Raw genomic sequence first — 144,179 nt, 5'->3', positions numbered from 1 at the left:
CATCTCCCCATAATAATCATCATCATCATTCTTCTTCACCTCACTTAGGTCTTCTGATATGTGCAGCAAGCCTCTAGAATGTTCTACCAGTCTGTAGTAGCCACTGAATGGTTCAACACTGTGGTCTCATGGGGAAGCTCCTTGAGCTCAAACGACACACAATGCCTGAACAAACTTATCAGGAAGGGCTGCTCCATTACAGGGCTAATTCCGGACATACTGGAAGCTGTTGTGGAAAAGAAGATGGTGGTAAAATAGGATGCCATCATAAAAAAATGTCCCCCATCCCATCCAGGAGGCGCTCTCTTGGAGCACTGTTAGCCAGACGTTCATTCCTCCATGGTGTGCTAAGAAGTTCCTTTGGAGGGCTTTTTTGCCCCTGGTATCAGGCAATTCAATGCTTTCTTTCCCCACAATGTCCAAAACTAATTGCTTATTCTGTTTAATTTCATTTTTCAATATTTTTTTATTTATTTATCAAACTATCTGTTGACTGATTGTATTATTTCTTTTAGAGTTGATATCTTAAGTTTTTTATGTTTCAGTTGCTATATTCATCTAAATTTCCCATTTGGATCAGTAAGGTTGATCTAATCTAACCTAAATATCCTTGTTGCTCATCTCTGGACGTTCTCTTGTGCTGCTATGTCCTTTTTGTAGCCCAGAGACCATAACTTCACCCAGTACTCCTGGTGGGGCCTGTCACACACATGCACTTAGGAGGCAGTCAACAAGCCTGGAGGTGAGTGAAATATCGCAAGACAAGGGGTTGATTTGTGGTACTAATGCCTCTCTCTCTCTTTCGTTAGACCAAAAGAAGAAAAATAATGTCCTTACCTCACTTCCAAGATGGCCGTGGAAACAGCACTTCCGGCATTCTTTGATGACGTCGTTTCCGGCTCCATTCTAAGACGATACTTCCGGTCTCCAGAAGGTGACATCCCTTCCTCCATCACATCACATCCAGTCACTTTTGATGATGCCGTCTGCCTATTTTGATGTCATCTCCTGCCAACTCGTTTCCGTCCACCATTTTGCCACTGTATTAAATGCCATTTGTTCTAATACACTTTGATGTGCTGTAAAAAGTATTTTGATCCATCATTTTGACTACTTGTATTTCTTTTGTCCTTCAGACATTATACAGTGATGGTCCCCAACTCTTTTTCTTTTGTGAAAGTGCCTCACTAATGTACTATATAACTTAAGCACACCCCCTGTTTCACTTGTACTCCACACATCAGGGCGCTATATAACCTAACACCCTATCATCACTTCTGGTCACCGTCTGCATGTCCAGTAGATCAGGGGTGTCAAACTCCAGTCCTGGAGGGCCGCAGTGGCTGCAGGTTGTCATTCTTACCATCTTTTTAATTAGTGACCAGTTTTTGCTGCTAATTATTTCTTTTAATTAGCTTGACTCAGGCCCCTTAGTTGTTTCTTTTTCCTTAATTTGCAACCAAACAATTAAGAGACACAAAACAAGCCACCACATGTGCCCATCACACATTATCTGAAAATAAAGAAAGGTGAAGGTCTCAGTAAGATTGATCTCTCAGGTCACCAAAACATTTTGCCATTGGTGTTCGTAGAAAAAATAGAAAACAGTTTTGAAAATCCATATTACTAACGGAGAATGCTAAACCGGATGGACGCAGGGACATCCGGCCATGGGCCGTAGCCGCAAAAAGACGTACTGCGCAGGCGCCCCAAGAAATGAGGGGCCGCGAGAGGCGGACGCGACCACAGAAAAAAGGAGTGAGCACAGAAAAAAGGAGTCAAAGAAATGAGGCCCCGCGACCACAGAAAAAAGGAGTCAAACGCAGGCGACGCACACAGTGCCGCACGAAACCCATTGCACACGAAACTAGCACACAAAAAAAAAGAAGCCGCTCCAGACGGGACACACACAAAGAGGACGATTCAACAAGCCCCTGGCACACAAAAAAAAAGAACACAAAACCACCCCACCCACCCTACAAGCAACGGACGGGACAGAAGAAGACGCTCGCGCACCACCAATACCAGCCCCAGCCAACCCCTTCCCCCCTGCCCAGACGGCGCCGCACGAATCCCATTGCACACGAAAAAACGGGACCCACACAAACAGGAGGATTTAACAAGCTCCTAACGCAACAAAAAAAAGAAGCCGTGACCGCCAGCCAGGCCCATTAGAGACGAGACATGGCACACGAAACGTTCACAACAACGACGAATCAGACCCACAAACACACTAACATCAATAAGAAGTGACACCCAAAGCCCCATTTCTAAAGGAACCGTCCATATTAAACATACGTCATCTCAACACCTTCACACTAGGCAGCATAGGTGGATCTCCTTACACTGAAGCACTATTAACCGTTCAACTGCAGAAAAGGCTCCATATTAACAGTGAGTGCGATCCTCCTTATTACTTATCCATATTTCGCACGCTGAGGAACAAACAAGTCATGAATACACGCTCACGGGTACAAAACGATTCGGCTCGGATAACGGGACCAAACACATGAACCCGCATGAAATAACAAAATACACGGCGGCGCATCTGCATTACATCCTACAATAGTTCATTTGATTTTGCATCTACTGGAGTAAATATCAGGTCACCAAAAGGCAATGACCCATACTGCTTTCGCGTATGTGGACAAATATTACATCGCATTGGAACAGTGCACCCTGAAACAAATCAAGAACGCAAATATGCACAAATCACGTCGGCACCTACAAAGCGATTCTGAAACCGCGGAAGAAAAAATGTCTCGGCTCCAAAAACACATGTCACTCCTTATTCCAAATACCGGTCCCAATCACAGAAACATCGGTATCCACTATGACAATTCACAGTAACAATGCACGTGACATCCGTCTTGCCACACTATTAATTAGAGATGAATGTACAATGGCATCCAGTCACTTACTCAACACCATTGATAAACTTCTACAAACGTTGATGAATAAGAATATTCCCTTTGCGGGAAAGGTACTTTTATTAGGAGGAGATTTTAGACAGTGCTTAACTATTACTCCACTTACAATGCGCTCAGCTATTGTTCAGTCCACCTTAAAATACGCGGACAATTGGCATTGCGTTGATGAATAATAATATTCCCTTTGGAGTAAAGGTACTTTTATTAGGAGTAGATTTTAGACAGTGCTTACCTATTGCTCCACATACCATACGCTCAGCTATTATTCAGTCCACCTTAAAATACGCGACGACGTCATATAAACAACACGAGACCGAACTACAATACATATACAGGCGCGAGACCTGATTGGTGATAATACGAAGAAACGAACAGTCAGCATATTAAAAGTGAGTTCGATCCTACTTATTACTTATCCATATTCCTCACGATAAAGATCAAACAAGTCATCAATTCACGATCACGGATACAAAACTAGACGACTCGAGTAACGGGACCACAAACATGAACCCGCATCAAAAAAAAAAATTCACCTCGGCGCGCTTCTAAAACCGCGGAACAAAAAATGTTACGCAAACAATTGGCTTTGCTTTCTAAAGATACACTTGGTACAAAACATGCGATTTCCAGATCCCGAATATAACAATTGGTTATTACAACTAGAACATTGTACACTCACCAATACAGATGGACTTCACCCAGATATTATTACAATTCCTCAACCCTTCATCTGCGATGACTTACTTACGGAGATATTTAGAACAGCGGTCTCATTAGACCAAATGCCCCTTTTAACACAACGCACTATATTATGTCCAAAAAATATTAATGTTGATCACATTAATAACCAGGTCATTTCATTACTTCCTGGAGAGGAACGGCTCTTTCTAAGCTCTGACAAAGTTGACTCTGATGACGACAATGAACATCTGAATTTCCCCTTAGAATATTTGAACACTATTAACCCAGCCGGATTAACACAACACAATCTTAGCCTTAAAAACGGAACAATAATCATGCTATTAAGAAACCTTAACACTAAACAGGGTTTATGCAATGGCACACGTTTAGTCGTCAACACCATGACACACAATGTTATTCAAGCAACAGTTCTTACAGGATCACATTCTAACAATACTGTTCTCATTCCTAAAATTGACCTTACGAGTTCTGACCTAGAATTACCTTTTACATTGAAACGCCGACAGTTCCCCATTAAACCTGCATTTGCCATGACCATCTCACGTGTTCGACGTTCATCTGACGTTAAAGTTAAAGTTATAAATGCTCCATGCCAAGGAAGACTCATTCAAGGGCAGGACACCATCTTTACTACTAATGTTGTGTACAAAGAAATATTCCAATAAACCATTACTCTGTGCCAAACACTGTATTTTTGGCTTTCTATATGCATCATCCACACCTGCACACTATTCTATATCTAATTCATACATCTCACTCTTTGTCATGCCCCAACGCCAGGGGTTGGCGAGCGAAGCGAGCAGGGGGTGGAGCCCCCTAGTGTATGCAGAATGAGAGCAGCAACAAGCCATGGAATTAAATAACGGGTTTAAAAAACAGCAAGAATTGACTTCTCATTAAGAAATTGGTTGTGGAGTTTGAAGCCCCAGTTTAGCTGGTCATCTGTTGCCTCGTTTCACATCTCATTTTTGTTTGGCTGTCATTTAATGAAGAAAAGAATCAATTCAGAGGACTGAATCCTTAAAAACAGGGGATATTAAAATCATGGGGAAAAAGTTAATTAGCAGTGAAAACTGGTCACTGATTAGGAAAAGGAATAGAATGAAAACCTGCAGCCGCTGTGGCCCACCAGGACCGGAGTTTGACACCCCTGCACTAAATGGTGATGAGTCCACTATGACACCCAGTTTCTTCTTGGAAGGAGTACTTTCAAGTTTCAGGCCTCCCAGTGTATTTTTATATCTAACATTTAAATAGATAAGGCACTATATTAGACAGATAAATTCAAAAGGAGGTGGGCTCGCCCCACCTGTCGTTAGGATGACTCATCTTTTTTGATATTTACCCAAATGTTGCACGCATTTGCTTTATTTACTTTGTTCTGACGTTATGTTTTCATGTGGGACTGGGGGCTCCTTTTGGCCTTTTTTCTTCTCTGCGTCTGTTGTTATTTTCTGAATTATTATTAAAAATCACTTGGAAACATCTGATCACCCATCAGTAAACAGCTTTAATGTTTCCGATTTCTTTTATTTGTGTGAGGTCTGCATATCTATTAATAGCCCCTGAGAATTCAATTCAGTCTGCAGATGTTAAGCTAATCAAATAATGTCGGTTATTACTGAATATTGCAGCTGCTTAGTGACAATTTAAACAGAGCGTTTGCCAGTAGTGACTAAATGCAGCCCGCTGATAAAGCCCCCTTTCTCTGCTGTGTGGGGAGGGTGTTGCCAACCCTGCAGGGCGTAATTCAGACGCCTGTGTTAAATCTGCTGCAGTCATCGAGTGAGTGAGCGGCTCTGGTAAAACAGCCGGCTGGCATGACAGCCCCTGTGTGGCACTCAATTGAGAGAGTCATGTCTACCTGAAGCGACCGTCCTGGTGAGCACTTCCTGTTGGGGCTGCAGCCGTGGAAATCGTCTGCACCTTCTGCCACGCAGCGACGCAGGCACTCGTTTTGTTCTTTGTTGTGCTAATTACCTCGGTGGCATTCAGAACATCTGAATGAATCATCAGGAATCTGATCGGAACGGAAGCCCCCCCACCCTCCCAATCCCCCATCCCCTCTCTTCGTCTCTCTCACTTTCTTCCTCTCATTTCTGTCTTTCCATCTTTTCCCTCCATCAGCTCGTCTGAGAGCCTCTGAGACCGCAGCCGGTCGGTGCGCATACCACTTAAAGATAAAGGTGCCATGACAAGACAGCCAAGGATCTGCTGACATTTGACTCAAAAGCATTACCTTTTCCAAGATGCCAGCTGTCAAATAAAATTCATAAGAGCTGTTTATTAAACTAATTTAAAGGTCATGTCCTACTTCCCTGGACCGCATTGACGGAGGAAAATCTCCAGACTCACACTCATGGCCTTGCCTCAAATCATAATAATAATAATAATTCATATCTAAATTATTTTTTACTCTCTCTTGGTTTCTTTCTGCCTTTTTTTTCTCCCTCTCATTAGATGCTCTTAATCAAAATGCAACTGACTGCCATCTTATGAAAAAAGGATGCCTGGAGGCACGGTGGGGTATCTGCTGTACAAGTCTGCACTAACGCGCGCAGATCAAGGAGTGAAGTGGGCACAGACATTAGCATCGCTGCCTCACAGCTCCACGACACAAGGTTCAAATGTTGGTTTAGCTCATATCTGTGTATACTTTTCAGGGTCTTCGTGTGTCAGCAAGGGTTTTTCTTGTGTCATTAGGAATGTTATCTCACTGTTGCACGTAGGATTTTCAGTGGCTCGTGTTTCAAAAGTCGATCACCACATCCTTCTTCATAATCTGTTTTTAGCCTGTGTTATAAGGCAGATTTACACAAAAAAAGATTTGGGGATCCTCTCCATATAGTGTGGTGTCTGGAGTAACCAAAAAAGACTGGTACTGGTCTTAAAACAGCTGTGAACAACACAAAGACCAACAAAAGAAGTTAATGGATGGGTTTATAGGAAGATGGCAAGAAGTATGAGGTGGAGCCATCAGGATGAAAGTGGAGCCATCAGGACAGGAACCGGAAATGAGGTCATGAGGGTTGGAGGGAAGTGAGGTCATCAGGACAGGAACCGGAAATGAGGTCATAAGGGTTGGACGGAAAGTGAGGTCATTGGGCGGAAGTGAGGTCATCGGGACAGGAAACGGAAATGAGGTCATGAGGGTTGGATGGACGTGAGGTCATGAGAGTTGGACAGTAGTGAAGTCATCAGGATTGGATAGAAAGTGAGGTTATTGGGTGGAAGTGAGATCATCAGGACAGGAACCAGAAATGAAGTCATGATAGTTGGATGGTAGTGAGGTCATGAGGGTTGGACGGAAAGTGAGGCCATCAGGATTGGACGGAAGTGAGGTCATGGGGGTTGGACGGAAAGTGAGGTCATTGGGCGGAAGTGAGGTCATCGGGACAGGAAATGGAAATTAAGTCATGAGGGTTGGATGGACGTGAGGTCATGAGAGTTGCACAGTAGTGCAGTCATCAGGATTGGATGGAAAGTGAGGTTACTGGGCAGATGTGAGGTCATCAAGACAGGAAATGGAAATGAGGTCATGAGGGTTGGATGGACGTGAGATCATCAGGATTGGATGGAAACTGAGGTCATTGGGAAGAAGTGAGGTCATCAGGACGGGACAGGACAGAAGTGTTTGGAGAGAATGGTTATTCTTCTGTAGGTCTGTAGGAAGAAGAGAAAGGCATTAACATTTCATTATCGACCCTTTCCTCCCATTTGATCGCATTGAATTGGACCCTTTGACTGACCCCTAAAGCATGCATTTGTGACACCTGGAAGCTCCACTTGAATATATCCACCATGGGTGACCCTGCTGGTATTTAAAATACCGGTGGCATAGCTTCCAATATCACAGCAACATGCAAGCCTCCCACAGTAAGACAAATTGATCACACCACTAAGGTATGTCTGATCCAAGCCATGGTGTTTCCATTCAGTGCCTAAGGTTGTGAAAGCTGGACAATGAATAAGGAAGACCAGCAAGGAATTAATGCCTTCGAGTTGTAGTGCTGGTGAAAAATATTAAAGGCACCACAGACTGCCAGGAGAACAAACAGATCTGCCTTGGAGGAAGTACAACTGGAATGCCCCTTAGAGGCGAAACTTCGTCAGACATACTTTGGACATGTGGTCAGAAGGGAGCACTCCCTAGAAAAGGACATCATGCTTGGTAAAGTGGAAGGACAATGAAATAGAAGAAGACCCCTGCGAGATGGATTGATACAGTGGTTGCAACAATGGGTTCAAACCTGTTAGAAATTGGGAGAATGGTGCAGGATTGGCCAGTTTTTCATTCTGTCTTATAAAGGGTCGCTATAAGTCAGAATCGAGTTGATGGCATCTGGCAACAACAATCAGGAATAATGTGCAGTCCAGTTTAAGTGGTTATACTAAACTGGCAGGTGGGCACGAGTAAGTGTGCCCTAAAGTGGTCTGCCATCCCAGCTTGGCTCCTGCCTTACCCCAGTACTTGATTAGGTTAGATTAGATTAGATATAGAAACACTAAACAAACATCAGCTTCAGCGTGTTGTACGGGTGGCAGAACAGATAGCCGGTTTGAAAGTGGACTCCATCGAGGACTGGTATGCATCACGGGTCAGAAAATGTGCCAGAAATATAAGGAAAGAATACACTCACCCGGGCAGCCATTAAGGAAACAAGACAAGTCACTAAAAGCCAAGAATTACTAGACATAGAAAGAGTTTCTTTGCTCCTGCAGTCGTCTTTCCTGAACTCCTCCATCTAACCTAAATTAAGTTTATTCTGTGCTGATTTTATTAACACTTGCTTGACATATTACTGGGCAAGAGTGCAATGCTATGTACAGTACTGTGCAAAAGTTTTAGGCAGGTGTGAAAAATGCTGTAAACAGAATGCTTTCCGAAATATAAATAATGATTGTTTATTGTTATCAATTTACAAAATGCAAAGTGAGCGAACAAAAGACAAATCTAAATCAAATCAATATTTGGTGTTACTACCTTTTGCCTTCAAACCAGCATCAATTCTTATAGGTCCACTTGCACAAAGTCAGGGATTTTGTAGGATTCTAGTCAGGTGTCTGATCAACCAATTATACCAAACAGGTGCTAATGATCATCAATGTCACATGTAGGTTGAAACACAGTCATTAACTGAAACAACTGTAGGAGACTTAAAACTGGGTGAGGAACAGCCAAACTCTGCTACCAAGGTGAGGTTGTGGAAGATAGTTTCATGTCATGGCAAGAGCACAGCAACAAGACACAAGGTAGTTATACTGCATCAGCAAGGTCTCTCCCAGACAAAGATTTCAAAGCAGACTGGGGTTTCAAGATGTGCTGTTCAAGCTCTTTTGAAGAAGCACAAAGAAACGGGCAACGTTGAGGATCGTAGATGCAGTGGTCGGCCAAGGAAACTTAGTGCAGCAGATGAAAGACACATCAAACTTATTACCCTTCGAAATCTGAAGATGTCCAGCAGTGCCATCAGCTCAGAACTGGCAGAAACCAGTGGGACCCAGGTACACCCATCTACTGTCCGGAGAAGTCTGGTCAGAAGTGGTCTTCATGGAAGAGTTGCAGCCAAAAAGCCATACCTCCAACGTGGAAACAAGGCCAAGCGACTCAAGTATGCACGAAAACATAGGAACTGGGGTGCAGAAAAATGGCAGCAGGTGCTCTGGACTGATGAGTCAAAATTTGAAATATTTGGCTGTAGCAGAAGGCAGTTTGTTCGTCGAAGGGCTGGAGAGCGGTACAGTAATGAGTGTCTGCAGACAACAGTGAAGCATGGTGGAAGTTCCTTGAACGTTTGGGGCTGCATTTCTGCAAATGGAGTTGGAGATTTGGTCAGGATTAATGGTGTTCTCAATGCTGAGAAATACAGGCAGATACTTATCCATCATGCAGTACCATCAGGGAGGCGTATGATTGGCCCCAAATTTATTCTGCAGCAGGACAACGACCCCAAACATTCAGCCAAAGTCATTAAGAACTATCTTCAGCGTAAAGAAGAACAAGAAGTCCTGGAAGTGATGGTATGGCCCCCACAGAGCCCTGATCTCATCATCATCGAATGTGTCTGGGATTACATGAAGAGACAGAAGGATGTGAGGAAGCCTACATCCACAGAAGATCTGTGGTTAGTTCTCCAAGATGTTTGGAACAACCTACCAGCCGAGTTCCTTCAAAAACTGTGTGCAAGTGTACCTAGAAGAATTGATGCTGTTTTGAAGGCAAAGGGTGGTCACACCAAAATATTGATTTGATTTAGATTTCTCTTTTATTCATTCACTGCATTTTGTTGATTGATGAAAATAAATGATTAACACTTCCATTTTTGAAAGCATTCTTTGTTTACAGCATTTTTTCACACGTGCCTAAAACTTTTGCACAGTACTGTATATTACTGCATTGTTTCAAATATTTGGGCTTTGTGCAATATATTTGACACTACTATCTTATATATAAATGCCTACGCATGGAAGTCTGTCTGTCTGTCTGGCACAGAAGTGAGAGGTGGAGTCGGGATTCCGAGGAAACAGAAAACTCACTTAGCCGCTAATAACACAAGCGAGGCCAACACGTCGGCAAAATGAAACCTCTGAAAAAAGACAAAGTCGCTTAGCCGCTAACATCGGCAAAACGGTATCCCTTTTACTTTTCCTCCCACCGCTAATACACAAGCGAAGCGAACACGTCATCAAAACGAATCCTCCTAGGAGAGAGATGCCCAGAGTAGTTCCTTTCAATTATTGTATATACTCGCGTATAAGTCGGATCTTAAAACCCGAAAAATCAATCATAAAATCAGACCCGACTTAAACACCCGTTCAAAAATGCGACACTTCATTTTTTTTTTTTTACATTTTCTTGCCTCCTCCAATCTCGCATCAGTTTCTCAGACACATTGAATTTTGTTGCAGCAGCGCAGTTACCAATTTCTTTCACTACTTCAACGACGTTCATATTTTCTTCTGATCGAGCGCTCCATCGTAGATAAGGGATGCTCTTACGATAAAGATGCATGAGGGTGTGAGATACAAAACACACAAAACAGTGTAAACGTCGCTTCGGAATATTTTGGGTATCACCGTGTGGTCATTTAGGCACAATACATAGAAAAGAAAGGCCGTGTGCTCCGTGGTTACTACATGTCAGAGGAACAAGTCGTATTATTCATCAGCCTATCAAAGAACTCTTTCCTCTGCTCAACACACTGTCCTCACTTGTGAGTAAAACAACCTTCTTCAACAACCAAACAACCTAAAAACAGCTTTTAAAAGAAATCTTTTTGTGAACTATCTAAGGTATTTAAGACTTTTGCACAACACTGTGTACACATGCATATACTGTTGTGGGATATGGCCGGCCTGTCATCCCAGCCAACACCGCCAGGCCGCCAGATGGAGATCTCCCTGAGGCATGGAAGTGCCCCGAATACCAGGGGCCAACAGATGACGCTGCAGGGAGGCCCAGAGAGTTGTTTGTGCCTTATAACCTGGAAGTACGTCGTAGGCAAGGCGACGAAGGAAATGATTCCGGGATGAAGAAAAGGACTTTTTACCTGACCCGGAAGTGATAAGGAATCACATGGACTGTAGGGTTGGAACCACTTCCAGGTCAGGGAAGTGGAAATCCCAGACGCTGAGCTGAGCTGGGTGGAAGGGTGGCAACGCGTCTGGGAGTGAGGAGGATTATTGATTTATTGATTGTTTATTGTGTATTTTTTTGAATATTGTAGAGAAGAGGGTGCTTTGTGCAGGTTTTGTCCTAATAAACATAATATTTGGACTTTTACCTGGTGTCTGACGTGTGATCTGAGGGTTCAGGGGGTCATGAGGACCCTTAATCTGTCACACTGTAAATTGTGAAAGACGGCACAAGGGATCAAGTGAAGTATTGGGGTCCAGATCCCTTTTAATTGTGAAGAGTCAGGAGGACAAAAGAAAGGCACTCTAGGCTGCAAAACAAAAAAACATATCTATCTACAGCTGCCAGTGTAGCCTCCTTAACGTTAGGTTTACCCTCCGTCACGCATGCAAATCCGAGGATCTCCTCACCATCTTATTTGAGGTATGTGATGACCCACTGGAGCGAGAGGGGGTGCTGTCGCTAACGGTTTCTTCTCCTTTTCTCCCCAGAGCTCCAAGAAACTGCCCAGTGAGGGCACCTAGCCCTGCCCCTTCTGGTCTACATAGTATAAGAATCCCGGTCCCCCAGAAGGAGGTGCCATTTTCAAGCTGAAGCAGACCGCAGGACGGAGCTCCTGTGGAAGACCCTATTTGCGACGGCACAAGAGCCAATTGAGTCTTTCTTTGTTGTGCCCCGAGAGGGCTGTATATCAAGCCTGAAAGGCATTTTCCTACGTGAGACAGCTGTATTAAATGGGACGCCCCAGTTGATGTCTATTCTCTGTTGTTGTGACCCGTCATTACTGCACTCGGCCACACCAGGAAAAACGAGCCAAAAATTTTGAATTTTTTTGAGCAAGAATAATATTATTGCATGTAACAGAAACATGAAAATACTAAAACATCAACATTAATACGGTAGGAAAGGCGTGTCTAGTGTCCACTGCTCTACTGATGCAGATTTAGCACTCGTTCTTCGTGTCACATGTTTTGAGCCTGATGTCACAATTGGGACAGTAGAAGCGTGTTTCTTTGCACACTTTTCTTTTAATTTTTTTTCTATTACTTGTAGAATGTTAATGCCTGGCCTACATGATCAACGTGCTTCTTGTGTTACTGCTGGCTACCACAGTGCAATACTCAGTGACTTCTACATTTCCTTTGACATGAACATTGACAGTTGCCACATTGTGAGCAGCACTTAGGGGGCTACTGTCTTGCTTGACCTTGCACTTGAGTGCACTACTGTCACACCACGGTGAAGCTTCACGTGACCGAATTTAATGGGCATATCATGGCTGGCAGTTTGTTGTAAGCCTCGGTTTAATTATCTGTGTCAAAGTCTAATGACAAATTCACATCATCATCACTATCACCTAATTCAAGCAATGCTTCAGTTTCAATTCACTCTAAAACTGCCATTACAGCTTTAAGTTTGTCATTGTGTTTTTCATTGGAGGCTCCGCCCCACTCATAAATATTAATGAGTTACATTACTTACTTACTTTACTTTTTTTTCCATACAGTGTCAGAAAGCATAGAAATATTCATGTTCCTTTGGGTTTCTTTTTTTTTGCAGCATGATGTTATTTCATCCTCTAGATGGCAGCGGGATATTGACTCGAGTGTCATGTGAGCTCAACACTATCAAGCGCATCATTACACATCAGCCCGAGTGTGATTCGGGTTTAACTGTAATTGCATAGAATTCCAAGCCCAAGTCATGCACGGGGTTTACAACAAGGAGTGGGTGGGACCCAGAAGGGGCGGAGCTTGAGACACCATGGCAGAAGTGAAGTCACACGTCATCTGGGGGCTTCTCCTCCTCTCTAAGGACAACAATGCAACACCCTTTTTCTTTACCCCGTGTTTCTTATTGCCAAAACCAAACACTCTACATACTCATGTCTATAATATCTATTTATATATTATATACTAGTTGATTACCCTGTGGTTTCGCTCACTGAGTGCAAGGGAAAAAAATAAAATGTAGTCTATAAGTTATTAAACAGTAAAACATTAACATTTAAGAAGTAAAGATACATTGAGCACTACTGGAGTGGTTTCAGGTAAACTACATTTTAAAGGCGCTATAACACAACAGGTAAGTAGTAGATCCCTTATGAAAGGTGCTACACGCCCGCTGTGGTATAGAAATTACATTTTCTATGTGATCATCCAAATTTTTGCCTGACAACCTTGCACTACATGCCTGTGATTTGCTTGGTAAAATAATTGATCACAAAAGCAAGCTTGAATGTTGTGGGGTTTTAGTGACCCGAACTCACCTTAAGGGACAGTAAGTAGTCGTGCAGGGCAATTTACAAACAGAGTCCTGCTTCGATGGCGCCAATTACACTCATTCACAAAGATTTCCACTCTTCCAGGAGCCGACGGGGCACTTGAAGTGTCACAAACAGTGCGAGAAGAGAGGACACTGCCTGAAACTGCGAAGCTCTCGACTCGGCGGAGCAGCCCAACATTCCGCACCTCCCAGCGTCCACTTTGTTCTCACGACCCCTCGCCGCTGAAGGCGGTCTCGTCTTCACATTGTTTACAGCTCGGCGCAGTTAAAAAGTAGAAAGACGCAAAGCTGTTTTCCTCATCTCTTCTACTATCAAGTACTGGCAATTAAAAAAAGTTACAATGTGGCAGTTTCAGCGACAGTCACGTGGACGAATAAATAAAACTTCTCTGTCAGAACGCGCCTGGCTAGTTCCTGTATTGTAATATGTTCTGTGGTCATAGGTAATTTCCATATCGTGTGGTCATACGTAATTTCCGTTTCATACGTAATTTCCATATTACGTGGTCATACGTAATATCCATTTAAAACGTGAAAAGAATTTTATTTATATAGATGTATGTATCGATGGGCTGCACGGTGGCGCAGTGGTAATGCTGCTGCCTTTCAGTAAGGAGACCTGGGTTTGCTTCCCGGGTCCTCCCTGCATGGAGTTTGCATGTTCTCCTGTGTCTGCGTGGGTTTCCTCTGGATGCTCCGGTTTCCTCCCACAGTCCAAAGACATGCAGGTTAGGTGATCCTAAATTGTCCCTAGTGTGTGCTTGGTGTGTGTGTGCCCTGCGGTGGGTTGGCACCCTACCCGGGGTTTGTTCCTGCCTTGCGCCCTGTGTTGGCTGGGATTGGCTCCAGCAGACCCCCGTGACCCTGTAGTTAGGATATAGCGGGTTGGATAATGGATGGATGGATGTATTGATAGCTAGATAGGTATATTATACATATGTTGTATGCTTTTTCAGTGGGTGTCTATCTCTTTTTGGGTGTTGTATTATTGTCGATTGTTCTGATGAAGGATACAAGTATGAATTTCATTGTACTGTGAACACATGACAATAAACCTGAACTTGAATTTAAAAAGCAAGTCAATTAAAATGAAGGCTTAAAGAAGTCCTTCAATTAGCAGGAGTAATTGGTTACAAATTGAGGAAGTGGCTGAAATGAAAACCCTACAGTCACTGTGGCCCTCTTGGATTTGAGTTTGATCCCCCTGGCCTAACCCAACAAATCTGATTGTTCCTTGGTCTTCTCTCATTTATAAAATATTTTACATCCCCTCTTTTACACTATCTCCTAGTGCGTTGGTGCACCCACCACATGACCAACCACCTGGTTTGGGACCCGAGTGCAGTGGAGATCTCCAATTTGGTTCTTGTACTTCACATTGTGCAAAAGACCCCCAGCATACTGAATGCCGACAACACTTCGGCAACTGCACCACCGGTGCACCCATTGTATTTGAGGCTAGCTTTTATTACCCAGTGTCACTCACATGCGATTGGGAGGCAGCTAAAGGGCCTGAATAATAGTAGTACCACACCAGACTGGGGGGTGTCGAGCTGCACTGACTTTCTCTCTAAATCCTCTGCATCCATGGAAAATCCTGATCACTTCCGGTACCGGGGGGCTTTGTTGACGTCACTTCAGACACCTGTGCTATTGATGATATCACTTCCGGTGTCTGGCGCTATTGACGATGACACTTCTGGTCCCGATGACATCACTTCCAGTACCGGTTCCCGATGACATCACTTCCGGTTCCAGTCCCGATGATGTCACTTCCGGTCTGGGCCTTTAAAGCCGCCATATTTCTCATCTTAAGTCAGTTCTGTTTTGGATATAAACCTGTCAAGAGGTCAATACAATTTACCTATTTGCAGCCAGGACTCAATATATGAGTGGCTGCCCCAAACCTTTTTGATGTCTTTGGATTATTCTTGTGACACTATAAATCCTGGAATTTTTGAAGCCTATTAATAGGTTCTGGAAGATGACCCTCATTCTTTAAGACCAGCACACCTCAAGTGGTTTCTTGTAATGTCAAAAACAGATGAGCAAGCAGTGTTATCTGTGAGAACTGGAAGTTGAGAAGTACAGCGAACACAAACAGCCACCCACCTTTTCCACCATCTTAAAGAGGATGAGGAACCCTTTCTGCTTTCCTCTGTCAGAGGATTTGCTTGAAACGTTACGGGTGTCAGCAGGCAGAGGTGGCGGAGGTGCGAAGAACAAGTCAGCCTAAAGACCTGCCAGAGCACAAAGCAAAACAGAAGAAGAAGGAAAAGGGGGAGACGTAACATCTCAGGAACTTCAATGGGCCCCCACTCAGAAACGCTAAATGGTTTCTCTTTTCTTGCGAGATGCTCTCAGTGAATCGCCTGGCTGAGGTGGGATTTTGTAAAGAGATAGCAGGGAGCTGTTTTGACAAGCAAGGCAGCGAAACACGGCACTGCGACTAAATGGATAGATGTGCTGCAGGATCATTCATCTCCATGCGGCAATAAAAAACAAATTACAGCGCTGTCGTCCAAGTTAATAACTGGGAGGAAATGAATTCCTCCGCGCCGAGACAAGGATGAACCAGGGAAAGTTATTCAATATCACAGCGGCTAATTTTAATGGTATGCAGATCTAGAAAAGCAATGCCTGTAATGACATTTGATGAGTACAAACGCAGAAGGTTATTAGGCTGCTCAAAGAAAGGAGAAGACAATTTCAGACCGGCTTTTGTTATAACACCCCGAGTCCTTTGGTAATACTTGTCACTAAAGCTCATGCATTTTGGCCCAAAAAAACACAGTTCTCTGATACACTCTCACACCTACAGTACATACCTTTGTATAGAGTCGTTCTGCTACAATAGGCACTTTTAAAAGCCTTGAAGCTGAGGGCCACTTTTAATTCTCCTGGGATGGGGCAATATCTTTCTTGTCACCACTAGAAGTGTACCAATATATTGAACAGAAACGATTTAGGGAGATTTTTACAGTATTCTGAAAGGCTCAAAACTACTCGTTGCAGGCCTGTCAGCTACTATACTCGAGCCTATAAATCATGCTTTTTAGCAATGCAGAAAAGTCGAGAAGTGAACGTCTCAGCTGGCTGAGCTAAAGAAATTGTACTGCATTGTGGGAATCGAGTCCCAGTCTTATTCTTTGTTTATTATATTAAGTTAACACTGTAACTCCGTAACCCTCAGCTCCATTTATACTCACTATCTTCTGTGAAGTGCTATCCCATTGTAGACCTCGATGTAACTGTCATGTAGTGTGCCTAGTCTCTCCGTCATGTCCCTCCAGGGCTTTTGTGATCATCAGCATGAGAGCGTATTTAGCCTACTGAGCCTAAGCTCACTGCCTGAGCACTGTGGGAAGCTACTATTGCTGTTCTTCTTCACTGAACGTGTCTTCATTTGCAGCACTTAGGACATGGTGTACTGCCTGACAAAAGGCCAGTCAGTTCAGAAAATAGGAGTGAGACACAGGAGAAAGCGACGGTCAAAACCAAAGGTCAAGGAGAGAGCATGTCAGAGCGTAAACCAAAAATTAGAGTTTTGTTTCAATACACTGCACAGTAACCAAAATTGCAAATAAAGTGCATCACTCGGTTTGATCTAATCTCAGGTACAAAATGGCCATCAAGATGACCTTTTAACCACTCACCAATTATACCGATGTCATGACCCTAGAGGCCATGCCCCTAGCAACCAGGACCTGCATCATGATGACTGAAACCACAAAATGGACACCCCCAACCTCAAAACAAAATGGTGCCAGAAAAGACTTTAAATAAAAGTCAGTTTCACAATGAAGTCTCCGTTCAAGAAAAATAACCACAGAATTAAATTTCCTGAATGATCCTCAGAAATGACACTTAGATAATTTTTATAGCCTTAGAAAAGCCTGAAAATGTTCTAAAGAAACTCTATTGATAACTCAAAGACTTTTATTTTAAGTCAGTAACACTCCCCTTGCTTAAATTTACCATTCATTATAAGAGCTATCCCACTGCTTACACCAATGTGATCATGTCCATAATGGATTCAAACCTACATGATTAGATGTGAGTGCCTACCCAAGCTGACTAGCTCTTAATGAAGCACCTTACAGACCATAGTTGAACAAAAAGGAGCAGAAACAAGCCCTTTACGTCAATATATTCTCAAACATGCCTAACGTTAGGAACACCTTGAAATTAGGAAGGTGCCCAGTGGATTTCAGTGACAGAAAGAGAAGGCAGACAAAAATGTAGCCTAATAACAAACAAAGGTTAGAACACCTCAAGAAATTACCAAAGTGTTATGTTACAGCCAGGGCTTATTTTTATTTCCTTTTAGTTTTTGTTTTTGAATGAATATTTTTCATTTTTCTTTTAGGTTTGTGTATTGACTGATATTTGTGTTACTGTGTCTTGTGTTAAGTGTTCTGCCTTTGCCTTGTACTTTGTGTATGGTACCCTGAAGTCACAACTGCTAGAACTTCCCTCATCCTTTATAGAAGGAGTGGGCAATGTCAGTCCTGGAGGGCCACGGTGGCTGCAGGTTTTTGTTTCAACTCAATTGTTTAATTAGAAACCACTCTTTACCCATCTCAGATCTTATTTAATTTTACGGCCTGTTAGTCTGCAATGTTAGGTTCTTATATTGTAGATTTGTTTGCTTCCACGCATATCATCTAAATTATTTGAAGGCTGAAATAGATCATTTTTCAGTCTGTCACATTTTTCTGTTAAGTGTTTTATTAAATCAAACAGTGAATCCACGCAGGTGTGAATGGAAACAAGTTTGATGGAGGACTGCTGGCTGCTTTGTCATTTGCATTGTATTGCTAATAAGGAGCCATTGAACAATGAATGCAGCTGTTTATGACTAAAATAAGCAATTGAAGGTGGGGAACCTTAAAAAGTGAGACTGCTAAAGTAAAACCTCAAAATGTCACTTCAGCAATAATTGATTTCTCATTAAGAAACTGCGTTGGAACAAAAACCTACAGCCACTGTGGCCCTCCAGGAGTGACATTGCCCACCGCTGCTTTATAGTGAAGTGGAAGAGAAGGTCCCAGCAGTGGCTTATTGAGCTTTGTCTGAGTTCTCTTGTGAGTGATGTTTCCCTTTGAGTTTGAAGTTTTTTGGGATACTTCACTTCTGTTTTAGATTGCTGCTTCAGGATTTCATAATGGGACTAGATTACTTTGGATTCCCTTTTAGGTACATCCTTTTCCCCTTTTTGCCTTGTTTTTTTTCTAGTCCTGTGCTCCTTTTTCACTTTCTTGTTTATAAAGTATAGGGAAAGTATTGTGATCGTCCAAAAATTCGATGTCATGATTTTGAAGAATCTCGATGTTTTAGACTTCCCCAAGTCCGAAAGTACAATTTTTGGAATTATATGTGTGTGTGTGTGTGTGTGTGTGTGTGTGTAAACACGATAACTTCAGAACGCTTTCACTTAGGTCAGCCAAATTTTGCATGCAAGTATTAGGTACAAAACATAAATTTCTATTGTAGCGTGTGGCTGGGGCACTTGCCCAGCCGGGACACCTCCACGTTGGGAAGACCGGGGGAGCTAGCATGGCTAGGGCATTATTTCCCCCGGGACTCTAGATGGCAACCCCCCTGGGTTGCAGCGGTGCCTCAGACTCCCAGAGGGCTCCATGGGAGTTGTAGTTTGGTGCAGCCCTGTTGGGATCCGCAGGTGCCACCACGGGGTGCTGCAGCAGGAGCTGCTGAATCCTTATGGGCAGTTCTTCCGCCACACCCGGAATTGCTGCCGGAAATAAATCATCAAACACCTGGAGCACTTCCGGATGTGTTATAAAAGGAGTCAGCAGCCACTACTCTGGGAGTCAGAGTTGGGAGGAGGAGGACGAAACTTACTGGAGGGAGAGTGGAAGAGAGAGAGAGAGAGAGAGAGAGAGAGAGAGAGAGAGAGAGAGAGAGAGAGAGAGAGAGAGACAAGGAAAAGAAGAAGAAAAGTGTTGTGTTTGTTTGGTGCTTTTTGGGACAGTGTTGTGCTTCTGGGAATGGGGAAGGTGTTGCCCACTGGTGAAGAAAAATAAATGATTTATTTTTATAAGTGTGTCTCCCGTGTCTGTCTGTGTCCGTGTCCAGTGCCCCCTAGTGGTCTTGTCACACTATCAACTTTTTAGCTATTTCCGGTAACCAGAAGTGGTATTTTGTTATTCATGCAACTACAGAGTCTGATTTACTTTTATAACAATTGTTCAATATATTATTAATTTGATTTGATTTGTTGTTGATGGTTCGTTAATGTACATAATATAAAAATATTATCATTGTCTTGTGGTTTACTCCTCAAATATCAATCCCCATATCTGAGTATACGAGAAAGACCACTCCTGATTTTTTTAAAACAAATTCTTCACTGATAAAGATACTTGTCTTCGACTTGTCTGATCAAGCCAGAGGTTTGATGGTTGCTCTTTCCTGAAGTTCATGTTGGTGTATTTCTTCAACATTTGAGATTTTGAATTTTCAAACCCAGCTCCCCATTTTTGGGCCTAGTAGGCCACAGCCTGTCTGTGTAGTGTGGGGTCTTGCTGCTTAGAGGGGAGGCTACATCTGAGCAGGATGGTAAATATCTGGGCCTTCTTTGTGTGACTTTTAGGAGGCTTCACATAAATCTGAAACTAAATGCTGTAGGCATCAGAGGTAACCTAAAAAACTGGATCTCAATTTGGTTAACTAGGAAAGGAGACAAAAAGTACAGATAAGAGGACAATGAGGTCATCAGTGGGGTCTGTCCTTGGTCTGTTACTTTGGGTACTTACTTGGGTGCTTCAAGGCACTGCATCACCGCGTGTTCCTAACCTCAATCACCTCCTCCTCCCTGATTTATATGCATTACACAGATTTCAATATAATTAATAAACCTGTGAAGTTTGCAGATGACACTAAAACTGAAGCACTGACAGACACTAAGGAGGCAGCAAAAACAAATCATAAAGACTGGGACAAGCTTCAGAACTCTGTGAACACTTGAACATGAAGTTTAATGTAGATAAGTGCAAAGTGGCTCTTGTGGGCAAATGAACTTCAATTATAAATAAAAGATGGGAGACACTGTCAAAAAGAAAGAAACCTCTGAAAAGGATTGCGGGATTTATGTTGACACAGCATTTTCATCATTGAAGCAATTTTCAGAAGTGATTAAAAAGACAAATCAAATGTTAGGTGCTAGCATTGTATAATGCACTAATAAGGCTACATCTGGAGATAGATCACCACACCACACTACAAGAAAGATATAACAGCACTTGAAGCTGTGCATTGGAGAGCAAAGAAGTGCGTCTCAAGACTCAGAGAATTCAACCTGTTTAGCCTCGAGCAGAGGAGACTGCAAGGGGACCTAATCCATCTATCCATCCATTATCCAACCCGCTGTATCCTAACTACAGGGTGACAGGGGTCTGCTGGAGCCAAACTTAGCCAACACAGGACACAAGGCAGGAAACAAACCCAGGGAAGGGCGCGAGTATACGACAGGGGGACCTAATCAGGTCTTCAAAATGCTCAAAGGCATTGATACAGAATGTCCAGCAGAATTGTTTCAAATTAATGGTGAATCACATAACTGAAGAGACCAGTGGAAATAATGGAGAGTACACTTAGGACTGAAACCAGGAAGCACTTCTTGACTACCGAGGCACGGAGTTTAAGCAGAAATGTTAACGACCTCTAATGGATGAGATACTGGGGCAGCTTAGCTATTAACTAAATACACATGCATGGTCTCCTCTCATTTGTTAAATTTCTTAAGTTCTTGTGTTCCGTATTCCTGTCTGCTTTCTTGGCTCCTATTTAACCACGTGCCATACTGACCTTCATTTATTTGAACCATTTCTTATTATTTTCCAGCTTCCCTTGCATTCAAGTTTGTGTAAACATCAGTGCTGCTCCCCTAATGCCCTCCTGTTCAGGTCATCCCGTTACAGAGACGTCCAGTTGACACTCTTGGGAGGAGGAAGTGGTTGAGGTTAGGAGCACTTGCTGATGCAGTGCGTTGAAGCACCCACCACGTGACAAACCACCTCAGGATCTCACCTCAGAGCCAGAGTTCAGACATGCCATGGGTGACACCTCAGCACCACACTAGTCCAGATGGAATGAAACAGGGTGAGGTTTTTTATGCTGGCTGCAGTGCCAATTCTGCCACAAATCACCAAGTTTTCCCTACAGGTTGGAGGACCTACTTGCAGGGCTGGATGCAGATTAACGTCATGCCCAGGATGGAGCAAATAAGGGCCCAATGGAGTAGAGTCACTTCTGGCATTTATGGGATTCGAACCGGCAGCCTTCCGATCCCTAGCCTCAGAGCCACCACTCCTGACAAAAGACTCAGGAGACAGCAGTAGTTAGTGTTTCCCTGAAGCTCTGCAATCTCTTAACTTAGCCCAACTAATAATAGGTCATCTCACCACCCCCGTCCTGCACTGACAGAACGCCATTCATGCACATGGAGGTATTGGTCAAATATGAGAGGACTGAAGCAATTGGAATCATTATTAAAGAATGGATTAACAGAAATGAGGCTGACAGTCAGGGATGAGGACACGTGGTCAAAGCAGATAAAAGGTCAGTAAAACGCTTGGGTGAAAACAGACAGAGAAGAGCAAATGAGCATTTGGTCAAAAATACCTCGAACAAGCAAAAGGTCAACCTCTAAATGAGTAAACACTGGGAAAATGGCAAACTGACAGGTTACTGAGGCCAGCCATAATGTTACAAGCAGCTCACAGCAGCACCCACACAGTTTGAATACACTGAAGAATGCACCCATTCAAAAAAATGACATGTGAAAATAATTCGTAGGTTCACAGGGTCAATATTGCCATATGGAGAGAGTACAGATAAATTGCTGTCTGCATGGGCTGATCAACGCAGAACACCTCGCCACAATCACCACGAGATAACCCACAGGGAAATGAGAGAACGTGCAGACATCACAAAGAAAATGAGGCAGCTGACCGATTTTATTAGGAGCCCAGCTGACCTGACCTGGAAGTGCACTTGTAACGCTATCCCGACGACCCGAACGCTACATCAAATGTCTTGTGGCAGGAGGCTGGGGGGCAGACCCAGTCGGGACGCCTGGAAGGAGATCTATACATCCCCTGGGCCATGAGGGAGCAACCGCCCTGGATAGTAAGGGGACCACGGGGAAGTAGCAGGGAGGCTCAAACCCGTGGGGGCCCGTGGCTACCACCAGGGGGTGCCCCAAGTCTCATAAAGCCTGGGGGCTGCCTTCCTACAGTCAAGGAGCAAGAATCGGAAGCTGGAGGAGGACGAAGCTCCAGTGACAGACAGAAGAAAGGCGGCCCACGGACATTGAAAGGCCCAAGTAAGGGTGATTGGTGTGGGACATGGTGTGTGTGCAAAACTGTAACTAAACGGGTGTTTTATAGAAATACTGGTGTCAGTTTGATGGTATTCGGGCTAGCTCTTACAGTGTTCAAAAATGACTGTTTTATTAATAAATTGGGAAACTTTGGTACATGCAATAGATTCCACACTTGAAATACCACACTCTGGCAGGGATATTTTACATTTCACAAAGTGTATTACAATAAACAGGACATGAAAACATACAAATAACACAAGACACTGTCCTGTTTTTTAGGAGTCTTTTTCTCAAATTCTGCAATAAACCTGTTAAAGATATCCAAGCTTCATCTGTGAATGAAATCAGAGTAATCGCAGCATCACCATAATCACACCCCAGTGCATTAACTGGGTCCCCTGTAGAAAAAGGTTCTCCACAACACTACTTTATCCAGACTCTGTGGACCCATTTCCTCTGTTCCTGTTCATTAAGACCTCATTAATGCTCATCTCCAATTGAACAAACATGTGAATTACTGCTTTACACCCTAACCCAACCCTAACCCTCCAAAATTTTAAATATTATTTCTGGCATAGCCTTCATATGGTGGCCTCAAAAGTCAAAGTTCACTGGTCTGCTTTTGCATTAATTCTTCATTTACAATAAAAAAAGAGAAATGAAACACAACAGCATAAATGGGGCCTCTTAGCCCTCATCTGGGGAGCTTGAGCCAAGTGAAACTGTGGGCAAAGGCTCACCTGGCATGGAGGATGAACAGAAAAGAAGAGCAGCCTCTGAAGGAGAAGGTTGGCTGACGTCAACCCTATTCAACACCTTTGAGATGAATTAAAATGCATATTGTGAGTCAGGTCTTCTCGTCGATCATTAGTACTTGACTTCACAAATGCTCTTTTGGCAGGATGAGCACAGATTCCCACATAAACATTCCAAAAAGCCTTCCCAGAAGAATGGAGGCTGTTATAGCTGTGTCAAACACGTGCAATTTGGAGACAATTTGAGGGCTCATCCAGTTGTAATTCCACCCTAAGACGAGGGTTGGCACCGCCAGTCCCCAAGACTCCACTTCTGGGCTGTCGTTTCTTTGGCCCCACCCCTCTTAAGGGGCAGAGCCGCCAACAATCTGACTCTAGTCTGAAAACACCTTTGAACATTCTGCCTCCTTTCATTGACTTTTGCCATTAAATATACAGGATTTGCCTTCGAGGTGTGCCAACTCTTTCTAATTATCTTTTGTTTTTTTTATTACAAGCTGCAAAGGAAATTGCAACTCTGTATGAATGCCTATGGTTTTGGAATGGGACGCCCAACAAGCTCATATAGAAGTGATGCTCAGGGATTCACAAACTTTTGGCCTTATAATGTATAGAGAAGTAAAAGTTAAAGTAGACAGAACATTTTATACTCAAGTAAAGTATAAATATTCTCAAAACATTCTCAAGTACAGTAACGAAACAACACCACCAGCACCTTCAATCCTGAACTCCAGCTTTAGATTAAACAGTCAGGTCGTTTTCCAGACACTTGACTATAATAAAGGAGAGCAGAGAGCCTCACATTAGATATTGAGTTTTAATCCTGTCACCTAACGGCGGCATGTTTCACACTGTCCTCCAGTGTCCTGAGGTCTCATGTATAACGCTGTGCGTAGAATTCACACTAAAGCGTGGTGTACAGACAAAAGTGGAAATGTGCATATGCACAAAAAAATCCAGATGCATAAATCTGTGCATTCACCAACTTCCATGTTCTTCCGCTTCATAAATCCCGGTCAGCGTAAAAAGTAACACATGTGCAGGCACCTGCTGCCCCACCCCAACTCCTCCCAGAATTACGCCTCTTTGAATATGCAAATCAATCTAAATAGCCCTTAAGCTCAGCGTTCTGTGAATAGGCAATGGCAAAAGCACAGGGGAAAAAAGAAGAATTTCAGCGAATACCAAGTGGAGGCAAAGAAAAACGTACTATTTGTTGGTTTAAACAGTGGTATAAGCAACAAAAGGAAGTTGATCGAGTGACATAGAGTGTCGGAGAAACTCGAAAGCTCAAGTTCACAAAGCCGCAGAGTGCCCGAAATAAAAAAGAAATTTTCAGATATCAAAGTCGCCGTGAAAAGGCGAGTCGTAGCCCACTGTCTGAGTGTCATATGGAAGCTTATTAGGGTACAGAGAAAAGAGAAAAAAAATAAGGACACAGTGAGAAAAAAGCTCAAAATGTCAACTTTAATCTCGAAATTTCCACTTTAATCATGTAGTTTATTTTGTCATTAAAGTAGAACATCATAAACTTCATCTTTAAATCGTTTAATTTGCTAGTTTCTCAAATCCCATCGTAACTAAAGTAGCACGTTAAATGCTTTGTTTTGTATTTGTTCTTCTATGTGCTCTATGTGTGTGAATCACTACGTGCTTCTAAATGGGCTTTCTCTTCCTCTGACAGGACACAGAATCCATTACATTCGTGATAGTACAGCTCTCTGAATAATAAAAATACTGAGATGTATACTTGATATCATTTTGATGATGATAGGAATTAAAGCATATTAATAAACATGGGAACACGGTGGCGCAGTGATAGTCACGAGCTGGCGCCCTGTCCAGAAATTGTTCCTGCCTCCCGCAAGATGCTTGCTGCACTGTGCACGACCTTCGATTAAATAATTTATTGCAGCAGTACTGTCTCTCTCAAACATACTAACCCCCAATTCCTGTCCTTCCTTTTCTTTCTCCAAGTAACCAATCACCACACAATAAGCTCTGTAATAAATGTTAAACCATCTGTAAGCTGAGAATGCTGGTTCTTCAAACTTTTAAGGAACATTGAAATATCTTCGTAGTACGTGTTTAATTATCCCATTCATGTATCCATCCAGTGTCGCGCCAGCACCAGCAAGCATACTGCGCAAGGCAGGAACAATCCCTGAATGGGCGCCATCTCTTTGCTACCGCTGAGATATCGTGTCCTCACATATTTAATTATTGACAATATAGAATTATTTAAATGATGTTAACATTTTATCTGTATAATGTAATAAACATATTTTGCTGCATTTCATCTTAAAAATGATATTGTCATCATATGTAAATACGCGCTTTATAAAGTGGCTCAGGTTGTGCAATATTATAACTGTATCGCAAGTTTGCAGTGAGGTGATTGTACTTATAAGTACAAACAGTTCTACAAGGAGCACTTGATGGACTGATTGAGTGCGTTTATAGTTTTTGGGATGAAACTGTTTCTGAACCGCAAGGTCCGTACAGGAAAAGCTCTGAAGCGTTTGCCATATGGGAGCAGTTCAAATAGGCAGCATGGCTGAGGCAGCGTGTGCTTGATGCTGTATACTGATAATTCTCTTTCCAATCAGCTGCTGTAGAGCTGTGATTCCACACTCAGATATAGAGGGATAAATACTCTGAGTGGTGCAGTGAGAGGAACAACATTAAAGCAACTATGGTATTTGGAATAGTTTGGCCATTCTGTGGACCATTATATTGTTACGGGTTAATTACAATAAGATGCCTTAAACTAATAAACAATATGGGCTCTGGCTGGGGGGTCCCAGGAGTATAGGGACCCATGAAGTTTCTGATGCCCATGTATGTTTCTGTCTTGCTATCAAAACAGGGGCCCCAGTGCACTACTAAGCCAGGGGGCCTATGATGCTGTTAAGATGGTCTGGAGAATAACTCCATGGCTGGACTTCTGCATGGGCTAACCTTGGCTGAAGCCTAGCGCCTCCAAATTTAATAATGATTTATTAAAAAATAACTGTTTCTTATTTTTTTACAAAGAAATATTCTTGTCAGAGAGCTGGCCAACCCAAGTCTCATTATCCACCTACCATTATCCCTGAAATACCTTGCTAGTCATATCTCAAGTGAACTTAGACATTACATATTGTATTTGTTTTTCAGTGGTTTTCCTTTCAGAACAGCTAGTGTGGGGCTGGAACAATGGATCAAGCCCAAGGGCCCACTCTCTCCTAAATCTACCCCTACATAGATTTATATTAAACAATGCTGTATCAATAATGACATAGTCACACTTGCAATGATGACTTATTACCTGGGCATCTTGCAGTCTGATTCCTGTCTTACACCATGGCAGTGCTGATTCAATTATGATTTACAGAACCTTGGTTTTGTTGCATAGAATCCCATGTGACCCCTTTTTACCTTTTCAGGCTATTAAGAAAATGTCTCAAACCCGACACCTTCATATGTTACACTACTGTTTATACCTGTGCCCTCAGGAAACATGATTATCATCTACTGTTAAATTCTGCTCCGTACTTCTAAAAATTTTTTAATTGTTCTGTTCTGTGTATTGTATTGTATTGACCCCCTTCTTTTGACACCCACTGCACTCCCAACCTACCTGGAAAGGGGTCTCTCTTTGAACTGCCTTTCCCAAGGTTTCTTCCATTTTTTCCTTACTAGGTTTTTTTTGGGAGTTTTTCCTTGTCTTCTTAGAGAGTCAAGGCTGGGGGGCTGTCAAGAGACAGGGCCTGTTAAAGCCCATTGCGGCACTTCCTGTGTGATTTTGGGCTATACAAAAATAAACTGTATTGTATTGTATTGTATTGATTGAACAATAGAACAAACAGGTCATGTCACTTGCAGAAATTCTCAGATGGTTCTGCACTTATGGGGTGTATTGATTAGGGAGAAGAGACTGAGGAGAGGAGTCGTGGTTCAAGGAGATCTATCTATCTATCTATCTATCTATCTATCTATCTATCTATCTATCTATCTATCTATCTATCTATCTATCTATCTATCTATCTATCTATCTATCTATCTATCTATCTATCTATCTATCTATCTAAAATAGGCAAGAGAGTTACACTTTTAAATAATTATGTATTACAGATAATTTGCCCAAATTATATGGAAGCAGAATACAATGAGTGTTGGTCACAAGCCAATACAACCTGATAACGGTAGATGTGCAGTTTCAGATGGCAGAATGACTTGTAGTTACATTCGATTCTTTCTGGTCAGCTCATCATCTGTACAGGCCCAGGCAGCCTGCCTATCTCAATATGGCTGCTGGGACAGAGTTGTCTATCTTCATGGATGAATGGCAATAGAGAGAGAGAGAGAGAAAGAGAGAGGGTCTTCTCTACGTGTCCAGAAGGCAAAAGAGATGGCATGCCTTTGCAGGACTCCCTCTCTTTTGTCCCTCTGCAGCTCTTGACACACACACACACACCACACGCACCACACACACACACACACACACACACACACACACACACCACACACCACACGTACACCTGAACTCTTCCTGAGGCCATTCACCAATGAAACAGCACATGCAAGTTCAAGTCTAGCCCGTCTAGCTTTTTCTGTAATGCCAAACGAACAAGCAAGAAAGGAAATAACTAATCCATAAACCTACCCTAGATGGTGATATCCTTGTCAATGAAACTCTAGGGGAAGGAAACGGGTTTGTCCAACTTCCTGACTCCTTAACATTACAAATTTATACATAGTATTTATCAATTGGTATGCTAGACATACACTCCACAACAACCTCCTTTTATGGTACTTAACAACAGAGTGGCACAATATCCATGGTATGTTGGATTAAGATGGCTTTGGAAATTGTTCTGATAAAAGAAAATTATTGTTGTAAAAAAAATGCATTTATACTTGCAACATAATACTGTTTTCTGAAACAATACAAGTTAAAAGCTTATTATTGAGGCTCCGCAGGCGACTTTTTTGCTGCTGATTGATTTGTTCCATTGGCTCCGTGTGCTGAAGTGACAGTGGAGACCAGCAGCTTCTGGAGGATTGTCTTCCCTTCAAGCCCCAAACACCCCACCCCCCAAGCTCTCCTCTTGCTGTTTAACAGATCTGTGCACTGGCCCATTTATGAGGAGGAGCTCAAAATTTAAAAAATATGGCATATTTCCTATATGTATGATTCGGGATAATTTATACAGTTATATAGCGGAACAAAAGTGCACTGAAAACATCAGACAAAGTACTGTATATGGCTCTAAAGACAGCCAGATAATGCGATTCGGCTTTATTAACGCATATTTCAATGTTTTGCTAGATATTAAAGTTTTTTGTCAAGTAGAAAGCACAGAGAAAAACAAATGTGAATGAAGAACATTATATTTATACAGTTTTGTTTTGCTACTGTACTTTTAATTAAAATGAACATTCATGTCCGGCTGCAAGGGGGCTCAGTGTCTAGTGCTGCTGTCTCACAGACCCAGTATGGTTGCACCTGCAACCCTAACCCTAACCCTAATTTTTTTTTTGGTTTTCTGCCCACATAATAAAAGAAACAAGTGATTGGTTATCCATCCATCCATTTTCCAACCCGCTGAATCCGAAACATAGGGTCACGGGGGTCTGCGGGAGCCATCCCAGCCAACACAGGGCACAAGGCAGGGAACCAATCCCGGGTAGGGTGCCAACCCACCGCAGGACACAAACACACACACACACCCACACACCAAGCACACACTAGGGCCAATTTAGAATCCCCAATCCACCTAACCTGCATGTCTTTGGACTGTGGAAGGAAACCAGAGCGCCCGGAGGAAACCCACGCAGACACGGGGAGAACATGCAAACTCCATTGGTTAGGATTCTGAAATGTCAGTATGGGCAGAACAAGGTGGCTACCCCTGAATGAGGCTGCTGACCCTTTGCCCTCATTGGCCCAAGTGCCTTTTATCTGCTTGTAGAAAAAAATAATTTATTTCTTGTATAGCTCACAGTCACACAAGGAATACCTCAATGGTCTGTAACAGGCCCTGATTTTTGACTGTCCCCCCCCCCCCCCCCCCCCCCACCAAGCCTTGACTCCCTAAGAACACAAGGAAAACAAAAAACTCCCCAAAAACAAATAATCTTGAGAAAGGCAATTCAGAGAGAGACCCCCCACCCTCCAGGCTGGTTGAAAATGCAACAGGTGTCAAAAAACGGGGTAAATGCAACACACAAAACAGAACACAAGTAGTCCTCTTCACAGAACATGATGGCTGATCTGTCATGGCCACCTCAGAAATACAACACAATAATACAAACTGTTTTATTCTTGCACAGCCCTCTTCATCATGTGCAGGCACAGAGCAACTCTCAAGGAAAACTACAAGAATAGATCATACCACTCACTAAACACAGAACTATCAAATATAAGGACACAGATTTGTTAAAATATTTTAAAAAGTAGAAACTAATTAATAAAGCTAATAAACAATAATATCTATCCATCAACTAACTGTAGAACCACAACCAGATTGTAAAAAAGGAGTTGGACAAGCCAGACAGAGTCAGAGAGTCCTGGTGACCTCAGCCAACAAGCCGCCTCTCCCCTATTGGCCATTCCACAGCTGAGTCAGTGCTGAGCCAGCCAATCAGATGAAAGGACCCGTCTACCCAATGATTCCAGTGCTCCTTTACCTGAGATGACTTTCCATTGTCAAACCAACAGCTTGGCAGTAGAGCAGTGCCATATGAGGATACAGAGAAGAGAAACAGAATTGGGGGGGTGGGGGGGCAGGGAGTGTTAACAACACTTTAAAAATATTTGATTACTTATATTTAGAACTAATGACTAACAACAGAGATGCAGTATGCTCAGCTACTCAGCAGCTCTAGTCAGGGTATGCTAAACTGAAGTCGTGAGTCTTTAGCATGAATTTAAAAGCTGGGACTGAACAAATCACTCATATTGCATTAAGGGCACCAAGTGAGAATGAAGCTGCTTTTGTTAACCCTTAAACTGCCACATACTTGGGGGGTCAATGCACTCCCCTTTTTTTGCTGCACTTTTTAAGGAAATGTCCCAATCCACCAAGAAAAAGTGAAATTTTAATGGAAAACATATTTTTGTCATGCAAAGAACATCACAATTAATGCAACACTGATCATTTTACACACTACAAGTGAACTGTAAAAACTATAAAAAAAATTACTGGAACAATCTATAATTATATGTACAAGGTGAAACTGACACCATTGATGAAATTCAGTAAATAACCAAGCCAACTGTGCTTGAACTGGCTGCACGCAAGCACATAGAGGCCAAAGCTGATTCTTGCAGGCTAATCCCAGGAGTGGCAGTGGTCATGAGCTGGGTGCTCAATGAATGTACAGCACTGATTGATCAGATCCGGCATGCTGGTAAACTGCACTGGGAACTGACTATAGCCAGTTGTAGTGGTTTAAGGGTTAACTATGAGCAGTGACACTCCATTGACACATAAGTCATTTGTGATGCCAAGATGTGGCTGAGAAATGGCATATCTCATTGGCCTTGGTCAATCCTTGATTCATTTATTTTAAGGCAAAGTAGCTTTGATGGACATTATGGTACTGTGTATGATGGCTGGCTTGTAGGTAAGGCAACTATGTGATCCTTGTTTTTCATATGGCTTGTACTATTTATTGTAATAGCAGTCATGCCATTACATGTGCCAGGTGATAGCAGCTGCCTGCTCAGGCGCTGATGCCTTACACCTTAAATGCATAGGAGAGGCACTTTAATGCCATGCATGTACTTGTGCTCTCAGTTGCGGAGCACAGTTGGATTCTTTTTAATGCAGGGGGCGGGGTCTTGATGTGCCAGATGGGAGGCTGTTCTAGGAGCCAATGACATTCTGCAGCATTGTGTTTGCATATGTATGAGGCTAATTAGCATGCTCCATATATGGATGTTTTGGGGAAGCAATGAGACAGAGTTTGAAGTGTGTTCATGTATGCACATTTACAAGAAGATTTATGGAAGTAAATTACATAGAAATGTGCAGACATCCGTTTTTATAAATCGGATTGTTTTTGGCCTACATGTTTTCCTATTTTTTGGCGTTTGCATATTTTCATGCTTGCATTCGTGCAAAGTTTTATAAATGAGACTGAGCCTGTACTATTGTATGCTACAAGAGTCATTTAAAAATCATAACACAATTGGTATTTCACAAATCTGTTACCATCTGTTTATGGAACGTGTTACAGAACTAAATAAATCAAAAGTTCTTTCCTGAACCCTCAAGTAGAAGGAGGTTTGTTTGACAGCCAAAATGGTTCCCCTATGACATCGCTCTGAAGACACATTTTGGCAGTTTTCTTTTTAAGAGTCTACTGATTTACAGTATGCGCAGGGCATTCTGCCCCAAAAAGTACCCACCGCCCGTTTCGAGCTATTGCTTACCAAAAGGTCTTTGCACAACTCTGGGTGTGGGTCTGTGCAACGGATTGGTGCGTTTCAAATTTTATTTGGATTACGGGGATATGAGAATGTTATTGATGGCAATCTATTTTTATTCTGAGTCTTGACATCATCAGTGAAAAGCTACATCTGTCTACTGAGTTAAAAGCAGGACCACGAATGTTAATACAGCATTGTAATGCTTGGCTGAGACAAGGTGGGGTTAGTTTTCCTTAAATCAGTGGTCCTCAGGTTCAGTCCTGGGAGCAATCTGCGGCTGCAAGTTTTCATCCCTAACAGGCAATCAGTGTGTTATTTTACCTTTAATCGACCTCATTATTTAATTTGCAGCCATTTTTTCGTCTCATTTTGCATTCAGAACAGTACAGTAGTGACAGATTTACACATTTATGAGGAATATTCATATTTTCTTGCTCTATCTTTCAAAGCTTAACTCTGTTTTCTCATTTTCTTTTCTAATTTTCCTTTTCTTTGCAGTTTTCTCTCTTAACCATACTTGACTACTGAGTACTAATGAGCTGAGCAGACACCAGTGCAAACAACACAGAACGATGAGAGGCAGCTGTTTTCACTATTAGCCACCTGTGGGCTTGTTAGTAAAAAATAATTCACATAACCAGAACATCAAAAGAATAGCCTAAAAAGCAAAAACAACACATTCTCTTTAATCTAACACAGGCAAATTCTTGCTTTCCTCTGTAAATATTTAGCATAACTAGTTTGTAATTACTCGATTGATACAAAACATAAATGGGAAACTACCAGCTTGCTTATTTAAGATCAGAGTCCAATTACAAGCTGAAGCTGATGGAGATGAAAACCTGCAGTTACAGGGAGAAGCGTCCGACTGCAGGGCCATACATGTCATCACAGTTTGGATAGTTCTTGACCGCATTTTCTTTGTGAAAGTCACCAAATGTTGCTGTGTTCCATTTAATGTGGGAAGATGGAAATTCCGAGTTCCCAGGTGGAAGTTTCAACTGGAACACCCTCCTTACGTCAGAGTTTCAACCCAGAAACTCGGGCCTGGTCTGTCAAATCTGAGTTCATCCGATTTCAGATCACAATGTCACACTAAAATTACAACTTTAGTGAAAGCTGTAGTATTACACCGTTTATTAGCACTTCTCTCTACTGTATTTGTGTCTCATTAAATACTGTCCAACTTCTGTCTGTGGACGTGTTACTAGGGTGCTGGGATATGCAAATATACCAAATAATGTGCTGTTATCAACTGCTGTTTATTCTGACATAGCAAGCACAACATCGGTTTTCCTGGACGCATCCATATTGGTTTTCCGAATGTTTGGTCCTCTCGGGTATGACGTCATTCCCACCTCCGACATCTGATTTCCGAGGTAAATGGAACCCAGCATTAAAGGAGCAATGGTTTGACAGTGGTAGTGATGTTACTTCATGTCTATACTATGTGCTAACCACACCCACCCCTAACTTTAAGTTACCCTAATCTTACTTCATTCAACAACTGCGATGACGTATGGTTGTGTAAAGACCATCGGGACAGTACTAATGACACACACCACAACTTAAGGAAAACCAAATTGGAGGTTTTGTTTCAAACTAACAAAGCAACAACTCCAGACACAACCTAAACTTTTGGCCACAGGAAATGCCTGACAACCTCTTTAACGGATAAGCCCCGCCCTCCGTCACACCTCACTACTCCAGAAGAAGAACCTCCTACCAGGCGCTGGCTCCTATTTAATTCCCGCACTACTCAGACTCCGCCCACCTCCCTTCCTCTAAAGCGCTCTCTTGGCTTGAGCGTTTTTCTCACCCCTCCTAATCTTATCCCTTGACCCGCATCAGCAGCAAACCTGCCTCTATAATATTATTGGCCATAGGGGACCACCGGGACTGAACTTGAGAATCACTGCGCCATAATAAAGGACAGTGACACGATGGACCTCATCTTTTCGTAGATTTCTAGAAAGTCACCTTTAAGGGTCGGCAACCCCTGGAGCATTTGAATGTGGAATTCATAGATGGAGACATGAGCGGACTGGAGTACCTTAAAAGGGAAGGTTAGAGGCAAGTGAGCAGACCGAGAAGCGATCGTCACCCACGTGGAGTACGTGATTGGTGTATTTGGTGTGCCACGCCCCCGAAAATTCGACTTTAGAGGGCAAGGATGCGGCGCATGCCCGTGTCTAATCAAACAATAAATATGCCCGTATGTGCATTTAAAGCCTAGACTGCCAGGGCGGTGAGATTCCCCAGTTCTTCGCATGTCGGTGTTTGTTTCGCTATTTTCTCATATTCAAATGAATGTGCTTGGCTGGACTCTTGATTTGGAAGACTCCTCTGAGCTTTTTCTGGGAACGGAAATTAGGCGGTCTAAGAGATTCTGCGCATCCAGTTTGGATTTTATTGATTTTGTTAGACGTAATCTGCAGTGACAGCGTTCCGTCCAGGCAGTGATGCCTCCTGGTCACCAGGAACTTGGCCGGCGCAGAGAAAACAGTTGAATATAACTGTGGGGAGGCTTTGGTGTGCCCCCGTCCCCCCCCCCCCCCCCCCCCCTTCCTTTTCCCCGACAAGTGCTGCTTTATCTTCATTATCTTTAATTAGCATTCAGCCCCCCACCCTCCCAAAAAAAACCCACGTTAAAAAGCGGATTAAGACGACTCGACAAGATGAATCTGTCTTTGTGACGATTATGCATTTTGTTTACCGAGCAGAGCTCTTTTATCTGATAACTTTAAAGAGAACATGGAAATGCGTTACCGTGCATGCTACAGAAAGGACCCAGCTCATCTGACAAGTCTATGGTAAGCTCTGGTGGGCGCATACAGAGATGCGCCTCAATTTCATTTAGACCGTCAAGGCAGACATTATCAGATGAGTTTGATTTCACTGTATGATGTTGCGTATTTACTCTTTTGTAGCCTGCTATATGAACGTCACCTCTATTTAGGTTATCTCAAATCCCACGTCTGCTGTCTTCGGGCCTGTAAATAAGTGTTAATACAGTAATGTTCACTTTGGAATATTTGATTCACATTTACTACCCAGCGTCAAAGTTAATACGCCCCCAGTGTTCACGCAGTGTAAAACGTCTGGCCGTAATTTAACGGTTAAATGACTGGTAGCTGAACTGCCAATCATTCCACCGACGCTAAACCGTCAGGAGCACCGAGCACTGTACGGCTTGTCTCAGTAAAAGTAACGCAGTGAACAAGTATAAGTTCAGTCATCATTTCATTTTAAATTGAAACTGTTTCATTCTGTTTAAGATGTAGCGCTTTGAGTACTGAGAAAAGCGCTATATAAATGTAATGAATTATTATTATTTATTATTATCTTGCAGTTACGTTGAATCAAATCAACTTAAGCTAAAGAGTTAAGTGATGTATTTTTTTTAACTTATACAATGCATAATTCATTTACCAACAGCAGCACTTAATTATACTAAAATGTAAACAAATGTCATCAGACCGTTATTTTAATCATTGCATATAATCTGATTTTTTTTACAGAAAATAATTTATGTTGTCCATTATTTTCTAATACAGAGGGTGCTGCAGTTTCGTCAGTATATCAAAAATAACTCCGCATAAATCAGCTCCTATAGTAGCCATAGAAAGCATTCAAACACAATGAAAATAATTGTGCTAGCTATCATTAAGGTTTGCTTCTCACAGTGCAAACGTAACGGGATTATAAAGAAGAATTTGGCGCTTTGATGCAAAGGGGGCGTTCCATCATGCAAATATTCCAACATTATGCAAATTTAGAATTCTGTACCATTATATGTTCACGGCAATGCAACAATTATTCATAAGGTAGTCTTGCACATTGAAATAATTGATATTGACAGCTAAACAAATGTAAATTTATGTGCGAGTATCTGTTTAATATCATTATTTTATCTGTTCACTGTATTACAGTTATTTTACTGTGGAAATATACCGTTAATGTAATGAATTTTTGCAGTGCGTCGCGCCTGTAGTGCAATTGCATGGAGCAGACGCTACACTTTTGTGGTGCAGATTGGGAGGTTGATCGGTCACAAACGGTATTCGCTTCTCAGCACGGTTCGATAACTCATCACAAATGAATCTATTCTTTCTTCTTTCTTTCTTTCTTTCTTTCTTTCTTTCTTTCTTTCTTTCTTTCTTTAAGGACAACTGCCGTCCAATCCGATCGTGACAAGAGGTTCTGAGGTTGAATCAGGTGTGAGGCGTTTAATGCGAACTTCTATGCAAGCCAGTTTATTTTTTACTGCAGGATCACTTATACCAGCAGAATTATTTTTTATAATCCGCAGTTTCTCCTTTAGTAGGTGGTCCCGTGAGCAAACCGCTGCAGGGTTGGCTTGGTACTGTACCGAGACCACTGTTTCTGAAAGGATCTTATAATCCATTTGCTTTGGTTCGCGCTAGAGTGGGATTGATGTGTTTACACCCACCTAAACTCGGCCGTGGCAGCCCCCTGTGGCTGATGGTTTTTGTTCCAAATAGATTCACAATCAGTAATAAGAACTGATGTCGTTTTGTTAGCTGCTCCTTTTCTTTTCTCTTATTTTGCATTCAGAAAACCACAGCAGTTTGATTTTAACGTTTGACATTCAAAACTATTTCTATTTTGCTATAGCTTTAATGAGTAACTCTCTGTTGCATGGTTTACTATTATTGCGTCCTTTTTCTGTGTAGTTTGCACCCTTCAATGTATCCAAATAAACACAATTAAAAACGAGCAGAGCGGACGCCCGGACAGAAGACCCTGAATAATGAAAGGACGCAGTTACTTCAGCTTCAGACCAATTAATTAGTAACTAATGGGTTAAATAACCAGAACACCTGGAAAAGCAGAATGAAAATATTGTTAAAAACTAAAAAAAAAAAAAAAGTTTCCCAAAATAGCTGCGAAGAATATTTTAATAAAATACCAAAGTTAGTTTTGCAATGATTACATTGACCCCAAAGCACAGAAACTGAGAAATAACAGCTCCCTCGATTAGGTTAGGAGTCCAATTAAAAACAGAAGTTAGTTGCAAAAGAAACCTGCAGTCACAGATGGTCCCCATGTAGGCTCTAAAGAATTGCTGGGGAAATCGCTCCAGAGCTCCAAGTATTAGGAAGGAATACCAACGCATATATGTGTATACTGTGTAGGGCCTCCTTTGGCTATCAAACCAGCCTCAGATCTTCATATCAATATGATATGATATCCTTTACGATTCTCTTGACATGATTGTACCAAACAGTTTCTGCAGATTTATCAGCTGTACATTTTCAGTTCTACGTCATCCCAAAGGTGTTCGGGTGTCTTGGCATGGCCACATGTAGACCCCTGAACTCATCATTACGTTCATGAAACCAGTTGAGGTGACGTTCGCTTTGTGACATGGAGCATTGTCATGCTGTGACTATAGACATTACAAGATGGGCAAATTGTAGCTATGAAGGGATGGACACGACCAGCAACTATATACTCAAAAAGTCAGTAACATTCACGTGATAATTAGTTAACATTCCCCACACCATTACACCACTAACACCAGCTTGGACCGTTGGCACGCTGAGTTTACCATCTGTATGCCTCTGCAGAAACTGAGATTCAACAGAACAGGCTACGTTTTTCGAGTCTTTAGCTGTCCAGTTTTGGTGAGCTTGTGCCCACTACAGCCTCAGCTTTCTGATTTTGGCTGACAGAACTGGAACCTGACGTGGTCTTCTGCTGTTATAGCCCATCTATGCCAAGGTTCGATGTGTTGTGCATTCTGGGTTTTTTTTCTGCTCACCACATTATTTACATTTAAATAGCGCTTCTCACGACTCAAAACGCTCTACACGCAGGGAGACCCCGGGAAGTGAACCCACAGCCTCCTCGCTGTAAAGCAGCAGCGCTACCACCACTGTAGTCTGGCCGTTCTCCTCTGACCTCCTTCCTCAACAACGCGTGTCCGCACACAGAACTGCTGCACCATTCTAAGTAAACTCCGCAGACTGGTATGTATGAAAATCCAAGGAGATGAGCAGCTATTGAAACACTCCAGCCAGCCCATCTGGCACGAGCAATCACACCAAGTTCAAAATCACTGAGATCACATTTTTCCCTCACATTCTGTTGTTTGATGCGAACATTAACTGAACCTCCTGACCTACACCTACATGATGTTATGCATCACTTTGCTGAAACATTTGGATAAAACAAAGCTCTTTAATGTATATTAACCTGAACTTCACCCGTTTTTATTAATCTTGAAACCAGAAACCCATAGGTAGTTCACAAAACCGTTAGCGTTAGGTGGAGTGGTGGTTCTGAGGCTAGGGATTTGCACTGGTATTTGGAAGGTTGCCGGTTCGAATCCCGTTAATGCCGAAAGGGACTGATCTGTTGGGCCCTTGAGCAAGACCCTTAACCTGCAATCGCTGAGCGCTTGAGTAGTGAGAAAAGCGCTATATAAATTCAGAGAATTATTATTATTACCATCTGAGAATTTATGGAACCTATATATCGGATCTAAATCAAAGGCTCTTTCGGAAGCAAAAATGGCGTCTCTTTGAAGAATTGCTTTGACAAATTTTGTTTTTAAGGGTGTACAGGAAGAAAACGCAAACACAAGTGAAGTAACGCGGTGGAAATTAATCGGATGTAGAACCCTGTAAAAATAATGCAACTATTCTTTAAAAAAACTTTATTCATTTTCATTTGGTGTACTTCGGAGCCTCTAAGTATGACACGAAGTGTTTGAATCCCGCTATGTCGGATCCACCATATACCTCTTACAATTAAAACCGACTAATTTGTAGCTTGTTGCGCAGAGAGATAATAATAATAATAAAAAAACTCGTCTGGGCAATAATCTCCCATTGTTCTGTTTAAAGCCGATTGCCGGAGTGCCTCCACACCTACAATCACAGAAAATTGCCAAGTCCACGCTGTAGAGCCGTGCGCGCGCGCGCTAGTAACAGCATCCCACGCTCCTTGCCAAGAATGCCTCCCCCTATTTAACTCCCCCACCGGCTCCCCGGATCTCAACTTATTCCTGCTTTGTTTCGTTAGGAATTCTTTCGGCATTTATGGTTTAATTGTTTCCAATTTGCACCGCGTGAGCTCCAAATTCCATTATCCTCCCTGGTGCTGAGTAAAGATGTCAGATAATTAGCCGTGCTCAAAACTGCATGCAGGTTAAACATTTTTTGTCGTTTGCTAATGCCTTTCGCATTTAAAAGGCAGAAGATCAAGTTGGTTTTAATTCAGCGGAGCTGCGGGCAGGTGCCTGCCAGCATTCAGCCCGAGTGCAGCTAATTCTCTTTGAATTGACGTGCGTATACCACATTGTAAAGTGCTCTTCCCGGCTTCAATTATACCTGCCTGTGCCAGTCTGGCGGAGAGACGGCGGCTCATGTAAATGTACAGGTGTTCATTTCATCCGGTTTCCATGGTGACCCTTGGCGACTCCGAGCTAGTCTAATTTATTTAAAGGTGTAATTAAGTCTAAGAACCAGATACCCCCCCTCCCCCCCCCCCCCCCCTTCTGAATATTCTTCATTCTTGTCAAGTCCCTATAATTGGACCGATATGGTCATGCTTATGGTCTGCTTTGGATCCCTCATCTCTCATTATTGCTGAATGAAGCACCAACGCGCCTGTCTTTTCTTCAATTTAGGACGGCGTCTCTGGGAAGCTGAAGATCTTAATAGTGATTGGCAGTTAAATGTGGCTACCATTCAATAACTTTTGAATTCGTCTATCTATTATGCTTTCTTTTTTTATCCTATTTCATTCTTCATTTCAGTAAGTCACCCTACTTTGCTCTTGTATAAGCTATCCATTCATGGTACTATTAATTATTATTATCGGAAACGGGAATATTTCAGATAAAATTAAATAAACACGCAAATAAATAAAATCAACGTGAAAGGTGACAAAAAATAATAAACAAAATAACAACATTAAAGGTGAGTATAAATAATAATAGTGTCACAAAATGTATTGTTTTGCTTATTTCCTTACTAGCGGGGATGCCCGGCTGTCTCTCGGATTGGAAAAAAAGTGAGAAAGAGTCTCCATTTATTATTTAGCAATTAATTTATTATTCCAATATTGTTCAAAACTCAAACTGCCATCATTAACGAATAACGGATTCTAGTTGCTACGAATCATTTAGAGTGCCTTATGATACGCAACGTTTTTCGTTTCGCCTTTTAGGAGCAAAGAACGTGCACATTCTTTCCAGAAGCGCAAGGTTCTTTGAGGTAAACTCCAGTAACTTTAAGTGATTGTCCTTGCGCTTTATTTATGGACATCGCAAAAGCAAGACTCATTAGAAACTGAAGTTGCTTGAATTCGAAGGGGGGTTCATTGTGAATCAGAGGTATACGTGGAATGATACCGTCCCGTCCGGTTAGAATAGTAGCCTTGATTACGTGTGGATGACGTCACAGTGTTGCCATAGTTCTTACAGCCTTGATATATATATATAAAATATATAATTTTTTTTTCGATTTTAAGTAGAATTTACTGTTTTAGGGTTTTTCTTAATTTTTCGGATCATGTTGATCATGTTTTTTTATTAATCACCGAAACTGTAGCGTTTGGATATTTACTCTACCTCTCACTTGGTGATTGCATTATAACGAACATCGGGACAGACAAACTTTCTTGCTTATTCATTACATGTATTTATGTAATTATTTCTTTGGCATAATATGAAATAAGCTCCGCACTGAAACTGTCACGTTCACTCATCAAAGTTGAGAGGGCGGGCTCTAAGGAGTGCTGTGCTTTTACTGGTGAATCGTCGGTAGACTGGAAATAAACCTTTGGCCACCATAGGGCCACATTTATAGCAGACACTTCAGATGCTGACTCCCAATCACGAATTTTGAGTTTCTTGCATTAAAGTAGCTGCTTCGTGCAGTAATTATGGTCAACTGTTTTTTTGTTTGTTTGTTTGTTTTGTTTTTCACTCATGCAACGCAAATAATCGTAATTTTGAGCAGTGCATCAACTGTAGGATTCCAAAGTCAAATAAAGCGCATGTGGCAGGTAGGCCCTGGACATCCTTAACTGGAATAAATGAGTCATAAAAATGGATGATCTTTATTAATACTCATTCATGGTAAGCAGTGGGGCTCTGAAGCATCTAAGGCACTGGATTGTGAGACAAAAAGGTTTTGTCCAAAACATACTGCAGAGTCACAATGGTAAGTTGCTTAACCTCCAATGACACAGACAGGGAAACTTTTAATGTGCACTTGGGATTTGAAAGCTGTTTTGAAATTGTGTAATTTATATTTTAGATCAGGAGTTCAAAAATAAAAAAATGATGAACAGAATCGGTGTCAAAGGGCAGCATGGGCAGAGTCCCACACCAATCAGGAACACGTCTGATTTACTGCTGGCAATGCGAACCAAGCCTTTGCTCTGGTTATACAGTACAGGGACCAAATAACCCACAACAGCTGGCCAGGTACCCCATACCCCTACAACAACTCCCTATAGGACACCCCAAGTGACACAGTCATATAAGTCCACAAAACGCATATAGACTGTCAGGTCATACTTCTATGAACCCACCAAAAGCCTTGTGAGGGTAAAAATCTGGTCCAGTGTTCAGCGACAGGGACATTGTATCTCCTGAATCCAAGGCTTGACCAACAGCCGGATCCTCCTTGGCATAGACCAGAGTGTAATCCTCCTAAAGCTGGAACACACCCTCCGGTCCTCTTTCTTTTAGATGGAGACCACCACCCCAGTTTGCCAATCCAGAGGCACTGCCAAACCAACCTTCACACAACATGTCAGCCAAAACAGAACAACAACATCCAGAGCCTTTAAGAAATCAAGGTGAATATCACCCACCCCCAAAGCCTTGCCACAAAGGAAATTTTTAACTACCACCAGTGACCTCAGCACAAGTGATGGATAAGTCCTCCATGAGTACTTTGACTGTGCTTCCCCAAAGAAAGACAGATTGGTGGGATTAAGGAGGTCCTGGAAGTGCTCCTCCCACTGTCCAACTATATCCCCAGCTGAGGTCAGCAGCACTTCATCTCTGCTTTAAAGCACATGAATGAAGCACTGCTTCTCCCTCTTGAGTCACATCTAGGCTGACTAAACGTACATTTTCATGACCTCACCGAACTCCTCCCATACCTGAGTTTCTGATTCTGCCGCAATCATTGTTGCATGCCACATGGCCTTTCAGTGCCTATCCACTGCCTCTGAGTTCCACAAGCTAACCAAGTTTAAAGGCCTCCTTCTTCAGTCTGATGACTCCCTTTACAGCTGGCGTTCACCACCAGGCTTGTGGATTACCACCACGACAGGCACCAATGACCTTACGTCTGCAGCTCTGTCTGCAGCTCTGTGCAGCTGCCTCAGTAATGGAGTTACAGAATATGCCCCATTAAGGTTTAGTATCTCCAGCCTCCCTCAGAATGCAAGAGAAATTCATTTGGAGGTGTGAGTTGAAGATCTACCAGCTTGGGGGCATCTGATCCAGCTCACAATCAGGTAGTGATTAGTTGACAGCTCAGCCCCTCTCTTCACCTGAGTGATGATGACATTCTGCCTTAGATCTGATGACATGATTACAAAATCAATCTTCAACATGGCCTAGGGCTCTCTGGTGCCAAGTGTACTTATGAACACCCTTATGCTCGAACCTCGTGGTTGTTATGAACAGACTGTGGAAGTCCAATAATAAAGTTCAGATCAGGTAATTTGTTTCTCCCAATCACACCCTTCCTGGTTTCACTGTCATTACCCACGCGTGCACCAAAGACCCCCAGTACAACATAGGAGCACATTCCCAGGTCTCCAAGAAGTCAGCCTACTATGACCCAATTGTCAGCACATAAGCAGGAGTCAGAGCCCCCCTTCCTGAACCCCCCAAGGGGGTGAATTCTTACGTAATCAATCATTGTATGTTTTATATTTGTAATTTATTTAAATCACTTTGCAAGCATCAGTTTTCACTTTCACATCAAAAAATCTGCTAATGAGGGTCAATAAAGCCAAATGAAATCTGTGGTGACTCAACGTTGTAGAACAATAATGTGATAACTTCCATGGGGTGAACACTTGGCACGCACATGTGCCTGGGGGGCAGCTTAAGGGCTCTGGTGATTATAATCACCTGCTGAAACAGGGGTTGGCACTGTGGACCAATGCCTTCTCTTTTCCTCCCTCTGCAGAATGGAGGACTGACAGCCATTCTACTGCCGATGTCACCTTCATTTTCCACACTCCTGGAGCAGCCAAGTCACCATATAACCCGGTGCCTGCCATGATGGCTTCAGTTCTGTTTTGATCTCTTGTCTGAAAAGGTTAATCTGCAACTTGCTGTGCATATTTGTTTTGTGCTTTCAACTTTTGTAACTATATGGGATCACCAGGGTGGCACCCAACTCTTTGATGTTGTTTTGTCTCCTCTTTACACACTGAATATTTAAATACACCTGCAGTTTAGGTTTTCCAAGTGACTGTCATATCTTTTGTGGTAAAACTTTGTTTCCATGTTTAAATCTCTCTCAGCTTTCAGGTAAATATTTGAGAGTCATCACTAGCAGAGGAGATCCAAACCTGACTGGTGTTCCTCCTTATTTCATGTTACCTGTTCAAGTTGTGGAGATGGAAGTGGAACCTGATTGTTTTTGGGTGGTTTTCACATCAGATGATCTGCAGAGAGGGGAAGAAAAGACATTAGTTTTACATTGTCAACCCCTGGCCCATCATTCCATCTTTACTTAAGCCCATTGACTCCCTCCTATGCACAAACCTAAGGATTTAAAGTTCCAGTACTTAACTTTTCTAATGTTCTGAGATTGTGACAAAAGTGGGCCATGCAGCCGAACAAGTTTGTCCATCCAATTCATCTGCATTGTCCAACATAACATCAAACTAAGATCTGAAGGTCCCTTGTAACAATTCGTCTCGAGCACTAGCCTGAGAGTATTGCTACCACTATTCTGACCAAGCTAAAGGCAGATGTTAAAAGAATAGGCCAATATCACACCTTAATAAATTTCCCGTATAGCCTTTATTCTAATAAAAACAATCCCTTAATATCAATGCATTTATAGGTCACTGCACACCATAGTCCATATTTATCCTTGCAGTCCATCAAATAAACAACAAATAGAAAAACAATCCCTTACACATGGATCGCCCGCCCGAACCTAAGTAACCCTTAATTTGCAGCGCCACACACATATACATGTATCTACACATCAAAAGTATTCATTCCCCCAATTCCTGTTCCAGCGATAATAAATAGATCCGCAGATAGTACACTGTAATACTCCCGTAACGGCCGTCGAGCTGATGTGGAGTCCTGAAAATAGCGGACTATATACCCAATCTCCTCTTCATCATAAAAGACGTACAGTTAGACTTGCGCCATGATTAAAGTAAAGTAAGTCCGTTTTGATAGCTCACCCGAGTCTGTAGGTAATAGCGGAATGATTGATTCCCAGGTACTAAAGAGAAGACCATCCACCTTCCGACAGGACTGATAGGAGCTCCTAGGCTTTTCCCATGGCCAGTGCAGTAGCTGATCTGCCTTTTCTGTTATCCAATGCTCTTCTTTTCCTTTCTTCTCTCTCCTCCATTCTCTCTTTAAAACGGCGCGCTTTATGCAAATTACTCCTCGAACAAACCGGAAGTTCCACCTCTGGGGCACCACTGTCAATCTCTGTCGGAAGACTGTTCCCCCCCCCAACAATCATTCGACAGCAGAAAACATTATTCTTTATGTGGCAGTGCTACACCCTAAAGTCCTGCTCTCCACCACATTACTTGGTAATTTAATCGACGTGTCTGTGGTCACCTTTGTTCAAAGAATGTGTGTGGGAAATTTACCCTTAAGTGTGTCCCAGTGTTCTTGCTGAAGAACTTGTTTTTGAAACAACACTGTACTGATTCCCTTCATAATTTTGAACACTTCAGTCATGTCATGGTGACATGGTGGCTCAGTGGCTCTCCTGTCTCCTAGTAAGGGGACCTGAGTTTGTGCCTTGGCTTCTCCATTCATGCAGTTTGCATGTTCTCCCTGTGTCTGCCTGGGTTTCTCCTGTGTTCCTTCCACTGTTCAAAGGTACACAGGTTAGGTGAACTGGCAGCACTAAACTGGCCCTAGTGTGTGTGAGTGCGTGTGTGTGTGTGTGTGTGTGTGTGTGTGTGTGTGTGTGTGAGTGCATGTTTTCCCTGCAAACTAATTCGACACCTTTATTTTTAAGATAATATTGAAACAACTGCAGCATTTCTGAGCAGCATTTCTGAGCAATAATAACAGATAATGGACTGGATGGTGGGACAAGCTGCCCACCTTCATCCCTTCTGCAGAGTACCTCACCTTTTAAAGAAAGACTCTCCTCTTCCATGTATGCCTACATCTACAGTATCTGCTTATTAATGCAGTTTTGATGTGGGTGCCTGTAAGGGAATAAGGCCATGAAAGGACTTCTGTCCTGTGTTGTAGTTCATTTAGCTGACGGATTTTTCTATCGTTTATAGTGCTGCTGCTGACTATTAAGTTTCCATCTGTCTTGCTTTCACTTATTTTGGCATTTTGACGGGTGTCGCTTGCAGCCCTGTTCTATGTCATGATTTCAGATGATTTTAGGTCCTCAAAGGCTGCCAGTGTTTATTTCATTCACTAGGTCCTTTGTCATAGGGGCGTGGGCTTTGAGGTTGGGACCCATGCGTAATCGACATGACAGGATAAAAGGACTGCTATGAGTGCCAATCCTTATCCAATCTGTGGATACTAAATCTCTGAAGTATTCAAAGTTTATCCCTGTGCTTGTTTCTTGTGTGTACTTTCTGTTTTGACCTCAACTGCAATTATTGTCTCTCACATTGGGCTTTGGTTTTGCTTTATATATGTTTTTGTTTTGTTTATTATGTGCATCTTCCGCTTTTTGTTCAAAAGTTTATCGGCAAGTTCTCTGACAGAACATTCATCCTGAAAGAAGGTTACTTAAATCGATTTCACCACTTGAAAGTTGCTTTGAATAAAAGCGTCTGCTAAATGAATAAACGTAATGAAAGATTTCTAAGTCTAATTGGATGTGTGGTTGGAACGCATATGTTTATCAAAGCACCAAGTGTGAATGAAGGGGACGACTGTATTATTCTAGAGCACAAACAACAGAAGTAAGATGAAATTGTCAAAGTGGTCTTGATTATGTTTTTTTAATTACTGATATCAAAAAAACTGACTACAATGCTTACTTCATGACTTTTGCATTTCTGAATTTTCCTATGAGATCAATATAACATATAATAATATAATATAAATCACTATAATATAACGAATATCTACAGAGTATCTTCATTCTGAACCTGGAACAGGGGAGAGTCCCGAGGCTTTGGAAAACATCTTGCATCACCCCAGTCCCAAAGGTATCATGTCCTAGTGAGCTGAATGACTTCAGGCCTGTCGCCCTGATGTCACATGTGATGAAGACCATGGAGCAGCTGCTGCTTCACCACCTGAGGCCACAGGTCCGCCACGCCCTTGACCTTCTGCAGTTCGCATACCAGGACAAGGTAGGAGCGGAGGATGCCATCATCTATATGCTACACCAACCCCTCTCCCACTTGGACAGAGGCAGTGGTGCTGTAAGAATTATGTTTCTGGACTTTTCTAGTGACTTCAACACAATCCAAACTCTGCTCCTCAGGGACAAGCTGACAGAGATGGGAGTAGATTCATACCTGGTGGCATGGATCGTGGACTATCTTACAGACAGACCTCAGTATGTGCGTCTCAGGAACTGCAGGTCTGACATTGTGGTCAGCAGCACAGGAGCGCTGCAGGGAACTGTGCGTTCTCCGGTCCTGTTCAGCCTATATACATCGGACTTCCAATACAACTCGGAGTCCTGCCATGTGCAAAAGTTCGCTGATGACACTGCTATCGTGGGATGCATCAGGAATGGACAGGAGGAGGAACCTAATCAAGGACTTTGTTAAATGGTGCTACTCAAACCACCTACAACTGAACACCAGCAAAACCAAGGAGCTGGTGGTGGATACACGAAATGTGTATTGTACATGGATTTCACCAAATAACCATTTTATGCCTTCTTTCTTCCAGTGATATTCCATTTTCCATTTCTCTGGCAGCTGTTACTGTGTTGCTCCTCTTTTGTCAGATATGCTGATAATCTTCATGTCCTGCCATCAGCGCCTCTTGCTCTGCTGGCATGAAGGTTGTTTCTCAGACGAGTTGTTCATAGTTGATTGGCTGTTCAGTGCTTAACTCATAAGGTCTTGTGAATAATGCAGTGAACATGCATGAATCCAGATCATTGTATTTGGGATTGTGTGAGAAATCCAATGTTCTGTTCTAATCCGCTAGTGCAAAATCGCACTAAAGCAAGTTGGGATTCATTTTGAGATCCAGGATTATCAAAGGGTGGCACAGTGGCACAGTGGTAGAGCTGCTGCCTCGCAGTTAGGAGACCTGGGTTCACTTCCCGGGTCCTCCCTGCGTGGAGTTTGCATGTTCTCCCCGTGTCTGCGTGGGTTTCCTCCGGGTGCTCTGGTTTCCTCCCACAGTCCAAAGACATGCAGGTTAGGTGGATTGGCAATTCTAAATTGGCCCTAGTGTGTGCTTGGTGTGTTTGTGTGTGTCCTGCAGTAGGTTGGCACCCTGCCTGGGATTGGATCCAGCAGACCCCCGTGACCCTGTGTTCGGATTCAGCGGATTGGAAAATGGATGGTTAAATGGAGGATTATCAAATATCTCTTTCTGGAAAAGAGCCCAGGACAGTCCACAGGCATGTCATTGTCACCATTGTTTAGATTGTTCCATAAAATGAGGATCTTATCAGTTGCAGTTAAGTGTAAACTTCTTAAGGGCAAAGGTGGAGAGCAGTCAGGGCCAGGATAGGACTGTCCTTAATTACCAAAGCAGAATGGCCAGATGATACTCCTAATAAGAATTAAAAGAGCAGGTTATTGTTTCTCCGTTTCAAACTAAAATGGTGATAATGTTGATTAGCTCAGAAATATAATAATATATACTGTTAAAATAAGACAGACAATCACAAAGGGTCTGGGGCAGCTTGTTCGCCAACCCTCGTATATTGAAAGGCACAGAAGGTGCCAAAAACACATGTTAAGTGCAAACTGTTGAGACTTATTATTATTATTGTTATTATTATATGGAGTCTGTCCAAGATGGCTACGTTTCAGTTTTGAATGGTCTGTGGAAAGATGAGGCCGGTCCAGGTAGAGCAACCCCAGAAGTGATGTCATGTTTGGAGGAACATCAGTCTTCCTTTCTGCAGAGGGGAAAGGAGTAGAAAAATCGTTATTGGTTAGTTAATGTGCAAATTGGGGTCACATTCATTAGCTAGTGTACCTGAAGCTGGTTTCCCCAATTTACACATGAACTTGATGTTAGCACATTGCTTGAACTGCGACATTGCATCGAATGACTATGCAGATTTGTAACTCAAACAATACTACACACTGAAACCAGTCCAGACCTGTTGTAACTGGTCTACAGATGTGCTGCTCTCCCCTCCACAACAATGTGTGTGTAATCTGATCTCTCACTCTCCTGCTATATCACAATTTTGGGAAGTTTTTGAATGCCCCTCATATATATATATATATATATATATATATATATATATATAATATATACTGTGAGAAAAGGCCAGACGCCCCTAAAACGGAAGGATGGGGGAAGGCAGCTACTTGTCAACACTGCCTCCCCCAAAACACTAGATGGCAGCTTCACTGGAGTGTAGCAGTTCCTCAGATTCCCGCAGGGCATTCCTGAGATTCAAAGTTCAGTTTCTGTACCCTGTTGGGTGCCGTGGGTGCCACCAGGGGTAACTGTCAAAGGACCTGGGCAGTCATACTTTCCCTGTAGCCCGTAAGTACTAATGGATCACGTGGATGGGAGCCCTGAAGTACTGCTGGGCTGATTAAAGAACTTGAGTTCTCCATCTGACCTGGAAGTGCTGGCAAGTCATGTGGGAGGTAGAGCAGAAGCACTTCCTGGTTGGGCACTATTTAAAGGATGGCTGAAGACCCAGCAAGGGAACCAGAGTTGGGTGGAGGTGGACAAAGCTTGCTGGGAGATGTGGAGGAGAAGATAAAGAGAAATATTTCCATTGATTGTGTTTATTGCCTGTGATATTGTGGCTGTGGTGCTAAGGGCACTATTAATAAGAAGAAAAGGATTAAAATGCTTCTTATTGCTTTTAGCTCTTCACACAAACAGTGCCTACAGATAAAGAGGATGAACATGAGCAAATGACATATACAGTTGACCTGGTGTATTCGTTTTCAAAATCTAAACTAACAACAATGCAGATTTGTCATGTGGAAGAAATACAAGTAAGTAAGTCCACCCCTACATTTATCACCACTTGAAATCCATCAAACTAGAATCAGGTGCTAATGGTTAGAACCGCAACCTCAACAAGCAAACATCATGATTCTAGTTAATTGAAAAATTACATCAAATTAGTGACAGGATTTTTTTTCGCAACCTTTTAAACCTTTTAAAAACATTTTTTTTTGTTCTTACTTATCGCTTTAGCCTTTGGTTATCAACATTGAGGACTTTTTGCGATTATTTAAGCTGTGGCTTTTTTCTTTGAAAACACTTTCAGTGTTTTCCTAAATTCTTTCCTCCATATCCTGGTATTTTCTGGGCTGAAATTCCATTTTGAATATGTGCTTTACCTCTAAAGTAAAACAGTAGTGCACAATGCTGTCTCAAACATTAACTTCAGCTGTGATTTTTAATCATTAAAACTTTCTCAATGAATCCTACAGGATCAGGACACTACAATTTCTTATATGTGAACAAATGATGAAAAGCTAAACTTGGTTGGAAAAGGTTTTGAGTTCATGATACTTTGGAGAAATGGAATTGTGCTGGAAAGTCATTACTCAGTCATTGACAAAACTATCTGGTCCTCATCATTTCTAGGACTTTCTTTCTAAGAAAGTCTACCATTGATTGCATCCTGGCACTGAGGGTTCTCATGGAGTGCAAATGCGAATATTGGCAGAGTTTCTTTGCAGCCTTTGTCGATTTTCGTAAAGCATTCAAATCGGTTGATCAAGCTGCCATGTGGGACATCTTTGAGACCACAGGATCCCCACAAGGTTGCTAGATATCATGACCGGCCTGTACACTGGTACTGTGAGTGCTGCGCAGAGTGGAGGCAGACCCTCTGTGTTTTTCCCAGTTGATTCAGTTCTTCAAGGTTGTGTTCTGTTACTACTCTGTTCAATGCTTGTATGGACCGGGTGTTGTTTGGGTTGTGGGGTTCAGTGGCTGTGGGGCATCAGTTGGTGAAGAAAGATTCACTGATCTTAACTTTGCCGATGATGCTGTGATCTTCACAGAGTCAATGGAGACTTTAGGAGACTGAGCGAGGAGTCTGAGTGCTTGGGCTTGCGAGTGTCCTGATAAAAACCAACATCCAGGTCTTTAGTGACCTCTTAGGCACATCCATCAGCAGTGTGTCTGTCTGCAGTGAGAGTGTCGACCTCGGCAAGAGGTTTATTTACCTTGGCAGTGACATTCATGTCTCTGGTGACTCTTCCTATGAAGTCAGTAGATGGACTGGGAGAGCATGGGGGGTTCATGAGGTCACTGGAAAGGGGTGAGTGGCACTCCTGATATCTCTGCAAAAGGGCGAAGGTCCAAGTCTTTAGAATCCTGGTGCTTCCTGCCTGATACAGGATACACAATGTAAGAATTAGAACAAGAGAGAAGAATTGTGTGCCGACAAATAAACATAACTTTGGAAAGTAACACCTTCAATATTATAACTTTTAGGCTGTATATTTTCATGGTGAAAATAAAACACTGTTTTGCCATAATGGAAAAGTTCAGCTTGCTCTGTATGTATGAGTTTTATTTGAGGTCTGGAGGTCAGATTGTTCCCTAGTAAAAATAAATAAATAAATAAATCTGGAAAGGGGTGTGTGGCGCTCCTGATATCTCTGCAAAAGGACGAAGGTCCAAGTCTTTAGAGTCCTGGTGCTTCCTGTCTTGCTATATGTTTGCGAGACATGGACGCTATCCACAGACGAAGACTGGAATCCTTTGGTACTGTGTCTCTCCGGAAAATCCTTGGGTGCCGCTGGTTTGACTTTGTGTTATAAACGTTTGCTCATGGAGTCCCGAATGAGGCACATTACCTGCATTGTGGGGGAGCGTCAGTTACGGGGCGCGGGGCCATGTGGCGCGTTTCCCCGAGAGTGATCCGGCTTATAGGATCCTCATTGTTGGGGATCCGAGTGGCTGGACCAGGCCAAGGGGTGGCCCAGGTAACACCTGGCTGTGGCAGATAGAGGGTCATTTCCAGAGGATGGGAAGATCCTGATCTGTCTGGGGGTTTGCCAACCGTGATCCCGAGCTGTTTCGTCGTGTGGTGGGTGCGGCAACGCACTTTGCTCCCCAACTTAACTTTTTTATCTTTAAAACACTCTGACACACAATACAGTGCGTTAAATAAAAATAGATTTATTAAACTCAAAAATTAGAGACATAGCCAAGACAAGCAATATCAACAGGCTTTGGTGATGTAGTGGCGCAGTAGTCAGTACTCCATAGCTCACGGAAAATGACTTCAGCTCCTTCCTGAAGTTACCATCAGTTGGGGGTGTTTGACATTCTCCCCCTAAAGTTATTACTTTTTCTTAAATTTCCTTCCACCCCACCTTTCATGAATTTGGTATGGGACGGCGTCCTAGGATAATGTGCACCTTACCCAATCCCGCCCCACTGCGTTGGTTAAATGAAGTTCAATAAATGAAAGCACGGCCGGATGGATAACTAGAAGAACAGCAGCTGCCAGTTTTATTTGCAGGTGCATTTTCGTGTTTGTGCGAATTTCTTTTCACAGTCCAAAGACTCGCGTTTAGGTTGATTGGAAAATCTAAAACGAGTGAGTGTGATAGGAGCGCATTTGAGTGAGTGTTACAATCGACTGACAGGCGACCGTTTTTAGTCGGCGTGGGCTAAGCTCCCTGCGACCCTGTGATAAAAAAAATACAGCGCAATAAGAAAATAGATGGACGGATAAACAGTGCGAAAGCGTTGCTTCTGGCATTTATATTTAATACTTGCTAAACTAGATGTGCTCTCCTCTCGCGCTGCTGTCACGCTGAGCGCGTTTCTCACAGTCCTAAAACAGAGGAAGCTGCCAGTCAGCAGGGCGAGGATTAAATTATACGGGCTTCTTTTTCTCCATCCTTCTCGTCTTACTCCTAATAAGATTCACACCAAAGACAAGGTGGAAAAGAAAAAGAAACCCTTTTACCTCTTTAAACCTCTTCCACGCTGCCCTTCAGAGATCCTCGCGATTCATTGTCAAGCTGAAAGGAACGCCAATTATCTTTCTTCTCCTTGAAAATTCTGACTAAAGCACTCGAATGCAAATCGGCACTCCAAAGCATTCATATCTCCGCGCCCCGCGCCTTCAAGTTTACTAATAACTGCAATCAGACCATTATTTATTTATTTCTGTGCCTGTTTGATTTTTTAATCAACAGTTTTAATCCAATTACTGAATTCCCATGCCGGAAGAACAATAATATATTTATTAATATGGATAAGGGGTTTCGCGGTGTCTGGAGACAGATTACAGCTGGCGAGGTCTCGCGTGTCTGTTAATAGCATCTCATCTGCCCTCTCACAAATGCATCGTCTTATATTTTGATTGCATTTTCCGCTAGTGGGAATTTCTTTAATGACATCCATCACTCACTATGTGCTCGCAACATGTGCGTGTCTGTGATCTTAATGGAGTTTGGGTGTCTTGATTATCTCTCAGCATGTGATCATAAAATGCACCATGCAGGATAAACTATAGAAGATGACACCTGCATAGCTAATGGACCCATAACGCTATTGTGACAGCCTTCAAGCAAACGGCGTGTTATTCATACATTTCAAGAACAGTCAGTGACTGAAGAGAAGAATAAAAGACTAAAGCTGGTATCTGCTTATCATATAAGTTCAATAAATGAAATTAAAACTTTCCATCTTATTAGGACACCTGTTCAGCCATTTTCAAACCCACCTTATCTGTCTCAGGATCCTAGGGCTGGAGACTATCCCAGCTGCTTTGGGCGCAGGGTAGGAAATAGTTCTTTATAGGCATTCACTCACAGATCCTTCTCATTCTTTTAGAGCTGATTCAGAGACAACAATTACCTAACTTCAAGCCTTTCTTTCAAATCAAATTAAATCAAATACAATCAAATCGTCACACACGTGCACATGGGAGGCAGCTAAAAGGTAGAGTGCACGAAGCTTTTTTCTTGCTTTCCTGCAGACTATTCACTGGAAATTCCGTTGTCCCTGTTGTCGCCGCTTCTGGTTCTGGCCCTTCTGATGACATCACTTCCGGTACAGTGCATTAAATAAAAATAGATTTATTGAACTCAAAAATCAGAGACATAGCCAAGACAAGCAATGTCAACATGCTTTGGCAAGGTGGTGGCACAGTAGTCAGTGCTCCACAGCTCACGGAAAATGACAGCTCCTTCCCGAAGTTACCATTAATTGGGGGTGTTTGACATTCTCCCCGTAAAGTTTCTACTTTTTCTTAAGTTTCCTCCCATCCCCCCTTTCATGAATTTGTGGTTGGACAACGTCCTGCGATGATGTCCTCCCTTTGCTGCGGTGCCCATCTTGCACCCAATACCGCCGCACTGCATTGGTTAAATGAAGTTCAAAAAAGAAAGCATGGCCGGATGGATAACTAGAAGAACAGCAGCTGCTAGTTTTATTTGCAGGTGCATTTTCGTGTTCGTGCAAATTTCTTTTCACAGTTCAAAGACTCACGTTTAGGCTGATTGGAAAATCTAAAATGAGTGAGTGTGATAGGACCGCATTTGAGTGAGTGTTACAGTCGACTGACAGGCGACTGTTTTTAGTCGGCGTGGGCTAAGCTCCCTGCAAACCTGTGATAAAATATATACAGCGCAATAAGAATGGACGGATACACGGGACGAAAGCTTTGCTTCAGGAATTTATATTTATTACTTGCTAAATTAGATGTGCTAGAGGCAGCTATCCACACCAGACCAGGGATTGGCGGAATGCGCTGACCTGTTTTCTTGCTTTCCTGCAGACCGTTCATGGGAAATTCTGCCAAGACCTGATGACATCACTTCCCGCTCTGGCTCTTCTGATGACGTCACTTCTGGTAGAGAACCCATGGATGAAGAGCCTTCCGGTTCCAGCCCTTTACATGACATCATATTCAGGTCCAAGACTATGGAAGAGAGCCCTTCTGCCCTCGATGACTTCACTTCCCTTTCTGGCCTTTAAAGCCTCCATATTCTATAAAACTTATCAGTTCTGTTTTGGACTCGGTTCTGAGCACATCAGTGCTAGCAATTTTCCCTTTTTTCAGCCAGAGAATATTACATGGGTGACTGCCCCAAACCTTTCTATGACTCTTGCGTCTAATTATTGTGACACTTTTCATAGCTAATCTTTATCAAATTTGTTAATTTTTATAGCGACTTATCATGTTTGTGTTGATGCTCTCTTATGATCTGTGCATTTTTTAAATCTCAGGGCCAAAGATTACCCCAGCTGCTTTCGACGCAGGGCAGGAAATAGTTCTTTATAGGCATTCACTCACACTTCCTTCTCATTCTTTCAGAGATGATTCAGAGACATGCAGATTACTTAATTTTCTTTCTTTCTTTCTTTAGCTCTGCCAGTCTCTTTTGGGCACTGGAGTACCCAGTCGTGGACCACAGTCACACAATCTGCAAGAGTCCAATCATTACTAATCAACTCTGGAACAGTCCAGGTCTGAAGATGGTGGAGGTGTTGAGACTACACTCACTGAGGCAGGCTAATCAACTGCTGCCAAAGATCCATGGTAACCTTCAAGCTGAAGTAAGATCTCTTCTTGGAGGGTTTCCTTCAGGACAAGGACTCCAACTTGCCTGGATGAAGTCTAGCGCTTCCTTTATGCTAGATCTGGGAGAACTTCCTGTGCCACACAATTACACACTGAAAGCACTCCTGGTTAGGCAGAACCTCTTTAAACTGTGTGAGTCCTGTAAAAACATAAAATGATGTAATTGAACAAAATGTATGTGTGTAAGTACAGAAAATAGGACAGAATGATCAAACTTGTTTGTGTTTTGCATACGTGACAAAAAGCATATATACTTTCTGGAAGTTTTCTTTCAATGATGTGTGTGACAAGAAAATATACCTTTAGGGTAAAGACTTTACCAATTGGAATAATACAAAATGAGTCAGGACGCTATTTTTATTGCTTACGTGGTCAACGATCAGGAGACTAGAAAGCTATAAAAGAACAAGGATATCTGCGCTCGAGGCAGATGAATTGCGGTGTCCTAGGACTGTATTTCTCTGTCATTTTACCCTTGCCTGGTATGTATCAATAAAAGGTTTTTACTAATTTTAATTTTCTTCTCTGTCTTCAGTCACAAAAAGTGTCCACAGTCCTCTCCCCAGGACTACAGTTCCCAAGGTGCCCTGCAGGTGTACAAATGGGGGTTCTACCAAAGGGATGCTATCAGCAGGCATAATGGGGGACTACATGATCCCAAGAGAGAGCCCTTCCCTGTTCTTCCATTATATCTTCCTGGCCAGGAAAAAGTACCCACACATGTCAATCCAAATCCTTAACCTCATGGCTTCCTGGCCAGGTAAGAGACTATCCTACCTTCTGGACAGGATACAAGTAAATCCATCTTTGCACCTACATCCTTTGTTTGCCCTTTTATCTAGCTGGGGTTTGAGAATAAATCCCCCTAGTGAGCATTTTTGGAACTGTTCAGTGCTTTGAACTCCAAGTTTCACAACGCATATAAGCTGTGCAGAAGCCTCGACACCACACGCATAGAGCGGCTGTATGTGCCCTGGTGGCTCACAATGGAATGTCTAAGGTGTAGCTTATTGAATCTTTTCAAAGCAGCAAAATGGTTAATATTCTAACTACTGATTCAGAACCTGAAAATTTCATTCACAGTATTTCAGTTTCTTGACCTCACGACACCTTCAGCAAATGTCAACTTGGGTAGGAAGGCAATAATGAGTGCCATGCCCCGCTTCGGCCAAGAGCAAAACAAGGTGCTTCTATTTATACAAATGCGCCGTTGACCAAAGCGGAAATGTAGCACATCTAACTCTTTGATTGCCTGCTGTTCGAGATCCCCTTTAAGTGGACCTTCTACCTGTCGTTGGAGGTGGTGGGGGTCGAGATGAAAGCAGGCGGTGGGGGTGAGGCACCCTATTGTTGTGCTTAGCACAAGGACAGACAAAGGGGAAGGGTCATTTTTTCTCATTTAGTTTCTCCTCAGCTCTCCTCTCATCCAGGGCCTGACAAATGAAAGCCATTAACACACGAGAGATGCTTTTTATAAAAAATGCATTAAGACAGTATTACCACACAGCGGAGGGCTGCCATCCCCCCACACCCGCCACCCCCCTGTTGCCATCTCTTTAAACAGACAGATGAAAAGAAGTCCAGCCGTTAATGCACTGCTCTGTTTAATAGATCTGCTCTTCTATATTTATACACAAATAAGCAAGCCGTCTCCGTCCATCGGAAATCATGAAAGCGTCCGAGTAATTGAAACATCTACCAGGCTTCAGAACGATGTCGAGAGATGCCATAAAAATTGGCGCTGCCTCATTTCCTTTGCTGCAGCGTCTTCCACCAGGGTGGACCGTTTTCTCATTTAAAGAACGGGTCTGCCAAGCAACATACTGTGCTGTGCTGCTGTCGAGTGCCAAGTGAGCATACATTCAGCTGCAAAGGAAAGACAAGGAAATAACCAGAAGTGCAGCCTACTGCAAACGGGAATAAATAATTCATCAGAGAGCCATCTCTGCTCTCCATCCATCCTCCCTTCAGGTTTGGCCTCTGTATACACAGTAGACTTGTCTGTATGGCACTCCATAGAATTAGACACCGAGGCCTGGCAGCCGAAGACGCAGGCTATAAAGCACAACGATGCCTGTTCAGACCTCACTACTGACTCATGGAATGACCCTGACTGAGTAATTTGTCCTGCCATTACTCCAACAATAGAAATGTGAGAATGATTGTCCTAATGCTCTTGTGATTTGAAATCCGCTTAACATAAAAGTGATAGATAATTAAATAAAAATGGCTTCTGCCAGTGGAGGTCACTTGTGTGGGCAGATCTGCCCTTTTGGTGACGCTGCAATTTACTATTAGTTGATGATTGGTGTGAGGCCCCCTGCTGGCTAAGCCAGGGAACTGTGTTACCAGTTCAGTCCCTGTCACTGGCGGCAGAAATGTAGAAACATCAGGATTTGTAAGTTAGTCTGCAGATGCAGCATCCACCTAGGAGGGTCAGTCTTTGGTAAGGCACGATAGATAGATAGATAGATAGATAGATAGATAGATAGATAGATAGATAGATAGATAGATAGATAGATAGATAGATAGATAGATAGATAGATAGATAGATAGATAGATAGATAGATAGATAGATAGATAGATAGATATTATAGGACATGATATGATGATAGATAGTGCGATGCCCGGGTGCATACAGCCACCCTAACCCTGACACAGACAGGCAGGATTCAGGTTTCAGCACACAACACGCACAGTCACTTCCTGGCAATATACAAATAATAATATCATTGATTGCACAGTCCTTTCGCCTTCACCTTCAGTCCTCCACACCGGCTTTTTCCTCTTCCTCCTGACTCTGGCTGATAAAGGCTGGCGACTGGTCCTTTTTTATAAGGCATCCAGAAGGACTCCAGGTGCCCTTCGAGCTTCTTCCAGCAGCAATTGACAAATATAGCCCTGCAAACGTCCAGGCATCCCTTGTGGCCCAACTGGAAATCAAGGGGCCTGCCCTCTGTTGGTCCAGGGGAGAAACGATCCTGAAAATACTCTCTCCCACAGTCCTTCCATAATCAGGGCATCCCAGATGGGTAAGGGCCTCAGCCGTCCACCACACTAGATAGATAGATAGATAGTGTAGCAGATAAGGCTTTTGTCCACCTCTTGAACCCTCAGGTACCACTCCAAACACGAGATAAAAGCACAAGACTTCTTTATTTTATTCTTGTTCAGTGCACAAAGCACTCTCCACTCCACACTACTCATAAATTCACAATCATTAATACAATTCTCTCTCCTCCTCGCCCAGACACTTGCCACCCTACCTCCCAGCTCAGCTCAATGTCTGGGCTTTCCCCGGAGTCCTTTATACCCCCTGACCTGGAAGTGGTTCCTGTTCAAACCCCACAAGTCCTTAGTCCTTCTGGGTCAGGGTAATCAGTCCTTTTCTTCACCCCAGGAGCACGTCGTTTCTTCCCGTCATGTGACCATGACGTACTCCCGGGTTATAGGGCACATACGAGCCTCCGAGTCCCCCTACAGCGACTCCTGGTGGCCCCCAAGGTATCCAGCAGGGCTGCGTATAAAAACTACATAGTCCATGAGGCCCTGCTGGAACTCGGGGCATGTCCACGCTGTTGGGAGAGCTCCTCCTGGCGGCCTGGGGGTGAGGGCCGGAATATGTAGCCGGCCATTCATCACGATAGATAGATAGATAGATAGATAGATAGATAGATAGATAGATAGATAGATAGATAGATAGATAGATAGATAGATAGATAGATAGATAGATAGATAGATAGATCTAAAAAGATGCTATATGACTAGATAGATAGATCTTACTGTCATGCCCACCTTCACCATGCTGTATTGCAAGGCTGGTGGACCCACCCTGCAAAAAAGCATTTATAGTGGAACCCTGATTTAACATTCCCATTTTTTATATTTCTGCACATTTAACATTTTTTTTGGATGCTGTTGCTGATCACAACCATTACCTGAAGAAGTCTTTTAAGGCTCTGTTCATAATGCAGCTGAAAGGGACTCAGTCCTGATTTTTGCTTGGTACACATGTGGACAAATGTGTTGCTTCTCCTCCACGAAAAAACAAAGAAGCCACAAATGTCTGTGAAATAACTTGAAACTGACAAAAGGAATTGGCACCCATCATTGTTTATTCTGTTTTTAACAAAAAATCAGATGTTGCTTTAGAGTTTTGATTCAACGGAATATTTCGATTAATAACACAAATGAAAATGATTGGACCCTTCACCTAATCTTGCTGCACAATTTTTAGAGGCCATCACTGCAAACAAATGACTCCTGGAGCTCTCAGTGAGACGTCTGCACCCGTCCACATGTCGTTCGGCCCACTCGTCCTGAGCAAACTGCTCCTGCTCTGTCAGGTTTGAAGGGGTTTTCTCCAGACTGCATGTTTCTATCAATAGATTTTTGATTGGATTCATATCATCGAAGGCCTCTTCAGAGCAGTCCATTATTTTGTTCTTAGCCACTCTTGGTTGCTTTTAGCCCGTTGTGTGTTTTGGCTACTTATCCTGTTGGAGGGTCCATGACCTGCGACTGAGAAAGCTTTCTGACACTGGGCAGTACGTTTCACTCCTGAATGTCTTGATAGTCCTGAGATTTCATTGTTCCCTGCACAGACTCAAGGCACCCCATGCTATACGAAGCCAAGCAGTCCCAAAACATAACGAGGCCTCCTCCATATTTCACAGCAGATCTGGTGTTCTTTTCTTTAAAAGTTTAATTTTTTCATCTGTGGACATAATGCTGATGTTACTTACCATAAAGCTCCAGCTTTGTCTCATCTGTCCAAAGGACATTCTCCCAGAAGCATTGTGGCTTGTCTGTAGGCATTTTAGCAAATTCCACTCTGGCTCTTTTATATTTTCCTTTCAACGGTGGTCTTCTTCCATTGAGCCCACTGTGACTCAAAAAGTCATGGAAGGTTTGATCAGACACTGATGGACCTTGACATTGGAGTTCAGCCTGTATCTCTTTGGATGTTGTCCTTGGCTTTTTGTCTACCGCTCTCACTATCATTCTGCGCATTCTGGGGTTGATTTTCCTCCTATGACCTCTTCTTAATAATATTAGCAACTGTTGTCATAGGAGCATCAAGTTGCTTGGAGATGGTCTTCTTGCCTTTGCCTTTCAAATTTCTGTTATTAATTTTCTTTCTGATCTCCTCAGATAAACCTCTCCTTTGCTTTCTCTGGTCCACATTCAATGTGGGACACACAATCACACCAAACACTAGTGATGACTTTACTCTATTTAAATAGAATGAATAACTGATTGCATGATTAGAGACATACGTGATGCTCATTAAAGAAAACAGCAAGTTTGAAAAATCATTACAATCCAGTTATTTATGCCTTTTTCTAGGGGTGCCAACAAATGTGTCCAGGCCATTTTAGAAGATCTTTCTAGAATAAGCAATGCTTAATCTCTCGTCACACTTTCTTTCCTTTACTCGATGACATATCAAAGGCATGCAGGCACACAGGGGACGATTGCATTAAATGTCATCACTTTTCAGGAGGCATACAGCACGTCTTCAATGAGATGGAAGTAAACCCATAAATTTGCCTACATCCGTATCTGTTTTTTTTCTGACTGCTCAGATTTATTTTGTGACTCATCCAAATCTGATATTAGTTGATGTCTGTCCTGATCATTTTACACCTACACAAAACAAATAAAACAGTTTTTGAAGACAGAGGCGGTTTGCTGTTCTATACTTTATGTTGTTTCACATGATAGTCCAGATTGGCTGCAATGGCCACGCTCCTCAAACCCGTCACCTTCAATAGTCATGTATCAGCATGAGGACACAGAACACAGCAAGAGGTAGGTACAAAGTGCCATAGTTCTTTTATTTTTCTTCAAACAGGGGTCCAAAACCCCTAGTGCAAAAAGTGCCATTCTTCAATAAATAAAGGATACAATACAATTTATTTTGTATAATCCAAAAATCACACAAGACATGCCACAATGGGCTTTAACAGGCCCTGCCTTTTGACAGCCACCTTTTATCTTCTTCACCTGTGGGGCACATCTTCCCCATGTCTTGCAGGCACAACACAGTCCCACCAAGACCAAAAAGCAGAATCACAAGCACAAATAATCTCCTCTTCACCACCACTCCTCACCGGCAAGCGTTGTCTCACTCCTCGTGGACTCTGCTGCTGGCTCCTTTTATAGTCCACCCGAAAGTGCTCCAGGTGCTTGATCACCCGTTTCTGGTTGCATTTCCAGATGTGGCTGAAGAACCGCCCAGATGGGCTCAGGAACCACTGCAGCGCCCCCTGGTGGCCACTCCAGGTCTCAACAGGGCTGTGGAGAACTCCATCTCCCATGTAGCCCTGTGGGAATCTGAGGCACCACTGCCACCCTGGGAAGGTATTGTGTTTCCCATGCTTGCTCCCCCGGAGCAAATACTGAAGGGGCGTCCCGGCCGGTCGTGGGCCTCAGCCATCTACCACACACCCTTTTAGTTGTCAGTACCTAGAAGAACGTTACATGTGTTTTCTATCATATTTCAAATTTGCATGCCTTTCCGATGAAGTCAGGAACTATTTAAACCACAGGTGTCGAACTCCGGTCCTGGAGGGCCGCAGTGGCTGCAGGTTTTCATTCTAACCATCTTAATTTGTGACCAGTTTTTGCTGCTAATTACCTTCTTTTGCCTTAATTTTAATTACCTTGACTCAGGCCCCTTAGTTGTTTCCTTTTTCTTAATTAGCAGCCAAACAATAACAAGACACAAAACAAGAATCCATATGACCAGCTCACCTGTGCCTATCACAAAATATGTGAAAATAAAGAAAGGTGGAGGTCTTAGTAAGGCTGATCTCGCAGCTCACCAAAACATTGTGAGGGTGGTCTTAGAAAAAACAGAAAAATCAACAGTTCTGGAAATGTCTGCTGTGGCAGAATGAGAGCACCAACAAGCCATGGAATTAAGTAATGAGTTCAATTAACAGCAAGAATCTGCTTCTCATTGTGAAACTGGTTGGAGTCTGAAGCCCTGATTTAGCTGGTCATCTCGTTTCATGCCTCATTTCTGTTTGGCTGCCATTTAATGAAGAAAGTAATCAATTCAGAGGAATGAATCCTTAAGAACAGGGCTGTTAAAATGAAGGGAACAAATGTTAATTAGCAGTGAAAACTGGTCACTGATAAGGAAAAGGGTTAGAATGAAAACCTGCAGCCACTGTGGCCCTCCAGGCCTCTGCTAAACAAATGTTTTCTCAGGCATCAAATCAAAATAAAACCGTGCTGTGCCTGGCCTGGCCAGTTTTATGCAATTCAGGGAAAAACCAATTTGGCGTTAACTTCTGAAGCATTTTGAGAATCCAATGCTATTGTTTACTTAGTTATACAGTGAACCCTCGCTATATCGCGTTTCGTCTTTCGCGGCGTCACTCCATCGCGGATTTTAAATGTAAGCATATGTGAATATATATCGCGGATTTTTCACTGCTTCGCGGATGTCTGCGGTCTACAGTACGTGTGCTTCCTCAGTTGATTTGCCCATTTGAATTCAAACAAGGGACGCATTTGAATTGAAACAAGGGACGCTATTGGCGGATGGCTGAGAAGCTACCCAATCAGAGCACGCAGTTAAGTTCCTGTGTGCTGCTGATTGGCTCAGCGATGGAGTGCTGCATTAACCAGGAAGTCTAATCTCACTCATTCAGCATTAACGTGCACAAGCGCCAACAGAAGATGCAAATGATTGCAGAAAAGGTAAAAGTTTTGGATATGCTGAAGGAAGGAAACAGCTACACCGCTGCAGGACACCATTACAGCATAAATGAGTCCACGATTCTTTTTATTTAAAAAGGAGGAAAAGCATATAAGATCTACGGCCGCAGTGTCTTTTAACCAGGGTGCAAAATGAGTTGCAAGTGGACGTTGTAAGGCAGTAGTCTGGATGGAATCTGCTTTAGGGATTTGGATTGAAGAGTGATGGAAGAAGAACAACGGCGGTGCTAAACAGTCGCCTGAAGAGGCTCCTTTAGAAGAGCTGTAACGCTATCTTTTGTTGTGCAGTAAAATTAAACTCATCGTTATTGGACAAGTCGTCGTGTCATTGTTGGTGAGTAACCATAATTAATTATTTACGTACAGTACTTATTACATGTACATAGTTTAGTGTCACTGTACACACATTTTACTGTATACAATTTTTCTTGTATTGTACGTATATATTGCTGGTGGCCTGTCTGTTGTAATGGCTGTAACATATGTGATATCGGAGACGCTCGATATCTTTAAAATAATATTTAAGTTTTACTGTATGTAAACTGTGTTTACATACATAATTTCAACGAATCTTACCTAATATCTAGGAGAATACAAAGGGTTTATGCTGTATAATTGTGCGTGAAATGTTTATAATAGTGTGGGAGAGTTTATAAGGGCTTAAAATATATAAAAATAACCATATAAACATATGGTTTCTACTTCGCAGATTTTCTTATTTCGCGGGTGGCTCTGGAACGCAACCCCCGCGATGGAGGAGGGATTACTGTATACATATATTGCATGTTGTTATTTCTGCCTGGGCCAGAGACTGTCAGGCTGCTCTGCTCGTCTTTATTAGTAGGCCTCTGGTCATCTACAGTGGATGAGCAAGGTGGACTTGAGATAAGGGCTCTTTAGTTGGGTGCACCTCGATACTCGATTTTTGAACCCTGGTCCAATGTGCACCTAGCATGTGCTGAGTCTCATATTCTTCTGAGTTTATGCTTAAAGGCTGAAGCTGTTATTTTATTATTCACTGTGACAAATGCATTTTAGTTATTTTTATATAAAGCTTAAGATAAAATGTTATATTTTAAGTTGTAATCACTGTTGTATTGTTATGCACTAAGTTTCCTGTTGAGGACAAATTTAGGAAACATATGGTTCAGAACATAGAAATAAACATACATCCTGTGAACATATGAACTTTGAACCTTCCTGAAAAGTCACATACTCTTAAGGACTATTAATTGTCACACACATGTGCTTAGGAGGCAGTCAACAAGCCCTGAGGTGAGTGAAACATCATGAGATGAAGGGTTGATTTATGGTACTAATGCCTCTCTCTCTTTTTCATCAAACCAAAAGAAGACAAATAATTCCATTTACTGACAATTCAAACTTCCGGATTCACAAGATGGCCGCCCAACGTCACATCCACTTCCAACTCCAGATGATGACGCCATTTTTCCGATCTCCCGATGGTGATGCCACTTCCGGTTCCCGATGATGATGTCACCTCTGATCTCCTGATGATGACATTACCTCTGGTCTCCTGATGATTACATTACTTCCGTCCACCCGTTCTGACGTCATCTCCTGCCACATCACTTCCATCAGCTATATTTTTGTATAAATAACGCTATGTCACTGTTACAGTTTGTCAATTGCTTTGGTTTTTGATCACTTTTTGCAAATATTTCTTTGCTTCATATTTGCTGGACATTATGTGGGGTCATTTTTATTTTTGTGGTGATTTACAACACAATCAACCTAGTGGACAGGGTTATTTACGGTATCAACATTTATCATGTCCCGTTAGCAACTGGGTGTAACCAATCATGTTCAAAGTTTTCTGATTATGTAATGAATTCCTTAGAATTGTGATCTAATCAACAAATTATATAAATATTGCGCAGAGGATGCTCATTTCCCTTGCAACCCTTGATAAAAAGATATGCTGTTGCCTCTTGCAAAGAATAATGACTGACGCCTTCTCCTGCCTGTGTTTTTATTGTTTAAAATGGGGTATTCCAGTGGGGAATGTCCGTTAAAATTTTCTTCCACACCTGACGTACAGAAATCTCTACTCACGACACTCGGTGGTGGCATTTCACCAATTCTGCCTTAAGCATAAATGTTATTTAAGACATAGTTTGGTAAAGGCTTTTGTGTCAGTTGCTTGCTTTGAGAAGCGCTCTTATTTTCTTTTTTTTATCATGATGCAACTCTTTGTTGTCTATTTGCTAAGAATGGCAGATTTCAGCTAATACCGCAGCCACCCATCACACCATCCATTGCCCATAATGTCACGCAATGCAACAGGACGGCTCCTCACTGATTGCTTCAACCTTAAAATGTACTGTACTTTCAAAAATTAAATATGTAATTTTGCCTGACTTTGTTGATGGTGTGAAGTGGGGGCCTTTTGGGTGTAGAGGCTGTGCTGCTCCTTCTGGGATCAGAAAAGTGGCCTTCCTTGCAGTGGCTCCTCTGTCACTCCCCAGTCTTTCTCATATTCCAGAGCCCCACTGTGTCTTGAAGGGCCAGGCCTTCTTCCACGCTGTCCCTAATTTTTTAATATTTATAAACACCAAAAATTTCTACTAAAGGTCTAAGAAAACATCTCTAGGATGGAGGTGTGGATCTGTAATCTGTTGGCTTCTTGGTTGCAATGCCTCGCATATGTGTGAACAGTCTGTGAAAAAATTGAAAAAACGGATCAGAGAGAAATTACTTTTTAGAGTATTTTTTTCTTTCAGGCTGGCAGACGGCCTGAAATCTTTACTCCCGTCTGTCATATTAATCCGCATGTTGCATACGGAAGCTAGTTATTTATTAACAGGAAGAGAAATTTTTTTTATTGGAACTCTGCACTTAAAACATTACAAAGTTATGACAGGTGGAATCAATGGCTGTGTTTATTCCACTTCAACTTTATTCCACTGTTCCACATTACAATGTTACTCTTGGCTTCTTTTTAAAGTTTTCTTTTCAAACAACTCTTTATTATTAAGTTTATTTTTGCTTGGCCTAAAACAAACTACCCCGGCAAAGAACAATGAATGGCCTTTTGTGTGTGGCACCACCCAGGAAATGGGCACCTCCTCAAGTCGTGAGAAACCCAGAATTGCTACTCACAATTCAGCATCCACCATGGAAGATAACACAGAATGCGTGGCACATGCAGCAGACATCAGGTCTGCGCCCAAATGTATCAAGTGTCTCAGAATTACTCCTAGGAACTGCGTTAACCAGTGTAAGAATTTGTCCTCTACCTCAAAGCAGGACTCCTAAGAGCGAGGAGTAAGAATGAACGACATTACGATTTTATGGCATCCTGAGCCACAGACACTATATCATAGATAGATAGATAGATAGATAGATAGATAGATAGATAGATAGATAGATAGATAGATAGATAGATAGATAGATAGATAGATAGATAGATAGATAGATAGATAGATAGATAGATAGATAGATAGATGGTGTGGCAGAAGGCTGGGGCTCTTACCCAGCTGAGATGCCAGGTGGATGGAAGGATCCGGAAAAAGACAATACCTTCACAAGGGACATGAGGGGGCAGCCCCCTGGTTTGCATCGGGGCCATGGGATTGGAGCTTGGTAGCTCAACCCTGTTGGGGCCAGTAGCCACTGCCAGGGGGCACCTGGACAATTGTGGAGCCCTGTACGTCAGCACTCCCGCCAAACTCTGAAGTGCTGTTGGATGATCATCAGGGAGCACCTGGAGCGCTTCTGGGGGCAACTTAAAAAGGGCCACCTCAATCCATTTGGAGAGCCGGAGTCGGGAGGTGGAGGACAGAGGTTGCGAGGAGACGAGTGGAGGTGGCAGAAAAAGAAAGAAAGAAAGAAAGAAAGAAAGAAAGAAAGAAAGAAAGAAAGAAAGAAAGAAAGAAAGAAAGAAAGAAAGAAAGAACTGAGCAATGATTACAGGGGATTGTGCACTGTGTGCTATAAAAGAAAAAGAAATAAAAATGTGTGCTTTTGGGACTTGTACGTCTCAGTGTCTGTCTGTACCAGGGCTGATTTTCCACAATAGATAGATAGATAGATAGATAGATAGATAGATAGATAGATAGATAGATAGATAGATAGATAGATAGATAGATAGATAGATAGATAGATAGATAGATAGATAGATAGATAGATAGATAGATAGATAGATAGCCAGTGCATGACTTCTCCATATATTATTCGGTCTCTGTCAGATTGATATCTTTTTATGGGTTTATTGTCATTCAGCATTTCACCAAACATTTGTGCCACTCTGAGAATTTTGAGCCAGTTGGGACCATTTTCCTTTATGAAGTGCTTGATAAATATGGGCACAGGTGTGATATTAACCTGAAAGCTCTGCAAATTAAAAAACGTCTCTCTCAGAATGCACCATTATGCTGATCTCATGATGCTTCAGTGATTTTAGGAATATGCCCATGTGGCATGAAGTGGAGTCTTCCACATGGCAAAAGGGGGTGTGAGGTTTCCAACAGGCATCACTGGCCAGGCAAGGTCTCCTTTGCCTGCCTGGAAAGGCCTCACAAAAATTGGCTTAATCCCAGATCTACTGGCCTGCCTCAGTCTTCATTTGGCCCAGAAAGGGAATTAAGCTCAAAAATTAACTTAAATGTTCCAAAAATTCACAAAAGCCCCACAAGAGGAAGAATTACCATAAACTCTGTGGCTTGTATAAAAAGGGTAAAGAAGAATCTCTATGAAAAAGAATATACTAACAGGAAAACATAAAATAAGGGCAAAATATTAAACAGAGCATGACAATGTCAAAAAAGGATTTACCCTAAATGGCAACCCACAGCAAACAAGTCCAAAAGAAGGCAAAAGATAATCAATCAATCAATAAATAAATACATTAATGAAAAAGTAGATTCAAACAGAACACAACACATACAGTACAAGAAAATCCACATGCAGGAATGATCTCTGACTCCTGAGCCTTCTCAGCAGACTTAAACAGCCAGAGGGCGGGCCCAGGAGTCATGATGTCAGGGTGGCTCCGCCCCCCAGGGCTTCACACATACATAGAACAAGGAGCATAAGGTCATTCAAAGGGACAGAACACAATTTCAGGATTACAATTGGAACCAATAGAAATAACATAAAGATATGAAAAATAATAACTTGAAATGAACAAAAACAACAATAAAACAAAAGACACACATAAATTCACACTGATACATAAGAGCATGAATCTGCAAAAGCTGGACAGTGTGACAGCCAATCACAGGTCACACTCATTCATGAACTCACACATCTACACACTCACAATTAACTTAATCTGCACATCTTTGAGATGTGGGAGGAAAATCCAAGCAGACAAAGGGGAAGCTCACACACTCCACATGGACATTGGCGAACGTAGGATTAGAACAGAGGAGTCCAAAACTGTGAGGCAGCATTGCTAATCTCCATGTCACTGGTTCATTTGTACTGATGTTAATTTTTCCTGTTGTGAATAATATTTCTTTTCATTCATAGAATATCACAGTAATGCTGTCTGCCTTGTACAATTTGATTTGAGTGTTTTTTATTTTATTGAATGTTATATTTTAACTTTCCCGCAGTGCCATTTTATTTTTTGAGGTCTGTGGTATGAAGCATCGTATGATTGTCAGGGGTTGTGTCGAGGGCCAGAGCCACCTAGAGTGCAAATCATAAGGGGGTAGGAGGGACCCAGCTGCACAGGTCAGCTACCAAACAGTCGGTTGGCGCACTAATAAGCCTGGCCTAGAATGCAAAATAACCCAGCACTGGCACTGGTCATGTCCCAGATGTGTGACATCATAGACACATCAGTTTTTATGCTGATACAAAAAAGTTTACAATATGCAAGCTTTCAAGGCAACTCAGGCCCCTTATTCAGGAGTTGCCTCAAAAGCTTGCATATTGTAATCTTTTTAGTTAGCCAATAAAAGGGTCATTTTGCTTGACTTCTCATTACATCCATAATGGCTAAAACGGTGCAACACCTTAGTACTGCTGATACAAAACAAACTTTTTGTGATTTCTGTTTTCACTTAGACTTTAGAAACAACAGCCTTTTTCTAGGTACTCCCAACTTCACATACCGTATTGGGTTTATTCGCATGTTCATTGGACGTTCTTATTCTGAACCCCACTCTATTTTCTGGTAGCTGCATTCACCTCCTAGTCTTTTTTACCTTTGCTTTATTGGCCTGCCGATTTGTCACCTTGTAGCAGGACACTGCCCACTGACTAAACGGACTACAGGAACTCTGCACAAAAATCTCAAAAGGTTCACATAAGTTAAGACCAATGGAGAATCTTCGATACTTCGATCCTCATTTTCGTGGATTCACCATCTGAAGTTAGGTGGCCAGCAGCTGTTCATATTTTGATAGGTTCTTTGCTATGATGTTCCAGCTAGGACTGATGTCTTTCCATACTCCGTCTCGCCATCACATTGGGGGCATGAAGTTGTTGGGCCACCAGAATGTCACTTTCCGTGGCCACCTGTCATCAGACATGCATACCACGTGTCCTGCCCATGTGTACATAGTGTTGATGCTGATGTGATGACATCTTTGAAGCCAAATCTATGCCAAATTTCCTTTGAGAGATACTTTCAGTGTCCATCTCTCCATTACAGACTGTGTGACATGAAGCTTCTCCACATCTGTTTTGAGTAGTGAAACCACAAGTGAGGGGGGCGCGCCAGAGAGTCCCAAACCACAGACACAGTAATACACAACAAAATGTTTGAATAAAATAAAGGACTACTATTCTTCTCAAAAGCAACTTTCCAACAATATCTCCAGCAATTAGCCACAATAATGATACAAATCAGCAATTCTTCCTCCTTCCATCCTCCATCTCAGTGCTGCCCGCTGCCTCCCGACTCTGACTCGTCCATGAGTGGCAACAGGTTTCTTTTTAAGCCAGACCCAGGCTTCCAGGCCAAAAAAGAAAGTAGGGAGGTTCTCTTTGGACAGCACCCTTTATTAGCCCATAGGGACTCCTGCAGGACTCCATCTCCCAAGCACCCTTGCAGTTGTCCCAACTGGGTTGTAATATAAGGACCACTGCCACCTGGCGTATGGGGGATGGAACTGCTCTCTACTCTCATTTTCCGCTTGTCCCTTTATTAATTAGTACTGGCTGGATGCATAAGCATTTTCCTGTACCTCGCAGCCGTATACCATTGATGGTAAAACCATGGCATGGTGTTTTTGAACTCTTATAATTTTGGCTTTGTACAGTTGAATGTAAGCCATGCTGCACTTCTTCAGTGCAATATCTCCCTGTCAAGTATGTGTGTGTGTGTGGAAGTAATCACTTGACCGAGGTAGAGTTAGGAAGAGACTGTAAAAAAGGGAGCGGGAGACACAAAAGGGTTTGGGGATGGCCACCTTGTGTACTGAAGTCACAGCAAAAACAAAACACGTGGTTACAATTGAGTTCAAAAACAGGAACTGGTTACAGTAGGGAAAACAGAGACTTTTACGTGGCGGAGACAGGAAGGGGATGGTCCAGGGAGGCAGTGATCGGTGTGGGAAGTGGTCATCAGGTATGGACGGAAGTGATGTCATCAGAGGGAGGGTTGATGGTGATGATCTGCATGATCTATGCTGGTGAACAAAAAGCAGGTCAGGTTGGGAAGCATGCACTAGTACAACTCATTGCTGCACCCACCACATGACGAAACAGGATCCTGCTTGGCAACCCCCCAGGCAGATGCATGGTCCATTCCCACCCTGCGGAAATGACCCTCTATCTGCCGCAGCCAGGTGTTACTTGGCCTGGTCCAGCCACTCGGGTCCTCAACAATGAGAATCCTGAAAGCACTCGAGGAACAGCACCTCATGGTGGTAGTTCAGTAACTGACGCTTCCTCACAATGCAGGTAATGTGCCTCATTTGGGACTCCATGAGCAACTGCACTTTCAACACAAAGTCAAACCGGCGGTACTCCAAAGACACACAGTACCGAAGGAGTCCAGTCTTCATCTCAGGTCACTGGATAGCGTCCATGTCTCGCAACCTTATAGCAAGACAGGAAGCACCAGGACACTAAAGACTTGGACCTTCTTCCTTTTGCAGACATATTGGGAGCACCACACACCCATTTCCAGAGACCTCATGACCCCCCCATGCTCTCCCAATCTATCTAATAGTAGTAGAACAAAAAGCCAACAGAAAAAAATCAGGATTTATTAGATTTGCTTCAACTGTCCAGTTTTGATTCTTCTGTACCTCCTGGAGGCAGCTTTCTGGTTTCTCCTCTAAAAACATTGGCACCTGATACGGCCTTGGGCTGTTGTAGCTCACTGCAGGCACAGTCCAATAAGTGGTGCATTCTGAGATGACATTCCACACTCCAGTTCTGATGGGATTTGTGGCCTGTCTCTTTCCTTTAAACCCCTGGATCCACAAGCTGTTTCCCATCCAAAGGATTGCTTATAACTGGTAGTTTTTTGAGTTTTGCACCATTGTCAGTAAAACAACCACAATGAAACATGTTGGGGAGGTAACAGAACCAAAAGGAGATTAAAAGACGTGATTAAAGGGTTTAAAATTATGAAGGGAATTAGTTAAGTGGATCGAGCTTGCCAGCGTAAAATGAGTTCAATGAGATCAAGGGGGCAAAGTTGGAAATCTGTTGAACTTCGCACAAATGTTATAAAGTTTTTCTTCACATGGAGAACTATATGGAGTAAATTACCGAGTAGTGTGGTAAACAGTAGGACTCTAGGGACACTCAAAACTCGGCTTGATGTTGCGTTGGAGAAATTAGCTGGATGGGATTGGCAAGCGTCTGTTCTCATCTGAAGTATTTCTAAAGTTCTAACATTTCTGGTAACAACTATAATGCCACATTTAATGTCACTAAAGTCATGGTTCATTTGAACATTCACTTATGCTAGAAATTCTGGTCTGCTAGGTTTATACCACACGATGATATCATGCAATACATGTGGAATGGAGAATTTGTGTGAAGGTGGTGGTGTGTGTGTGTGTGTGTGTTTGCCTACAGCAGACTCAGTGTATAATATCATCCATCTCCTCTGGATCTGAATTTAGATTTTCACAGGGTGATGTGGTTGACTGATTCTGTAAAAGAAATGATAACATTTGTCCACATTGATTTTGTTTTAATATACAAAACAGAAAGATTCGGACTGTGGAAAGGAGCAACAAAATGTCAAGAACGTGGAGCAAATTACTATTAAGCAGTGAAGAAGGCTGAGTGTATCCTCTCAGACAGAACACACCCAACTGCTGTCTATTTAGATCTCCATCTATCGCCATCAGGCCGGAGGTTCAAGTCAACAAGGTGTTGTCGATTGATCGATACACAAGCCCACCAAAAAAAAGTTGGGGTGCCCCATTAAATAACTAAGCAGTCCACCACAATAAACAGGTGCATGTTGGTGCAAACAACACAAGACCCAAAGAATGAGGTATCACCTCGTAAGAATAAGGCAATTCAAGACTCTGCGGAGCAGTCACGGTGTCAGGTCGGAGTCCCATCTGGAGGTCTGCTCTGACTCATTCTGGGAGCTTCTCAGCTTTATAGTCGCTGGACCAGCGAGCCCTCATTGGGTGGTTACTCAGAGTTGTGGGTGGTAATAGAGACCATCAGCAATAGTTGACCTCTCATGTCCTGGAGTGACATGATGAGCCCAGAAGGTGATAAAAATGAGCTGCCGCTAATATTCCTTCATTTCAGTAGTTGCCAACCATCTTATTAAAATCTTTTTTGATAGACAGCTGCTAGTCTAGCAAGTCGCATTTATTGTTACCTTTTTCTTACAGTTTCTAGGTGATCGTTTATGCTGGATAAGTTTTCTGTAGAACACTCTGATGTTGTATCATAGATATATAAGGGCATTACAATCTGTTATATAATTCAGCCATTAATTTAAAACCTGCTTATCAGGTTCAGTGTGACAGGGAGCTGGTGCTTAATGTTACATAATTGCAAATAAAAATATGTTTGTCTACGATGTTTACTGTGTTGTTTTTATTGATCATGTTCACAGGCTAAATTATTCCTCTTTAGATTTTAAAATTTAAATTTAAATTGCATTTCATCACTCTTAAACATGCTAGTTCTTCAGTGGCACTTTATGGTTCTTTATAGGACTGTGTGGTTCCTCACAGAGCCATTGTTGGACTAAGCACCATTTCATTCTGGCAATGGTTCTTTGCATATGAAGTTGGTTCTTTGTGATTTGAAAAACTGAAATACTGTTATGTTTGTTAGCAGAGCACAGATTGAGAAAACCTAAACTTAGTCTGTGTCACTGTATGCATGCCTTCTAAATTATGAGCCGTTGGGATTTCACAGATCTGTTCATGGATATTTACTATATGGAGCTCCTTACAGATCTAAATCAATAAACGATTATTTCTGGAACCTTCACATGGATGGATCTTTTGGGAACCAATAATGGTTCCTTTGTGACATTGCTCTGAAGAACCACCTTTATTTTTAAGCATGTACTTCACTTAAGATTTCTAGAGTATATTGTACTTTAGATGGTGCTCATCATTCCTCTAAAGTAACCACCTCTAGTTAGGGAACTCTTGAGACTATGTCTTTTACCATATGAGACTATATATTTCACCTATTTCATCTGGGATTATCCAGATGACATAATATTTCATGTCAGATTACCCAGCATGCACTATGTTTCATTTAGGAGTACCCAATCTACACCATATTTAATGTAGAATACAATAGACAACCTCATAATTCACTGATAATTAGCCTGATGAGTGTCACATTTTATCTGAGAATACTGACAGACCATTGCGTACAGAGTAATGGGGATTGTGGAAGAGAGGAGAAAAAGAGGCAGGGTGAGATGGGTGGAGAAGAGTGTCAGGAGTGATTTGTGACAGACGGGTATCAGCAAGAGTGAAAGGGAAGGTCTACAGGACGGTAGTGAGACCAGGCTATGTTATATAGGCTGGAGACGGTGGCACTAACCAGAAAGCAGAAGACAGAGCTGGAGGTGGCAGAGTTCAAGATGCTAAGATTTGCATTGGGTGTGACGAGGATGGATAGGATTAGAAATGAGGACATTAGAGGGTCAGCTCAAGTTGAACGGTTGGGAGACAAAGTCAGAGAGGCGAGATTGTGTTGGTTTGGACATGTGCAGAGGAGAGATGCTGGGTATATTGGGAGAAGGATGCTAAGGATAGAGCTGCCAGGGAAGAGGAAAAGAGGAAGGCCTAAGAGAAGGTTTATGGATGTGGTGAGAGAGGACATGCAGGTGATGGGTGTAACAGAACAAGATGGAGAAGACAGAAAGAGATGGAAGAAGATGATCTGCTGTGGCAACCCTTAACGGGAGCAGCCGAAAGAAGAAGACTGACAGACCATTATATGTCATTTCCGATCAAACATACTACATCATATTTCATTTCATTTCATTTCAGATTACCCAGATGGCAAACCATTTCACTTGAGTTTAAAGCAACTGAATCACATTCTATTTAGCATTACAGAGGTGCACCACATTTTGTGTGATTTGTGTATGTTCAGTGTGGGATTATTTATAACAATCCGAGACTGAGTGTATTGCATTTCATTCAGGATTTTTCAGATAAAATGACATTCAGCAATTATCGACAGTGTCTCATTTTTAATTTGTAATTACCCAGACAACTTCATATTTCATTTTGAACTACCCAGACTGCATGACATTTTATTTGAAAGTCTCAAGAACACATCACATTTCATTTGGAGTAAAACAGACCATCTCATGTTTCAATTCTGATTATTACAACTGCATCACTCTTTATTTAGGATTATCCACATTAAGCCACATCGTGTATGGGATTTCTAAGAAGCCATCTATTTCTCTTTGAGTTTCCCCAAACTACTGTTCATTTGGGGACAGCATCACATCTACTTTGGATTCTCCAGATCAAATCCAGTTTCTTTCTGGATTAGTGAGAATGCCTCATTATTTAAATTAGGATTAACCAGAGAGCCTCAAACTTCATTTGGGATTAGTCAGACTGCATCTCACCTTATTTATGATTGTCCGGATTACTCCATGTTTGATTTGAGATTCTTCCTGGCACCACATCTCAGTCACAGTACCCTCATTTAGCATTTTAATCGAGATTGCTCAGAGTGCAGTTCATTTATTTCAGGCTGTCAGGGCTACATCACATTTCATTCCGGAATAGATTACATGTCACTTGAGATTATCCAGACTGCCTCACATTTCACGTAAGATTATCCGGACTTCAAATTTGTTTTGGAATTACCAGATAGCTTCAGATTAATTTGGGATTACTACAAATGCACCAGTCGTTGTGTGATATAGCCTGTACCCCCTGACGTTTTATCTACAATTGGTGGACTGCACTTTACTTCATGCTCTGCGATGGTCTGGCGTCCTGTCCAGGGTTTGTTCCTGCCTTGTGCTTTATGCTAGCTGTGATAGGCTCCAGCATCCACTGCGACCCTGATCTGGATTAAGTGGGTTAGAAAATGACATGACATGACTTTACCTCATTTAAGACTGTCAATGATGCATTATTATGTTCTTCTTTCCATATTAAAATATTGCTCAACTGCAGACCTCAGAAAAAGTTGATGTACGCACCTCTCACAAAACACAGCACCCCAGGTCACTCTGCCAATGTTGTCTCAATGTCCTTCAATGAAGATTTCCTTCACTGCCATTTGATGTTGCTGTGGCTCTTTTCTTGATAGACATGCTGTGTGCTCGATGGGTCCAAGTCTGAATAACATGGCAGAGGAAGCCCACACCTCTCTGTCCTTGATTGTGTATGACTTTCTATTGTGTTCAAAGTGTATGAGAAGTTGGCAGCCATTCTGTTTTTCCTGTAAGCTAGAGAGTGATTCCACATTGCTGCCTGCCGTGAGAAGGTTCCGGAACCCAATTTCATGTCCAAGGTAGCCCACACGTCCAATTCATGGGTTGTATTACACTTGGCATAAGCTGTCAAATGAGACAAAGAGCAAGGCTAAAGCCCCAGGGGTTTGTGGGTTTTTGCATCATAACTAGAAAACCATTAGTATTTTATACTGAATATACAGATTTAAAACAGTTTCTAAATTTGAAGGAAACAGATATTAATTCATGCATTTCTTTCTAGTAGGATTGACTATTAATGGTATGCATTATTCACAGACTGCTCATATCTTGGTGCCACAGTGGTAGCACTGCTGCCTTGCAGTAAAGAGACCAAGTTTCACATCCCTGGTCCTCCCCGCGTGGATTTTACATGTTCTGCCCGTATCTGCGTTGGTTTCCTCTGACAATCCAAAAACAAGCAGGTTAGGTGGACTGGCAATGCCAAATTGACCCAAGTGTGTGGTTGGTGGGTGTATGTGTTTGTGTGTGTGTTTGCCCTGTGATGGGCTGGCATCCTGTCCAGGGTTTGTTCCTGCCTTGTACCATATACTAGCTGGGATAGGCTCCAGCACACCCTGCTCAGGTCTAAATTGGTTAGAAAATGACTGTTCAGATCTTTCTACATGTAGCTTTCAGGTAATTCAAAGTGCAGCTACAAGAATCATTACAAGAACTAGAAAGTACAACCACATAACTCCTGATGTTGCTACACTGGCTTCCAGGTAAGCTTAGGGTTGGTTTCAATATTCTCCTTCTTAAACATAAAGCCTTAAATAGCTAAGGCCCTGCTTACTTATCTGAACTTATTATTACCTTCAGACCAGAGTGCACATTGAGATCTCAAGTTGATTGCCTACTAAACATCCCAAGGACTAGTAAAATAACAATGGAATGTCAAGCTTTTAGCTACAGGGCCCTGAAGATTTAGAATAATAGACAAGATTTTCATTTTAGTCTGACATGCCCTGACTAGAGCTTCCGATGATCTATGCATATTGCAACTCTGTTTGTAATCATTCGTACAAAAGTAAAAACATTATGATAATTCTGAAACATATCTAATCCGCCTCTGTTCTATTTCTCTTCTCAGTATCTTGATGTGTCACTTGATGCCACTGTTCTCCTTCCAAGATGTTTTCCCTCTTCATGGAAAAGTCATCTGTATTACTGGGAGTATTGGAATCAGCGGATGGAGAGATTCTGGCATCAGATTAGACAGTCCAGTGCAGACTTTAGGGGCAACTGGGGTCTCCAGAACTGTGTCTTTGTCTCTTAAATTGACTGTCCCATCCAGAGGTTTGTTTTCTCCAGGGATTTTGCTGACAGGGGTTTTATTCTTTCTCTCCTCTGTTTTCAGCTGGCCATATCAACAGTTAATAAATGGACAGTGTGATGGATGGCCAGGAGCATTACCCAGCCAGGACGCTGGCTGGGCGGAAGGACAGAGGGAGAGACCATATTCAGGACATTATCTCCTCCAAGACATTCATCACTAGGTGAGCCAAAGTCGGGAGGAGGAGGAGGATGATTCTTGCTGGAGGAGGAGTGGAGGCAGAAGGAGAGAGGAAGAGAAAGAAGAGATGAAAGTGCAGTGTGTATTTGCCTGTTGGTGCTTTGCTGTACTGTGTTGTGCAGGTGGGAAACAAAGGGAAAGCGTTTCCCACATCAAAATAAAGCCGTGTGTGTTGTTGGACTTGTGCCTAGTGTCTGCCTGTGTCAGGTTTGGGGAGCTGGTGCGCCCCCTGGTGGCCACACCATTATCTTGAAATCTTAATGCGCTCTCAGGTTTGTAAGTAATGGTAAGTTCATATAGGTGAGCAGGACTTTGGCCACCTAAAACCTTATATGCAAGAAGGAGTTTTTTGACGTTAGCTCTATATTTAACCTGAAGCCAGCGTAAGAACCTGAGGACAGGAGTTATGTGGTCATGCTTTCTTATTATTTTTATGATTCAGTGTTATGAATTAACTGAAATCTGCTGTGACCAGAAAGGGCTGCCACTTAGCCAGAAACCCAAGACATAGCCAGGACGCTGGCTGGGTGGAAGGACCGAGGGAGGGACCGTATTCAGGACATTATCTCCTCCAAGACATTAGAGGGCAGCCTCCCTGGGTTGCTACAACACCACAAATCCACACAGGGCATGTTGGAACTTGTAGTTTGGAACAGCCCTGTTGGTCTCCCTGGGTGCTGCAATGGGGTGCTGCAGGTGCTGATGGGTCTTTGGAGGAAGCTCTTCTGCCACATCCAGAAGTGCAGCCGGAAGAAGATCAAGAAACCCCTGGAGCGAGAGATGGATAGTGGAGGACAACGCTTGTGAGGAGGAATGGAGGCAAGGAAGAGAGAGAGAAAGAAGAAGAACAACAACAACAACAGCGATATTTATTTCTATAGCACGTTTTCATACAAATGATGTAGCTCAAAGTGCTTTACAGGATGAAGAAAGAAAAAATATAAAAATACAATTAGGCAATACTAATTAATACAGAATAAAAGTAAGGTCAGATAGCCAGGGGGGACATAAAAACAAACAAAAAAAAAAACTCCAGATGGCTGGAGAAAAAAAAAAAACAAAATCTGCAGGGGTTTCAAGGCCACGAGACCACCCAGTCCCCACTGGGCATTCTACCTAACATCAATGACCTCAATTAGTCCTCATGGTCTTCATGCTTCACATTGAAGAACTAGACGATGATGATGGTCATGTGGACTTCTGGCCTTCAATCCATCAAGGTAAGAAAGGGCTGTGTTTATTTCTATATTGGTGTTTGGTACTGTGCTGTGTAGTGGGGAGCGAAGGAAAAACGCTTCCTCACTGAAGAATAAACGCGTGTGCTGTGTTGAACTTGTGTCTCAGCCTGTCTGTGTCGGGGTTGAGGGAGCTGTATGCCCCCTGGTGGACCACAGCAGATATTGCTGGGCTCCATTTATCAGTTTTGAACCACTTTTTTTTCCTGTCTTTTTAAGCAAATCCTGTCTCTTTGTGATTACCCATTATGTAATTTATAATTTGTAAAGTCTGTATTTGTTTCTAGCAGTGGCATAGTCATAGCGATCTTCAATCCTCTCAGTGTCGAGCGCTATACAAAAATAACCTGAATTGAACCCTGTTTTGTTTGAGATGATCTCTCATGCCATCAAGGATTACCCAGAATGCCTTGCATGTCACTGATGGTCTTCCCTTTAGAAGTAAATGAGCTGGATTCACTCCTGGAGCCTGCCCACTACACAAAGATACAGGCCACTAACATAGAGATTGCCATCTCCAGAGCGATTATCCAAAATGCATCACGGGTCAGCCAGACTACATGAACCTGAGGCACAAGAGGAAGACGAGAAGCAACCCGTCTGCTCCTGTCATGGCAGGTAGCATGATGGACGCACTAACAGCCGCTCCATTTACAGGATATGATGAAGGTAGCTGAGCTCCATTGTCCAGTTTATGAAGAGAAAGCTCATCGCTGCAAAGCCATCTCTTAATTCACTGCAAGTAATTCTTTCAGCAGTGTTGTTTTGATTTTTTTTTCTTTTCTTTATTATTATTCACCCCCTTAACACAAGACTGTTCATTAGCATATTTTAAAAATAGCAGTTGGCTGATTTGCATGAGAACAGCTTTCGAGTATTCAGCTGTGTTTGATACAGAATTAATACAGCTCATTACATCTGTGTGCTGCACTTTGATGAACGGAGAGGGGCAGAGTCCAAGGGAGACAGCTTCACAATGAACAAGGGCCACCGCCATCATAAGGCTGTGAGGCTGCGTGCAGTACAAAGTGCCACTGGGCCCAGGCGAGACCTCCCAGAACAGACCGCCATCTCTTTGCAGCCCTCTGCTGAAGAGGAATGCTGCACCTAATAATTGATATTTGACACACGGGCGGGTGGCACAGTCAATGTCAATGTGAATTACAGTGTCAACATCTACCAAAATTGTAGGGGTCAAGTATGAAAGTGAAATAATAGAAATGCAGTTCAGTTGGGCTTATTTTGGAACAGCGCTCTTCACTGAGTGGGGTGCAGAGTGCTGTGACAGGTTCACAGTTAGATACAAATAAAAGTTTACTAATTACCAATTGCATAATGGGTACACGTAAAGACACAGATTTGTTTAAAATTTAATTCTTGAATTCTTGGACAGTTGACAACAGAAGTGAGGAAAACCAAAAAGCACAGTCAGCAACTTAAACCTCTGGGGGTCCAACAGAGAAAGTCAAAGACAAAGTCTCCCTCCAGGAGACCACGGACCTTCTGCAGTATGTCACAGGGAGTACTGGAGCCTATCCCAGCTGGCATGAGGTGCAAGGCAGGAACAAACCCTGGGCTGTCTAATCTGACGACAGAGTCTTTCCATTCATTGATTTTAAGGTTTCCTTTATCTCTGACGTCTTTTCCATGGGCAGGGAAACAGCTTGGTGGAGCAGTGGCACCGGGAAGAGAAACGGAATAGAGGAAGGTTAGTAGCAGTTGGTCATTACTGTAATGCTTAGTTTTGTTCAAATTACTAACAAACAGAGATGCGTTATGCGCAGCTCAACAGAAGTTCTAATCAGAGTACACTAAACTAAACTTGGGAGTCGTCAGTGTGAATTGAAAAGCTGAGACTGAAAGGGCATCTCTTACTGTATAAGAGCGGGCAGATCATTCCACAACTTCAGGGCCTTGTAGCTACAAGCTCAATCTTTGACAGTTTTCTTAAGTAGTCCATTGTGACAGACGGCTGGAGCTTGTTCCAGACCGGGAGGCCATCATAAAGAAAGGACTGTGGGAGCAGATGTGCACAAGGCACTGCCTCCCCGGAAGTGCTAGATGGCAGCCCCCTGGGTTGCAATGGTGCCTTGGATTCCCACAGGGCTCCATGGAAGTTGGAGTCTGGCACAGCCCTGTTGGGTTTCATAGGGGCCGCCAGTAGAGCTCTACTTTGGGCTTCCACCACATCTTCCAGATAATGCTGATGGGCCACCTGAAGTGCTCCCACATCCAGCATAAAAGGGACCACCTCACTTCAGTAGAGAAGCCAGAGTCGGGAGGAGGAGGAGGAGGAGGATGATGTTTGCTGGATGAGGAGTGAAGGACAGAAGGAGAGAAGAACAGAAAGAAGAGAAGATAAGTGCTGTGTGTATTTTCCTGCTGGTGCTTTGCTGTACTGTGTTGTGCAGGTGGGAAATGAAGGGAAAGCGTTTCCCACATCAAAATAAAGCCATGTGTGTTGTTGGACTTGTGCCTAGTGTCTGTCTGTGTCGGGTTTGAGGTGCTGGTGTGCCCCCGTGGTGGCCACACCATTATCCTGAGCATTCTTAATGTGCCCACTGTTTTGTAGGTAATGATAAGTTCAGATATGTGAGCAGGACTTTTGCCACCTAAAACCTTGTATGTACAAAGGAGGTTTTTGATGTTAGCTCTATATTTAACTGGAAGCCAGTGTAAGGACCTGAGGACAGGAGTTATGTGGTCATGCTTTCCTATTCTTTTAATGATTCAGGCAGCAACATTATGAATTAACTGAAATCTGCTCTGACCACAAGGGAGTGCCGCTGAGCCAGAAACCCAAGACACAGCAATACAGCACACGTTATTAGAATAAAATAAAGGATTTTTATTCTTCCCATCTTAACAATAATTTCTTCAAGACCAGTTGTACAAGCACAATAAATCCAACAAGTTTGCACAAATCAAATTCTTCTACCTTCTCAACCTCCACTGAGTGTTGCCCACTGCCACCCAACTCTGACTCCCCAACGTGTGATAATGGACTCCTTTTTTGTTGGACTCAGGAATGCTTCTGGTATCACACTGTGTCCTTGGGGAAGAACTACCAGGCCATAGAAAAGTAGGAAGGTCCTCTATTGATCCCCTGGGACACTGACATGACTGCACATTCAGACTCCAAGTCCCAAGCACCCCTGAAGTTATCCCGATTGGGTTTCCATATGAGGAACACTGCCACCTAGTGCAGCGTTTCTCAGCCTTTAAGTATTTGCGACCCGAGTTTTCATAACAGTTTTAATCACGCCCCCTAACGTTTTTTTGAAACCCTAATAAAATTTATTCCTGCCGATACACCGCTACAAGTTTAAAATTTTCCTACAAATAGCGAATTGACACCACATATGGCAACATTCGCGCCCCCTTTTTTTGTTACTTCGCGTCCCACAGTTTGAGAACTGCTGACCTAGTGTATGAGAGATAGGACCAATCCAGGTCCTCGGCTTTCCTCAGTAAGTCCATTAAAACATACCAGCCAGGTACAAATTTATTTCCTTGCCCTGCTGGCCAATCCGCTTGTGTCATCATGCTGGCCTCCCGTCTGGGTAATGAAATGTCCACTGATCTGGCCAGGATGCCCATTCACTACCTACACTGCATATCTCAACAGCCACTAAATGAACACATTTCAGTAGCCAATCCTACTAGCAATGAATTCACAAATTTGTTTCTCATTTACTTCCATTACTTACAATTGACTTAAATTTTCACGTTGTAGATAGTTTTGTAAAGTGCGTTTTAAAAGACAGTAAAAGAATGAGAGAAATGGAGAAAACTAGAATATAAAATCAAGAAACTGATTGGCTTATGGAGTTCATGGAAAGTTACAAAGGAGGTAAAAATGTTCCTAATACAAGCAATAATTCTGCCTGTGATATTATGTGTACTATTTGTTTCCTCGCTTCCCTAAAGAACAATTGGAAGGAGACTAAAAATCTTATTTAGGTTCTTCTGGGGATCCAATTGTGATAAGGGTAAGAAGAAGTGAAATAATGACAGAAAGGGAAATGGGAGGAAGGAACTTTCCTAAACTTTATTAACTGGATATTTTGAAATATGATAGTACAGGAGGAGGGAAAATGGCTGATATGGCTAATACTTTTAAGGTGCAATGCCAAGGCCTGTCAAGTTATGTAAACTTGGCACCACAACTTGACAGGAAACTCACAAGATTGTTAAAATGTGAGGGAAAAAGCTAGAAGAATGGAGCAAGTGGAAGGAGCTAATCCAGTGAGCTGAGCATGACACAACTGTCATAGCAGTAACATTTTACAAATCAAGTCGGAGGTAAATGATTTAGGGGTAACTATTGACTCTAACCTAAATTTTAAATTACATCTTGTTTAGATCACTAGATTTGTATTTTTCCACTTAAGGAATACAGATAAAGTTAGACCTCTTATAACTTTACAAGATGCTTGTACACGCTTGAGAGGATCTGCCAGGATGAGTGGGAATGGTGGCTCTGTGGCTAAGGATCTGTGCTGCTGTCTGGAAAGTTACCAGTTCAAATCCCATTACCGCCAGATGCTTTCCTAACCCATTGAGCCCTTGAGCAAAACCCTTAACCTGAAAATTGCTACAGGACCGCTTTACAATGGCAGATCCTGCGCTCCAACCTTCCAAAGGTCATGCGAAAAGACAATTTCCCCTCAAGGATTAGCAAAGTATATCAAATAAAACAAACTGCCCAAATTCAAGTGTGCAAAACTTGTAGAGACTTACCAAATTGACTGAAAGCTAGAATAGCTACAAAATACTGAATTAAGGGCCTGCATACTTCTATGAGTCCGGGATTGGATCCTGCCTTGTGCCCTGTGTTGGCTGGGATTGGCTCCAGCAGACCCTGTGTTCGGATTCAGCGGGTTGAAAAATGGATGGATGAATGGATACTTCTATGAGTGAGACATTTCAGTTTTTTGTTTTCAAGTAATTGTGCAATCCATTCTGAAAACATTTTCACTTTGTCATTATGGGTTATTGAGCATAGCTTGAGTATAGAAAATCTGCTCCAGAGTGCACACAACCTCCGAGTGGGAGATGGTTTACCTTTCATCAAAATGATGACCTGAAGAATTGAGCCAGGACAATGCTGGAGTGACTTTAGGACAAGCGTCTGAGTGTCCTTGAGTGACCAGGCCATAGCTTAGACTTAAACCCCATTGAACATCTGTGGAGAGATGGCAGCTTACAAATGCACTCCATTCAATTTAATGGAACTTAAGAGGATTTTCCAGGAGGAAATGGATAACCTGCCCAAATCCAGGTGTTCCAAGCTTGTAGAGACTTACCAAGAAAACTCAAAGCTGCCAAAGAAACTTCTGAAAAGTACTGAGTAAGGGCCTGCATACTTAAATAAGTGAGACACTTCATTTTTTGATTTTTTAATAAATGTCCAAACCACTATTATGGGTTATTGAGTGTAGATTGGTCAAAACAATGGCAAATGTATACATTTAAAATTAAATAGCTAATAAAATGTGCAGAAAGTGAAGGGGGCTGCGTGCTTTCTGAATCCACCTCAAGAGCTAGTATCAATTGATGGAATATCCCAGACATGTATAAACAGAGCAAAATAACATATGAGAAGTGACAGAAAAAAAGATGAATATTTATGGGAAGAGATGAGAGACATAAAAAATGAACATGTACAAAACATGGTAAAATGGAGAAGGACCAGGATATGAGGAAAGACAAAAGGTTTAATGGCTCATACTGTATGTGTGAAGTACAAAGATGATGGATGCACAGTGAAGGGTGCATTTGGTGTTTCTGGTTAATGTGGATTTCACTTCACAACTAAACAGGATCACTGCAAAGGCAAAAAATAAATGAGCTGATAAGAAACCAATAGTGTGATGTATTGTATTGTAAGTAATGGAGCTCAGACAAAGAAAAGGCTGGTAGTGCAGTAGTTAATGCTTCAGCTTCATGGACCCGGCATCCTGTATCTGTTCATGGTCTGTGTAGAGCTTGCCAAGTCTCCCCTTGTCTGTGTGCTTTCTCGTCCTGGTTGACCTTCCTCTCTCATCACAAATGCATACACGTTAGCTTTATTGACAGTTCTAAATTGGCCTTGTCTACAATGGACTGGCGTCCTCCCAGGTTTGGTTAAAGCCGTAATTACGCCAGATGTTACCAGGACAAACTCTCCCACGGGATAGTGCCGATTTGAGAATTTCAGAGACATTGCTTGTCTTTTTGAGCAAATGGCTGGCCCCAGGATATCCTGTGTATTCTATAGGTGACTCTGAATGGACTGAATTGGATCTGATTCTCCTGCATTGTTCATCTACACCCATCTTTGGCGCAGTTGACTCCTCTGTTTCCTTTTAATTTATTGCACACTGAATGCACTTTATCTTGTTACTTTGGATTTAAACACCTGTGATTATGTGCTCTCTGAAGGGCACTATATAGAAGAAGGATTAATTGATTAAATTTGCCTAATAAGCCCCCAAGCAGATCTTCAAAAGAAGCATAACAGATGTGCATCATTACAGCACCTGCCCAGCATTTCTTAGGCACACCTAAGGCCTTGCGTGGCAAAGCCAACAGACAGAGCCATCTGGTTGCACTTATACACTTCTGGTGTCTTGGTTTAGATATTTCATTGTTAAAATGTTTACTTTAACATGACACCAATATCCAACATCATAACTGACAAGTTAATTTTACAATATTCTGTACATCCTCTGCAAGTCCATAACTCTTCAATGTGATTTTCCATTTTGCAGGTAATCCCAACCCTCCAAGTGAGCTTCTTATCTGATAACATCCTTCATCGCCTCAGGATTACCTCCTTACAAGTAATAACAATGAGAATAAATCACTCAAATCCGAAAAATAAGGCAACCAGAGAATAAAACTAGGAACTACAAAAGTCTTCAGGTGAACCATTCAGCTGACAACAAGATAGGCAGAGTTGAAAAGGAATTGTGGTATGTGAGTCTGATTGTATCCACCCTAACAAAAGGACAAATGTCTGTGTGTGTGTGTCCGCACAATAGTTATGTCTCTGTCATTCCAACCAATGGTGCATCACAAACATTTGTATTAATAAAATGCATTGCATTTCATTCCAACAGATGGCATATCACAGACATCAATAATGCTTTTATGAATCCCACACCAAATAGCATATAACATAGACATATGTATTGCATTTGTCATTCCAGCAGATGTCACATCTCAAACATTAATATTGCTTTTATGAACCCCATACAAAAGGCCATATAACAGATGCATGCATTACATTTGTCATTCCAACAGATGGTGAATCATAAACATTTGTAGCAGAGAAAAGCATTTCATTTCATTCCAACAGATGGTGCATCACAACCATTAACAATGCTTTTATGGATCCCACACCAAAATGCGTATAACAGAGACATACATTTCTCATTCCAACAAATGGCACATCTTAAACATTAATATTGCTTTTACGAATTCAATACCAAAGGCCATATAACAGAGACATATGCATTGTATTTGTCATTCCAACAGATGGCACATCTCAAACATTAATATTGCTTTGATGAATCCCATACCAAAGGCTATATAACAGAGACATATTGGCATTTATCATTCCAACAGACAGAACATCACAAACATTTGTAAGTAATGCATTTTATTGCTTTCCAAGTTTGTGATTTGTCATCTTTTGGAATGACAAACACATTGCATTTTATTTCTACGTGCATTACAAAATGCATTCCAAGTGATGGTGCACTGAAACAGGTAATGCTGAGGTCTACATTGTCTTTTTAGATTTCAACCCATCTGAGATGGGTAGCACAGCTAGTTAAAATACAGCATGCTTGGCATATATACATTTCAGCAGTATAGAGTATTGCAGCTGTCGGCAAGACTTGGACATGGGAGCAAGGAATAGGGGTACCTACCCGGCTATCCACTTTAATGCCTAAATAAACAAGTAATTTTAACAAAACAAAACTGGCTACAATCGCCTTCGATTTCTGTTTCCTTTTTCTCAAGTCAGTCTTCCTTTCTTTTCTCGAGGATAAATTTATAGTGGCCAGACGAAAAGAGGAGCCCACTCGAGTTTTGTCTCTGAGATCTGCAGGAAAAAGGGGAGGAAATGTTAGCGACAGTATCCCCTCTCATACCAGAGTGGAACCTCTTACCTCTTCAGGGCCTTGAAGGTGGCCCCAAGCCACACATGTGTGTAACATGACATGTGTGCCCCCTGTGGGATGGATGGATCTAGTCGAGAGGTTGTGGTCACAGGAGAGTGCTTCGGCGATCAGGTGGAGGGAAGTGTTTGCAGTGGACGACCACAAACCTGTAGTGCTGCAAGTCCAGGGACCTGCAAGTCACACAGATGTTGGTCTCCTTATGCATAGCAAGCCACTGCTTGGATGGGTGGTCTGCAATCAAAGTGAACTCTTGCTAGAACAGATAATACTTGAGTTGGCTAATGGCCCACTTGATGGTGAGGGCTTTGTGTGCAATCACCATGTATTTTAGCCCCCAATCCAGCAGTTTCTGGCTGAGATACATTGCAAGGTGTTCAGCTCAGTTGGTGGTCTCACTCAGGACAGCCCCAAGTCCAGTGTCAGACATGTCAGTCTGGAGGAATAAAGGCAAACAAAACTCAGGCACAATCAATGTGTGTGCGCTTAGGAGGCAGTCAACAAGCCCTAAGGTGAGTGAAACATCGCAAGATGAAGGGTTGATTTATGGTACTGATGCCTCTCTCTCTTTCTCATCAGACCAAAAGAAGAAAAATAATCCAGTACACTTACCACACACACTTCTGGATTCACAAGAGGGCCACCAAGTGTCACTTCCTCATCCGGCACCCACTGATGACGTCACTTCCAGCTTCCTCTTGATGATGTCACATCTGATCTCCCAAAGATGATGTCACTTCCATAAAAACATCAATTCTGGTCTCCTCTTGATGACGTCACATTCGTCTTCCAGTCCTGCCACATGATTTCAGCCAGCCATTTTGTTCCTCTATAAAAATGCCATGCCTCTATTTAATTTTGTCAATTGCTGTTTTTCAGTATTTTGATCGATCTTTTTCAATTATTTCTTTACTTCGGATATTATACGGGGACGGTCCCCAACTCTTTTTCATTTTCATTGTAGAAATCTTTTTATTGTACGACACAAGTAAGGAGCAGCCCTTTCTGAGGACCCTGCCAAAAAGAAAGGGTAATAATCTGCCAGGCCCAGAAAAGCCTGAATGTGCCCTGTGGTCTGTGGCTTGGGGACAGTCCCAAAAGGCAGCAATGTGGTCTGACATGATCTCAGCCAACCGCATACCCCGGGTGTTTGGCTTCTGCTAAACCAAAGTAATATGTTTAGGGTTAATACACAGGCTGTCCTGGTGAATAGCACAGAGTACGGCCAAGACATGCGGCAAGTGCTCCTTCGAGGAGTTGGAATAAATGGCAATGTCATCTAAATCGGCAGCACTATAGGCATTATGGGGCTGTAATAAGTGTATAAGTGTATAAGTTTAATATGTCACTATGCTATATTTTATAAATCTGCCTTTTTCTACTCACATGCACAGTTGACACAGAGTCAGATTTAGCACAGGGGTTCACCATATAAGAACTGCTAGGCAAGCTTTATAACATATGACAAGACAGTTAGGGACAACTGGGAAATGGGCAGTCAGACTGATGACCATTGTATACCATTTCTGTGTGTCAAACTCAGCTTGAAACTGTATCCTCTGTAGCCTTGTTTGGAATGGCATGATTCACCTAAGTGGGGGCCTGCACGTGAAGAAAGAGTATAAAGCCTTGGAACATTGCCCGGTACACCTTTGAAGCTGACGGACGGATTGGAAAATAACGTCATCCGATCCTGAGAATCCTTCCAATGTAGCGAGGAAAATGGCAGACTCTACACATCGGGCTCCACTCCCGAACTGGGTTCTTGCCATTAGCTTCCTTCGTCTGTTATGAGATATTTCTCTTATGTGATTTCTTACCGCTGTATCACTAAGGGAGGGGTATCGCCTTTTTATATCATATCTATGTAGTTTCGGGTTATGTAACATACCACAATTATCCAACAAGGGAGCTACCGCCATCTGCTGGATATAAGGGCTTATTGCGGTTTGTTCACCAGACGCGGCGGCCTGAATAGGAGTATGAGGTACTGCCAGTGTCCACTAGGGGTGCTGAAGGCATTTGTTTCACACGTTGTGTGTTTCGCACTGTGTGTTTCCTATCGGCTGATATGAACAGCTGCATCTAGCCAGTAATAATTACAGTCAGCAGAGCTGTTTCGGTGGAATGGCCCTCCTTGGAATACCAACTTGCTGGGATCAAGCAATCTGTTCTGTAAAAGGAAAGAAGAAACTGGGTTAGTGAATTGTGTTTTGGACAGATCAGTGTTATCGCACAGGTGCGATTAGGAGGCAGCCAACAGGTTCAGAGGTGAGTGAAATATCGTGAGATATCGGGCTAGAACAAGGCATTGACGCTTCTCTCCTTCTTTCGACAGACCTGCGGAAGATTAATGATCCTGTTTTTACATTCCGATGATGCAAATCTAGACGCAGATTTGATGACGTCACTTCCTGCTCCCAAAGATGATGTCACTTCCGACCCACCACTATAATGTCACTTCCGGTCCAACATTGATGACATCACTTCTGTCAAACTCTGATGATGTCATTTCCCTCTGCCTGTGATTTCCATTTCTATTACCATTTCCTTCCTGTTGCCATGATATAAATGACCCGCTGTTTCATGTTATTTTGTCGAATATTTTTTGGAATATTTTTGCATCTGCCATTCATTTGTCCACCGGCCAGTATAAGGAGACTGTTCTCCAACTCTTTGAGTTTTTGCTTTGTTTTATTTTGTGACCGTGTTCACACAGGCGTGCACCACAAACGTTCACCACAATGAAGTCTATGACTGACCATCAATAGAAAAGTCATATATTGTAACTGAGGCTGATTGCTCGAGTGTTTTACTTTTTCAATGGCGTAGGTTCACCTGGAAACAGATGAGTTGTTTGTCACAAAGGATTCTCCAGTGGCTCACCTGAGTGTACTTTTTTAATTCGTTCCCATCGCCATGCCCGTCAGGTGACTTACTGATCATGAATGCCAGCTGGTCGTGAGTTTCTATGCCTCCATCATCCCCAGGTGATCCTTGAAAAATCTGTCTCCATCTCTAGTCGGGTATTTTACCCAATGCTGACCCTCTGCTGATTACACGTCTGCTGCGTCTGTGTTTGAGAAGAGTCACAGCCAAAATCTGGGGCCGCCATGAGCCGCATATCCAATTCATGGACCCCACATGTTGCACGTGTCACAGCACAAGTTGTCGGTTGACACCAAGATCAGGTTTATGGGGCCGGAAGTTTCTGCATCACAGACAGACACCCCGTAGCATTTTAAATAAAGAAAGAGATTACATTTAAAAAAAAAAAAAACAAGAAAAAGGCTAAATAAACAGAAACAAACTTAAGGCAGAGCAACAACCCCTGGCTGAAAAACAATATTCTGAGGCTCGTCGACTCTCGACTTCTTTTATTATCTAAAATGGCTCAGCACTTTGTCTCTGAGGATTTCTTTTTCTCTTTGCAGATGCAGATTTGGGGATTTGGTGACGCTAAAATGACTCCAGTGTATGTGAGTGTGCTTGTATTCATCTTGTGATGAGCTGAGACCCCGTCAAGGGATTGTTTCTGCCTTGTGCCCAATGCTTGCTGGAATGGACACATCCCTAGATTGATGGATTTAGTCATTAAACATCCTTTTCAGAGATATTGTGACAAGGTGTCATTGGAATTTAATGGGTGGTTCAGGCAATTCACAACACAGCGAAGCTGAACCTGTTCTCACCGTGATGATATCTCACACTGCCACCTGGTGGATTCCTCCAGATTTACGTAAAGTACACACGCAAGTATAAACAGTAAAATGCTTGCACAGCAGAAGGGACTGCTGGAGCATGCGTTGCGTTGCATGAAGTATAAACCTGGTCTTATGTGAAGGAGTATCTCAAGTTATATGAGCGATGGGTAATGAGATGGTTAGTGCAGCTATGTGGCCGCTATACTGATCTGTAGTGGTGAAGAAGAAGCTGAGCTAGAAGGGAAAGCTCTCGATTTACTAATTGATCTACGTCCCTACCCTCACCTGTGCTCATAAGATTTGGGTAAAGACCAAAAGAACAAGACCACAGATACAAGAAGATAATATGAGCTTTCTTCATAGGGTGTCTGGGTTCTTCCTTAGAGTTAGGGGGAGAAGCGCAGACATCTGAGAGAGGATAAGAGTAGAGACGCCAACCCTCTGCATCGAGAGGAGCCAGTTGAGGTGGTTTGGACATCAGATACGGATGCCTTCCAGACGCCTCCTTGCAGAAGTTTTAAAGGCACAACCAGCTGAGAGGAGAACCCAGAGAAGACCCAGGACCTGCTGGGAGGGTTATATCTCTGAGATGGCCTGGGAGCACCTTCAGATCCTACAGGATGATCTGGCAAGTGTGGCTGATAGATAGATAGATAGATAGATAGATAGATAGATAGATAGATAGATAGATAGATAGATAGATAGATAGATAGATAGATAGATAGATAGATAGATAGATAGATAGATAGATAGATAGATAGATAGATAGATAGATGAAAGGCACTATATAATAGATAGATAGATAGATAGATAGATAGATAGATAGATAGATAGATAGATAGATAGATAGATAGATAGATAGATAGATAGATAGATAGATAGATAGATAGATAGATAGATAGATAGATAGATAGATAGATTTTTGGCTTTTTACAGAAGCTCTTTAAATAAATAAATAAATAAATAAATAGGTTGGTAAATAAGTAAATAAATAAATATTCACACACATGTGCTTTGGTCTGAACATACACAAGAATGACAATAAAACAAAATTAAAAAGAAAGAAAACTTCAGACTTGGCAGTCCCAGTCCCTGAGAGGCGTTATGCTGATGTATTGCTGTTCCTTTGAAGGAGCCCCCCGTAGTGTTTCTTGACACACTTCTGCTGAATGATTTGTTGCAGTGTTGGTGTGTCTCAGAGAGGATGTGCAGCATTGTTCATAATGTCCACCAGTTTTGCTTTAATTCTCTCTTTCGCTACGAGCTCCAGGGGGTCCAGAATGTGACCCATAACAGAGCCTGCCCTTTTAAATTAGCTTGTTGATTCGGTGGGCCTCTCTTGAAGTGATGTTACCAGCCTAGCACACCACATTGTAACAAATCAGACTGACCATCACAGAGTTGTAGAAGATGTGAAGGATGTCACCACTCACATTAAAGGAAGGCAGTCTACTAAGGAAGAAGCCTCTCCTTTCATATATAGTTCCTTTGTGTTCTTTTTTTTTTAATATTTTTATTGATTTTAATTAGAAACAAATAACATAAAGTTAAGTCAAAGTTAAAAAATCAAAACAAAATTCAACCCCCAGCAACTGAAGCTACTCTATAAAAGGAGTAAGAAATGAAGGATATCCTTTTCCCCAAAATGGAGGCTTATTCTAAAATGTTATTGATTCAATCCTGCCATATTTAAAAAAATGTTTTGCACAGATCCTCCAAGTGAGAATTTGATTTTTTCCAACTTCAATTAATATAAAACATCAATTACCCACAGACTTAAAATAGGTGGGGTGGGACTCTTCCAGCTGAGCAAGATAAGTCTATATATGTGCTACAGTTCCTCTGTGTTCTGAGACCAGTCCGACCTGTCATTAATGTGGACCTCCAAGTCCTGCTGAGGTCAAGCAATCTGTTCTGTAGAAGGAAAGAAGAAACTTGGTTAGAGACTTGGATCGTGTTTTGGATGGATTAGTGTTCACACAGGCGTGCACCACAACTGTCCACCACACACCAAGATTATGTAAATGAAGTCTATGACTGAAAATCAATACTATACTCCATCCATCCATCCATCCATTATCCAACCCGCTATATCTTAACTACAGGGTCACGGGGGTCTGCTGGAGCCAATCCCAGCCAACACAGTGTGCAAGGCATGAAACAAACCCTGGGCAGGGTGTCAGCCCACTGCAGATCACTATACTCATATATTGTAATAAATGGGGCGTTGGCGTAGGTTAACCTGGAAACAGATGAGTTGTTTGTCACAAAGAGTTCTCCACTAGCCCACCTAAGTGCACTTTTTTAATTCTTTCCCATCACCAAGCCCATCGGGTCACTTTCTGATTCAGGATGCCAGCTTGTGGTGAGTTTTTACGCCCAATAAAAACCTCCATCATCCCCAAGTGACCCTTGAAAAATCTGTCTCCATCTCTATTTCAGTATTTTACCTGATGCCGACCATCTGCTGATTGCATGTCTACTGCATTCTACTTTTTGTCTGATATTTATTCAAGAACATTCTAAATATCAGCCAGGCAGCTGTTTCACACAAAGTCATCGCCATGTGTCTAATTTTAAAAAATTGAGACACCAGTCTGGCTATGTGTATTTGATAACGTAGGATGAAATAAAGTGCTGGCTTCAAGTTCTCAAGGTGTCCTCGGTCAGGGGTGGCGAGGTGGGTGTGAAACAAGCCGTCTGGGCTCTCTACTAGAAATAGAAGGGAATGAGTGAGAGGAAAACAAAAGAATTATGGAAACAGGTCAGGGGTGGGAATGTCACGGGGGCAAAGCTTCATACAGTGCCTTTAAAAAGTGTTCACCTCCTTGTAAATGTTCACATTTCGTTGTCATACAATATGGAGTCACAGTGGATTTAATTTGGCTTTTTTGACATATCAACAAAAAAAGACTCTTTAATATTAAAATGACAATGCATTTCTGCAAAGTGGTCTAAATTAATCAGGTATAAGTAGTAGCCCAAGATTGAGAATTAGATGCAGAGATAACCCATAGAGCACAATGTGGATGGAAAAATTTGAAGATGCTATCAGGAGTATTGTGTGACCAAAGAATTAAGGTGAAGGTTAAAGTTAAGGTGTTCAAGACATTGGTGTGATGATGTGGGTCCAGCTTCATGCTCCCTCATTCCTTTAGGGATCCTCTTGAACCCAACGCAGTCAGTAATGTAACCGGATGAACTTGCAGATGGGGAAAAATCAAACTGTGCAAGGGGATGGAGGAAAAAGGTGCAAGTGCTTTTATTAAAAACAGTCAAAACCAAAAAAAAGTGCAGAGCTCAAAACGTCAATTAATAAATAATCCATAAAAAATAGGTGAACGAAAGTGGAGGTTAAAATCCCAATTAAAACAAGGTCAAAAACAACAATGACTGGAAGCAGTTCCCTTCTTTTAGCTGGAGGCTCGTCCTGCTTCTCCCATCCAGGCCCTGCAACAGGGGAGTCGCCTACCTGCAGGTGCAGCTGTCTTCTCCACTGGTCTGGTAGATTTCTGATCCCCGGCTTCGTACAGCTCCCTCCAGACTGAGACTTGGGTTCCCTAATGGCTGGGGTGCTCACACTGGGGCTCAACTCTCAAAAACTCAGCAGGAGTGACCCAATCCATCCGGCCGGCCAAACACCCCACTTGGGCTCATTTCCCAACTGCCTGCCATTATTACAGCAAGCCTGCCTGCTCTCTTTCGCTCCTGCACCAGCTCCTTCGAATCCTGCCTCCTCTTCTTCTTCTTCTTATCCTCCTCCTCTCACTCTTCTAACCTCCGCTCTCTTTTTAGATCTCCCCCTCCGCATTCATGCTTCTTCTATTTATAATGTGGACATGGCACAGGTGCGGTGATTAACAGCTCCTGGCATTAATTACGGACACGGGTGATCCCACACCTGTGCTCTTCAGTGTGGAAACGCCCGCGCCCAGGAAACTGATCCAGCCACACTACCACAACCCCTTTTTAAGCTGCGAGTGCATATTTATTTAAAAGCTGGCCATTCTCTCCAAGCTGCGGACCCGCTATACCACAATTTGTAAGACCTGCCGTAATCTACAGAGCTGAGTCACAGGCAGTACAGGAAGTGCAAGAGAAGAAGTTGAATGTGGCAGAATCGAGAATGTTGAGATGGTTGTGTGGAGTTACAGAAAAGGGCAGAATAAGAAATGAGACAATCAGAGGAACAACAAAAGTGGGAGAGATATCAAAGGAGTACAGAAATGTAAGTTGAAGTGTTATGGACTTGTCATGAGGACAGACAGTGGATTTGAGAGAAAAGGAGAGATGGGAATGGAAGTGCAGGGGAAAAAACAATGAGGGAGGCTGAAGTGGAGGTGGATGGATAAAGTAAAAGAAGATCTGAAGGAACAGGGTGGACATTAGGACTGAGCCCTATGGAGAAGGTTGATCAGGCACATCGACCCCAGAAAGAAGTGGGAAAAGATGAAGACGAAATAGAAGGAAAGGCACAAAATAATCAAACTCATAAGTATTCACCCCCTTTCAGCCCTAAATCCTTACTGGTGCTGCCCATACGTTTTAGAAGTCCCAGAATTAATTCAATGGAGGTCACCTGTCTGGGGTTTCCATTGATTACACTGAATCTGGCGAGTCACAATGGTGTTCTAACGTACACAATGAAGACAAAAGAACACTCCAAGCAACTCCATGAAAAGGCAATTGACAAGTCAGGGGATGGAGACAAGAAAATATCCAAGTCACTGAAGTGCATGCAGAAGAAGTCATCCAACTGAAGCTAAGCATGTTCAGTTCAGGCCAGGAGACCAGGAAAAGCTTGGATTGCTGCTGGAAGAGGTGCTGGCGAGGCGTCTACCCTGTGGTCTGAATGTGGATCCTAATGCCCCAGTGCAGTGATGGGGACACTGTGCTGTAAACATGGTGCCTGACTCTTTGTGGTCGTAAATGATCGCAGGGCACTCTTCATAAATAGCAGGGTGTATCCTGATGTCCTGGCTAAACTGCCCTCCATGGCCTAGTCATTCAGCCCCCCTAATCATACCCTGTCTCTGATTGGCTGTCTCTCTCACCACTTCACCACCTAATAGCTCATGTGTGGTGAGCGTACTGCTGCAATAATTGCTGGTGGATGCTACACATTAATGATGGCTGAAGTGGCTCCCCACTTACGGTGTAAAGTGCTTTGAGCAGTGAGAAAAGCGCTATATAAATGTAAAGAATTATCATTATTATTATTATTCAGTTAAATCAATCAAAAAGAAATGGAAAGAGTATGGTGGAGTTGGAAATTGGACTACAGCAGGTAGTCCATAAAAACAGAGTGATTGTGTCAGAAGAAGACGAGTGAGGAAGGCCACCAGGAGACTTATGAGAACTTGGGTAGAGTTACAAGCTACATTAGGTGCTTTCCCACTGCAGAAACTTTATTTTCAGGAAGCAATGATTTCTTGTACAATGTCAGCCCTGGGAAACTTGTGGTCCCTGGCTACTTTTGTGTGTTGCATTCCCACCACACAACAGGAATTATAAACTTTATGCAAAATATGTCATGTGTAAAGTGAAGTAAAGTGAGAATTCACATCCCATCTCCACCCTGAAGCATGGTGGTGGCAGCATCGGGCTGTGAGGATGCTTATCTGCATTAGGCCCAACAAGGCTTGTGAGGATTACATGAAATCAGAAAAAAATGCATAGGAAATCCTGGAGGAAAGGCTGCTGCATTGTGCAAGAAACCTGAACCTTGGTAATAAATTTGATGTCCAGCAAGACAATAAACACAAGTATAAAGTCAAAGTTACACAGGAATGGCTATTAAAAAAAACAATGTGAATATCCTGGAGTGGCCAAGTCAGAGTCCAGATCTCAGTCTATGTAATAATTTACGGCTGAACTTGATAAACTGCTTGGCTGTGCAAAGATGTGAAAAGATGATAAAGAGAAAGACCTGAACACAAACGCAAGGCTGTCATGGTAGCCAGAGGTGCATCTACTAAATACTGGGGGTGAATATTTAAGCAATCTATTATTTTACGTTTTGTGTTTGTGTCAGCTGTTGATTGAATACTTTTTTGACCCTTGTGTTAAGTATGCTCAAGTTATTCTTGTTTGCCATTGTTATTTGTTAATTAACCGTAGGAATCGCAGGAACTTGATTTGAGATTGTTATTCACTTTGGTCTCAATTAGGTTATTCCTATTTGCACGCTGAGTTGTTAATTATGATGCATTTAAATTGTTTGCTTTTTCTTAAGTGGCTTGTCTTTTATCACTTTAATTTGTAAATTGACAATGGCTTGATAGTTCTTGATTTCCCCCAGGTGGAGTTACATTGAGCTGAACAGGAGGGATGAGGAGAGACAAAGAAGCAGAAGGCGAGAGGCCGAGCAGACAGGGATGTGCCGCTCGGCTGTTTAAGGCTGCTTGCTTTGTTTCTTTTCAGTAAATTCCTAATTTTAATCTTAATTATGGAACTTTTAAGGTTTTATGACCTTCTCTTTTAATTTCAAAATGTTCACAATCTTAGTGACTGGCTGGTGTAGTGAAGATGCAGGAGGAGGATCCTCATGTAGGAGCGGCACAGGACTTTGGACACTATGCTAAGGAAAGGACCTGAGTGAGGAACAGCTTGGGGTCCACACATTTAGCTAAGTGGCCCATAAAGCAGGACCCTTGCCATGGATAGTGCTGTATGGTGACTTTGGTGTGGTGGTTTTCTCTTACTTCTCGATTGAGGTGTCCACTTTTTGAAGAATGATGGGTGGTGTGGACACCTAGAAATGAGTGGAAGAACTACGCCAATTTCTGTATTCTGATCTAATGGACAATTTGTTTATTTTTTGTGTGTAAAATCTGAGACAAAGAATCCATCCATCCATCTATCCATTTTCCAACCTGCTGAATCCAAACACAGGGTCACGGGGGTCTGCTGGAGCCAATCCCAGCCAATACAGGGCACAAGGCAGGAACCAATCCCGGGCAGAGTGCCAACCCACCGCAGGACACACACAAACACATCCACACACCAAGCACACACTAGGGCCAATTTAGAATCGCCAATCCACCTAACCTGCATGTCTTTGGACTGTGGGAGGAAACCCACGCAGACACGGGGAGAACATGCAAACTCCACGCAGGGAGGACCCGGGAATCGAACCCAGGTCCCCAGATCTCCCAACTGCGAGGCAGCAGCGCTACCCACTGTGCCACCGTGCCGCCCGAGACAAAGAATCAGCTTTATAAATCAAAATAACAAAATAAAACTAAAAAAGTTGTTGAGTACCAGTTGTGGGATATGGCCGGCCATTCATCCCAGCCAATACCCCCAGGCCGCCAGATGGAGCCCTCCCTGTAGAGTGGCCCCGAATGCCAGCAAGGAATCATGGACAATGGAGTGTTTATTCACAGCCCTGCTGGATACCATGGGGGCTGCCAGAGGACACTGCAGGGAGGATTAAGGATTATTTTCCCTACACCCCAGAAGTACGTCCCAGTCACATGGACAGAAGAAATGACGTACCTCCGGGATGAAAAAGAAGAGTTTTCATCTGACCCGGAAGTCACATGGACTGAGGGTTCAGAAGCACTTCCGGGTCAAGGACTATAAAGGACTCTGGGAAATCCCAGACAGACGAGCCGAGTTGGGAGGAAGGGTGACTGAGCTGCTGGGAGTGGAGGATTGATTGATTATTGTATTTATTGAATTGTTTATTGGAATAGTGGAGGTGGTAGTGCTTTGTGCACTGTATAATTATAATAAAACCATTTAGTGGACTTTTATCTGGTATCTGGTGTCTGATCTGAGGGTTCAAGGGGACGACAGCGCCCCCTATCTGTCACACAGTGCTTATGGTATTTCAGTCATTAATATGGCCGACTACACCACCCGTTTCAATTATCCTTTGGTATTGATGGTTGGGTCACATTAGTCATTAATTTAGACCAGAAATCTTTTTTCACTTCGACATTAAAGAGTCTTTTTTCTGTTCTTCAGTGCCAAAAAAGGCAAATTAAATCCATCGTAATTCAATGTTACATAACAATAAAACCTGAAAACGTCTGCACTTTTGATAGGTGTTATATCAATAAAAACAAGAAGCCTGTTCATTACAATGGAAAACAACAAGAAAGCAAATCTCCGGTTCTTACAGCTTAGGAACAGTTAGTCTCACACAGCCAGATGTAAAAAATGAAAGCCATGAGTGAATTTGGCTTAAAAGTGGGAGGAAACAATCGGGTGACTCACTGAGTCCACTCTACTCAAAAGCAAATGGAAAAAATGTTACTTTTGGAAATGCCCCCAAATTCCTTCCCTTATTTTTACCCTTAAGGCACACCCTATGCTCACGTACATGTCTGACATTTGTGGCCACCAGAGGGCTCTCCTGCCACTCAGACCCCGGCACAGACAGACACAGACACAAGTCTTGCCACACAGCACGGCTTTATGACTGTGAGAATGTGCTTTTACTTTCGTTACCCAAGGCACAGCACGGTAGAAGACACCAGTAACACCACACACAGTCCTTCTTTCTTACTTATTCTTCCTTGTTCCGCCTCCAGTCCTCCTCTGGCAGGCTTTGTTTGTCGTCCTCCGACTGTGGCTCCCCGAGTGAAGTGAGGTGGCTCCTTTTGGAAGTGCTCTAGGTGGCTCATTAACCCAATCTGCAATCACTCTCAGGTGTGGCGCAAGCACAAAGTAGGACTCTGCAGCTCCCCCTGGTGACCCCCATGGAACCCAACAGCGCTGTCCCGCTCTCCAACTCCCATGAAGCAATGCTGGAATCCATGGAGCCAAAGCAACCCCTGGGGGGCTGCCTTCTAGCGCTACAGGGGAGGCAGTGCCCTTTGCACATCTGCTCCTCCGTTACTTCCAGTATATCAGCCTCCCAGTCGGGCAGGAGCCACAGCCATCCGTCACACATTATATATAGACCACACTGCTTCTCTATACACTTTTTGCTGCTGTAATACCATATAGTCCTGTAATAGTGATAATGATACCAGGATATATAAATTAATCACTGAACGTCTGGTACTGAGCACCTGAATTAATGACAGCAATCTTACCTTTTTGTCTTCTTTCAGTATCAAGTCTGTTGTTTCGTTTCTCTACTTCTCCATGTCTCTACATAGCTACAGTATTCATGTTTTTCAAATGCACGAGATGACGTGAAACACTGGAACCCTGAATGTTTAAAGTGCATGGACTGGAGGAAATTGGGGCGGGTCTTTAGGAAGAAACCTTGTGGGCGGAGCCTCTTGAGTGGCAAGTTTTGCAGCTGTTCAGTACAAACGTTTTAGTGAGTTGACTTCAGATGTGTGTTCTTGTTCAAGAATCACAATTGGTCAAGCGAGACTAAGCAGCAACCCATATTCCTGTTTTGGACAAAGCTTGCTTGTACGATAGATGGTATATTAACATAACATAGCCTTATTAAGCTCAGGGCCATGGGGTGAATAGCAAATTGGAATGGCCTGCAGGGTCCATCACAGGGCTCACTTTTGTGCACAGCCACATTCACACACACAAATTGAGAGCTAACCTAACAGCCACATCCTGTAAATCAGAAGAAAACTCCAACATGGGGAGACTGTGCAGACTGTACAGGCATGGAATATGAATTCAAGATGCGAGAATCATGGAACAGCAGAGCAGCTTTATTAACGGTTTATCAGAAAAAAAAAATCCTGTCGATCCTGGCAGTCATCTTATCCAGCTTTGTACATCTTATCAAAGATGATTACTTGGCATTAGGATTTCTTGGCTTTTGTGTCCAACAGTCTCATGTGCGCAGCTCAAAATACAAGCAATGCTCATAGCATTGCCACCTCATCCATGAATAATTCTTTTCATGCTTGAGTTGCCTTTCCAAAGTTTGATTTTTAACTCTTCACAGCCAAATCAGAGTCGGCTTTGCTCTTTTGGTTAACGAAAGCTCCAAGTGGCCAACTTAACATCACAGAATCGATGATGAAATGACACACTGTAAACAGACTGAGGGCCACACAAGTCCATGTCACTGATTTTATTTAACTTTGCAGAACAATCTGCTAAAATGTGTGAGCCTTGAGCCTCTGCTACCTACTAATCAGCTCCTTTCGTGTTATGGCAGCAGCGCTCCATTTATAAAGTCATTTCTTTCATCCATTGGCCGAACCTGTATACTCCATTTTAAGGCAGCATGGGTGGAAGAAGCAGGAATTGGTGGTAGCAACTAATTGGTGTTTTCTGCTCCAGCCTCTTTGGGGTGATGCAGTTTGGTCTGTAGGAGACATTAGCTTGGAAAACAATGTGGCCGGACATTTTCTTTTTCCCACTCAGTCATCTGCTGTCAAACCAATGTAACGGCATGCCACATTACACACATTTTCCAGTGTTTTTAATTGTAGATTTCATTTGTAGTAGTAGGGTTTTGTACCATGTTAGCCAGTTATGAATGTAATGAGAAGTCAAGCAAAATGACACATTTTATTGGCTAACTATGAAGACTACAATATGCAAGCTTTCAAGGCAATTCAGGTCCCATTTTCAGGCAAGATCTTGAGCATAGAGCCTGAGATGCGTTTGCAAAATGATATTTTTAAAGCCAGGTGGCGGTAGTGACGTCATTGGGCCCAGAACTGGAAGTGATGCCATCAGGCCTGGAACCAGAAGTGACATCATTAGGCCTGCAATTGGGAGTGACACCATTGGGCCCAGGCAGAATTTCCTTTGGGTGGTCTGTAGAAGAGAGAGAAAGGGTTAATGCAAACTGCCACCCCCTGGTCCGGCATTGAATTGCCCTCTATCCAGCCCTTTAGCTGCCTCCCATGAGCGTGTATATGACACGGCCCTCCTCCCCCAACCCAGACCCTTCGGGTCAGGCATCCCTAACCAAGAGGTTGTGAACCCGAGAAAGAGCATCGGCATTAGCATGGAGAGAGCCCCACCAATGAATGAGCGAAAACTTGTACGGTTGAAGGTACAAAAACCACCTTGTGACATGCGGGTTCGACTCCTTGTGTAAGGCCATCCACTGTAAGGTTGCATGATCAGTAACCAAGGTGAACACATAGCCCAGGAGATAATACTTTAGCTGTGTAATTGCCTATTTGATCGCCATGCTTCCTATTCCACCGCCACGTACCTGGTTTCCCAGTCCAGCAGATTCCGGCTCAGGAACATGATGGGGTGTTCAACACCGTTGAACAAAGAGAAGTTAGGGCCTCTCAGTACTGGTGCTGATGTAAGGTCCTGTATTAAGTCACTAAATGCAGCTTCGGCGTTATCATTTCAGTATTCGGGCTCCTCTTCTTTGTCAGGTCAGTTAAGGGTGCTGCTCTCTCGGAAAATCAGGGTATAAACCAGTGGTAATAACCCGATTAGCCTAGAATGGCTTTTATTTGCTTCTTGGTCTTTGGACAGGGCTGTTTCAATTTGGCATCTACTTTGGAATACTTTGACCTCACAGTACCTTGGCCCACCAGGTAGCTCAAATACTTGAATTTGTTTAATTCAAAAAAGCATTTATTTGGATTAATCTGAAGACTGGCTTTACTTATTTCCCATAGCACCACTTGGACCTGCTGTAGATGTTCCTTTCAGGTGCTGGGATAGGTGACCACATCATCCAGGTAGGCAGCACTATGGGAGTTATGAGGATGTAGCACTTTATCCACCAGATGCTGGAAAGTTGTGGGTACCCCATGTTGCTCAAATGGAAGAACACAGTACTGCCAGTGACCACTTGGGATGCTAAAAGCAGTCTTGGACGTCTTGGAGTGCATTAAAGGAATCTGCCAGTACCCTTTAGTCATATCAAGTGTGGTCAAGGATTTTGCCTGTCCTAGCCACTCCAGGAGGCCGTCCACTCGTGGCATCAGATAGGTGTCAAATGTGGACACTTTTTGTGACTGAAGACAGAGAAGAAAATTAAAATTAGTCAAAACCTTTTATTAATACATACCAGGCAAGGGTAAAATGTCAGAGAAACACAGTCCTAGGACACCGCGCTTCATCTGCCTCGAGCGCAGATGTCCTTGTTCTTTTATACCTTTCTAATCTCCTGATCGTTGACCACGTAAGCAAAAAATAGCATCCTGACTCATTGTACTTTTCCAATTTTGTAAAGTCATTACCCTAAAGGTATATTTTCTTGTCACACACATCATCAAAAGAAACTTCTAGAAAGTATACATGCTTTTTGTCACGCACGCCAAACACAAACAAGTTTCATCACTCTGTCCTATTTTCTATACACACATACATTTTGTTCAATTACATCTTTTTTTGTTTCCACACTCCTCCCTTTTTGAACAAAAATGATGTGGGTCTATATAATTCTATCTTGAAATGGTTGATGAAGGGGAAGGGGGAGAGAAAATGGAAGAAGCTATACGAGACATGCGCTCCTCATGTAGCATATATGCCCTTTCCATAGAGGCGGTAAAGTACTTAGATATTATATTGCGAAACAAAGGGATAATACAACAACCAACCAGGAGGAGGAGACAAAATGTCACAACCAAAGAAATAAAAACAGATCTTATCCATTGTCCCCAGGATCCAAAGGAGGATGCAAACCACTGATCCCAGGGATTTGTAATGCCAGAATTAGTGGAAAGTTCTTTAGAGAGAGCAGTAAGGCCTGCCAATGCACGAGTTATTGATCCATCTGGCGCGGTATTATTTGGAATATATGTACAACAAGCATCACCAAACATAGCACAGACACCTCCCTTTTCTGCAAGTAACATGTCCAGGGCTAGACGATTCTGCCAAGTCATCAGAGAAGTACGATCAAGCTGTTCATGTATGCCTTCAATAGCGTCTTTGGTGAAGTTAAGGAAACGTTGCTGGTTATAATAAAGGTAATTAATCCAGTCTACATTCTTATTGATAGTAATTTGGGGTATGATAGATTCAAAACCAGCTGCGACTTGATCCCTAGCTTTAAATCTGTCTGGGACACCCCTAGGGACTCCAATAGCATCTATGTATACTCCAGGGCCATGTAAGGAGATATCAGTAGGCGTATGGAAAAGGGAGCGGGTATGTCGGAAATAAAAAGGAGGTGTGGAATAATATGGGGAGTGAGAGGGAGGTAAGGATAGAAGTCTAGGAGTGGTTTGGGAGAGAAGAAAGGAAGACAGAACGGTGTTCAGAGAAAAGTTAACCTGAAAAGTTTGAGAACAGAAAGAAAATGGTAATTCTCCTACCCATGTCGTTCCATAAGATTTGAAACATGTATAATTTCCTTCGTGAGTTAGAAACATAGGGGTATCCATGTGACGGGTGGGGGAAAAAAGAATAGATAGATAGAGCACTTTGAACTAGAGAGGGGTTTCTTGGAAGTAGTGAATAAATACAGAAGGCAGGGCAACCCCACGGGGTCAGAAATGTTAGATAATGGGAAAGGGACTGTAGCTAAATGGGGACGGGCTGCAGCGCACGCATAACAATGAGAACGATTAACTTGCTTAGCTGAATAGAGAACCCACTGCAACCATCTATTCTGATCCCCATTACCAGTTTCTACTGAAAAAATGGATGAAAAGGTGGAAATATTCATAATTTTAACAGGAGAAAAATCTGAACCAAAAGTTGGGGAGATGGGTGTGTGTGCCAGAGAATGAGGGGTGTTAGTAACAGGATTGTCAATCTTAATTAGAAATCTCCCTAAAGGGTCTGTTCCAGATACATATACCCCTAATACATAAATACCTGAGTTACAATGGTTGTCAGCACATACAATGAGAGGCATGTCCTTTTATGATAGAAAACCGATTTTTCAAACCGTATTTTTGGGCCTCAAAAGGTTGATAACCCCAGTCCTCAGTTCCAGTGTTAGCAAAAACCCATTGCCAGTTGTCGCAGTCACTTCCCCTCATACACACGTATTTGTCAGATCCGGTCCACTGGGCTTGTCGACCAGTCCCACAGTTGATAATAGAGCAGAAATCAAACTGCACTGATGTGGTAATTCCCAACGGGAAAGTCAAGGTGACCAGGGCAGTAGACAAGGGAAAAGAAAAACATAGTAGCACAGCAATCAAGGGTGCCATCTCTTGCAATGTGAGGCGTGAATCCAGGCAGGCAGTCCTTCAACTTTCACGGCGTGTGGTGTGGATAGAAGAATTTGGAATGATCCTCTCCACCTAGGCTGATGCCAGTGTTTCCTCCGAGTATCTCGAACCAGGATCCAGGTGCCCAAAGGAATTGGTAAATCCTTGGAAAGGGGGCTGGTCCTCCAGGCTTGATTAACCTGCTGGTGGATTTCCTTCAACGAGGTTCGCAAACCTGCAAGACTAGAGAGAAAATCATTGGGAGAAAAGGTTTGTTAGTGTGTTTATGAGTCCAGACTCCATCAGAGAGGGACCCTTCTTTGGACCATTTTCTCCTTTCGATATCCGTGGCTGCATTCTGTAAAGAAATAATTTGATTATCAGGGTCCTGGTCATTTCTCTGTTGGAATAAAGAAATTGGTGTGTTATTATATGCAGCCTCTTTAGCAAAGTGGTCAGCTAAATCATTCCCTTTGCTAGCAGGATCCTGTTTTCCCGTGTGAGCTTGACACCCAACAATCGCTAGCTCCGATGGTTTGGTTATAACTTCTAAAAGGGATTCGATCAATTTCTGATGTTGGATGGGTTTGCCAGTACTGGTCTTAAGTTGTGCTTAAAAGTTATCTATGTAACATACTTAAACGCGTCTTTTCCTTCATGCTTATTATTAACAAGGAAAACATACGTGCTTGAACCTTTATTCGTATCAAGTGTGCTGACCACTGCGTCACCATGCTCTTCCTTTATAGTACCTAAAATACACAACTTCCATTCATATCACAATTAGACACACACATTCATATCACAATTAGACACACATTCATATCACAATTAGACACATTCCGCTTATCGCCAAAAAAACTTGTCTCCCTTCTCATGTATTATTATTAAAAGAGCATTTTCCCTTCAAACTTGATCAGGGTTTAAAAGGAAAAATACCTTTGTATATTTACAAGCCTTAAACAAAAGTGGAGACAATTCATTTGCGCTAAACCAATTACACAAATCGATAATTATCTTTTTCAGTTTTTAGTTAGAGCTCTCCAGGACTGGTCTTAAATTCCCTTAGTTTCCATAGTGTTCCATGATCATGGCAGACTCCAAAAGCATACCTGGAATCTGTATAAATTGTTACGATCTTCCCTTCGGACAGCTGACATGCTTGAGTGAGTGCTACGAGTTCAGCTGTTTTGTGCACTTAGCTTGATGAAATTTGATTTGCCTCCAGCAGGCGGTCCCCTTGGACCACTGCGTAACTGGTTGAGGGCGCTCCATTTTTCAATTGTAACATTTGACAAAGTACAGAGTACATTCTGATACTCATAGGGATCCCTTTAATACACTCTATAACACACAAAATCACCCAAAGCATTTTCAACACACTTCACCCCAGTATTATTCTATATTTACACTATATTTGGAAACAATGCAGCAAAGGAAACAGAAACAAATGGACTCTGAAGAAAAGCAAGTTCAACTCTTCAGGACAAACAAACATAAGAAAAAAGAAAAGGACAGAAGAAATTTCATGAGAACTACATCCGTGCTTGCTAATACAGCTTCTGTTATTGCAGCCACAGCACGAAGACACGGAGGAAATGCTGCGGCCACTGGATCCAGTTTTGTTTTAGAAAAAATAAGTCACCGGTCTTTGTTTATCTCCATGTTGTTGCGTCAGTACTGAATTCATAAATCCCTGCTTTTCGTCCACGAACAAAGTGAATGGACGAGAATGATCAGGCAAACCTAGCGCAGGCGCAGATAAAAGAGTAGCTTTGAGGTTACAGAGCCTTCTCAGCCAGTTGTTGCAACGGCTGTGCTCTTTCAGTAAAATTTAGAACCCACTGTCTGTAGTAGCCCAGAATACCTAAAACAGACATAACCTGTTGTTTTGTTTAGCTGCAGCTTAACCTTAGAAACTTTATGGCCATTGTCCCCCAAAAACAGCAACAATTTCTGGGTATTCATTGTACAATTTTTTTTTTTTCTTCTGTAGCGCTACTGTATCCCGTCCGGCCAAAAGCCTTCTAAATTTTTGGGCAAGAGCTTAACCATAAACACAAAGGGCTTCTCTGTATCCCTGAGGCATGACGGTCCATGTCCATCGGCGGTACCGCGTTTGACGAGATCGGGATGTACGGCGGAGATGCCAGCCTCTGCTTCGGGAGACAAAGGATATTGGGCACGGTGCGGGCGGAAGGAGGACTTCGGGTGGATCACCAGAGGCTCACAGTGGGCTATCCTTTGAAACACTACTTTAGTTATTAAATGGTCAGGAGTATCAAAAATACCCGGAGTAACTTGTCTTTCAAGGCATTTTTCCACCCATGGTCCTATTTTCTCCCATTTAACAGTGTGTGATTTAGCTAAGGAAAAATATGAGGCACTATTTTGCCAAGATAATATATGTGCTGTGAGCATGTAAAATGAACAGAAGCAGCTGCCTTTGTGGATGAAATAAAAACACAGTAGATGTGAAGGGTTTCGGGGCAAGTACCAGAAGTAAGGAAAGATTCTAGTCAGGTGGTGTCTACTTCTATAGGGAAGTATTGGGCAGTACAGTGTAAAATGTCAGGGGCCTGTAAATTGGGAAAAAACAAGGGGAAAAAGAATGTAGGGCTTTGAGGAGAATGGTGTGTGGGGAAATATCTAAAGTCCATGCTGCAAAAGAGGGTTTGGGGTAAGGGGTAATTTGACACAACAACTTGGGGGTTGAACAAGGTATGTCCGCCAGGACATGACTGGACTTGAAGAGGTTTTGATACTTGAAGAAGATGAGGTTGTCCAGAAGCAGTAAGTACAGTAACAGTTTTCGTTTGAAGCAGGGACCTTTGCCAGCTAGCGAGTAGATCAAGTGGCACCAGTGTCGATTAAGAAAACAGTCTCAGTGCCATCAACGAATAATGTCAGTAAAGGATCAGTCTCTGAATTATGGGTGAGCAAAGGTAGTTGAAAAGAGTGGCTGGAGGTCCCAGCGTTTTCCTATGGCCAGTATTGTTAGTCAGGGGTGTCAGAGGAAACAGGTGGAATAAGGGGAGGTGGGGGGCTGTTGCTGTCTGTGAGGGCACTCTCGACGAAAATGTCCAGTTTCACCACAGGCGTAACAAGAGTAGGAAGTAACATTGGAATTAAAGGGAGAGGGAATAAAAGGATTCTTAGTGTGGTCAACAGGAGGAGCTCTAAAACCACCTCGTCCTCTTCCTCGTCCTCGTCCCCTTGCTCTTAAGCCATATCCTCGACCTTGGTCAGGAGCATTCCTGGTATAATAGTTCATCTGTGTTGCCAATAATTTGGCATGAGAGTCCGATTCGGCCTGTTCAGCATGTCGTTTGACTTCATCAAACGTGGCACTTTCCCATTTAATACAGGAAGTGCGGACTTTGTTTTGTATATCAAGGCGCAAGCCGGAAACAAAAGGTGGAACTGCAGCTCGGGTGCGGTCATCAGCATTTCCCAAGCCCGAGTGATTAGCCATAAGGTCTTGAATCCTATGTGCCCATTCATCAACCGTTTCGTGTCTCTTTTGTTTTGCAGCAGAAATAAAGGACCAGTCCGTTCCTTTTTTATATTTTTCTGCAATATTTTGTCTCAACGCCTCCCATTGTGGGTTAAATTCGCCTTCTCCACCTATCCCCTGTCCTCGAGTTAAAGCTGGGTTCCATACCCATGGAATGTCATTGCGGACACCCCTGCTAACAGTGGCCCATGTGGTCCCAAACTTTCGACGAAGTACCTGGGTCCATTCAGCAGCATTAGGCTTATACACGCTATCTAACTGATCAAGTTGTTCAACAAATTTTAGTCCTCCTACTTCCTTTGGATCTGGAAGTGCATTCACGACATCTTTTAGTTCTTGGATGTCCCAATTCCGATTTATCATAACTGTTGTGGGATTTTGGGGTCCAGCTGGATGGGCAGGGTTATAATGGGGATTGGGAACTTCTATAAAAGGGCAAGTAAGTGAATGTGGAAGATCAGAAGAGAAAAAAGTTGGAGCTGGTTTGTGAGTGGAGGTTTGACTTCGAGTGCATTTGGAGACGGGGGTTCCATAAGATTTGAAACATGTATAACAGGAGAAAAATCTGAACCAAAGGTTGGGGAGATGGGTGTGTGTGCCAGAGAATGAGGGGTGTTAGTAACAGGATTGTCAATCTTAATTAGAAATCTTCCGAAAGGGTCTGTTCCAGATACATATGCCCCTAATACATAAATACCTGAGTCATGTAAAGAGGGGTTCTTCAAAGTAATGATCAAGGGGTTACAATGGTTGTCAGCACATTCATGAGAGGCATGTCCTTTTATGATAGAAAACCGATTTTTCAAACCGTATTTTTGGGCCTCAAAAGGTTGATAACCCCAGTCCTCAGTTCCAGTGTTAGCAAAAACCCATTGCCAGTTGTCGCAGTCACTTCCCCTCATACACACGTATTTGTCAGATCCGGTCCACTGGGCTTGTCGACCAGTCCCACAGTTGATAATAGAGCAGAAATCAAACTGCACTGATGTGGTAATTCCTAACGGGAAAGTCAAGGTGACCAGGGCAGTAGACAAGGGAAAAGAAAAGCATAGTAGCACAGCAATCAAGGGTGCCATCTCTTGCAATGTGAGGCCGTGAATCCAGGCAGGCAGTCCCTCAACTTTCACGGCGTGTGGTGTGGATAGAAGAATTTGGAATGATCCTCTCCACCTAGGCTGATGCCAGTGTTTCCTCCGAGTATCTCGAACCAGGATCCAGGTGCCCAAAGGAATTGGTAAATCCTTGGAAAGGGGGCTGGTCCTCCAGGCTTGATTAACCTGCTGGTGGATTTCCTTCAACGAGGTTCGCAAACCTGCAAGACTAGAGAGAAGATCATTGTCCACAGTATGCAAATTCACATTACAACCATGCCAACGGGCATGGGACGTCCGGTCAGAATCTCAAACGGCGATAGTCCCAGTTGTCGGTGTGTCCGTCCCCTTAGTCCCATTAAAGCTAAGGGTAGTGCATCCGGCCATGATAAATTAGTTTGTTCACAATTTTTGCGAGTTTAGCTTTTAAAGTGCCATTGCATCGTTCTACGATGCCTCTGCTTTGGGGATGGTATTCACAATAATGGTGCACATTAATTTGGAGCCAGGTGGTTAATTCATTTATAACTGCGTTCACAAAATGAGTGCCATTATCTGTTTGTAACTTTTGAGGGATACCCCATCTTGGAATAATCTCTTTAATTAGTGCTTTAGCTACTGTTTTGGCATCGTTGTGTTTTGAAGGGAAAACCTCTATTCATCGGGAGAACACATCGACAATCACAAGACAATATCGGTACCCTTTAGACGGGGTTAGTTCAATGAAATCCATTTGGAGGTGTTCAAACGGACCCATTGGATTAGGGGGTAACGGCGGGACTTACCTGGGTACCTTTTCCCACATTAAACTTTTGACATATTGCATAGCATCTGCAAAATTGCTCTGCATATGTAAAGAAACCTACAGCTTCCCAATGTTTTTTCAACATCTCTTTTACAATTGCATTTCATTCATAGAATAAAGTTTTCTTTCAATTGTACTTTATTCACAGAAATCTCTCACGCGAGGTTGTGCTTAAAGGTTATCTATGCAACATACTTAAACGCGTCTTTTCCTTCATGTTTATTGTTACAACTTCTCAGGCCGCAAGCTGGTATCACTTTCAAAGCATTCCCAACAACAAGAAAGCATTCCCATTACGCGGTCACAAAGAACATTCTGACTTAACAAGGAAAACATACGTGCTTGAACCTTTTATTCGTATCAAGTGTGCTGACCACTGCGTCACCATGCTCTTCCTTTATAGTACCTAAAATACACAACTTCCATTCATATCACAATTATTAAAAGAGTATTTTTCCTTCAAACTTGATCAGGGTTTAAAAGGAAAAATATTTTGTATATTTACAAGCCTTAAACGAAAGTGGAGACATTCATTTGCGTTAAACCAATTACACAAATCGATAATTATCTTTTTCAGTTTTTAGTTAGAGCTCTCCAGTACTGGTCTTAAATCCCCTTAGTTTCCATAGTGCTCCATGATCATGGCAGACTCCAAAAGCATACCTGGATTCTGTATAAATTGTTACGATCTTACTAGGATAGAATGTACAGCGTGAGGCACTTTAACTGTTAGGGGGCTCATGAGAACTACATCCGTGCTTGCTAATACAGCTTCTGTTGTTGCAGCCACAGCACGAAGACACGGAGGAAGTGCTGCGGCCACTGGATCCAGTTTTTTTTAGAAAAAATAAGTCACCGGTCTTTGTTTATCTCCATGTTGTTTCCATGTTGTTGTGTCAGTACTGCATTCATAAATCCCTGCTTTTCGTCCACGAACAAAGTGAATGGACGAGAATGATCAGGCAAACCTAGCGCGGGCGCAAATAAAAGAGTAGTTTTGAGGTTACAGAGAGCCTTCTCAGCCAGTTGTCGCAACGGCTGTGCTCTTTCAGTAAAATTTAGAACCCACTGTCTGCGGTAGCCCAGAATACCTAAAACAGACATAACCTGTTGTTTTGTTTAGCTGCAGCTTAACCTTAGAAACTTTATGGCCATTGTCCCCCAAAAACAGCAACAATTTCTGGGTATCTATTGTACAATTTTCTTCCGTAGCGCTACATATCATTGGCCATCTACATACTGTATCAATGTCCTATTTCCGGCCAGACGCCTTCTAAATTTTGGGCAAGAGCTTAACCAGAAACACAAAGGGCTTCTCTGTATCCCTGAGGCATGACGGTCCATGTCCATCGGCGGTACCGCGTTTGACGAGATCGGGATGTACGGCGGAGATGCCAGCCTCTGCTTCGGGAGACAAAGGATATTGGGCACGGTGCGGGCGGAAGGAGGATTTCGGGTGGATCACCAGAGGCTCACAATGGGCTATCCTTTGAAACACTACTTTAGTTATTAAATGGTCAGGAGTATCAAAAATACCTGGAGTAACTTGTAACCAGTCTGTTCTTTCAAGGCATTTTTCCACCCATGGTCTTATTTTCTCCCATTTAACAGTGTGTGATTTAGCTAAGGAAAATATGAGGCACTATTTTGCCAAGATAATATATGTGCTGTGAGCATGTAAGATGACTAGCCAGGTGGTGTCTACTTCTATAGGGAAGTATTGGGCAGTACAGTGTAAAATGTCAGGGGCCTGTAAATTGGGAAAAAGACAAGGGGAAAAAGAATGTAGGGCTTTGAGGAGAATGGTGTGTGGGGAAATATCTAAAGTCCATGCTGCAAAAGAGGGTTTGGGGTAAGGGGTAATTTGACACAACAACTTGGGGGTTGAACAAGGTATGTCCGCCAGGACGTGACTGGACTTGAAGAGGTTTTGATACTTGAAGAAGGTGAGGTTGTCCAGAAGCAGTAAGCACAGTAACAGTTTCGTTCGAGGTAGGGACCTTTGCCAACGAGCAAGTGGCACCAGTGTCGATTAAGAAAACAGTCTCAGTGCCATCAACGAACAATGTCAGTAAAGGATCAGTCTCTGAATTATGGGTGAGCAAAGGTAGTTGAAAAGAGTGGCTGGAGGTCCCAGCGTTTTCCTATGGCCAGTATTGTTAGTCAGGGGTGTCAGAGGAAACAGGTGGAATAAGGGGAGGTGGGGGCTGTTGCTGTCTGTGAGGGCACTCCCGACGAAAATGTCCAGTTTCACCACAGGTGTAGCAAGAGAAGGAATTAGCATTGGAATTTAAGGGAGAGGGAATAAAAGGATTCTTATTGTGGTCAACAGGAGGAGCTCTAAAACCACCTCTTCCTCGTCCTCGTCCCCTTCCTCTAAAGCCATATCCTCGACCTTGGTCAGGAGCATTCCTGGTATAATAGTTCATCTGTGCTGCCAATAATTTGGCATGAGAGTCCGATTCGGCATGTTCAGCATGTCGTTTGACTTCAACAAACGTGGCACTTTCCCATTTAATACAGGAAGTGCGGACCTTGTTTTGTATATCAAAGCGCAAACTGGAAACAAAAGGTGGAACTGCAGCTCGGGTGCGGTCATCAGCATTTCCCAAGCCCGAGTGATTAGCCATAAGGTCTTGAATCCTATGTGCCCATTCATCAACCGTTTCGTGTCTCTTTTGTTTTGCAGCAGAAATAAGGGACCAGTCCGTTCCTTTTTTATATTTTTCTGCAATATTTTGTCTCAACGCCTCCCATTGTGGGTTAAAATCGCCGTCTCCACCCATCCCCTGTCCTCGAGTTAAAGCTGGGTTCCATACCCATGGAACGTCATTGCGGACACCCCTGCCAACAGTGGCCCATGTGGTCCCAAGCTTTCGACGAAGTACCTGGGTCCATTCAGCAGCATTAGGCTTATACATGCTATCTAACTGATCAAGTTGTTCAACAAATTTTAGTCCTCCTACTTCCTTTGGATCTGGAAGTGCATTCACGACATCTTTTAGTTCTTGGATGTCCCAATTCCGATTTATCATAACTGTTGTGGGATTTTGGGGTCCAGCTGGATGGGCAGGGTTATAATGGGGATTGGGAACTTCTATTAAAGGGCAAGTAAGTGAAGGTGAAGGATCAGAGGAGAAAAAAGTTGGAGCTGGTTTGTGACTTCGAGTGCATTTGGAGACGGGGGTTTGTCTAGTACAGGGTGGGTCATCACGATGGGTAGAGGGGTCATAGTGATCTGTGCCTGGGGAATCATCAGGGGAACTTCTGCTAGTTGTAGTGCAGGGGGGGCAGTCGGAATGGGGATAGAGGAGGGGAAAATGGAGGTGCCTGAGGTTGGTACTGAGGAGGGGAAAAATAATAGGATAAAGGGGGTCTTTATTTGGATTATTCTTCCTTTTCCTCCCATCTGCCTGTGGTTCAGTGCCTATCTGAACTTTCTGTAATGTAATTAGTAATTCCTCTTTCTCCTTTTTAGCCTTTCCCTCATTTGCCCGCAACAATTCATTCTGTTTCTGTACTGCTTCTAAATTTCTGTCTTTTATTACTAATTCCCATCTATCGAACATATCCATTCGATACGGTCCACTATTATAACAACCCTGCTTATTCCTACACAGGATCTTCCTAGTTTCCTGTATTTCACTTACATCTCCTGTCCCCTCTATCGGCCAACGCCCACCACTCTGTCTATTCCATTTCTTACATGCCTTCTTGAAATCTAAACCTGTCTTCTTTTCTATAAATTTTCTAGGAGACCCATTTTTACGGGGCGTCTGTTGATCCTCCGAAAATAATTCTTCCAGCATTAATGATTTTGATCCCCCTGTGCGGCGATTAACAGGCTTACTGTTATAAGTTCCCATTATGTCCCCTTGCTCTCCTGGGTTCTGTATTTAATTTTCCAACTATATACTGATTTGCCTAATCCCTTGTACGTATGAATCAGCGAGGCATTAAGTGTGCCACTCACTAAACCTAAACTGTTCCCTTCTTTAGTCCCAAGGGGAGACACCTAACTATCGGTCCTGTCCCAGTTCCCAGGAGAACACGGTATTGTTGCTTATTCCGTATGTAGATTTATTTATTTTCCCATAGCGCTACATATCTTCCATAGCTACATATCTTCCATAGCGCTACGTATCATTCCGTCCTAACAGCAATCCTGTAATCTGTGCTCTTTTCGGTTTATATTTCCATACCACCCCGTTACTCGTCCCGTTAGCCTGTCCGCTCACATCCCCGGATTCCAGCTCAGGTGACTTCGTGTCCGATTCGGTTCAAGTCTCCATCACCTTAAGCAACCCGTTGAGATATGAGTATGACTAGACGGTCAACAGGAAACTCGCCCTCCCGTTATTTAGAAAATAAAAAATGTTCGGAAATCCCCCGGTGCTTACCCCAGCCTGGAAGTGTGCAAGCTCTGTCTGGAAATCCGTTCAGTCACCGTGGATGTAGCAAAGAGGAGACCAGGGACTCCTCACGCAGTGACCGGTGTTGGCCAGAGGAGGTTCCTTATCCTCCCACAGTTTCAGCACATTTACATGATATACCCATTCACTTGGTCAACGATTAGGTTGTTTCACCAAATAATCGACAAGCCTTTTCCAATTCTCAACTTCATAAGGGTCTTGTCAATGGGCCAGTAATTAGGAGTGGAAGGTAGGGACAAGTTCCATGACATAATCTCCTGGGCGGAACACCCAAAGAGATGTGCCTCGGTCATAATACTGGGCCTGTGCCACTTGGACAGCTCTCTTTGGAGGTGTTTCAGAGATGTCTAGCCAGGAGGAGATATAAGAGTAGACCCAGAACCCACTGGAGAGATTATATCTTTCAGATGGCCTCGGTATCCCATCAGAGGTCTTGGAGGAGGTGGGAGGGCAAAGATACATCTGAGCATCTTTGTGTAGGCTGCTGCACCTACAACCCAGACCTGCATAAGTGTCAGGAAATGGATGGATGGATGCATGGATGGACCGCCATCTTAAATCCTCCTGCTGCTGTTACCTTTGTTTCTACTACTGAAACCTGTGAGGAATTTTTGAATTTCATCATTGACAAAGTTAACAACATAAAATATAGTATTTCATTCCCAGACACAGATCCCTTAGAGACACATCACCCAATCAGCTGCCTCCAGCAATTTCAGCCAGTGTCATCCGTTCAGCTCTCTGAGGTGGTCTCACAAATGAATGCCACTTACTGCCCCTTAAACATTATACCTTCATCTCTGTCTAAGGATGTTTTTATTACACTCTGCCCCCTTATTTTGGCTATAATAAATAGCTCATTAACCAGTGGAGTCGTTCCTTCCAGTTTTAAACATGCAATCGTGCAACCTCTATTAAAGAAACCCAATCTAGACCCCAATGGCCATAAAAACTACAAGCCAATCTCCAAGCTACCATTTATTTCCAAGATATTGGAAAAGGTTGTATTGTCCCAGCTAGATCTCCTCCTACCGGAACAAGTTTAACATCTTTGACAAATTGCAGTCTGGCTTTAGAGCTCTGCCCTGCTGAAGGCACAGAATGACATTCTTCTTACTGTTGATTCTGGTTCTTGTGCAGGTTTAGTTCTGCTAAATCAACTGTGATATTCTTTTAAAACGCTTGGAGGTGGAAGTTGGTTTGCAGGGCTCAATGTTAAAATGGCTTACCTCCTACCTGAGAGAAAGAAGCTTCTCTGATGGAATAGGTAACTCTTCCTCATCCTTCACTCCCATTAAATGTGGCATTCCCTGTGGTTTGATTTTAGGGTCTCTTTTATTCTCACTATACATGCTACTCATTGGCTCTGTCTTCGAAAAATATTATTTTACTTGTATCATTGTTATGCAGATGACACTCGGTTTTACCTACCAGTTACAGCTGATAGCGCCCGCTCTCTGAAGAACCTTTTTAATTGCTTAGATGATATTAAATGCTGGATGGCAAGGAACTTCCTTCAACTAAATGAAAAAAAAACTGAAGTAATTATATTTGGCCCCCAAAACTCTGTCACTAGGCTTAGCAGCACGCTTAGTCCACTATCTGTAAATTTGTATAATGAGGTTAAAAATCTCAGTGTGTTTTTGGATGCTTCATTGAGTTTTAATAAACAAGTCAGCAGTGTGGTAAAGAGCAGCTTTTATCATCTTAGAACTATAGTTAAATTACAGCCGATTTTATCTCATAAGGACCTGGAAATAGTTCTCCATGCTTTTATCACCTCTCAGCTTGACTTATATACGGTTGTTCCCTGTATATGGGGCTGTCCCGTTCCACACTTTCTAGACTTCAAATGATTCAGAATGCAGCTGCTAGACTTTTAACTGGAACACAGAAAAGACAGCATACCACCCTTGTTCTGGCACATTTGCACTGGTTGCCTGTGAAATACAGAAATTGATTTTAAAATTTTGCTGTTTGTTTTTAAAGCACTTAATGGATTAGCCCGTCCGTACATTTCAGATCTGCTATTTCCGTATTCAGCCCTCCAGTCACTTATGTCATCTCAAAACCAAAGGCGACCAGGCTTTCCCTGTAGCTGACCCCGAACTTTGGAGTAATCTACTGCTCAACATGAAGTGCTGACGCACTATTGATGACTTTAAATCTAAATTAAAGATCCACTTTATTTCTTTTGCTTTCATTTCAGTTTGAGGTTCTCCTAGGGTTTTTGTTAGTCCACTAATATGTCACTTTTAATCTCATTTTAATAACTCTTACCCTCTTCTTCTTAATCTGTTGTTTATTGTATTACATTTAGTTTAATTTTAATTGTATTTTTATTTTCTTACTTCTTGTATGTATGTTTTCAGGTTATTTATATATTTTATATTCTACTGTGTGACTTTAAATTTAATTTAAATTTTTAGTATGTATGTAGCATTTATTATTTAATTCTTTTTAACTGTTGTGTGTAGAATTCTGAAGAAAAAAATGAATTTAATCCATTTTGGAATAAGGCTGTAACATAACAAACTGTGGAAAAAGTGATGTGCTGTGAATACTTTCCGGATGCACTGTATATATACAGTATATATATATATATATATATATATATATATATATATATATATATATATATATATATATATATATATATATAAAACGTTAGGGGCATCGCCTCTGGCGCTGACATCCGAGGTTCGATTCCCGAGAGGGAGTGCAGTGGAGTGTGTACACCTGATGAGCCCAGAATGAGGGCGAAACACGTGCCGTGTACTCTTTGCATTTATTTGACAGTAAAACTATTTCAACCATTCTATGATCTGCTCTTCACAAACTGAGGGCACCGTGGCGGATGTTAGCAGATTGCTGGCCAACCACAAGCGTTACCTGGTAGGTAACCACCCATACAATCAGATTGTGACACAGACTTCGAATGCCGTGAATATATATATATATATATATATATATATATATATATATATATATATATATATATATATATAAAACTATATATACTAGCGGGCTTTGTCCCCTGCTTGCTTCTCTCACCAAATCCCCCTCAACCAGACAACCTGCCACCCCCTAACCTGTGCAACGTGTCAGGCACTTCACATCTCTGCCACTAGCTTTGTGAAGAAGTGAGCTGAACGCACCCCGAAGAGACGCAATCACTCATCCAAAACCCCCTTTTAAACGGTGATACAATGGGAAACAAATACCTCGTCTTCTCCTGTTGGGGGTCCCGCTCCTGAGGCACACCCCTATGAAGAGGAAGATTTTCTATTCTTTTAATTGAGACACAGAACTATCCCATCTGGCTGTTTAAATAAAGTTTATGTCTCTAAAATCTCCTGTGTATCTGTGCAGCTCTGGGACTCAAGCGTGACAGCGTATGTGGATTTCACTTTCACCAAACAACAAATCTTTTAATTCTCACGGATATGCCTCTTCATTGGGAAGAAACACTACTTTTCTTTTTTGAAAATGGTTGTAAGTAGGGCATGACTTGCATAAGTCACCGTCTCACGGGACTTGCTCCAAAGGTTGTAAGTTTGATGTGACTTAAACGTCTCGCGGGACATGAAAGTGTCTCTGTTCAAAAGATTATGTCTCGTCGCAGGATAAAAAGTCTTGTCTCGTCCCAAGATTTTTTTTATTATATATATATATATATATATATATATATATATATATATATATATATATATATATATATATATATATATGTATATATATATATTGTCACACACGTGCGAGTAGGGGGATGTTGTGTGGACCAAGTAAAGGTAATTCCACGCCAGGCCAGGGGAGGGCGGGGTGCACTAAACCTTCTCCTGTTATCTCTACAGACCAGCCACAGGAAAACCTATCTGAGTCAGTGATGACACTTCCGGTTCCGGCACATGGAGTGATGTCAGAAGGACATCACTTCCACTTACCCTACATCACTTCCGGTCTGATCACTTAAAGCCGCCATCTTTCCCAACCCTTGTCAGTTCGATCTTGGACTCCTCTGTATTATTCATCTAATGTGTGTCGAGTCTGTTCCTTTTCACAATATATATATTTACATATATAGAGCCATTCCGATGCACTTCCTCGCCCAGGACGCCACAGGGCAGCCCTCCTGGGACCTGGAGTTTGGTACAGCAACTTTAGCAACTTGGTCGATGAACAGCTGCCTAAAGTGCTGTGCAGTGCTGTGAAAGGCACTATAAAAGACTTCTAGACTGCCATTCTGCTTTCCCCGAACTGATAACTTCATTAGTCTGCTCTGCTCCTTGCATCTGCTTTCCTGACTTTGTTTCAGAAACTCCGATAAATTAAGTCATTATTTATTTATTTCATACAGAAAGGCTGTTTATGCCTCATTTCGCAACATCAAAGGGTGTCTTTTCCATTAAAAAAAGAAAGGAAGGAGCTAATCAAGTGTTCTCTGAAAGGCGAAACAAAGTCACCTTTGTACCCCTCCTTGCTTTATGCAAACATCACAATCCCCCCCCAACCCCCCCCCCCCCCAACCTTTCACTTTTTTCCTCCATCTGCCCCTTTCAACATCTGCAAATAAGCAGATTGCTTGTCGGTGTTTGAAAGCAAACCGCATTCAGATATTCAGATACGCGGCCCCCCCCTCACACACTCACATCCCCCCTTATCTTTCTGATCACAGGAAGCACAGCCAGGGAGCCGCAGGTACACAAAGCTTAAAGAGGCTTTAATGCTTCCTACTTAAGCAGGTACTGACACTCTGATAAGCAACCATTCTGCCCTTGTAGGCCGTCACTGGCTGGTTAGCTGGCCGGCTTCCAGTGTCCACTTGTGTCAGCATCCTGTGCTTGATGAATTAGCGTTGTCAATGGTTTGAATGTTACAAGAACAAGAAACTTCACACATCCCACCATTTCTTCATTTCACAGATGGATTACTGTATGTCACTGTACACTTTTTCTGGTCCACATCAAGCAGTCTCCATTCAGTGAAGCACATTTTACAGCAAGCCATCTTCCCAAGCTGGTTTCGCTTCTATTCTTGTCTTTTTCATGCTAAACTCCATCCATTCATCCATCAGCTTTTTGTATACCAGCAGCCTTTCCACCTCCACTTCAGAATAGATTATCCACCTGAAGCTTGGAAATACTTGAATTGGGAGACCATCTACAGTAAGGGTGGGTTGTTGCTGTTGGAGATGTTGGAGAAGCCAGCAGAAGCAGCCTACCTTGTGGTCTGAATGTGGATGCCAATGCCCAGTGCAGTGGAGGTGACACTGTGCTGCAAAATTAGCACTGTCCTTCATACCGAGGTCCTGATTCTCTCTGGTCATAAAAAATCCCTAGGCATCTTACAGAACTTTAATTAAATATTTTTAATCAATACATGATCATTTTTACAGTTTGATAGTTGATACAATCATATACTTAAATGAAGTTGTAAGAAGGGATTATTAAAAGCATAAGGAAAAGAACTGAAGGGTAACGAAACACGACTTTAAGCTTGGGCACGTCAGGCTTTTGCCTCATCTTAAGGGGAGCCAATAAGATAAATTAATCTCCTTAGCTTTACATTTTTTCTCGAAAAAAAACATGTAGAAAGTTTTTGGCTTGAAAAAATTACATAATTATTAAATCTGATCTTTCTACTGTAAAACATGCAAAACACCAGAAGTACAAAAAGATCAGACTCGACACACTTGAAAAGGTTTGGGGCAGACACCTGTTTATTATCCCTGGCTGCAATGGGTTGATTTTTTAGACAAGTGTCTTGGTTGGAGTCCAGACATGAACTGCCGAAGGTTTGAAAAGATGGCAGTTTTAAGTGATTAAACCGGAAGTGACGTAGGGGAACCAAAAGTGACCTTCTTCTGACGTCTTCAATGTTGAGTCAGACAGGTTTTGTCGCAGCTGGTCTGTAGAGACAACAGGAGAAGGTTTAGTGCAACCCGCTACCCTCTGGCCTGGCGTGGAATTACCTTCACTTGGTCCATACAACGTCCTCCTACTTGCACATGCATGACAGTAGCAAATATAATAATGATACTAATAACACGGAAAAATAATATTACTAATAATAAAAATAATGCTAATACCGTACATACTGTCAAAATGTGTTGATTGTATGGTATATCTTGAAGCATGGTGAAATACAACACCCAACGTCACAGTCGGGATAATTGTAGCATGATTCCTTGCGTATTTTCTTTCCAGACTGATCAGCTTTTGAACAGCACACTGCACATGTGCAATCGAGACGTGCGTCACTTTCGGATTCATCAGAATCCCTTTCAATTTCACTGTCTGTTTCCATTCCACTGCCTGAAGGCAGATTCACTTCGTCTTCACTGCTTGTATCACTATCAAGAGTGTGAAACACCTGGGCTGCTGAAAACGTTTCTTACGAGATGCCATTATGAGGCTAGGAGAAGACGTGTCTACATTGTTTATCAGTTAACGCTCAGGCCTGTCGCTTATGCAAGACACGCATCCATCGGCACTAACGATGTTGGTACTTTTACAGCCTGAGTAATCCTCAGGTCTAACGCTTGCATGAGTCGTGTCTATACAGTTACCTGAGTGACGCTTGGGACTAACGCTTTAAGCATTGTTTTCACAGCCTGAGTGACGCTTGAGTCTAACACAAAGGAGGTTAATATAAAGTAAATGAGTAATAAACATCCCCTTAAAAAGTGAGAACAAGCAAGTGAGAAAGCCCAAATATCCCAGTTGTGAAGCAGAGATAAGATCATTAAGAAAACCCATAGGACATCCCTGTTAACGAAGAGACGATTCAACTAATGGAAGAATCGGCATGGCTGTGGCTGATTGGCTATAGTGATAGAATTCTGCATATTAAGAGTCAAATGACGTGATGTATTAGATAAGGTAATGGTAATAGGAAAGTATAAAAGTTAATGAATTGTATTAATGATTGCTCACTCCATGAACTATGATACATTTGTGCATATCTACAGTATATGTAAATAAAGAACCGTTCAGCATCTTCATCAAATAGAGGAAATTTTTTTGAACAACAATCTTTCGGAAAGAGCCGCTATGGTCTAGTCATTCTGTCCCACTGATCATCCCCTGCCTCTAATTGGCTGGCTTTCTCTCTTAACCATTCATCATCTAATAGCTCATGTGTGGTGAGTGTACTGGTACAAGAATGGCTGCTGTCACATCGGCCAGGTGGATGCTGCACATTGGTGGTGGTCTAAGTGGCTCCACACTCTCTATGTAAAGCATTTTGAGTGTCTACGAAAGCGCTGTATTAATACAACTATCTGTCTAAATTTTTATGTCCCATTTCAGGGCAGCAGGAGAGAAGAATTCCCACCTCAAAACAGGAATTGTTGCTTTCAGCTAAAAAGCTCACTTGTAGATTCATCCATTCATTTTTCAATATACTTATAGAGATGGGGGTCGTGGGGACCAAAGCAGGATTGGGCAAAAAAAAGCAGAAGCCAATCCTGGAAGAGACGCCAATCGATCACAGGGTACACTAAGAATAACAAACAGTCTGTCGTAATAACAAATACAGTGGATTCACAAAGTATTCAGACTTACACATTTTGTTGTGTTGCAGCCTTGTGCTAAAATAATTAAAATTCCATTTATTCCTCATCAAGGAACACTCGAAACCCAAGAATGATAAAGTGAAAACAGCATCGTCGAAATTTTTGCAAGTTTATTAAAAATGAAAAACTGAAATCTCCCGTTGATGACAGTATCCCGAGATTTTATGCAGTATTTCACTGAAGCCCCTCAAAAATACACACAGTGGCCACATGTGGGCAGAGTATGGGCAGTGTGGACTTGGGGAAACCCAATTAAATACCACACAGGGCCACCAGTGTTGTTAGCCGTTTCTTGACACACTTCTGACGAGTAACTCGTTGGCTGAAAGTCCTCCGTGTTGGTGTGTCAGAGAGAGATGATATGCAGCGTTGTTCATAATGGCGCTCAGTTTAGTTTTAACTCTCTCTTTTGCTATGACGTTCAGGGGGTCCAGAGTGTATTCCATAAACGAGCCTACTCTTTTAATTAGGTTGTTGATTTGGTGGGCCTCTCATTTAATGACATCTTAGTCACAGCCATCAGCAGTGTGCCTGCCTGCAGAGAGAGCGTCGACCTCGTCGAGAGGTTTACTTACCTCAGCAGTGACATTCATGTCTCTGCTGACTCTTCTTATGAAGTCAGTAGACGGATTGGGAGATAATGGGGGCGTCATGAGGTCACTGCAAAGGGGTGTGTGGCGCTCCTGATATCTATGTAAATTAAAGGATCAAGGTTCAAGTCTTTAGAGTCTTGGTGCTTTCTGTCTTTCTATATGGTTGACAGACATGGACGATATTCAGTGACCTGAGATGAAGACTGGACTCTTTTGGTATCTGTGTCTCTTGGGAGAAGCTGTGGGTAACGCTGGTTTGATTTTGTGTCCAATGAGCGGTTCCTCATGGAGTCCTGAATGAGGCACATTGTGAGGGAGTGAAAATTATGGCACTACGGTCATGTGTCGAATCTCCAGAGGGTAGTCTGGCTCTCAGGATCTTCATTGTTGACCAGGCCAAGGGGATGCCCACGTAACACATGGCTACAGCAGATAGAGGGTCATTTCCAGAGAGTCTGGCTGGGGAGTAGCCAACGAGGATCCAGAGCTGTTTCATTGTGCGGTGGGTGCGGCAATGTGCTGAGCCAGGGCAAGCTCCCCCACCTGACCTGACCACCTGAAGTGATGTTACCAACCCAGCCCACCTCACTGGCCATCACAGACTTGGAGAACATGTGAAGGATGTCACTTCCCATATTGAACAAATGCAGTCCACTAAGACAAAAGAGCCTACTCTATGGTTTCTTCTATAAATCCCATGTGTTCTGAGGCCATCTGTTATGGTCATTTATACACAGTGTGACCAAAATGTCTGCAAATCCCCTTAAATGAAAGTCTGAACTGTTTGACTTATAATTTTAAACTGTGGAGCAGAGGGCTAAATCAAGGGAAATGTGTCTTTGTCCCAAACATTATGGATGGCACTTTAAAACGCTTACACCATTTTTAAACACCATAAGGTACTTTGAAAGGCATTGCTTTTGTTTTTTTGTCTGGTGGGTTTTATAAAAGCTTGGTATTCATGTAAAGATCAATTAATCAATCACTTTGTGTTTTAAACATTTTTTAGAGCAAACGCCATGACAAGGTGCTTTCACATCCATTTTCTGAAAGTCATTTAATTCAGGTCTAAATCTTTATTATATATAGTGTCTTTCACAACTAACACAATCACAAGAGATTCACAGGCTTTTCTAGTTCTTTTTTTTTATTTAATGAAATTTAGTGTGTTGCATTTTTCTATACTTTCTGTTTGTCTGGTAGGTTTTAGAAAAGCCTGCCACTCACAGCGACATGAATGAAGCAATCAATCTTAAACTTCTTTTCACAGCAAGTCTTTTCTATTTATGCTATATAAAAGACTTAAGTCAGTCACTTTATATTTTAATCTTTTTCACTGTGAACATCACATGGATTCAAACCTACCCTTGCATGTTTTGTAAAGTATTCTATTAAGGTCTAAATTGTATATAGTGCCTTTCACAGCAAGAATCATCACAAGGTAGTTTCGGTTATTCTATTTATTAATTTCATAACCCTTAGGGTGTTCCTTTTTCCTGTGCTTTCTATTTCTGCCTGGTAATTTTTATGAACGCCTGCTACTCACATCCCAAAGCATAAATGAATCAGTCTTAAACTTCTTTTCAAAATGAACCTTTTATATGTGCGCTAAACAGAAGACTTCATTCTGGCCTCAATCAATCAATCAATCAATTCTTTTTTTTTTCACATTTTAGACAGTACATATCACAGATAGAAGCATGACACACTGTCACAAGAACGACACTAAGTCATCAAAAAGGTTTGGGGCAGCCACCCGTATATTGTTCCTGGGCTGCAAAATGAGATTAAATTGAACAGAGATGTTCACATATACGAGTCCAAAACCAAACTGAATTAGGTAGTTAAGATGGCGGCTTTATATGCCAAGAACTGGAAGTGACATCATCAGTGGAAGCCGGAACCAGAAGTGACATCATTGGTGGGCGCCCAGAACCCTGCAGGATTTCCCGTGAATGGTCTGCAAAAGGATTGAGAGAGACAGTTAGTGCACCCTACCGCCCCCCAGGTCTGGCGTGGAATTACTATCATTCAGGCCCTTTAGCTGTCTCCCAATCGCACGTGGGTGACAATGGGGGAAAGCGCTTCCTAAATTGTTTCCCCCTGCACAGTCCCAGTGCACAGTACAAAGCATAAGAGTATATACACTTCTCTTCTATTCTATTCTCTGTCTTTGTGTTCCTCTTCCACTTCCATTCCTCCTTTGGTAAGCTTTCTCCACTTCCTCCAAACTCTGGCTCTCCAAATGAAGGCAGGTGACTCCTTTCATGCTGACCCTGGGAGTACCTCAGGTTACCCATCAGCATTATCTGGAAGTACTCCCAGGTGTGGTGGAAACCCAAAGTAGGGCTCCCCCTGGCGACTCCCCCAGAACCCAACAGGGCTGTGCCAAACTCCAACTCCCATGGAGTCCTGCAGAGATCCGAGGTGCCCCTGCCATTTAGCACTCTAGGGGAGCCAGTGTCCTATGTGCATCTGCTCCCCTGGTCCAACCATTACAACGGTTTCCCGGCCGGGTGAGAACCTAGGCCATCTGTCTGTGATGATGCGGGTTCGCTCCAGGCTCCTATGCAGCTTCAGGGAGCTCTTGAACCCAACACCATCGGTAATGTCACCGATGGGCTAGGCAGTGAGGCATAACAATGAAGCAAGGGGATGGTGCAAAAAGCGTCAAGTGCTTTTATTAAAACAACAAATCAAAACAGGACAGTGTCTAAATAAATAAAGAGCAGTGTCTATCAAAAATCTTCAATAAATAAATAATCCATTAAAACAGAAGTGACTTAAACTATTTAAGACTTTAATTATTTATTGTTTTAATTTAATTGGTTGTTAAACAATAATGAGATAGAAATTGAGTCAACAGGTGTCCGGCTAACTTGTTCCCATCACAGAACATCTGGAAGTAAAGAAATGTGAAGGTCTCAGTAATGTCCTGTTCAAGTCCACAAAAACATTGTGTCAGAGCTCTTAGAAAAAATTGTGAGTGGTCTCACTTAGACTTTCTCGTATTCTCAGATATGGGGATGGATATTTGAGGAATAAACCACAAGAGAATAATTATTTTTTAATAATATGTACATTAAAGAACCATTAACAACAAATCAAATCAAATTAATATAATATAATATAATATAATATAATATAATATAATATAATATAATATAATATAATATAATATAATATAATAGTGTCTGTCTTTCCGGCCTGGAAGTGCGAGGCTACAGCATGAAGCTCAAAGAGCCGGCAAGGCGGACCCAAGTTAACGAGTCGGAGACAAACTCGCTTAGCCGCTGATAGACAAGGGGGACGAGCATGTCCGCAAAACGAAACCGCCTACTCTGCGTTTCAATTTTTTTCTGACGATTTCAATCTTCAGTTTCTAGGAGGCTCTGCTTTTTACAGCAAGGGCTTAGACCTCTAGTATCTTCTTCTTCTTCTTCTTTCAGCTGCTCCCATTAGGGGTTGCCACAGCAGATCATCTTTTTCCATAACTTTCTGTCCAATGTATCTTGTTCTATTACACCCATCACCTGCGTGTCTTCTCTCACCACATCCATAAACCTCCTCTTAGGCCTTCCTCTTTTCCTCTTGACTGGCAGCTCTATCCTTAACATCCTTTACCCAATATACTCAGCATCTCTCCTCTGCACATGTCCAAACCAACGCAATCTCACCTCTCTGACTTTGTCTCCCAACCATCCCACCTGAGCTGCACCCTCTAATGTCCTCATTTCTAATCCTATCCATCCTCATCACACCCAATGCAAATCTTAGCATCTTTAACTCTGCTACCTCCATCTCTGTCTCCTGCTTTCTGGTCAGTGCCACCGTCTCCAGCCCATATAACATAGCTGGTCTCACTACCATCCTGTAGACCTTCTGTTTCACTCTTGCTGATACCCGTCTGTCACAAATTACTCCTGACACTCTTCTCCACCCATTCCACACTGCCTGCACTCTCTTTTTCACCTCTCTTCCACAATCCCCATTACTCTGTACTGTAGATCCCAAGTATTTAAACTCCTCCACCTTCACCAACTCTTCTCCCTGCATCCTCACCATTCCACTGACCTCCCTCTCATTTACACACATGTATTCTGTCTTGTTCCTACTGACCTTCATTCCTCTCTAGAGCATAGCTCCACCTCTCCAGGGTCTCCTCAACCTGCTCCCTACTATCGCTACAGATCACAATGTCATCAGGAAACATCATAGTACACGGGGACTCCTGTCTAATCTGATCTATCAAACTGTCCATCACCATTGCAAATAAGAAAGGGCTCAGAGCAGATCCCTGATGTAATCCCACCTCCACCTTGAATGCATCTGTCACTCTTACCGTAGATCTCACCACAGTCACACTTCCCTCGTACATATCCTGTACAACTCTTACATACTTCTCTGCCACTCCAGACTTCCTCATACAATACCACATCTCCTCTCAAAGCACCCTGTCATATGCTTTCTCCAGGTCAACAAAGACGCAATGCAACTCCTTCTGGCCTTCTCTAAACTTCTCCATCAACACTCTCGGAACAAACATTGCACCTGTGGTACTCTTTCTTGGCATGAAACCATACTGCTGCTCACTAATCATCACCTCACTTCTTAACTGAACTTCCACTACTCTTTCCCATAACTTCATGCTATGGCTCATCAATTTTATTCCCCTGTAGTTACTGCAGTCCTGTACATCCCCCTTATTCTTAAATATCGGCACCAGTACACTTCTTCTCCACTCCTCAGGCATCCTCTCACTTTCCTGCTAGTACAGAATACAGCTAGTATAATATAATATAATATAATATAATATAATATAATATAATATAATATAATATAATATAATATAATATAATAAACATCTATGTGTGGAAGTGTGTCTGTCTGTCTGTCTGTCCAGCCCGGAAGTGCAAGGCTACAGAATGAAGCTGAAAGAAAGCAACTCCAAAGTGAAACCGCCAAGGAAAGACAAACTCGCTTAGCCGCTGATACACAAGCACATTGGCAAAAGTGAAACCTCAGAGGAGAGAGAAACTCGCTTAGCCACTGAGAGACAAGGGGGTGTGAGCACATCTGCAAAAACGAAACCGCCAACTCTGAATTTCAATTTTTTTTTGGACAATTTCAGTCGTTTCGGCTTGCTTTATATTTTGCATTTGTATGTTCAAATCAATCACACACTCAGGTGATATGTGTTCATGTTACATTGTGGGGTGATCACTAGGTGCTACAGGCGGCAAAGCCTTCCATTTTGTGAGTGTGGGTGTTCTGGTCCGCATGAATGACTTTTTACAATAAGCAGATTTCAGTGCTTTGTGTTGTGTTTTTTGTATACTGTTTAAAACATTTTGCTTGGACTCAGTCAGTTACATGGAGACAATTTTACAATTTTGTTGTATGTGTGTGCTTTGTTAGTTGTCTTGTGAAAGGACTGGGAAACAGGAAGGTTGTGGGAGACTCATAACACAATTTTACTGTTCAAAGATTGATCTTTAATAGCTCGTGAAACTTAAAAGAGATTCTTATTCATGTTTATTTTATGAATCAGCTTTGTCACAGATGTTTCTCCTAAAATTTCTTTGGAGAAACAGAACATTAGAACAGTCTAGATGAGAACAGGCTATTGAAACCAACAAAGCGTTCCAGTCCTAGGTACTTATTTCTTCTAAAAAACATCAAACATCAGCTTTAGACAAAAAGGAGACATGAGATGCAACTGGGGGAAAAGGAGTCAAAATTGAGAATTTGGCTTGAAAAGCATGGGATGTTTTGTGAGATCTCTTTTTAATCTTGTTTTAATCTCTTTCAAAACTTTTTTTTTTTTACTTATCATTGGACTGATGCCTTTACCATTTGAGATGCGATTGGTTACATTTCTTTTGCTTTTCCACTTGGAGCACAGGCAGTGACAGGAGGTGACTTTCTCGTGGTCACACAGTGGTATCAGTAGTGGGATTTCAGCCTAAAACATCAGGGTTCAAAATCTAATGGTGTCAGTAGTGGAATGTAAACCTAGAAGCTCAGAATTTGAAGTCCAAAGTCTTAACCACCAGCAGGGTCACGGGGGTCTGCTGGAGCCAATCCCAGCCAACACAGGGCACAAGGCAGGGAACCAATCCTGGGCAGGGTGCCAACCCACCGCAGGCACAGCAATATGAATTTGAAAAACTAAGAGTGTTAATCAGAAGCAAGGACTACAGTTTTGTAATCAGAGTAAAGTATTTTTATTACCACAAACAAGTGTCCATACATTTCAACATACAGTCATATGAAAAAGTTTGGGAACCCCTCTTAATTCTTTGGATTCTTGTTTATCATTGGCTGAACTTTCAAAGTAGCAACTTCCTTTTAATATATGACATGCCTTATGGAAACAGTAGTATATCAGTACTGACATTAAGTTTATTGGATTAACAGAAAATATGCAATATGCATCATAACAAAATTAGACAGGTGCATAAATTTGGGCACCCCAACAGAGATATGACATCAATACTTAGTTGAGCCTCCTTTTGCTAATCTAACAGCCTCTAGACACTGTCCTCCTATAGCCTTTGATGAGTTTCTGGATTCTGGATGGAGGTATTTTTGACCATTCTTCCATACTAAATCTCTCCAGTTCAGTTAAATATAATGGCTGCCGAGAATGGACAGCCTGCTTCAAATCATCCCATAGATTTTCGATGATATTCAAGTCAGGGGACTGTGCCGGCCATTCCAGAACATTGTACTTCTCCCTCTTCATGAATGCCTTTGTAGATATCGAACTGTGTTTTGGGTCATTGTCTTGTTGGAATATCCAACCCCTGCGTAACTTCAACTTTGTGACTGATGCTTGAACATTATCCTGAAGAATTTGTTGATATTGAGTTGAATTCATCCGACCCTCGACTTTAACAAAGGCCCCAGTCCCTGAACTAGCCACACAGCCCCACAGCATGATGGATCCTCCACCAAATCTGACAGTGGGTAGCAGCTGTTTTTCTTGGAATGCGGTGTTCTTCTTCTGCCATGCAAAGCACTTTTTGTTATGACCAAATAACTCAATTTTTGTCTCATCAGTCCAAAGCACTTTGTTCCAAAATGAATCTGTCTTGTCGAAATGAGCATTTGCATACAACAAGCGACTCTGTTTGTGGCGCGAGTGCAGAAAGGGCTTCTTCCTCATCACCTGCCATACAGATGTTCTTTGTGCAAATTGCGCTGAATTGTAGAATGATGTACAGATACACCATCTGCAGCAAGATGTTCTTGCAGGTCTTTGGAGGTGATCTGTGGGTTGTCTGTAACCATTCTCACAATCCTGCGCATATGCCGCTCCTGTGTGTTTTCTTGGCCTGCCAGACCTGCTGGGTTTAACAGCAACTGTGCCTGTGGCCTTCCATTACCTGATACATTCCTTACAGTTGAAACTGACAGTTTAAACTTCTGAGATAGCTTTTTGTAGCCTTCCCATAAACCATGAGACGGAACAATCTTTGTTTTTAGATCTTTTGAGAGTTGCTGTGAGGATCCCATGCTGTCACTCTTCAGAGGAGAGTCAACTTGTAATTGACTACCTTAAATACCTTTTCTCAAGATTGGACACCCCTGTCTATGACGTTCAAGGCTTAGTGAGCTAATCCAACCAATCTGGTGTTGCACGTAATCAGCATTGAGCAGTGACAGGCATTAAAGCAGCAAAATTACAAGGGGACCCACATTTTTGCACAGCCAGTTTTTCTCATTTGATTTAATTTCATACAACTAAATACTGCTTCACTAAAAATCTTTGTTCGGAAAACACCGCAGTACTCCAATGTTCCTAGGAAATGAAAGACATACTACTGTTATCTTTTTTGTTGAAAGGAGAGTAAATTATTATGCAGGCTGAGAGGGGTTCTCAAACTTTTTCATATGACTGTATATTAATAAGCACCCAATTGCAAATACTTTCAAATTGCAAAAAGAATGTCAAGACACTTACATGTAAAATCTGGGTCCTTTGTGTGACTTTGCTGAAACTCAACAGCAGACACTTATGAGACTGCCGGGCTATTTTCTCTCAGGAAAAAAATCTGAGAAGCAGGAAACAAAAAATAAAACGTGTCTCCATTTTTTATTTCTGATTGTTGTCTATTAAGAAGATTTCCGTTTTGATTTTTCATTCTTATGGGCAAGCACTTGACAACACTGAGGACAAGACACAGACCAGCCATGGACAGGAGGGCATTAACTGACAAACAACTATAATATCAAGAGCTTAAGCAATTATGGCAGAGGTGGGAGTTATTTTAAGAAAGTGGAAGTGTTAAACAATTTCCCATTCAAATAACATGAAGATTGCTGAAACACTCATGAAAGTAGGAGAAAATTACAAATCTGAAGCCTCAGGCTGCTGTCCTAATGAAGAGTGTTGAGAGAGCTTAAGCATTAATGAGCAATGGAACGTGTGAGGAAGGGCAAACACACTCATCTTTTATAATAAGTAATAGTAGGAAATCGCAAATTCTGTCAATGGAAGAAATATTTTAACAAGGGAAACCATTCAGTGGCTCTTATTATAAATAATATCAAGTGGAAATGAAAATATAAAGAAGGGTAAATCTCAGACTGCCGTATCGTATAAAGCAGGGGTGGGCAATGTCTGTCCTGGAGGGCCACAGAGGCTGCAAGGTTTTGTTCCAGCCCAGTTTCTTAATGAGATGTCAATTATTGCTGATAACGCACTTCTTGCTCAAGTGACATTTTGATGCTTCATTTTAGTGGTCTCGCTTGTTAAGGTTCCCCACTCTTAATTGCTTATTTCAAACTTAAACAGCAGCAGTCACAGTTTTAATGGCTCTTTATTAGCAATAAGATGTAAATGACAAAGGAGCCAGCAGTTCTCCATCTTGCTTGTTTCCATTTACATCTCTGTGTGTTCATCATGCACTGTTTGATTTAATAAAGCACAGCATCTATGGATGACCTTACAAAACTTTCCATGACCAAGGCTTGTACTCAGAGACTACTCAGAAAGCTTCAAGATAACATCAAGATGGCCCAGATGAAGATCAAGCCAAGCAAGTCTAGAAGCATTTCCATCATTAAGGGGAACCTGGCTGACCAGTGCTTTTATATTGGTGGGGAGGCAATTCCCACAGTCTCTGAGAAGCCAGTTAAGATCCAAGTGCGCTGGTACAGTGAATTGCTCAATGACAGGGACCAGGTAGAAAAGCTCAGGAAGGATGCTATCTGTGGCCTGGAGACCATCGACAAAACTTCTATCCCTGGCAAATTAAAGCTCTGCTGTTAACCCTGTATGAAGTTCCAGTCATAAAGGTGGAAAAGTTGGAGAGGCTGCTTAGCTCTTACATGAAGATGTGGCTTGGTCTCCCCAGGTGCCATAGCAGCATTGGGCTCTATGGTAAAGGCATATTAGAACTACCCATTTCCAGTCTCACAGGTGTATATATGAATTTTCCCTTCGGGATTAATAAAGTATCTATCTATCTATCTATCTATCTATCTATCTATCTATCTATCTATCTATCTATCTATCTATCTATCTATCTATCTATCTATCTATCTATCTATCTATCTATCTATCTATCTATCTATCTATCTATCTATCTATCTATCTATAAAAATGTTTCTGTAGAAGGCTGCTGCCTGCACATAATCCTAAATAAATCAAGAACTCCTGCAGTCTTCACATTCTCTCTGCTTCTGTCTCACACAAGAACATCTGCATTATAGCCTCTCTCCCTTTCCACTTCTTGGAGTTCCGTTGCACACTTGCATTTATTATCAGCTATGGGTGCCGTTTTTTTGTTGAGTCCACCATCCATTCTGAAAATTTCAGCTGAGGGTGACACACTGCCTTCTCTGTAATCCTCACTCCTTTACTTATTGTTGACACAAATGGCCGTGTCTCCTCAGCTCCCGCTTCAACTTGCAAATCACTTTACTGTTGGTCTGCACCTGTTGGACAATGCGAAGAAGCTAAATGTACAGACTGACAACTTCATAATTCTATCTGAGATGGAAGAGATGGCCACTGATGTAAACCCTTCTTCTGGAACAGTTATTATTGGCCCTCCTGCTTCTCTAAAATGTGTTTGCTTCCCTGGTGGACTGGTGTCATCTGCACTTTCACAATTTAAGGAGCTAGGGATTTCAATTAGGGCGATGCCATAGGGAAATCATTTATTAGTTCCCAAAAGAACAAGAGAACCAACCATGTGAAGTTTCCAGAAAGACCCTTTATTTATTTAGGTCCATAACAGGTTCCATGACCATGAATACATTAATAGAGATTTGTTAAATTCCAATGACTTCCTGATTTTAAAAGGACTCCTCAACCTCTTGATGCATACAGTAATACATGCTAAGTTCAGGTTTTCTCAATCTGTTCTATCCTGCTAGTCTACTATACATTAAGATTTCAGTTTTGTCCACATACAGTATTATCAACATTTTCTAATTCTAAAGTACCAAAACTCATATGCAAAGAACCCTTCCCAGAATGAAATAGTTCTTTGTCGAGCAACTCAATCGAGTACCATTTAGAAGCAGTATTTTTAGGGGTTTGGGGGGCCTGATTGCTTTTTGATGTGCGCAAAATCCTGCTGGGGTGGTCCTAAGGGGTGGGGGGGGTCAGACAGAAAATGAGCTGAGCAAATGAAACCTGAGTTTGAGGAAGCACAGCGGAGAGATCTTTTAAGTCCAATTTTTTTCTTCTTCTCGGAGTATCCCACCTTTATCCACGGTCTCAAAGACTTGCGTGTTTGTTTAGTTGCAGACCCACTACTAAGGTGGATTGGCATCCTGTTCCAGAATCCATCCAAGGCTCCGCATAAACATGAACTGCATAAGAAAATTTGAAAATATGTGAATGGGTTGATGGTAAGGTGGATTGGCGATTCTATATTGGCCCTAGTGTGTTCTTGGTGTGTGGGTGTGTTTGTGTGTCTCCTGCGGTGGGTTGGCGCCCTGCCCAGGATTGGTTCCTGCCTTGTGCCCTGTGTTGGCTGGGATTGGCTCCAGCTGCTCCCCGTGAACCTGTGTTTGGATTCAGCGGGTTGGATAATGGATGGATGGATGGGTTGATGGATGGCACTCCCTCATCTGCCACAAGAGCACGTCTATTGTCCGGCTGCTGCGCCACCCCGATGCCTGCTTGCGCAAACAGCAAGTGGTGATTTTGCTTAAAGTCCCGCTTTTCTAGCCATCGCTTTATCAATCTTTTTTTTATCTGAATTTCTAACAAATTCTAGGATCATAAAGGAAGAGGGAAAAGTAAAAGACTGACAGCTTGTTGTCAGATGAAGCTGTGAAAAAAGAAAGAAAACAAGCAGATAAGCTGTAACAGCAGAGGAGCTCGTCGGGTCTGCTGCGTGCTTTCCGTCTGATAAGCAGCCTGGCGTTCCCGTCCACAAACAAGCCGCGTCTTCCATTTGCAGTCTTTTTAAACCACCGGGGGCGCCTCACCGCTCGGCAATCAAATTAGGCTTGAAAACTGCATGCAGGGCAAAACTGCGAAGCTCTGGAGGCTCCGATGTTGCTCACGGCCGCGTCACTTTGGGGAGGGGAATCTGGGGACACAGGGCAGCAGCATGGCTTATCTGTTCATCTTCCGTTGTCACAGCCACATTGCTCCTCAACCTGCTGTTTTCCCCGTGAAGAAAGCCAGACCCCCTGCCTACTGCGGCTAAAGATGACCAGCCTGGATGAGCCTTATTGTTAATGTGTACATCAAGGCAAAGGGCGGCCTGTCACCCCAGAAGCACGAGTTAGAGTTTACAAGAGAGCGACTTGGACAACGACTTGCGACAGAGAGCAATCATGAGGTGCTGGGGCTTTGTCGATCTGTACTACATTATTAAACATTAAGGTGCCGCAGTGATTCTTCAGAGCGATGCCTTAGGGGAAACATTTTTGGTTCCCAAAATAACTATCGACATGAAGGTCCCAGAAAATATATTTAGATCTGAGGTTCTATACGTAATCATCATGATGACAGATTTGGGAAACACCAAAGGGGTCCTGAATTTTCACGGGTCTTGCTGCATCCATTTTAGGCCACAGGTTCAACATGCCATTGACCCTCTGCAGTTTGCATATCAGGAGAAGGTGGGAGCGGAGGATGCCATCATCTACACGCTACACCGATCCCTCTCTCACTTGGACAGAGGCAGTGGTGCTGTAAGAATTATGTTTCTAGACTTCTCTAGCGCCTTCAACACAATCCAACCTCTGCTCCTTAGGGACAAGCTGACAGAGATGGGATTAGATTCATTCCTAGTGGCATGGATCGTGGGCTATCTTAAAGACAGACCTCAGTATGTGCATCTTGGGAACTGCACGTCTGACATTTTGTGGTCAGCAACACAGGAGCGCCACAGGGGACTGTACTTTCTCCGGTCCTGTTCAGCCTATATACATCGAACTTCCAATACAACTCGTAGTCCTGCCATGTGCAAAAGTTCACTGATGACACTGCTATCGTGGGCTGCATCAGGAATGGGCTGAAGGAGGAGTATAGGGACCTAATCAATGACTTTGTTAAATGGTGCGACTCAAACCACCTACACCTGAACACCAGCAAAACCAAGGAGCTGGTGGTGGATTTTAGGAGGCCCAGACCCCTCATTGACCCCGTGATCATCAAAGGTGACTGTGTGCAGAGGGTGCAGACCAATAAATATCTGGGAGTGCAGCTGGATGATAAATTAGACTGGACTGCCATACTGATGCTCTGTGCAAGAAAGGACAGAGCGGTTATACTACCTTAGAAGGCTGGCGTCCTTCAACATCTGCAATAAGATGCTGCAGATGTTCTATCAGACAGTTTGTGGCGAGCGCCCTCTTCTACGCAGTGGTGTGCTGGGGAGGCAGCATTAAGAGGAAAGACGCCTCACGCCTGGACAAACTGGTGAGGAAGGCAAGCTCTATTGTTGGCATGGAGCTGGACAGTTTAACATCTGTGGCAGAGCGACGGGTGCTCAGCAGGCTCCTATCAATTATGTAGAATCCACTGCATCCACTAAATAGTATCATCTCCAGACAGAAGAGCAGCTTCAGCGACAGACTGCTGTCACTGTCCTTCTCCACTGACAGATTGAGGAGATCGTTCCTCCCCCAAACTATGCGACTCTTCAATTCCACCCGGGGGGGGGGGGGGTAAATGTTAACATTTAACATTATACAAAGTTATTGTCTGTTTTTCACCTGCATTATTATCATTCTTTAATTTAATATTATGTATTGTATCAGTATGCTGCTGCTGAAGAATGTGAATTTCCCATTAGGATTAATAAAGTATCTATCTATCTATCTATCTATCTATCTATCTATCTATCTATCTATCTATCTATCTATCTATCTATCTATCTATCTATCTATCTATCTATCTATCTATCTAATAACTTGTGCCAAGTTTGGGTGTTCTTAATCTGTTGGTGTGGCGCTATACGTAGCCTACTAGAAATAAAAGATTTCTGTTTTATCCACATACTAGTCCAGAGGTTTATTTCTGTCTTGACCTTGATTTCCAGCTTCTCTGTGACCCTACTTAGGACAAGCGGATTTGGAAAACAGACGAAGTGAATGGATTAGGAATGCCCAAAGAGCCGATTTCATATGCAAAGAAACCTTCCCAGAATTAAACGATTCTTTGTCAGGCAATGGTGGCTCCATACAACCCAGTAAAGTAATTTTTTTAACTCGCTTAGTCCTGATCAGGGTCGATGGGGGGTGCTGGTTCCAATCCCAGCTAGCATGGGGCGCAAGGCAGGAATATACCCAGGACAGGACACCAGATCATCACAGGACCCAGTAAAGAGCAATTTTAAAATCATTACAGAAATAGTTGTCTGTTGATCTGTGGCACCCCATTGAAAAATACTATGGCATTCAATTAGACAATTAAAAGAAGTCGAGGGTCATTTAAATGTACAGATCAGTGCTTTTAAATAAAATCATATTATTTTCATTAATTTGTCTAACAAACTTGAAAACTGTCAAGTAAGACAAACTGACTGAAATGATGTCAAGTAACTTTTATTAAAAGGCATACTTACAAAAGTTCCATAAACATCAGCTCCTGGGTAGCACAGCTTGATAGTGTAAGACTCACTGCCAGGCTTCCAGACATATGTTATGGCACCTAATGCCAATTCTGACAACTTTAGGATTTAAATCAAAGAGTAGCATAACTCAGTAGTGTTAAATGCTTTATCAAGACGGGCTACCAGGCAGCCAGAAGCATGTCATGGCATCTAAGGCTACTACAAGAAAAGGGTCCGGCTGCAGACCTCTACTCAAGTCTACTGTAATACACACACACTCTGTGGAGCAGCAAACAATGAGTAGAGTTACTCGGTAGTGAATGAAACATTATGGAGGCTATCAGGAGCTCATCGTGACACTCCTGGGGCAAAATTAGTGGGGGTACAAGGGCAACACTCTTAATGCTGAATGATGTCATTGGCCTAATAGATACATTTATCAGATCACAAAGAACTTTGTTTGGACCAAGGGAGAAATTTGACTTTTTACAGAAACTCCATAAATAAATAAATAGACACACACACACACACACAGACTCTGTGGAGCAGCAAACAATGGGTAGAGTTACTTGGTAGTGTATGATGCCTTATGGAGGCCTGCTGCCAGGCTATCAGGAGCTCATCATGACACTCCTGGGGCAAAATTAGTGGTGGTGGTGGTGGGGGGGTTTCAACAAGGGCAACACTCTAGATGTTGAATTACGTCATGGGCGTAATAAATACATTAACTCCATACTGTTTACATTTATCAGATAAGAAGGAACTTTATTTGGACCCAGGGAGAAATTTGACTTTTTACAAAAGCTCTTTAAATAAATAAATACATTAATAGATACACACACACACATATATAGTGGAAGACAGCCCGTACACAGACAGGCGGACATCGTTGTAAGTCACCCAACACACGTTTATTACCAACTATTATGTACAGTGCAGCACACAACCCCCCAAAGCCCCCCCAAAGTCCAGGCCTCTTTATAATGCCTCTTTCTCTTCAGGCCGCCTCCTTGCCTCTCCTCCTGAGCTCCGTCCTTCTCCACTCCTGACTCAAGCCATCAAACGGAGGGAGGCGGCCCCTTTTATGATCACCCGGATGTGCTCCAGGTGTCTTTCGATAAGCTTCCGCTGGCATTCCCCAGTGTGGCGGAAGTACCAGCTCTGCACCTGGAAGCACTCCTGGGGTCCCTGCTCCTCTTCCCCCCAGCACTTCCGGGTGTGGCGGAAGTGCAGAGGTCAAGGGCTCCGTAGGCATCGGGGCGCCCCCTGGCGGTGACCCCGGGCCCCTACAGGGCTGAGCTCCAAAGCTCTGTACCCGTGGTCCCCAAAGCTACCAGGGTGGTCGCCCATTCGTGGTCTGGAGGAGGCGTAAGCCCTCCTCCGGTCTTCTTGGGCGTCCCGGCTGGGTACTACCCCCAGCCATGTGCCACAATATATACAGTATATATATGTATGTATGTATATATATATATATATATATATATATATATATATATATATATATATATATATATATATATATATATATATATATATATATATATATACACTAAAAAGGAAGAGAATTTTAATAAAAAAGAAAAGAACATTTCTGACTTGGCAGTCCCATTTCCAGTGAGGCACTATTCAGGCGTATTGCTGTTGGTGTAAAGGAGCCCACAGTTGTGTTTCTTCCACATTTCCGTTGAATGATTTGTTGGCTCGAAGTCCTCAGTGTTGGGGTCTCACAGAGAGGATGTGTAGCATTGTTCATAATGACACTCAGTTCTGTTTTCATTCTCACCTTCGCTATCTCCAGGTTGTTCAGAGTGTGTCCTATAACTGAGTCTGCCCTTTTAATCAGTTTGTTGATTCAGTGGGCATCTCTTGAAGTGATGTTACCAGCCCAGCACAACACACTGGCCATCACAGAGTTGTAGAAGATGTGCGTTATTACCCCATTGAAGCAACACCTAAGGAAGAAGAGCCTGCTTAGCCTTTTCTTTTATAGTTCTTCTGTGTTACAAAACCAGTCCAACCTGTCATTAATGTGGATCCCCAAGTACTTGTAGGAGTGCATCACTGCTAAATCTTCTCCTTGAACAGTGACCGGGCATAGTGGCTCTTTGCTGCGGTGAAAGTCAATAACCAGTTCCTTGATTCTGCTGATGCTAAGGTGCAGACAGTTCTCTTTTCACCAAGAAACACAGTTCTCCCCTCCGACTCCTCTCCTCTGTCTCATCCCCTTCATCAATAAACCCCATAAGTGCAGAATCAGCTGAGAATTTCTGCAAGTGACATGACCTGCTGTTATATTAATGGTCTGAGTTGTATGGACTGAAGTGTAAACCAGGCAGGCCTGATCCTTGTGGTGCTCCAGTGTTGCTCACGCAGTCCTTGAGTTTTACAAACTGTGGTCTACCTGACAGACCATTATCAGGACCCCAGAGGGTCATCTACCTGCATATTTTTGAGTTTACCCCTTAACAGGGATGGATGGATGGTATTGAAAGCACCAGAGAAATTGAAAAACATCATTCTCGCAGTGCTGCCAGCTTTGTCCGGGTGAGAATAAGGATTGTGGAGCAGATAGATAAATGCATCCTGTGCTCCAGTCTTTGTCCGATAGGCAGTGGGTCCAGGTGGTCTACCACAGGAGGACTCGTATAGTTCAGGCCTAGTCACTTAAAGTCTTCATGCTGTGAGACATAAGACCCACTGGCCTGTAGTCTTTAGGTGAAGGGGCACCTACCTTCTTTGGAAAAGGAACAATGCAGGATGTTTTCCACAGAAGCAGCACTTTCTGACTCCTCAAGGACAGACTGAACAGGTGACAGAGGACACCACAAAGTTGGTCAACACAGGCCTTAAGAACTCAGGGACTGACTCCATCTGGTCCCACAGCTTTTCCTGTGTGTAGCCTCTTGAGTTGTCTCATCTGCTGGTCATCAGTTATGGACAGGCCATAGTGATAGTCAGTGGTGGTCTCATCATTGGTAATTCCAGTTGAGGTTTCAGGAGTTGTTGATGTAGCATAAATGAATATTTCATTTGAATATCTTGCAATCGTAAATTGTTCTGTGTTCACATTCTGTGCAGCACTCTAACATTAAAGTTTTTGCTCACCTCAGCCTAATCTGTTGCATCATCACCACTGCCTCACTTTTACATTGTTTAAATAAAGTAGGAGAATATTATAAAGAATTAAAGTCAAATTTTAGTGTAGATTTTGGAGATCCCAGAGCACAGAGGGCTCATAATTAGAGTTACCGGCTCTAGGACAAAATTAAGAGCTAAGGTAATAACATTAAAAGTGCCCCCTGTCCCCATGCTACCCCCCAGATTCAGCCCAGGCAGCTCTCAGGAGACATGAGGCAAGATGAGTGCAGACTTTACACTCTGGCTGCTGCCAGATCTAATGAACATGTCGACGGACGTCAGAGAAACTACTGCAGGGAGGTCTATAATTACATCCCACCCAGCATGGGATGCGCTAGAATTGTGCGCATCCAGAAATAGCAGCGACAACTTCAATTAATGCCCGTCTCCGTTTGTTGCCAATATCCTTTGTTAAACATTCTGCACGTGTAGGCAAAGGAGCGGCTTCATTCGGGGAGGTTTGTAAATTTTGTCTTCCAGGGAATTACGGGCCCCCTAGGATCAGATTACAGAGGTGTATGGAAATGAAGGCCAAGGTAGTTGCTAAATGGTTTTATTACCAGAGTGCAGTCTAAAATTGTTTTTCCTCTGATCCTTTGAAAAAAATTCTGCACAATCTGTAGATGTTACTTTATAAACTAGTCTAACTTGAACTTTTCATTATTTTTGTTTGTCCAGGTATGACTTCCCCTAACAACAGAAATGGAAAGTCCCACTAAATTTTTGAATGTAACATCCTGGAACAGATCCTGTTAAGTTTTTCTCAATCAGGAAGAAAACTGCAGGCCCATGGACATGTTCTCTGCCATCCCTGCAGAAGATATTGAAGTGTGGTAAGACAACTCCCGGACACAGACAGACAGACACCGAATGTCCAAAAACACACAGGTTTATTATACAGAAGAGCACCACAATTCCTTAATCAGTCAAATTCAGTCCCTTCTTTCTTTCTCTCTCTCTTTCTCCAAATCCTTCTGCTGCCTCTACTCCTCTCCCCACAAGCTCCGTCCTCCTCCTCCCGACTCCGGCTCGCTAGTGGAGAAAGGCAGCCTCTTTTATAAGCACCCAGATGTGTTCCAGGTGCCCCTTGGCTATCTCCCGGTGGCACTTCCTGGTGTCCCTGAAATTCCTTCTGTCAGCATTTCTGAGTGTGGCGGAAGTGCTGATGTCCAGGGCTCCACCATCCTGCGGGGGTCCCCAATAGGTTTGAGCTTCTATACTCCGTTTCCATGGCCCCCATACCAACCAGGGTTTCTGCCCTCTTGTGGCCCAGGAGAGGTATAGTCCCTCTCTGGGTCCTTCCAGGCGTCCCGGCTGTGCATGGCCCCCAGCCGTCCGTCACAGAAGAGATCCGAGTTATTAACACTGAATTAGTGTTGCTGCCCCACAGCCATAGGATCTCAGGTTTAACTCCTATCCCGGCTACTGCCTGGTTAAGGTGTAAAACTCCCAAGTGAGGCCTCACCTGGAGTGTAGTAGTCCCCCCAGTATTTGCGGGTGGTTATATATTAAAAGACCTACCCATAGGTGCGTATTGTAGTCATTTATCATTTATATTGTCACACACATACGTATAGGAGACAACGTCAGGACTCATCTATGGGTAATTGCACTCCAAGCCAGACGGTGGCTCTGTCGCTTAATGCCTTTTCTCTTCCCTCACTGTGATTGACGCACATTCCATCTTTGACGCCATTTCCATCTTCCGGCCTCCTGAACCCTCCTCTTCTGCTCCACCAGGTTGAAGACATTTGCAAACCTTTCTGAAAACAAGTTTTCACTTTGTATTATGAGTTATTGAGTATAGCTTGATGGGCATAAATGACAAGATATTTTGTGTTCTTTATTTTGCCTTATACAATTTGTTGTATAAGAAATGTATTAGATTTTGTGTACTCCTTGGGGTCAGAGTGCAGGAATAGCCATTGTACAGCGCCCCTGGAATAAGTGCAGGTTAAGGGCCTTGTTCAAGGGCCCAGCAGAGGAGGACCACTTTTGGCAGTAACAGGGATTCGAACCGGCAACCTTCTGGCTACCATCCTCAGAGCCACCACTCCGCCCTATTTTATCTATTTAAAAATAAATTTACACAAGTGAAGGGATCTGAGTGTTTTCTGAATCCACTGTACTTGAGCAGCTCATCTATTAGCTAGCCAGACAGGACTGATGTTCTGAATCAGCTCCTCTAGTCCACACACAGCCTGTAATTTAAGACTTAATATCCACTTCAGGGTCTTAGGGAGCACATCCTGACAGCAACAGGCTCAAGTTAGGAACCAGCTCTGAATATAGTGCCAGTCCTTCACAGGGGACCCCCACATTCAGTTATATTAGAGTTACCAATCAATCCAAAACCAATGAGGGATCTGAAGAAAAACAATGAGGACAGGGGAAAGCATAGAAACTCCACACAGACTGTACCCCTGCCAGCCTAGGACTGTCAAGCTGTAAGCCAGCAGAACCCACCAGTAAGTATGACAACCTTGTTCTTGGATTTGAGAGCCAACAAAGAGGAAAAAGCAAAGCTAAAGGCTGAAAGCACAAGAAGTCAAAGAGGAGTGAGAAAAACTCCAGACCCAGAGATCAAGAGGAAAGCAGGAGCGAATCGAGCTTGTTTAAATATTGTGGCCAATCAGAGTCAGAGTCAGAGATGAGAGTGCAGAGATATGTAACCTAGCAACCAGCAGTGCTGCAGGGGTCAGGAATCTTGTCATGTATCTGTTTGAAGTTATGTGTATTTCATGTTTTATTGTGGTTCTTCAACATGTAAAATTTTTCATTGTGTTATTGCTGTTGGTTTTATATGTGATGTGATAGTTGTACACTTTTAATTTAAATGTAGTGATGTTCCATGTTCTTTGTGGGTGGGGCCCCAGGAGGTGGGGTCACCCTGACATCACTACTCCTCCCACTCTCTATAGAAGTAAGCTGAGAAGGCTCGGGTGTGGGAGTCATTCATTTAAACAGTTTTCTGTAAGTATTGTTTTCGGAATTGCAATTGTCTGGGCTTTAAATTATTTCTGCTTTGTTTTAAGGATCCGGATGAAGTGATTATAATTTGCACTTTGTTTGCGGTGGATTTCCTTTTAGGCAACTCCTTTTTTACCTCTTTTTTCTCTGTTGTGCTTTTGATGCCTTATGATCTATGTTTTCTAAATATATAATTTATTTATAAAGATTCTTTGTTGCTCTTTTTGTGCACATGATTGGGGGTTGATGGTTATCTTTCTCCTTGTGGAGCTTTTGCTTTATTTTTGAGATATTTATTTTCCCAACTCCTCATTTTTGGGACCTGCTACAGATGAAGCCAGTGGGCAGACTTTGGAGCTTGGCTGAAGACTGGGGAGGATTTTGGCCTGCTCTCTAGCTTCTTTTGAAGACCTCACCCATTTTGCCTTGGAGGAAATTCCTATTTCATAACAAATCTGAGTTTTGGAATGACTTTGTCTATTATTATTTATCGAAGAAAAAATGATATCATTATTATAATACAGTGGAACCTCGGTTAGCGAGCAGAAATTGTTCCAGAAATGTGCTCGCAGTCCAAAGCACTCGTGTATCAAAGCGAATTTCCTCATAAGAAATAATGGAAACTCAGATGATTCGTTCCACAACCTAAAACTATTCATATAAAAATGATTAATATAAAATATAAAGTAAAAATACATTAAACAAATTAACCTGCACTTTATCTTTAAAAAGAATCATGGCTGGTGTGAGTGAGTTTCTAAACTCTTGTGGGATTCCACCCAACAGGACGACACGCGGAAGAGCGTCCCAAAGCAATCGCAGTATCCCAGCGCTGTAGCAGTTCGCTGTAAAAGCGAATCTGAAAAGATCGCGGACATGCTATAAGCGCCTGCCGTCGATGGCTGATACAAGGAACAAGGAACATTATAAATGCGCAGGGCACAGTATTACTTGGCTACGGCCATCCCTGACTGCTGTGTCTGTGTATAGGAGAGCGGCAGATCACACTACAATAAATAACCGCGCTGTTGCTGTTTCAGGCTGAATAAAGCTGGTGTTGCTAAAGTACTCAGAGACTCAGCATCGTGTTTTGGGTTGCAAGACGGGGACTCGCACGTCACAGCGCACACACACACACACACACACACATTCAGTCACAATGCTGTAGTAAACAGTATACTCCCGTACGGATGTTGACTATATGAGTGAGGCACGCCGACTCAGACGGAGAATAGGAGACGATTGCCTACAATCCTGCAGCGAGAGAGAGAGAAGAACCGTCAGCTCAGTTGTGATCACATGACGCTCAGCAGACAAAGCGTATACATATTACTCGTACTGCAAGACCTCGCTCGTTTATCAAGTCAAAATTTATTGAACATTTTAGCTCGTCTTGCAAAACACTCGTAAACCAAGTTACTCACAAACCGAGGTTCTAGTGTATACTGTTTCATTGGCAACATCATTTTGGTGCCATTCCTGTTATATTTCAGCCAGTGTTCTCTCCCCTGGCTTGTGTTCAATTCCTTGTTTTATGTCCTCTTTCTTCATTTTTTGTGTCATGTATTTATGTCATTGTTACTTTTGTTAATTATCTTTTTTGTTCTATATGCCTGTGTTATGTTGTGGGTGGTCCCCCAAGAAGCGGGGTGACTTACCCATCACCTCAGGGGTCTGGTCTCACTCCTATAAAAGCACAGACAACCCACAGACCCTTATGGTTCCTGTCGAAT

The sequence above is a fragment of the Erpetoichthys calabaricus genome, chromosome 12, assembly GCF_900747795.2.
Source record: "Erpetoichthys calabaricus chromosome 12, fErpCal1.3, whole genome shotgun sequence".
Lineage (NCBI taxonomy): Eukaryota > Metazoa > Chordata > Cladistia > Polypteriformes > Polypteridae > Erpetoichthys > Erpetoichthys calabaricus.
The sequence above is the reverse complement of the archived record's forward strand: the minus strand, read 5'-3'. Positions refer to the sequence as shown.